Raw genomic sequence first — 144,179 nt, forward strand, 5'->3', positions numbered from 1 at the left:
GATATGCATGGCATGGTTTTAATGAAATTTTGTTAGTTTTAAAGGTTAATTAAGTAATTTGATAATTAATTGAAAATGTTAAAGAATTAAAAGATGAAAAAGGCTATCATCTTTCTTATTTACTTCACCCATAGCCAAAATTCACCATTAAAGGGGAAGACAAGTTTGTTCAAGCTATTTCTTTGCATGTAAGTGTACACAAGTCCTATTTTTAATTATTTTTTTATGTTTTTGAGTCTGTTTTAGCTTAATCTAGCTAGCCCGGGAATTAATTTGTAAAACTGTTAAAGGTTGAGGGTTATGAAATGAATGTTATTGAATGGTTTTTGATGTTTAATGATAGATTATGGATCTTTTTTGAAAAATAAACAAGTTTTACAAAGCGATTTTTGATGTAATTTGGAATTAGGGACAAATTTGTTAAAGGTATAAATTCTAGGGTTTTATTGTGAAATGATGATAAATGTGGGTTGTTTAAAGGTCCCTTGCATGTTTGGTTAACATGGATTTTGATTAAAATGGTTAGATTTTAAGTTATTAGTCTAAGGACCAAATTGTGAAAAAGTTAAAATATTAGGGGTAAAATAGTAATTTTACATAAATATGAAATGTTGATTGAATTGAATGTTTGAGGTTAATTGAAGTACTTAATTGAATATATCTACTTAGATCAAAATAAACCACGTACGGACCTAGATCGAGGAAAAGCAAAAGCTACGGATTAGCTCAATATACCTTCAAGTCCTTAGTTGTCGAGGTAAGTTCGTATAAATAGTTATCGTATTAATTATATTTAAAATTTTATGTTATTATTTTATTTATAATATGAATTGATTGATGTATAAATAAATCAATGCAATGAAGGTTATCGAGTCCCGGTTGAACCTTAGGAATTCGTAAGATACAAATGACATGTCATTAGGAATTTCATGTTTCAGGTGCTGGTATTAAATGTCCTACCAATGATTGAGGTCCTACATTTGTTGCGGATACTCCACAGCTCGTGTGAGCAGTATCGTGTAACTTACATTCCGAACTACAGCTCTTGTGAACAGACCCATTTCGCAGCTCGTGTGAGCAATGATGTAAAGGAAAGGTTACGGTTATGTAAAGGCACACTTCATCTGAGCTTTCCCGAGTATCCGATGTAATTCTAGATGGTTCAACGAGTATGAAAAGGAAATGAAATAGTAAGTGCTCAAATGAAAGGTATCATCAATTTATGAAAAGGAATGGTGATCTAAATGATGTGAATACATGTATGAATTACTTGTTTATTGATGAATTCATTTGAACCATGTACAAATGTACTAACTTGTGAATTTGATGATATTGTATAGGCATTATGCCAAACTTATGGTTTTAGTTGGTGTTACACTTATGCTATTTACATTATGCAAATGAAATGGTAAGTTGCGTTTAAGTTATACGAGCTTACTAGCATTAATTGCTTAAATAGTTTCTTTCATATGTTTTATAGATTATCGAAAGCTTGATTGGTTTGGAAGCTCATCGGAGATCTATCACACTATCCAGCATAAATATCGATAGTTTTTGAATGTTTTAGTCAATGTTATAATGACATGTATAGGTTGAATTGTAATGGCATTTTGTTGAATGATTAGTTGGTGAATTGGCATGTGTAAGTTAACTTTGTTGGTACCATTTGATGCCTTGCTAGAGGATCTCATTTTGGTTATGATGCATGTTTTGAATGGCTCATATGGTATGTTTTGAATTGGTATGATTATGTCAAGTTATGGAATGTTTTAGATAGTATTGAACTAGAATTTGATGTCTGAAATTTGGTAAAATTGTCATGTTTAGGTAAGTGTTGATGATTTCATTTGAGGTGTCTTTGAATGGCATATTGGTTAGTTGAGTTAGGACTTTTGGAATGGCAATATATGTATGTTTTGATAGGGTTTTGGTGCCTTGAAATGTGCACAAAAGACCTAAATGTTAATGCATGAAATGGTGTAGGAAATGGATTGATTTTAGGCAAATTTGGGACACAGGCGTGTCACTCAGCCGAGTGGGACACACAACCTAGCGACACGGACGTGTGTCATATGAGAGTTCCTTTGTATGCAAGTCAGTGAGTTACACGGCCTAGCATACAGCTTGGCACATGGTTGTGTATGGCAACTCAGAAAGTTCGACGCAAAGCCGAAACTGAAACTTAAACGCTTACCCTCACTTATATCTGGCAATACAAGTACTTAAATCAGTAGAGAATCTTGATATGCAATCCCTCACCTAAGAAAGAGAACCAGCTGAACCCTCAAAAACAAAATTGGACAAAACGAGCAGAACAATTTCAGTTTTAACAAATAACGAACAAGAGCGAACATTAGCAGAAATTCGACAACTAACTTACACTGTTAACCTTTTTGTCAAAACAACGAAATATGCAATCTCTTAGACAAAGCCAGTTGCGGAGTTATCAGAAAGAAAAAAAAGAAAAAGAACCAAAAAAAGAAGAAGAACAGACGGTTTAAAAAAAGAAGTTTTTGAAAATGAATTTAGTTATTTTAAAATAAAAGAACTAAAATAAAATAGAACAATTTCATACGGCAGCATAAAAAAATATTTTTTCTCATAACTTTCGCAAAGACTCGAACACGAGAGTAAAGAGTATACAAAAACTTAACCACCAAACCATTAGACTCATTGTTAACATTAATTGGTCGAAAATATTACTTATGCCAGACGATCAGGGATGGAGGTTAAGATAAAATTAACAAAAATTCCAAAGAAGAAGTTTGAACACAATACCTCAGGCACACATTCAAAACACTTAACCACTGAACAAAATTAAATTGTTTTGCAAAATTTTTAAAATCCTAACTCAAAATCAAGACATAACCACTCTTGGTTTCATTAACCAAATTTCTTCTAAGACGATTTTTGGGATGTTACATTTATAATTTTTTTTAAAATATAAATTTTGGAATTTTTATAAATATTTTGAATTTTTTTGTAATTTTTATTGAGAGAGACCAATTTGCTCATTTTGAAACTTGACATGGACCGAAAGGGTATTTACACCAATCTGTTATTTAAATTACTCAAATTGTAAAATTTAACTTGATTCGAACTTAAAACTCGGATTACTTATTCGAGTTGACTCAAATAATTCGAATAACACAATTCAATTAACTCAGAATTTAAATTTTTTATTTTTTTCGAATAGAATCGAGTTTTGCTCACCCCTATTTACAATAGAGAAAAAGAAATAGCAAGCGAACTAACACTAAAAATGATAAAAACAAGCAAAATTCAAATAAAGTATAATTAATTCAAAAAACTATAGAATGAAATAAAAAACTAATCTAAATGCTAAAATTACCTCCTAAAATACTATAAAACCTATACTAAAATAACTCTAAATATAAGAGTAATTAAAAAACAAAAGCAAAAATAATTTGATTAAAATTAGGGATGATAATGAAGCAGGACGGGTTGGATGTTGCCAGATCACTACCACTCCATAGTTGGCATGTTTTGCTACATCACCTGCCTCGCTCCACTATGGATGTGTAATCTTGAAAATTGCTACCACTTCCATAGGTTGTTGGATACATTTATTCTGGCTCTGCACCACTCTGGTTCAATTTAATTTTTACTAGTTATTTTTATTATTTTCATTTTTTAAAGACAAATAAATATTTAAACATAATTATTCATTAAAATATATAAATGTAAAACATATGAATTTTTCGATAACAAATTTTTATAATTTTACTGTTTTAATAGTTATAAATATATAAAGGTAAAATATTATTTTTCATATAGTGGAGCGGAATAAAACGAGGTAATTAATTACTATAATCTCTTCTTGTCTAAATAAATTTTGCCCTACCTCACTCCACATACGCTTTTCAAAAAAAAAAAAAATCTTTCCTAGCAAATTGATTTGATATTCATCGAATGGTTCGAATCTCGTCTTCCCTAAATAAAATACTAAGATAAAAAATAAAGGAGAAAGAACTCAAAATTTAGGAAACGATACCACAGAGCTTTTGTATGACAACCACAGTACTTCCTCTAAAGCTACTATTCCCTTTGTATAATATATATCAAAAATTAATTTTTAATTATTTTATTAAAATATTAGAATAAAATTAATACTGAGAAAATAAAATAAAATAAATAATTAAAGTTTTTATAAAATTATTTAGCTAAAATTTGATTAATTTTTAAGTATTAATTTAGGGTTGAAGTTTAGGTTAATATTTGATTAATTTTTTTTAAGTTGGAGCATAGTTTAAAGTTAGATCCTCGGATTCTAAATTTAAAAATTTAAACTTTTTGATAGGTTAGTCTTCAAGTAGATTTTGAGTTTAGATTGATTTAACTACCTCTTTTCAATTAAATTTGGACTCCTCTTTTCAATCTTTTCAAGTAGATTTTGAGTTTACCTCTTGTAGCCAAGTAAAGGTTCTCTTTTCAGAAATATATATTGTTCCTATATATATAAAAATAGTGTCCATGTTGTACACCTGTTACGGGTCCACTTTTGCTTTTTGAATTTCAATTTTGATTTCAATATTATATGATTATATATGATTAGGGGTGTTCATTCGGTTAACCGACTCGAAATAACATTAATCGAATTAACCGACCTTTTAAAATCTTTAACCGTTAACCGAACCGAAATTTTTTTCAAAAAAATTAATCGAACCGAAATTTTTTCGATTAATTCGGTCGGTTAACCGAATTAACCGAAAATTATATGTTTTTTTATTTTTGGTTAAAAATTAATCGAATTAACCGAATTAACCGAATTACCCGAATTAACCGAATTACCCGAACTAACCGAATTACCCGAATTAACCGAATTAACCAAATTGAATCACTACATAATTAAATTATTTTTAGACTTTTAGACTTTAGTTTTAGTCTTAGTTTTAAAATTTTATTTTTATTTATTAAATTATTTGTAATTTAATTTTATGATTGGGTTGGGTTGGGTTAAATACTTGGGTTTAGATGAATAGTAGGCATATTTATATATTATAATTTTATTTATTAATTTTTTCGATTAACCGACCGGTTTCGAACCGAATTAACCGTTAATTAAAAAATCAAAAAATAATAAACCGATCCCCGACCGAAAAAATTCGATTAACCGACCGATTAACCGAATTCGGTCGGTTAACCGAATTTTTTCGGTTTTACTCGAATTTTGCACACCCCTATATATCATTTAAATGACCTAAGATTTTAGAGATTGAAACAAGACTTCTCATTTCTTTTAAGTTTGTATTTCTTTTTATTTTCAGAAAAAGAGCATTATAAGATGATAGCCAAATTTTAATATTGGCCCTTAAACTATGTTGAAATTCATGACATAATTTGATCCATTTAATTACTTTTTTTAATGTCATTAGTTGGTCTGAATAATTACTATTGTTAGTTATTTCATTTAAAAAGTTGATGCTAGATTTTTAGATTCAAAATTAGAGGGACTAAAATTTTAAAATACAAAATAGAAGGATCAAGTTTCAAATGTACACTGTGTATAGAAACTTAGAATATATTTTAACCTTATAATTTGACACAAACAAATAATAATGGGAAATAATCTTTATTAATATTTTTATATATTTTATAGATAAAGTCAGATTTATATTATTAAATTAAGGACAAAAAAAATTAAAGAAAAGCATATCCAAGCTTGGCCTGCCTCACTCAGTTTATAACAGGAGAATAGAGGTAGGAAGCGAGCTGATAACACCCATAAGTGCTTGTAGGTATATGAATGGCGAATGAAATCCCCTTCCCCTTGTATCACAAAACTGCTCGTAAAAACACTATCCAAAGAGCACTCGATACCACACTCTTGTTCCTTCTCATTTCCCTCCTCTTCTATCGTCTCCACTCTCTTAAAACCCATGGATTTGTCTGGCTCCTTGCTTTCTTATGCGAGTCATGGTTCACTTTCTTTTGGTTTCTCATTGTCAACGCCAAATGGAATCCTGTGGATATCAAAACCTACCCACAGAGCCTTGAACCAAGGTATTGCAAACAAACCAGCCAAAGATTAATTATGTATTATTGCTTATAAGTGGCTCATAGACGTAGTTCATATAATTTGTTGTCAGGTTTCCGGAGCTTCCCGCGGTAGACATGTTCGTTACTACCGCAGATCCGGTGCGAGAACCGCCTATTATGACCGTAAACACCGTTCTCTCTTTGCTGGCCGTCGACTATCCAGCGGACAAGCTAGCTTGCTATGTATCCGACGATGGTTGCTCCGCTCTCACCTTTTATTCTTTGGTGGAATCTTCCAAGTTTGCTAAGCTTTGGGTTCGGTTTTGTAAGAAGTACAAAGTTCAAGTTAGAGCTCCCTTTAGATACTTCTTGGAGGACCCAATATCCACATCGGCTCCGAATTTGGAATTCAAAGAGGAGTGGGAAAAGATTAAGGTACGTACGTAATCCCAATTATAAAACATGGTATTCCATTTATTTTTGTTATACGATTATTATAATTTATTTATATTTATAATTTATATTTTATTATATAATAATCAGACCCGAGTCCGACCTGGTATGATAAAAAAAGACAAGACTTCCGACCATTTGGGGGTCCTCCTAATCTCTCTGCTTCTTCACCCTCGTCCTACCTTGACATTTCTCTTCCCATCTCTCCATTTCTGTTGATAAATTGTATCAGCAACTTTATTTGGTGTAGGCTGAGTATGAACACCTCTGGCTTAAAATAAAGGAAGCAAGCCGAAAATCAGCTCCATGTAATCTAACTCACGACTTGGCTGTTTTCGCCAACATTGAAACCAGCAACCATCCAACCATAATCAAGGTAACTCATTTATGTTTCAACAGAGGCAAATGTTGTATATTTTTTATGATTAAAATGGAAACAAAATATGATATGGTTAAGAAATGTGTTGTTGTAGATAATAGGCGAGAATTGTGAGGAAGACGTGCCGCATTTGGTTTATATTTCCAGAGAGAAACGGCCAAAATATCCACATCATTTCAAAGCTGGGGCTATGAACGTGCTGGTAATTCTTTGAATACGGACTCTTTCAGTCTGGACCCATTCTTCACTCATACTTTCGTCCAGAATATTCCATTTCTTAAAAATAAGAAAAATAAAATGTTAGAAATATTTTAATTTAAAATTATTTTGTCAAAATTAAAGCTACCAAATGACTTTAGTATTTTAAAATCTAAAAAATAAAAGATCAAATTTTTAAAAATAAAACTACAAATATTAAATTTCAAAGTATTAAAATACAAAACCTATGACCTATTTCAAAGTACAAATATTAACTCATATTTCATTTAATTTCTTCTCTGGGAATATTATAAATGAATTCAAAATTATATATTAATTATGATTTAATGTGTAATTTAATACATAAATTTTAATATGAAGCTTTGATTATGATTCTAATGTACAATTAAATTTTAATTTCGATCCAGTTATACACATTTAAATAAACAAATATCTTAATTTATTTTATATTAGATTAATATAATTATTTATGTGTAATATATAAACATAAAATTATATTATACCAATAATTGTGTTAATATTTGTGAGAATTAGATTAAATCAAAATTTTATGCATAAAATTATACAAAACTAAAGTTCACATTAAATTTTTTTGAGATTTATCTCTAATTGAAATTATTATGTGAAAAAATCTCTAGTAACGTTATTTAGAGACGGCGGTGTAAGTAAAATCTCCTAAACTAATCATATATGTATATATTCTCAATGGTCGGTTTTAATGTTAAATTTTGTAAATGATTATTTTATACCTCATAAAATCTTAATCTTAATTATTATATAAAAGAATTTATTTTAATGGGATTGAATTTGATAATAATGTGAAAAACAGAGTAGAGTGTCAGGGTTGATGACGAATGCGCCGTTCACGCTGAACGTAGACTGTGATATGTTTGTGAACAATCCACAAGTGGTTCGTGAAGCATTGTGTCAGCTTGTTGGCCGTGAGAGCGAAAGGGACGTGGGATTTATCCAGTATCCTCAATGTTTCTACAATGCCACTAAGGACGATCCCTATGGCAACCAGATGGTGGTTTTGATGGAAGTAAGTCATTTACATTTACATGCATATATATACTTTGTTTTTGTCATTACTGGAGAACTTTGCATATATGTATCAGTATATAGGGCGTGGATTAGCGGGACTCCAAGGACCTCCATATTCCGGAACAGGATGTTTCCATAGACGAAAAGTCATCTATGGTGCATGGCCTGGTAACGCTGCATCAATTAACGGTAATATTCCTTTTTTTAATTCAATTCTATTTTATTCATATTATGCTCACATACATTATATATGTTAAAATTTTAAATTTTTTGGACTTCCTCATATTGTTTCCGTATTATGCTCACATGAAAGTTAAAAAGAGTTACTTTGAGTATAGTTTTATTGTTAATTCTTTAAATTATTAATCACAAAATTTATGAAATTCTTTTAAATTTTATAAAATTATAAATACATTTCCTTTTTTTTATTTTACTTGTTAAATTTTTTGGTTGGTGTCACATATTAATTTGATATCAATTTAGTTAATAAATTATTTAAAATTAATTTTTATTTTTATTTTTATATAAAATAAAATTTATATATTAAAAAACATAAATGTTAGAGCTTCTTTTATTTTTATTTTTTAAAGAAAGAGGTTTTACAAGTACAAATAACATGTAAATACAACTACATATTCGAATAACTACATAATGTTGATATTTAAACATAAAATAAGTTCTCAAAATTTTATTATTTCAATCAAAGCTTCATAAAAAATTTTCAATAATTTTTATAAACATATTTTTACCTAATCTTTTCACTCACATCATAATTAAATTTCTTTTCTTTTCTTTTTAAATTAAGATCTAAATAGTCTCACAGTATTTTTAATTTTAATTTTGCAAATTTGCTATTGTACTTTCCTTTTTAAACTTACTTATTTACAATTTAATTTAATTACGTTGAGTTTTGGATTTAAAACAAAATTATAATTATTTATGGAATAATTCGTTATTTTTAACTAAATATTAATAAAATAGACAAAATTTATTTACAGAGAACGTTAGACCAAAATTTATTTGTACGGATATTTTTGTTTTAATCCTGTTGAAAGGGTAACTTGTTTGGGTGAAGTTTTTAAACTGTTGTTTGTTGGGTAGTTGGTCGAATTCCCAACAATCAAAGGTATTATTCTCAAGTTATGTTAGGATTTTGTTCCCGTCTCTGTTGAAAATTGTGTATGGTGCACGGAGGGGATCACCCCAAGGCAATGGGTCATGCACTTATGTACGATGAACAATACTTTCAAGATTTCTCCTAAAGGAGTTGGCCTCCCTCAAAAATAAAAGGCGAGGGGAGAGCAACATTTTCGGGAGAAATCTTCGAAGTGTCATTTGTCGAGTAGTCAATTGGACTTCCAACAATCGAAGGAATTGTTTTTAGGTCATGCTAGGATTTTGTTCCTTGCCTACATTGAAAGTCATATACAGTTCACGGAAGGGGAAGCATCTCGAGGCAATGGGCAATCTGTGGACATGAGCATTTCACTCTTGGTGGAGTTTGAACCCTTAACCTATGGCATGTGGTGACTACATGTTATAAGTTAAGGGTTCCCTCGAAGTACTTTTCTTCCGTAAATTGTACAGCTCTCGACAAAGGTAAAAGATAAAACTTGTGCACAACTTGAGAATAATACCTTCAGTTGGAGCTTCGATCGACTGCCTGAGAGAAACTTTAATACTAATCGCTAACTACCAACAAATCTTTTTAATTAGCAATATATTTTCTATTTACGAATTCTCTGAAATGAAATAGGTTCCGAACCATTATCGATCTTCTCTTGAAGAAGTTTCAATATATATATTACTAAAAAAAGCCTTAAAACTCCAATGGTAATTAAAATTATAAAGAACATGCATAATGGCTTATTCTGTTTTATCACAAAAAAAAAAAAAAAAAACAGATTATGAAGCGATGAAAGAGTTCGGGAAATCAGAAGAGTTTCTGGAATCAGCAACTCATGCACTGAAAGGCGAAAAGGGGATTCGAAAAAGCATTTCAGATTATCTCGAGGCATCGTTCCAAGTTGCAGCTTGCGACTATGAATCTGGTTCCAGCTGGGGAACAAAGGTTAGTCGAAAAAACCCTAAGAAAATATTTACATTTAAGCATCAACTTTGTGTATTAATTTGATTACTTTTTACATTTCAGTTTGGATGGATATATGGATCCATGACAGAAGATGTCTTAACTGGCTTAAATATTCATAAGAAAGGGTGGAAATCCAACTTCCATTTACTAGACCCACCGGCCTTTTTAGGATGTGCGCCAACCGGTGGCCCAGCAGCGATGACTCAACAGAAAAGGTGGGCAACTGGCCTGCTTGAAATCCTTGTTAGCAAAAGCAACCCCATAGTTTTCACCTTGACCGGAAACCTCCAGTTCAGGTTGTACTTATTCTACATCTATTTGCTTTCTTGGGGGCTTACCTCTGTTCCTGAGCTATGCTATGCTGCTCTGCCTGCATATTGCATCATTGCTAACTCGCATTTCTTGCCCAAGGTGAGGATAAAATCTGTTGGATACTATGTTTGTGTGTTTCCAACAATTCATCATTACAAGATATTGACGATTAATGCAGGTCCAGGACCCCGCTATATTAATTCCAGTGGCCATTTTTGTGACTTACAACATGCTGACGCTCAGGGAATACTTGAAAGTAGACCTGTCTTTCCGAGCATGGTGGAATAACATGAGAATGGCAAGAATTACAGCGACTTCGGCGTATCTATTTGGAGTTCTAGCTGTCGTTCTTAAACTCTTAGGTTTGTCTGACACAGTTTTCGAAGTTACGCAAAAAGATGACGAAGCTTCCGAAGATGAAGATGACGACGAAATAAACGGTACCGCAAAGTTTACATTCGATGAGTCACCGATTTTTGTACCGGGCACGACCCTTTTGCTGGTGCACCTCACGGCACTGCTTTCCCTTTGCTTAGGGTTGCGACCATTAGTTCATAAAGATGGGCAAGGGTCAGGGGTAGGGCTCGGTGAGGTTTTGTGTAGCCTATGGGTGGTGCTATGCTTTCGACCATTCATGAAAGGGTTGTTTAGAAGAGGAAAATATGGGATTCCTTCCTCCACCATATTCAAGTCAACTTCTTTGGCGTTCGTTTTAGTTTGTTTGGGTACAGCCTCATGGGCTTGAGACTTTGGAATATTAAAATCATAAAGCGTATGTTGTAAAAGAAATGATGGTATGAAATCGTGTTTGACTATCAACGAATTTATTTATTATATTGCTTAAATTGTTAACATTATGCATTTTGGTATCATTGTTTGTAGCAACAGAGGAGGACGAAGATTGTTGCTATTGCACTTTGGTATTGTTGCTTAAATATTCATATTTAAGGTATAATACAAACAAACAAATGAGGAGTGTAGTTATAAGACAAATTACATTTTTAAGGATTGAAAAAGTAGTAACAAATCCGAACATAAATTGTAAAATATGTTAGTATAAATCTCCAATGAGGAAAATCTCGAACACACGAACGAAACTCGAATAGAAAATGAAGAAATAGGATAAGGCTCCAAGACGTGTATCAAGCCACCATCTTTAAGGTTATATTCGCCCCCACCTATATTCGGTGTGCAAAAGAATTTCAAGCAAATTAACCTCGAGGATACAATGAAACCAATGACTATTTGCGTTTTGCACTGGCCAGAATAATCCACTAAGCACTGAGTAATGAATCACAAGAAACTCAATTTCTATAAAGAATTTCTGCAGTAACTCTTTATAGAACAATATAATAGTATTAGAAAATGAAGAATGATAGAAAGAACTTTTAGACCTTGTTAGTGTGATTTCCAAATGAAATCTCATTCCTATTTATAGGAATTTTCATATCTCTTCATAGAGACATCTTTCAATAGGTGTCTTTCTGAATAATAATGTCTTTAAAAAAATACATAATTATTCATTTAATATTATAACCATTCAAATAATATTATTTGAATAGTTATAATTATTTTTCAAAAAATCAAATGATATAACTTTTGACCAATGATCAAAATATTTATCTTTTGATTAATTACACCCATTCATTTATAGTTATTGGAACACTATCAATATTTGAAAATGTTTCAACAATCTCCCCATTTTCAAAATATTTTAGATTTTGATATTCTTGGAAATCAATTTGCATAAATGAATGTGTCTTACGATTGAACCTTCACTTAGTGAAAATATGTTAAAGTTAATCGAAATTACATTGTAGACTAAGCTTTGAACCAACTATACCATTTGATTAACCGAACACATCTCACACAATGATTTCAACATGGGTCAATGCATAGTATCTAGGGACACTATTATGGCCATGTGTCTGTGTCCTCTTTTCATGAGTGCTATCAGAACCAAGCCCTTGAGCTCCTAGAAGTGGCCACACTTCCATTCACATAGGTAGATCCCATCAAGAGTGTTCCCGTAATTATAACATTATAACATATTTATGTTATGGGTCTATTAAAAGTACATTACTCATCATTCTCTTATCATTACGAGTACCTAACACTTTAATCTTAGGATGAGTTTATTTATAGTGCTAACAGTCACAAACTAATAATGTACTTTGTCTCATTGAACTCAAGACTTGACGTTATACCAAGCGTTGAGTCGAGTTTTCATCATGGGTGACTTTAATTAATGGCTTGAGTCTCATCCTTTTTAAGGTCTTCTTGACTGCATCTCTAGCAAGATTTTTTGTCAAAGGATCTGCCAAATTTTCACTTGACCTCACATAATTAATAGTGATCACTCCATCAAAGATTAATTTTCGGACATAGCTATGTCTTAATCTAATGTGTCTAGACTTTCCATTATATACTTGGCTATATGCCTTTGCTAGAGTAGCCTCATTATCACAACGGATAAAAATAGGTGAAATTGGCTTAGACCATAAAGGTACATCATAAAGAAAATTTCTTAACCATTTTACTTCTTTAGATGCAGCCACTAACGCAATAAATTCTGCTGCCATGGTGGACTCAGTAATACATGTTTGTTTCTTAGACCTTAAGAAATGGCTCCTCCACCAAAAATGAAGATCCATCCCACTAGTGGATGGATGATCTTCCAAACTTGTAATCCAACGAGCATCCGAATACCCTTCTAAAACTTGAGGATATCCATTATAACACAAACCATAGTTAATATTTTTCTTTAAATACCTAAGTACTCTATTCAAAACTTATGCAAACTACTTGGATTACTTGTACACCTACTCAATTTTTCAACAGCATGTGCAATATCTGGTCTTGTACAAGTCATTATGTACATAAGGCAACCAATTGGACTTGCTTATTTCAATTGACCAATTTTCCTACCAGTATTAGATACTAATTTTATTTGAGGATCCATGGGTGTAGACGTTGGTATACAATTGAAAAGATCCAACTTTTTAAGCACATTTTCAATGTAATGTGATTGTGATAAAGCTATAGTGCTTTCCTCTTGAGTTATTTTAATATCAAGAATAACATATGCTACACCCATACCCTTCATAGCAAAGTTGTTTAACAATAATTTCTTTGTGTTTTCTATTTGTTCGAAATTTGTGCCAAAAATGAGCATGTCATCTACATATAAGCAAATTATGACACATTTTTTATTTTCAAATTTGTTATATATGCACTTATCGGATTCATTTATTTTATAGCCATTAGCTAAAACAACATTGTCAAACTTTTGGTGACATTTCTTTGGTGCTTGTTTAAACCCATATAGAGATTTAACAAACTTACATACCTTATGCTCCTATCTTGGAACAACAAATCCTTCCAGTTGTTCCATGTACACTTCCTCTTCCAATCCACCATTTAAAAATGTAGTTTTAACATTCATTTGGTGAACAACTAAATTATATATTGAGGTAAGTGATATTAAAAGTCTAAGTGTAGCAATTCTTGCTACTGGAGCATAGGTATCAAAGTAATAAATACATTATTTTTGTGTAAAACTTTTGGTTTCCAACCTTGTTTCAAATTTATCAATGGTTCTATCGACCTTCATTTTCCTTTTAAAGATCCATTTACAACCTATTGGTTTGGAACCCGGTGGAAGATCAACTAAGATCCAAGTTTGATTTCCCATTATTGAATCAATCTCATCATTTATTGCTTCTTTCTGAAAAGTAGAGTCTTGAGATTTCATTGCCTATTCAAATGTAATAGGATCAAATTTCATATTATAAGAATAAGGTATCTTACTGCATATACTTTGAAATTTTTAATCATTTCACTTCTTCTTAATTTTTGACAAGATTCATCATTATTATCAATTTGTTCTAATGGAATCTCATTCTCATTTGAAGAATGAATCAATTGTTGTGGTTGTAATTGTCTAGAAATAGAATTAAATCTATTTTCATCAAAAATAGCATCTCTTGATTCAATAACAGTATTAATTGAAATTGAATCATTTGGTTCAATTACCATAAACCTATATGCCTTGCTATTATTTGCATATCCTATAAATATGCATTCAATTCCTCTTTCACCAAACTTTTTACATTTAGGTGTTGGAACTTTGACAATAGCTTTACAACCCCAAACCTTCAAATAATTAAAGTTTGGTTCCCTTTTCTTCCAATATTCATAGGGGGTTATTTTAGTTTCCTTATTAGGAACTCTATTCAATATATGACAAGCTGTCAGAATAATTTCTCCCCAAAAACCTTGTCCAAGACTTAAATATGATAACATTGAATTTACCATTTCAGTCAAGACTCTATTTTTCCTTTTAGCTACACCATTTTGTTGTGTTGTGTAAGAGGCTGAGACTTGATGGATAATCACTGCGGATTCAAAAAAACTTGGATTATAGTATTATCCACCTCTATCTGATCTTAAGTACTTGATAAATGATTCACACTAAAGTTCAACTTTAGATTTATAAACTTTAAATTTATCAAGTGTTTCATATTTTGAATGCAATATATATACATATCCACCTAATGTAGGAGTATTATGCATGTCACATAAATCAAGATGTACCAAATCAAGAAACTTTGTTTTCTTTTTAACCTTAGGGAAAGGGTTTCTTGTAATTTTAGTCAACATACATGTATTGCATTTTTAATATTATTATTAAAATAGGAATTAAATCTAACTTATGCATGTTATTCAATTTTCTATAATTCAAATGACCTAATCTATAATGCCATAAACAAGAAGATTCAACCATATAAGGTGAATAGTATTTTTTTTATTCTTATTAATAATATTGAGTTTGAATATGCTCTCATACATATATCATTTTCCTACAAAATTTTCTCCCTTAGACAAAATAAACTTATCTGCCTCAAAAACAAGTTTGAATCCAAACTTATTCACAGACTTCCAGACACTAAATTCTTCCTAACTTTTGGTACATAAAGTACATCATTCAAGGTTAAAACATTTCTAGAAATGAATTGTAGTTCAACAGACCCTTTTGCTTTTGATTGTTGCGGTGGAAGATGTAACACCCATAACTCGCATCCATCGTCGAAATAGGGTTATAAAACATTACTATACAAACAGAACCTTAAAACATACATTGATATAAACATGGTATAAATTGTTCATTCGAATACAAATCATCCCTAAATCGAGCCTTCGAGGCCTTAAAAATACATTAAAAACAATTCGGGACCAAATTGGAAACAATCAGAAATTATAAGAAAAAGTTAAAAAAATTAGACTGCAGGGGTTACACGGCCGTGTGACTCATACGGCTGAGACACACGCCTGAGTCTTAGGCTGTGTAATAATCAAAATAGGGACACATGGCCGTGTCTCAACCCGTGTAACTCTCTGAGTTGGGTCACACGGCCAAGCCATATGCCTGTGTGCCAGGCCGTGTAACAGCCTGACTTGCATGCATTAAAACCTACAAGAGACACACGACCATGTTGCCTGGCCATGTGTCACACACGGTTGAGTCACACGTCCGTGTCTTAGGCCGTGTGGACATGAATTTGCCCAAAAACAAGCCATTTCCATCACCAATTCAATCAACCTTCTAAAGGCCTTTATAACACCTAATCAAAGCATCAAAACATGACCAAAACCAACATAAAATGACCAATTCAAAAGTTCAAAACCATTCAAGCAATATGCCATACAAGACACCTCATTTGCAAACATACAAACTTACCAAAAACATGCATATATTGATCACATTTCTACTACCAAGCATAACTCAAATTTTACCAAATCATATCTCAAACATGATTACTAACACTTCAACATAACTTAGCATTTGAGCCACACCTATCATACATCATAAGTACTAAAATGACACAAACTAACCAACATCAAATGGTACCAAAACAAGTTGTACATGCCAAATAACCTCTTATGTATACATGACATTAAAACACAAACATATTTAGTTATTATGTACACATTCATCAAACATCATTTTATAACATCGTAAATACGTTTCAATCTCAAATTCAACTACCTAAGTTTATACATGTCACTACCCTAGGAGATACAAAAACTACCAAAGTCGTTGGATAATGTGAGCTGAAGGTTTGATCTGTCCAAAGTGTCAGCAGCAGCTATCTACAAAACAATCCACAAGAATGAATAAGCTTATAGATCTTAGTAAGAACGTAACATATCATTTAATTTGATAATAAATTAAATACGATTCACATATTAATCAATTCAGAATTACCGAAGATAAAACAAGGTACAAAAGTATATCCAAGGGTACCGTAGTACAAGCAGGGGCATGTATGTGCAGTTCAGGGCATCGAAGTACAAATAGGGGCACGTATGTGCGATTCAGGGGTACCGAAGTATAAACAAGGGTACATATGTGCAATTAATCATTAATCTTCTAAAAACTTAATAATTAAAGCATCATAGTGCAAGTGCGCAAATAAAAATTTGTTACGTATTAAAAACACTACGAACTTATCGCGACAATTAAAGCGTAGAAACATAATTGACTAATCCGAGGCTTTAGCTTTTCCCCAATCTAAATCAGTTCTTGGTCTATCTTGATCTAAATAGACAAATTTAATTCATTTTAATAACCCTAGCATTCAATTTAGTTCACATTTCATATTTTTGCAAAATTACTATTTTCCCCTAATATTTTAACTTTTCACAATTTAGTCTTTAAGCTCATAAATTGAAATCTAAGCATTTTCATCCTTTTCTCAAGCTAGCTGGTTTTTCCAGAGATCTACATCAACTCATACAAACCATCATTTCACATATTTACCATGAACTTTCATTATTTTTACAAACAAGTCCTTAAATGTCATTTTTATTCAAAATCATTTTACAAAACTAGTTTATTTATCAACAAGGACTCATAATCTTCCATTAAACATAAAAATCGTACAATAAAATTCATGAAAAAACCCTAAACCTTTAACTGTTTTACAAACTGATCCCCGGGCTAACTAGATTAAACTACAACGATCTCGAAAACATAAAAATAATTAAAAACGAGATCAAAAATAACTTACATACACCGCCTAAGTTTGTCGAATCAAGAAACCCTAAGAATAACTTTTTATCCTTCAAATTTTGGTGGTTTTAGCATTGAGAGAAAATGAACATATTTTGTTTTATTTAATTTTAACTTATTTACTCATTTACCTTTTTACCCTTTAAAAACATTCAAAATTTTGAATAAACCTTGCCATGAATATCTGTTAACCACTCAAAGTTTCATAAACATTAGACACCTTTAACTAATAGAACTCTACTTTTGTACTTTTTACGATTTAGTCCTTTTACGTAATTAAGCATGCAAACGTTAAAATTTCAGAACGAAATTTTAATATGACCTTAATAATATCCCATAGACATTAAAATAATAATAAAATAATGTTTTACTTATCAGATTTGTGGTCCAAAAACCACTATTCTGATTTCACTAAAAATAGGTTGTTATAGAAGAATTTCTCGTGTACAAGACATTGCTATTTTCACATTGTGTGAAAATTTTTTAACATGCTTTTGTATTTTCACACATGTTTGGTTGCTCCAGTATAAATCTACCATGCATTATCATATTGTGCCATATTAATTTCAGATACCATTGCAACAAACTTTTCGTTATTATCAGGTTTAGAAGATGATTTCTTCTTTAAAAATCAATATTCATTCTTGAAATGTCCCGGCTTACCACAATGATAGCATGATCCCTTTTGTTTCTTTTTTAACTTAGGTGTTCTATCAATCTATTTGAACTTTCTCTTGAATGGTTTAGTAATCTGTACTTCCTCCGTAACATGCACTTTGGCATTTTCAGAATTTAGGTTCTTATCTTGCTTTTGATATTCTTCTCCAATATGAAGATGATTTGCTAAAGCCTTAAGAGATATTTCATCTTTCTTATGTTTTAGACTTCTTTTAAAATCTTTCCAAGATGGAGGAAGTTTGTCTATTATGGAGAATACAACAATTATCATTTTCATATCATATTGCTTAAATTGACTCAAAATTTTTTCAATATAATGAAATTGTTCCATAATAGAACGACAATCAACTATTTGATAACTATTGAAATAGTGACAAGAAATTTCTTACTTGTATCATCTTTGGTCATGTATCTTGTCTCCAATTTGTCTCATAATTCCTTAGCGATGACCTTGTTTTGGTAGATGTCGAACAAACCATTCAATATGTAGCCTATGCACATGTAATCAGCATTGTCCTTTTTTTGCTTTTCTCGGGTTGCAGCAACATATTCGTTTTCATTCTCTTCTGATCTTGGTGTATCCAGAACATAGGCAACCTTCAAAGTTGTTAATAAGAAACGCATCTTTTTCTGGTATCGTTGGAAATTCACACCATCAAAACGATCAAATTTGATAAAGTTGGAAGCCAACTCCCTTAGTGTTCCACTTTTATGTGTTGTGGTAGTCATCATGATTTATAACCTTAAACTTGTTAGTACAAATCTCTGATGAGAAAAATCTCGAACACACGAACGAAACTCGAATAGAAAATGAAGAAATAAAACAAGGCTCCAAGGCGTGTACCAAGCCACTATCTTCAAGGTTATATTTGTCCCCACCTATATTTGGTGTGTAAAAGAGTTTCAAGCAAATTAACCTCGAGGATACAATGAAACCAATGACTATTTGCGTTTTGCACTGACGAGAATAGTCCACTAAGCACTGAGCAATGAATAACAATAAACTCAATTTCTACAAAGGATTTCTACAGTAACTCTTTATAAAACAATCTAATAATATTAGAAAATGAAGAATGATAAAAAGAACTTTTAGAACTTGTTGATGTGATTTCCAAATGAAATCTCATTCCTATTTATAAGAATTTTCATCTCTCTTCATAGAGACATCTTTCAATAAGCGTCTTTCCGAATAATAATATCTTTAAAAACACATAATTATTCATTTAATATTATAACTAATCAAATAATATTGTTTGAATAGTTACAATTCTTTTCAAAAAATCAAATGATATAACTTTTGACCAATGACCAAAAGATTTATATTTTGATTAATTACACCCATTCATTTATAGTTATTGGAACACTATAAATATTTGAAAATGTTCCAACAAAACAAACACAAAAATATTAAAATATATATAATATTTAATCTTGAATGCAAATATCAAATTTGGATATTTGTAGAAAGCATAATAAAGTAATGGCTAAATTTTGCTATTACTCCTTGTAGTTTATGAAAATTGCAGATTTAATCATTGTACTTTTAATTTGGTCATTTTAGGTCTATCTACTTTTCAATTTTTAAAATTTTAGTTCTCACCAAACAATAACTATTAAATTCATTAAGTTTTGTTATTTTCAAAATTTGGTACATGTTATCATATATCTAATGTCATATTAACTTGTTACTTTCACATATTACTCACTAAAAGTTAGTTAATAAATTAACTATTATCATTTGCATCAAGATTGGAATTTTAAAATTCAAAAAGTATAGGGACTTGGAATGATTCAATTGGAGAATATAGACTAAATCAAGAATCTGCTACGCATAGTACAAGACTAGTAATTAAAGTTAACCAAATGGAATTAACTATTAACATTTGATTTAGGATTAAAATTTAAATTTTAAAAAGTATAGGGACTAAAATTGACAAGTTCAAAAAAGTAGATAGACTAAAATTATGAAATTAAAGCACACAGACTAAATTCACAATTTTTATAAAGTAGAAGGACTAATAGCAGAATTTAACCTAAAGTAATTTACTAATTGTAATTGTTTTAAATTTTGGTTGGCTAAAGTTGGTACGCGGCCCAAAGTTTGACATTGTCGACAATAGATCTTTTGTTCCTTGCGTTGTTGTTGTTGCCATAACAGTTTGCTACTTCGGTCCCATTCGCATTCCCACTCCCACACGCTCATTTCGATGAAAGATTGACGAACCCACCCGCAAATTTTCGACTGTCGAAGAGCCGTTAAATAAAAACAAAATGCATGGTTAGGATTTGACATTTTGCCGACTACTGCATCAAATTGCTTCAGTCTTGATTTGGTTTCCAGTTAGACTCTGAGATAGAAGAGATGGCAGTGAACCAGACGGCGGCGTTGAAGGTCGGGTTGTGTTTATTGGGCCTCTGTTTATTCGGCTACATAGTGGGTCCACCTCTGTATTGGCATTTCATGGAAGGATTAGTAGCCGTCAGCCACACTTCCAACACTTGCCCACCTTGCCTTTGCGATTGCTCTTCTCAGCCTCTTCTCACAATCCCTGAAGGTATTCCCAGATCTGGCTCGATCTCATCTCCTCCTTTCTTGTTTCCGTTTCATATATATTGGATTTGATGAGTTTCACAAACCTCAAAATCTAGTAAACTATAATCTGAAATGAGTGCTTTATGCGTTTCCTGCCCAATTTATTTACACTTGGAGAATGGAGATCCTATGATTTCCTCTCTTTTTTTGTTCATTGAATGTTCAATTAGTTACTGCCTAATTTTAATTTACAATACATGAGTTTTGCAATAGTATTCTTTGTGCGAATTTTCCCCCGAAGGCATAATATTTTCACTTATCATTTTTATCAATGTTGTTTCTGTTGTCCATTAATAGAACACCATATCCTTGGCTATGGGGTTTTGCTTGGTAGTTATGCAGCTAATTATTGAAAGTTGAAACTTATGCTTGTTTTATGTATGCTTACATGCATGGCAAGCTGTTGTTAGCCTTTCTTTCTATTATGTTTGTTGCTTTGTATTAGCATTCTCTATGCTACTTGCCCTGCAAAGTTCCAAGTTTCCATTTTTATTAAAGATGGCAATCGGATATTTGGAAATGTTAGTTATCTGATCTTTGGCAAATTTGCCCTGCAAAATTAAGCTAATTTTATGGTTCTATCTTTAATTAATGCAGGACTGAGCAATGCTTCCTTTACAGGTCAGTTTCCTGTTTCTTTATCATGGATGGATGTATTTATTGGAATATGGGGCTAAGTAATTTAATACAAAGAAATTTTACATTTGTTTTTCTATGCCTTTTGGATCACCTCTAATTTTAGCATGACAGCAGCCCTCTCTGCTGGGTTTTTTCACCATTGTTGCTGCTATCGCTTTCATTTAGGTGTCAACTTTATTTTAACAGATGTTATGCCTTATATGATGCGATATGAGACAAATATATTCCGTAGTTTTTCTTATCCTTCTGTTTTTGTGCCGTTATACTCTCTAATCACATGATTTCCCTAAGCCACCCCCCTTCAATAATGATTGATTGCTGATGTAACAATGTTTGATTGCTAATGTCACATGATTGATTGCTAATCACATGATTTTCACTTTTGTTTTCTCGTCAATAATGATTGATTGCTAATGTAACAATGTTTTTTTTTTACCATGATGCTGCTATCTAACAATTGCATAACCGAGCCATGTTTTTAAGATTGATTGCAAATGAATGATATTATGAAATAACACTTGCATAAGATAAAGTAGTAACTCTGGCTTTGGTATGCAGGATGAACTGTTTTGGTTGGGATTGCTTGATAATTAATGTTGTGGTATTTTTTTATCCGAGAGTAATTTGGATGTGAATGTAACATTAAATGTAATAACCCTCTGTATTGCATTGACCAAAACCACTGCCTTCATCTAGCAAATGATTTCATTTCAGGGTGATATTGGTGATTTTGGGTTTTATTTATGTTTTGATATGGCTGGTAATATTTTGCAGATTGTGCAAAGCATGATCCAGTGGTAAATGAGGATACAGAAAAGCACTTTGCAGAACTTTTGACAGAAGAACTGAAGCTAAGAGAAGCCGAAGCTTTGGAAAGTCGGCAACGTGCTGACATGGCATTACTCGAGGCTAAGAAGTTAGCATCACAGTATCAAAAGGAAGCGGACAAATGCAATTCGGGTATGGAGACGTGCGAAGAAGCAAGGGAGAAAGCTGAAGAAGCACTATCGGCTCAAATGAAATTGACAGCAATGTGGGAAATAAGAGCTCGTCAGAAAGGGTGGAGAGAAAAGGTTGCCAAATCTAATGCGCAGACACAAGGTAACCTCCAGTTTGTCTAAACCATCCAACATGGCCTGATAGGAAGAAAATTAGTAGAAAACGTATTTCTTTCCTTCTTTTCTTTTCCACTGTTCAGTGCTTTGCGACATGTTCTGTCGGTTCTGGACCGCGAAGCGGAATTTTATAGTCATCATGAATTTCAGAGTTAATCCTATAGGCAGTCTAATTTAACATTGTAGCAAACATTATATTTGATAATCTTGGATACGATATATAAGAAAAATGATTAAAATACAGCATGATATGAACATCTAAATGTGTCAAAGGGATATACTGATTATCATATCTAGTAAAATATGATTTATTTCTAAGATCAACTAATTCACTCTAAAACTACTCTTTATTGTAATTTCTCATCAATAACTCATGCTTCGTCCAACTATCATTTTTCTTTTTTATGGATTTTCACTAGCGTTGATGACGCAAATTAATCATTATTCATTCCAATATATTTGAAGAAAGGAACATTTGTTCAGAGAAAATATAGTATATATTCTCTACTCCTATCTAATTTATCATCAATTTGCCTTCTCAACGGCTGTTATTTTACCAGAATCCCCACTGATTGAATCATACCTTTGAAATATGCGAGCTACAATTAATGAAGCTGACATTGTCACAAAATCCTTTGCTGCACATTGCTTGTTAGACTCAGTCGGTGATCCGGTCTGCGGCCCATTCGACCAGAACAAGTAACTCAGTAATTCTTTCCCTTTCCCCACAAACCGGTCCGGTTTAAAACTCTCTGGTTCATCAAAAACATTACTGTCCCTCATGGCCAAAGGCTGATACCCACAAAGCAACTCACCTTTTTTATGTCGAAAGCCGAGTCATGAGAAGCGAGTTGAAAATCCTTCCTAGCTCGTGCGTACTGAAGTTGAACCGGTGGGTTCATACGCAACGTCTCATAAACAACTGAGTTCACCAGCTCCATGTCTTTCAACGAGTCAAAACTCAAACCAGATGAGGACGACCCACATACTCGTTTCACTTCGTCTCTTAACCTAGCCTGTAATCCAGTTTTATCACTGGCTATGGTGCCGATCAATGTGGGTAAAAAGAGGGAGAAACCACCGAAGGCATTGAACCCAAGAGTGAATATCAAGTTGTTGATGGAGTCGGATGCGGAAAGACCGAACTCCTGTTCACCGCGCTGAACAACTTCTTTACCGTGCCGCTCAATGAAGCTATAGAGCTTTTGGTAGCCCCCACTTACGAGGGCGGAAGGGTAAGTGTAGGAGTGAAGAAATACCTCAACTAGGGGCTGAAAAGCTAGGACAGGGACGGTGGGGAGGAGTTGGAGGCCGAGCCATAAGTTGATGGTCAAGGGACCAGAATTGGCAACGGCGGGGTCGAGGGCAGGGTCAGCTCCGAGGAGGGACTTGCTGAGGAAGTAGAAGAGGAAGGTTTGGAGGTGGGAGAAGAAGGAGGAGGTGCCGTTGGTGGAGATTTCGGATTCAACGGTGTCGAAGAATTTGTCGAGGTTGGCTTGGAGTTCGGCCACCCACACCTTGGAGCTCCGCTTCAGGATGTCTAGGGAAAAGTTCTTCAGCTGTTGAATTCAAACACCGGATATTGCAATCTCAGTAACATGCAAAGTTGATCTAATGTCTAACCTTGCCTCGCCCATTTGATATATTTGTAGATATATGAGAAGTTCCATTTTTCTCCATTTCTCTCTCTTTCTTTTACACTTTTTTTTTTTGTTAATTTGAATATGGGTTTATTTGGTGAGGATTAATTGTATATTTTAATTTAAAATTTTATTTGAAATGATGATTTAACGTGTCATGTTAGTTTATGATTATACTGTTAATGACAATTAACAGCTTAGTGATTAAAATATTACAACACGATAACACAACATTTTAAACATAAGTGATTAAAATATAAGTTGAGGTATACTTCAACCTTTAATCATACCTCATTTTTCAAATCTTTTCCTATTCTAAATGGTCACATCATAAATAAATAACTTTGTTATTTATATTTTAAGAATTATTATAAATATTAAATTAAACAATCAAATAGATTCAACTAATTTGAATAAAATCTGAAGTCAGGAATTTGGAATTTTATTTTGAGGGGACAATTGTACTAAATGATCTAAAAAGGTTAACTTCATGGAATATGTTCTTGCTTTAACATTTAAAAATCAAATTCTTTTTAAATCGGTCTCCGTAAATTTGTATAATTTCATTTTTAAAGTGTCCCTAATAATGTCGTTTACACTTTACAGTCAGATAGAGAGTTTTAGCTCTTTTCTTTTAATCCATAACGTATGATAAGATTAAGTTATAAATAAAAATCTAAAATTGATTTTTAGACTGCCATTTTAATTTAATTTAACATATGGACACCTATATTGTCAAAATCCCCACACATTTACCTAAGAGAAAATTTAGGTTAAATAAAATTGTTTCTAAAAACGCTCTCTGGATTATGTTGGATATCATAATCTCAACCAGTGTTTGTGAGGGAGATAGAGATGAGGATCGTAACACAAAGAAGGTTAGATTCTAAGAAATAGGTGATGACCATGGGGAAAATATGGTGGTTGATTCTGTCCCGGTGTTCAGAACCTCTTGGAAGGACAAGTTATTGGAAGGGAGAGTCGTTGGTTCTGCTACTTCTCCTATGACTTTGGAAAGTTGTACTAATGAGGAATTTGATTTTGAAGATGGTGATATCTCAAGATCTACTGTCAATGGAATCCTGGCCATTGACTTCTCTAAACGAATTCAGAAGCAACTGGTTAAGAACATGGACTCAACGGTTGTGGTTAAATTGCTGGGGTGCAACATAGGGTACGGAGTCCATTTGAATCAGATGATGTAGAGAATGGATACTATCTGGTAAGATTTCAAAACAAAACAGACTATAAAATGGTTTTAACGCAGGGTCCAGCCATGGTCGATGGATTTTAATCCTCTAAAACCCTTTCCAAGCATGGTTCTGGCTTGGATCCACTTTCTTGGGTTACCGGGGTTCCTGTACAAGTGGCGAGTTTTAGGAGAAATCAAAAATTTGGTTGGAAAAGTAACCAAACTTGACATAAAAATCGACAATGGGGCGAGCGGTAGATTCGCTAGAATGGCAGTTTTTGTGGACTTAGAGAAACCGCTCACCTCTCAAATTTTAGTTAATAGGAAAGTTCAAAAAGTTGAGTTTGAAGCTTTACCAGCTGTTTGCTTTAGCTATGGTCGTTATGGTCCTTTGAAAGGCCTCTGTCTTTCTACATTAATAGATCAGAATATAGACGTTGATAAAGGAAGGGTCTTCGATTCGTTGGCCAAGGAATTCAATTCGACGGCGATGGGGGATTCATTTGGGCCATGGGTGATCGTTGAACGTAAATATAGGCGTTATCAGGTTGGCATTCAATCTCATAAGGCAAAAATTATGGCTAGGAGATTGGAAGGGTCTAGATTTGAAGCCTTGAATTCGCTGGATGTAATTTCTGTTGAAAAGGGGGAAGGTGAATCTGCTACTTTGGGGGCTAAGTTCTAGCAAAGACCTTTTATAAAAAATTTAAAAGGTAAAAGAAAATGGCCGAGAATTGGGCCGTCGGATGGAGAAATGAAAGATAGTAAAAATATGGGCCAATCACCTGTAATGAGGACCAACGAGCTGAGGGGAAATTTTTCATTTGAGAAGGACGGGCTTGGGACTGGAAATGTTGGTGAGGGCTTGGATAAATCGGCTGGGCATGCGGGGGTTGTGAGTGGGCTAGTGCAGCTGGAGATTCAACATAGTTTGGATGCCCCTTCTCAAAAGCATGCTGGACAGGCCTGGGGTCATTCGACCAAGAGGGAACCAGCAGGTATTAATATTCTTAAAAATGCTTCTCCTACTATTCTATTTGATAATTCTTCTATGCACATTAATCCTACTTTTGAAAGCCCTATAAAGACAGTGGTGGACTTGAATGCAGAATTTCTAGACCCTAATAGGCATTCAGTAGTTACATTCAAAGAAAATTTTGACCTAAATTCCTTAACGAATAAGGTTAAAGATGGGGCATTGTCTTGTGAAAATCCCATTGATAATGCCAAAAAAGGTTGTTTCTGGTGGTAAAAGAGCAAAATGCCGTCTTGGCAATATCATTAACATATCGATTAAGAGCCATGGGGGACACTTTAAAATTGTTGGTAGTTCTCGTTTTCCACTCCCTAAAGCTATGAATTCCATGGCAAAAATTCTCAGCACTCAAATGGAGTTGGTAAAGGAAAATACGGATGTTCTTAATGTCAGTGCTGATTCACCGAATGCCTCTTAATGGTTGGTTCTCTTCTACCCTTTTAATAATTTTTTTTTATAAATTTTACGATTTTTTGTTGGAATTGTCAAGGTTGTGCAAGCTTGAAGTTTCTTTGTGTTTTTTATAAATATAATAAGGAACATAGACCAGATTTGATTGGCCTTTTCGAAACAAGGGTCAGTGGTAGCAAAGCAGACTCGGCCATTGCAAAACTTAGATTCTAGTATTCGCATTGGGTAGAGGCTATCTGATTTTCAGGTTGTATTTGGATTGGGTGGTTGGAATCGGTGTTTGTTGAGGTCCTCAAAAGTCATCCTCAGTTCATTCTAGTTAAGATTGTTAGCAACATGGTCAAATGACCATTTTATGTCATCTTCGTTTATGGTAGTCATGATAGTCCGAAACAGAGATTTCTTTGGGGAGCTTTGCAAAGACTTGTTCCATTTGATGGGTCTTCATGGTTGGCGATTAGGGATTTTAATGCCATTTTATCTCATTCCGAAAAAGAGGGGGGCGAAGCATTGGGAAAAGGTGTCCACTATTTGGGGATTTCATAGATTTGTCTAAATTGCATGATTTGGGTTTCAAGGGACCACAATTTACTTGGCAGAGAAGTGGGGTTGATGAGAGATTGGATAGGGTTATCTGTAATGATGATTGGGTTTTTCTTTTCCGAACTCCATTGTGACGCACTTACCTCATCTTAAGTCTGATCATAGGCTATTGTGTTTATCTTTAAAGCCTGAATGTCACATTTCAAGGGGACGTCCTTTTAGGTTTGTAGCAGGTTGGATTAAGCACCTAGCTTTCTCGAATTTTGTTAAAGAAAAATGTGAGGACTTATAAAACATGATTTTGGTGCACTTAGAATTTACAGAGCATGTCAAAAAATAGAACAAGAAGGTGTATGGGCACATTATTTCTTGTAAGAGGCATTTGACTTGGAAACTAAATAATATTCAAGATGCACTGGAAAAAAGGAATCGACCTACCTTAGCCAGGTCAAAATTGAAGTTAGAAATAAATTTAAAAGTGTTTTACATAATGAGAAGATCATTTGGTGCCAAAAGCTAGGTGTGATTGGTTATTACTTGGTGATCGTAATACTAATTTATGGAAAGGTTGGGTCATAATATTCGCTCAGCCATTGATCCTGGTAGTTGGACTCCCATTCGCCTTGCTCGCACAGGTCCACCTTTGTTCCATCTCTTTTTTGTAGATGATTTGATTATTTTTGGACATGCGGAAGAATCTCAAGCCAAGGTTATTAAGAATATTTTTTATCAGTTCTGTGGTTATTCGGGTTAAAGGATTAAAATGCAAAAAACTAATATTTTCTTTTCCAAATGAGTTGATGGTAACCTTAGGAGATATCTAAGTAAAAGCTTCGAATTCCAGGAAGTGAGTAACTTGGGCTTTTATCGTGGTGTTCCTCTTCTTCATGAGAAGGTCTTTAACAACACTTGAGATTTGTTCTGACAATGGCTAGTAATAAATTGTCTAGCTAGGATGTCAGACAGCTCTCTTTAGTTGGGAGGGTGACCTTGGCTTAGTCGATTTTGCTCTCAATCCCGAGTTACTTTATGAAAACTATGCTAATTCCTCAAGGCCTTTGTAATGAGATTGAGCGCATAGTCTAACAATTTATATGAAGCTCCTATAATGGTGGTAAGAAGATGGCTTTAGTTAGTTGGGACTCGATGTGTCAACTTAAATCAAATGAGGTCTAGGGTTGTGACACTTGAAAGAGTATAACTCTTCTTTTATGATGAAGATCAGTTTTAATATCGTCTGAAACTCTAAGGCTCTTTGGGTTAAGGCCCTACGATTGAAGTATGGGGTTCAAAAAAGTTTACCTGAGACTTTATCAAGAGAAAATTGTTCTTTTTTATGGAGATCTCTCTCTAAGGTTTGGCCCCTCTTACGGAAAAATTTAATATGGTCTATTGGAGATGGGAGTTGTATTAACTACTGTCGATATCCTTGGATCCCAAATTATGGACCATTGTTTGAACAGGTACCTTCCATTGCTAATCTTAATATGGACTACCCTCTTAGAGACATGGTCACTGAAGATGGTTCGTGGAATTTAGAGCTATTTCGTCTTTGGGTTTCTGAAGAGGTCATTAGTAGGATCGTAGGTGTCCCACCGCCTCATCCATCTTTTAGACCAAATAAAATTATCTGGCAAGGCACTATGAATGGCTCCTTTTCTCTCAAAAGTGCCTATGGTAAGTTACGAGAAGGTGTTTTGAACTTAAAATATTCGATTTGGCAGCTTCCGTAGAAGTTTCAAGGACCTCAACATGTTAGATTCTTTATCGGGCTTACCCTTAAACAACGCTTACTTATGAATGCGAAAAGGGTAAGGAGAGGAGTTGGTAATGATAGTACGTGTGGTCTTTGTAGTCAAGATTTCGAAAAGGTTTTACACGTCCTGAGTGACTGTCCCGCGGCTAGAGAAATTTGGAACAAATTTATTCCAAGAGAAAGGTTATCTAGCTTCTACTCCGGAACATTATTCAAATGGATGTCAGGTAATCTTCAAAATAATCAGTATCCCATTTTGGGTGGGGTTTTTTGGTCGTGTCTATTTGGAATTATTTCTTGGCGCATTTGGAAGAACCATAACATGTTTATGTTTCAAGGCATCTCTTGGAGCATTGATGAAATTATCAAAGTTTCCTTTAGCTGGGCTAGACAGTATGCCTTAATTTCGAAGCTTTTTCCTCACAAAAAGTTCAACTCTAGTGGTAGTTCTTAGCTTTCTTGTAATTGGGTGTGCTTGAACACAAACAGTTCGGTATGAGTTAATGAGGGTTTTGCTGGGTTTTGCTGCGACTGGTGGTTTAGTGAGGGATCATAACAAACGGTGGATGTTCGATTTTGATAGATATTTAGGAAATTGCACAATTTCAAAGTGTGAGCTATGGGGTATATTGGGTGGTGTGAAGCTTATTTCTAATCATTGTGTGGAAAGAGTCTTAATTCAAATAGATTGCCTTGAAGCCGTTAATGCCATTCAGGAGGGCTCTATCAGAGATTCTAATTCTGCCTTGATTAGAAAAATTCATCAGCTCTTGGGAAATTTTAAACATTGGAAGATTCAACATATTCCTAGGAAAGAAAATGTTTTTACGAACAACCTTGTTAAGATGATGTGAGACAGAAGAACCGGATTAAGATTATTTAAAGACTCTCCCTTAAAAAAGCTAGTTTAACTTAGTTTTATTGTCATTTTTTCAAAAAAAAAAAAACATATATTACCTTTCTTAGTATTTGTTTATTTTGCTAAATTCATTATTTTATCCCAATACCAGCAATGATTGCTGCTGTTCCGGTCTTTCTCCATATTCCTAAACGTGTTTTTTTTTAAATTTTACAAAGGAATAAAATTAAAAAATAATTAAGGTTAAAATGTGCTGTTAGTCCCTCTATTTTGACAATATTTGAGATCTAATCTTTATATTTAAAAGTTAATTTTTCATTTAAAGATCTTAATCCAATCATTAAAATTATAAATATTTTCTGTCAAAATTGTCAACTTAAAATTTTGATTAAGTTGTCCTCACATAATATAGTATATAATTGACAGAAAATAAACATGTTTAATTAACAAATTTTGATAGAATCTATTAGAGAATAATAATGATTGGGGCTAAAATTTTAAATTGAAAATAGAAATATTAAAATTTTAACTTTTAAAGTAAAAGACCAAATTTCAAATTCTATACAAGTACAGGGATTAACCAATCAATTAATAATACTTTTCATGTTATTAATGAATTAAATCAACGTGTTTGGTTGGAAGTATTATTTAGTTTTCCTGCCTTGTCTATTTCTCCCTGATTTTTCTTAAGATCCAATCAATTAAGAATCCATCTTGATCCAGTGTTTTAATTTGTACGCAGAAGAAACTAAAGGACAGGACAAGCCATAAATATGTGGTCCCCTCCTTTGGTCCACCCGCAGTGGGGGCGTCCTAAAAACAGCCTAAGCTTTTTTAGTTGTTTTTCATGACAAGTAATTTTTGTCTTCTTTTACAAATGGTGATTTTTGATTGGCGATGTATTTATGTGTGATTATTATAAAGATAATAGTGATGATGAAATAAAATATTGTAATGTGAGATAAAAAGTAAGTTAAATACATCATATCTAATCGCCCATCCAAACTCATTAAAAGTCGGGACGCAAAAAACACTTTCAAAGGGAAAATGATTCATAGTTAGGAAGAATCATCCCTTCTCTTTTCTTTAATTATTATTAAATAAATATATTTATCAGAGTCAAAACCTGATCTTCAAATATTTAAAAAACTCTCTGCTTACTTGTGATTTTTTTTCCTTTTATATAAAAAATGGAAAAAAAAGACCCAGAATCATGGAAGAAATTGTTGAATCAGGTAGAGTTTTTAAGTGAATATTGAAGGGAAAAAAATTGAGAAAAGCAAGCGTACCTGGGCATGTTTAGGCTCAGAGGTATCGAGATAAGCACAAACCCTAGTATTTCCGGTGTAGCCGACGCTAGGCATGAAATCCCCTAACAAAACATCTTTTTTCTCCACGATTTCCATGTCGAAAAGATGAGCGAATGATTTGCAGTCAACAATGGCGACGACGTTGGGGTTCACTCGCAGGAAGAAAGGGAAACTTGGGGGAACATTGGTACGGAAAACCGTGCTCTTGTGCTTCTCCATTCTCGACCGGAAGAAGGTGTCTGGTCCTTGGAACCAGAAGTAATCTAGACGGTCGGATATCGGTCCTACCAAAGGCCACCCGTAGGATCCTGGTATTGTACGGAGTGGGAGGCTGCTTGCTTGCCTTGATGAAGATGGTGATGATGGTGTTGACAGTGACTGAGTTGCCAACGGCGAAGAAGAAGATGATGGTGTTGACGATGACGATGACGGTGGCATATTCATCATTCTACTCATCATCATGGTTGCCGTTGCCATGGCCATGGAGCAGTAGCTAGAGTGTTTACTGTGTCTCTTTTATTCTCCACAATTCTGCCTTTACAGGATTAGCTTACCTTGTAAGTAGGGAAATGACTAAATTTGGATAGGATACATCATGAGCTACTCGGAAATTTTGGAAAATTAAGTAAGAAGGTTTTGTTTGGATAATGGGAAAAAAGAGGGAGAAAAAAATCAGAGGTTATAATGACATGGTGTTTATAATGAGATTTCTTGGATTTATATACACTATTCAACCTCTTGTATTAATTGCATATTTTCGTTTTACACCCATACTTTACTAGTGAATGCTTTTACGTTGCAAGTCCCTCCACATTTTTATTTTTAAGAATTTATTATTCTTACTTTTCAATTTTAAAATTTAAGTCTAATTATTAACACTTTAAATTTTTTATTAAATTTATTGACACAATATTTTAATATAAAATACTCACTTATTAATTGTGTAATATAAAAATGACATTATAATGAAATTTATATTTTAAATTTGAAAAGTAAAAGGCGAAATTCATAAAATTAAAATAAAAGACTAGCTTTTAAATATATAAAAACTATATGTACTTTTTGGTCCTTTGATTTTAATCAAGAAAAATGTGTCTCCTTACAAAAGAAAAAGAAAAAGAAAAAAAATGGTGAATTATTCGGGTAATTTACCAATAAAAGCCGTTTTTTTTCAAAATTTACCGAAATGGGCCGATTTTTTTATTATTTACCGGAATGGGCCATTTTCCGCGAAATCGCGTTCACGTCAGCGTGATGTCAGGGTACGTGTCAGGACATTGCGTCCACGTCAACGCGATTTGCTGACATGGATGAACAGTTTATGTTTTTAAGCTTGGAAAACTTTAAAAGGCCATAACTTTTTGATTTTTTTTAAAGGCCATAACTTTGAAAGGCGGTTTGCCGCACTTTTCGTCGAAAAATATCCTTTTTTGCCCCTAAATTTTGATTTTTTCGGTTTAAAATTAAATTTTGAAACATTCAAATCATTATTTTCCTTATTTATTTGAAGTAAACACCGGATCTTTTTTTACAGAATTGTCTTATATCATCCTGTTATAGGTATAAGTCAGCTCATTCCACTTTTGAGAAGTTCCCTAAAATTTTCCATTTTATTCAATTTAGTCCCTAAAACCTAAATAGTCATATTTTCAAATCTAAGCTTCGTTTTTCAATTCAAATTCAATTTCAACCTTCCATAACATTCAAATATTCTTAAATACAAAAATTTCACGCTAATTTTGAAATAATTACATTTTAGTCCCTATACTCGTAACTAACAAATTATACTTTACAAATTAGTCCCTATTCATCTCTAAGCAGTTTGTCAGCGCGTAGATCTCGAAAATTTATTCGAAATAAAATAAAATCGTCTCAATCGGACAACCGAGCCAAAAGTTATGGCCTTTCAAAGTTTTTCAAGCTAAAAAACATAAACTGTTCATGCCACGTCAGCAAATCGCGTCCTCTAGGGCGCGATTTTCATCCACGTCAGCAATTCGCGCTGATGTGGACGCGATTTTGCAGAAAATGGACCATTCCGGTAAATAATTAAATAGTTGGCCCATTTCGGTAAATTTTGAAAAAAAAGGGCTTTTATTGGTAAATTACCCGAATTATTCCAAAGAGCGCAATGTAGAATCTGTCTGTAAGTTGTAAACCAAGAACAAGGGTAGGAGATAGATAGGGACGTAGTCATAAGAGCATATCAACATCAATAAATCTAACTGTGAAACGTAACAAGGAGAATGGGTATGGCTCCTAGATTTGCCTAACCATGTACCTGTGGGAAGGAGAGAAAAACAAAAAAGAAAAGAGAAAGGAAAAGAAAAAAAGTTTAAATATAAAATTGGTGATTGAATTTGTCTTTTTTTTTTTTTTCAAATTGATATTTATGGTTTTCTTTTCCTAGATTGGTACCTAAATTTTTTTTTTCTGTCAACTAGATCTGTACCTGAGCCTAACGCCGTTAAGTTCAGGACAGATGGCGGAATAAGATTGTGACACGTGACATAAATGACGTCATGATGAGGTCATAATCTAAAAATCAAAAAATAAATATGTTTTAAAAATATTTCCATTTTTCCCTTCTTTTTCCCTATTTCCTTTTTCTTTTATTCTTTGTATTTTTTCGTCTTCCTCACCATCCAACATAACCCGGGTTTTTTACAAAATTATTATAAAAAAATAAAAAATAACCAAAATATTATAACTTTTTTTATTTATCAAAATATTATAAAATTTTTTTATTTATCAAAATATACCAAAAAAAACAGAAAAAAAACCTGACACAGCCTGATCAGGCCAATCACATTGGAGGCACCAAAGGTGCCAATGAGATTGGCGGCACCAATGGTGCCAAAGGACTAAAATGTAACTATCTGCAGTTTTAAGGACCTGATATGCAAATTTACCATTTTATATTTTGAAAGTGAATTGTTGCTGTGTGTGTGGGGCGCACTAAAATTGAAATATGGCTAATTGCCTTCTAAGCCCTCCTTGTTTATTATTTTCTTTTTATTCCCCTTCAACTCACTTTTTTATTTAATAAACAAGCCCTCAACCTATTTTTGTAGTTAAATAAGCTCTTAATCTATGATTTTTACTCATAAAAGCCCTTTATTTTATTCTTAAAGTAAATATATTTTACCTAAAGTAAAGCTATTTAAAAAGTATAAACTAATTAGCATTTTATGTATTATTTTAGTAATTTGATGAGAATAGTTTATTTAAAAATTTACTAAATTTGATGAGAATAATTTATAATTATAATTTATTTTTCTATTTGGGTTACATTTATGGGTGATCGGTTTTATTATTACTTCTAGTTTTCCAATAAGGCATGCATGGTATTTCTATTAATTTTTAATTAAATCTAATATTAGTTAAGTGATAATTAAGATAGAGTTATTAAATGAGAATAGTTTATTAAATTAAAATAGAGTTATCACTTAACTAATATTAGATTTAATTAAAAAATTAATAGAAATACTGTGCATGCCTTATTGAAAACCGTATAATAATAAAACCGATCACCCGTAAATGTAACCCAAATAGAAAAATAAATTATAATTATAAATTATTCTCATCAAATTTAGTAAATTTTCTAAATAAACTATTCTCATCAAATTACCAAAATAATGCATAAAATGCTAATTAGTTTATACTTTTTAAATAGCTTTACTTTAGGTAAAATATATTTACTTTAAGAATAAAATAAAGGGCTTTTATGAGTAAAAATCATAGATTAAGAGCTTATTTAACTACAAAAATAGGTTGAGGGCTTGTTTATTAAATAAAAAAGTGAGTTGAAGGGGAATAAAAAGAAAATAATAAACAAGGAGGGCTTAGAAGGCAATTAGCTACATTTCAATTTTAGTGCGCCCCCCACACACACAGCAACAATTCACTTTCAAAATATAAAATGGTAAATTTGCATATCAGGTCCTTAAAACTGCAGATAGTTACATTTTAGTCCTTTGGCACAATTGGTGCCTCCAATCTCATTGGCACCATTGGTGCCACTAATCTCATTGGCACCTTTGGTGCCTCCAATGTGATTGGCTTGATCAAGCTGTGTCAGGTTTTTTTTTCTATTTTTTTGGTATATTTTGGTAAATAAAAATTTTTTATAATATTTTGGTAAATAAAAAAAAGTTATAATATTTTGGTTATTTTTTTATTTTTTTATAATAATTTTGTAAAAAACCCACATAATCTCATTTTGATTTTGTATTTTAATTTATTTTTCATGTTTTTCCTTTGGTCCTAACAATTTTAACCCCAAATCTAAAATTGCACCAAAATAAAGAGTATTCAAAACATGGGTCAATTTAGTCACTTTCTTGTAATTTTTATGTTTTCAAAATCCTAGGAGCTCAAGCTAATTGAACCATGTCATATTTTATGATACCGTTAAAGTTTGAGGATGTTACTATTGTTGAATATTTAAAATTTTAGGGACCAATTTGATAGATTTTAAGTTTAGTATTGAAAAAAAGACTAATTTGTAAAGTCAATTGATAATTTTGTGCAATAGGGACTAAATTGCATAAATTTCAAAATTTGGGGTAGAAATGAGAAATAGGAAGTTAAATTAGGCCTAGAGTGAAATCGGTATAAAAATTGGTGATTAAATTTGAAAGTTATTTTAGTCCTGATTTTAGGGACTAAATTGAATAAAATGTAAAACTTGTATAAAATAGCAAATGATTGTGAAAATGGTTGTGTATTGACAATTTTATATGTTTATGCTAATCTGTAGCTAACGTTGACTCGGATTCCTCGAAAAAGAAAGGAAAAGACAAAATCGTCAACGAATAGCTCAGAGTTTTCGGTTTGTATTTTTATAACCCGAATATTTTCAATTGTTGCATTCACGAGCTGCACTACATGGTAATAACATAAGGTAAGCTGGAAGTGATAGGACAAGCTGAATTGAACCGATTCAAATTAGTTGTTTGTGATAAGGCCTAAATTGAATAAATTTGAAAATATGATATATTGTTATAATTGTGCATTTGAGTTCAACTAGTGATGAATTATGCTGTCACATATGTGATTTAGTGATTGGTTGATGAAATTATATTATAGAACTGAGAAATTGAGTATAAATGAAATTGAAACAATGGTGGATAATGGATATTAGTTTATAAGCTTGGAATTATGGATTTGGTTTTGTACGATCTAATCAATTCGATTGAGATAGAGAAATGTATATGCTTCAACTATAATAGCTCGGTGTAAGATTTGTAAATAGGTTAAATAATTAGGTGATGTAATAGGATTTCTAGATTAACATGTTAAAATGCATTATAGAATTTATATTATGTTTTAATGTTCGATTATAGAAATACCACTAAGTTATACTCAGCGTATGGTTTTGTTTTCTGTGCACAAGTTAGATACCTTACAATTTGAACGTCGACTTAGCATCTAGTAACAAATCCCGAACTCACACGTCGGTGATGTGTTCATTTTAGTATTGGCATGTACCTAGGATGTCTTATGTTTATATAGATTGTATTGGTATTTTGAGAAATTATATGTATACATATATATATATATATGTGTGTGTGTGTGTAGTATAAGTAATGGCAATGATCATGTTAATGGTATTTGGTTGAGTACTTGGATTGTATAGTTGATAACTTAATTTCTAACTAGGTAAGGTGTTATAAAATAGATGTGCAAAAAGTGACTCTTATGCCTATATTATGCTTGAAATGGTTTGGTAGTTTTGGTGTATATGGAATGAAGTTGAATAGGAGTCAATTTGAGATTGTTTCAAATGGTTAGTTTGGTGTTAATTGAATCATAGTTTGAAGTGCCTTGGAGGACATATTGAAATGGTATGCACATAATGTTTTAGTTTATTTTGGATTATTGATTGAGGTGCCAATTATGGCATATTGGTTAAGCACATAGGTTGGTTGTTATAAATGATAATGTTGGTTTGAATTTGATGCTTTTGAATTGGTTTGGATGTGATTAAATGGATGCTTGTTGCTTAAGTTAATGTAGGTTGAATAGATTGAATTGAAAGGTATTTTTTAGGTACACACGACTTAGCACACAGCCGTGTGCCCTATACGGCCTAAGACACAATTGTGTGGCTTGTGGTTTTGGTTGATTTTTGGTGCACACAGCCAAAGTTTGTTACACAACCCAGGGACACGGTTGTGTGATGTATTTTTGAATATTTACACATTTGACCTACACGGCCTCGACCATTTCACACAGTCAGGGGGCACAGTCGCGTGACCCCTATTTTCAAATTGATCATTGTTTAATATCGAATTATTTTTAACCTTCCATATGCTCGTTATAAATCCGAAATAGATTGAATAGCATGATATACTTGCTCCTATGTGATAAATTGATATTTATTTGAGATTTTGATAAATAAATTGCATGTAATTGTTTGATATTTGTTCCTAGCATTTTATAACTCGGGTTTGGCGACCAAATTGGGTAAGGGGTGTTACACAACCATCATTATTAAATAAGATATATTGATTTGCTTTACCTTCAACTCAACACCGTAAGAGTCAAGGTCCTTGAATCTGTACTAGATGCATTTTTTGTATTGATAAATATTGGGTTAAAAAAATGACAGTTGCATTTCCCATGAAAGAACTTGAAACCTATGGATGTTGATAGGGGTGTAGCCAAACGGGGCAAGTAGGGACTTTGGTGTATGACTCGGTTCCAATGGTGTCAAAAAATACGATTTTAGAGCCCCGTTTTCATAAATATTAAATAGGAAAATTTATGGGGCTAGTATATAGATGAATTGAAATTTGGTTCAGTAATTTAGCCGAAATTATAGTTAATTAAGACCCAGGAACTAAATTGTAAAAGTTCAATCGCTATCAAGTTTTAATTTACAAAAGGCTTAGGGACTTAAATAACAATTAATCAAAGGTTAAAATGGTAAATAAACTATTTTCCAATAGGAGATAGTGCATGATGATGACATCTTCCACTAATTGTGATTAAATGTTAATTATGTTAATTAAACTATATTTAATTAAATTAATCAAGATTAATTAATGGTTAATTATTATATAAAAGAGAAAGTTAGTGGAAATTGCACCAATTTTCTCATTTCTTCTATCGTCCACCATTTATATAAAACCTAAGAAAGCTTCAAAGTACTTCAAGCATTAGGTCATTGATTTATGTATGAAATTCAAGTCATTTTCTTGTAATTTTATAGATTTTAGGTAATGGAAGCTTAATTTAACTAGCTCAGTATACCAATTTGTGGAATTTTTAAAGTTTTTAAAAGTTGCCATTATTGAGAATTGGATGAATTTGGGTGAAATTGATAGGAATTAAGGTTAGATTATGAAAATGACTAAATTGTAAATATTAATTGTTAGTTTCGTACATTAGCGACCAAATTGAATAAAATAAAATTTTGTTATGAAATTTCAATAGGAATAGAAAGTAGAAGGTTCCTAATAAGTATATGTGAAATTGAATTTTAACCCGAAGCTTTCGTCTAGGGACTAAATTGAATAAATTGAAAAATATATTTTTCTTTGTAATTGAATGTAAATTGGATAGGAAATTAATCATGTACATGTTTTGTGATCGTATGTAGCTAACATTAACGTAGATCCTGCGAGAGGGAAAGGAAAAACGAAAGTTGTCGACGATTGACTCGGAAACTCGATTTGTATTTCTATGATCCAGGATCAATTTAATTATTTCATATTTGTGATATTTTGCATTAAATGACATTGAAGTGAGTTGAAAATGATCATTTGAATGGAATTGATATGTTTGAGATTGATTATCGAGATAGAGGATTAAATTGAATAAAATAAAAAATAGCTTAACTTGAAGGATATATGATATTGGTATTGAATTGCGTTGAAACAGGTTATGTTATATGATGAAATGATAAATTAATTGATGAATTGAATATGATGAAATGTGAAATGAATTATATGATGGAATTGTATAATTGGTTACCCTATTAACTGTTAGGGTAGAGTTAGATATAGTTAGCATGCCATAAAATAGATTGAGTACGGGTTACTTCGAATATATCTCGATGAGCCTTAGGCACATTTTCCTTCAGATGTACCGATGAGTGCTGGGCACAAATTTTCCTTCAATTATCCAATAAGCATTGGGCGCAATTTATATACTTCGAAATTTCGATAAGGCACTGGGTGCCAAATTTGTGTATTGATTGGGATTCATGTATCCGTTCGATTCTAAGTCATGTTAATAGGGGATATAAATAGCTCAATTGGTTAAATGATGCTTGAAATGGATTAATGTTATGAAATTGAACTATGAGTACTTAAATGTGATATATGATTACTGATAGCATGTGAAAGACCATGTGAACCGATTAAATGAGCCTAAAGATCGATATGGAAAGGTAATGATCGAATTGACTCGATTCAAAAATGAAATTTGAATTTGATTAAATATACTAAATTGGATAGAATTGTGAACATTAATGATATTAGTATGATATATTCAACTAGCTTGCTAATTGGGGTAATATATATAGTTGATTCATTTGACATATTTGAGATATCTTGTGGCATATACATGTTGTTTTTGTGGATTGAGGGTTAGCGTGATTTATATATGAATTAGTTGATACTGGTATTTGAATTGGAAATATGCTATTAATATAAACTTGTTTTGCTTCAACCTAAATCATGGAAATACCACTAAGCATTATCGTTTAGCATATGATTTGTTTTCTCCGTGCGTAGGTATAGGTACATCTCAAGGCCTCGAGAAGTGATTCCATCATCCAAGAAGCAATCTTCGACTTAATAATTTTTGTAAAGTTATTCCATCTCCGTGCGTAGGTATAGTAAACACAGAACAGATAGTCCGCTGGGACAGTAAACACAGATAGAGTCCGTCGGGACAATAAACATGGGGTAAATCTGCCAAAACAAGGGAAACGAGTGAAGAAGGGTGCAAGACCATAGCTTGGCTACGAAAACCTATAAAGTCTACTAAGAAAAAAATCTGGATAGTCCACCAAGACCTCAAGTGAAGGGTATACTGTCAGTGCAACAAGTATGAGGAACTACTGAAACACCCCTTACCCGGGCTGGTCACCGGACTCGAATAAAGAGATGCTACAGTAACATTCAACAATAGATAACCACTTTACTAAACAATACTTACTTATTGATAATTGATATTCTATATAATCAAACATATTAAATTTTAAACTCTAAAAGTACAAAATTGTAATATCCAAGCATAGAATAAGATCAATTTACAAAATTTCAAGTTTTAAAGAAAATAATGAAAATCTATAGTTGGTATCGATATCAAAATGATACCTTTCGAAAATCAATACCAAAATTGAATACCATTTTCTTTACAAAACAAGGGTATCGATAATTATTTTAAGGTATCGGTACTTTATGAAAAAATATTGATACCATTTTGGTATTCTATTTGTTTTAAAACTGTTCATATGGTCAAGAATTGATATCAAATGCCAAAGTATCGATACTTAGGTTCAAAATGATAAAATATCATCTTTTCAAGTTCATTTCATGTCAAATTTTCCTATCACACAAAAGGCATTAACTTTACCTATTCAAACATTTAAAAATCTAACCAATGTACCTCATTGACACCATAGTTCAATATTCAAATCAAACTCACATTCCATACTAATCTAGATTCCATTCAAAGAACTAAAAAATTTATAAAAATCACATACCAAACCTATCATTACCAACCAAACTATTCACAACTATTATACTATATTTCAATTACTTCTTTGAAACTTAAACTAAATAGCTAAAATCAAATTCACAAGCAACCTATTTGTACCAAATACAAAAGCTCGTTTACAAGCAAACTAAAATAACTTTACATCAAGCTAAAGTATACCATATGGAGTAAGTATCTAAACATATATAAACATACGTATACTAAAGCTTAGTAAGATCAATGGTCAAAATGATAAACTTACTATATAAATTTATACAATTCACACATTATCATTTTATAAACTACAAACTTATCAATCAAAACCATTCAACAGGTGAGTCTTAATAGCAATACCCTTATTGAATAATATATTTAATAATACTAAATCATTCAATTTGAACTCAAAGTTAATCTATCAAGAAATCATATAACCATTTAAAATTTGCCTGATGAGTGATATAACGGATTCGGATACACGGTTAACCATCCAAACACACCAAAATGCTCAAGTGAGCTTAACCAACCGAGAACACACCTAAACACCAGGTGCCTAGCCCGTAGGCTAACATCCCTCCGAAACACACCTGGGCACCAAGTGCAATTCCCGAAGGCTTTAAATCCTCCCCCGGTAACACACCAAAATCTTTATATTATAACTCGAAAGTCTGCAACAAATGTTGGACTTTGGTATATTTAGTGAACAGTAGAGAATCAATAATCATTCTCCCAACACAACCAAACCCATACAGCACAAATTAAAACATATTGGCATGCCAATTGTATCCTATCATATGTTCATCAGCTCAGTATGACATCGAGTAATAATGTTCAAGTTACTTAATTTCTCGACTCACATCAACTTATTTTAATTCAATTATATCAAAATATTCAATTTATAGTTAGTATAACATTTAATTTAATACGCAACTAAGTCGTACGAACTTACCTAGGCAAATTGCAGAGACAACGAAAGTTCAGGGACTACTCGGCAACTTTCCCTTCTCCTCGATTATCTACTTGTTCTTGATCTATAAAATAGTTTATTTCAATTTATTAACCTCAATTTCATATAATATTCAACCTATTGAGAAATGTGCCAATATTGTAGTAAACAAGTAACTATTTTCTATTTATTTAAATGATGAATAAATAAATAAAGTTAATTTCACATTTCACTATTATGTCTTTTGTATTTTCTGTGTTTTATATTTTGCATGCATAGCAAAATTGTGACAAGGAAATATTAGTTCACTGATTGTCTAAAGTTCAAACTAAAGATAAGTGGATTTGTAAAGAATGTTTACATTGCGAGAAAGACAACTTAATTCAGTAGATAATCTAAATGAGTCTATAATCCCGTAAAAGAATCAAAGTGAGCATTTGATTCAAATACTGATAAGGATTATTATGTCATCTACAATTCCAATTAGGGAGATGGCTAGTCTTGGCTACCGGAGTAGTTGACTCCACAAGTAGAGACATAGTGTATTCATTAGTAGAATGATACATTGGACTGGACCTAAGATGAATTAATTCTAAATCCGTTTGTGAACTAATTCACTTGTGATGTTCATGGTGTGATTTACCTAAATCCTGAGTTAGTCACTGGCCACACGTATGCAACTCATGTGCTTTGATATAAGTGGAGGCTTATACTCTAAAGTTGATCGAGCCCATAGCCGGTATGTTGGGTACATGAATTGTGTATGACATGGCTTTACTAGCAACAGTGCAATTCTTAAGTCAATTAAAAAGTTAATGATATCCTCCCATTGGCATTGTGTGGATTGATAAATATGGAACGTGGCCATAGGTTGCTTGTTCTCGAACAAGCAATTTATCACAATCATTTGTTGACAGTGATCATAGTAATCATTAAGAAGACACAATGTTGACAATGAGATAAAATATGATTGTATTGAGTGAACGGATTTAACTCACAAGAATCAAGGATATCGTATGAGGTTAACACACACATGACGAGGTCATTGGATAAAATAGTTGGATGAATTGTTTTCGTAAAAAGTATACAATAAGGAGTTTCCAATCATTGTACTTCTTGTAGACTGACTTCTTGTAGACTGACTTCTTGTAGACTGACTCCATGATTGAATAATTGCGAACTATCGGAACGATGCTTCTGGACATAATTGCAATAACTAGAGCCTAATTGTATATGTCCAATTGGTCCCTCTGCTAGTTCAACAAAAGCTCGATTGGACAACATTTGAATTAGAAGAAAATTTTACAACTTCGGGAATAATTTAATTGAGTCGATTTATTTGATGTGGAATTAAATAAGGTGGTCGTAAGAATTGTTCAACTAGTGAATTTGATTAAAGAATTTTCTTGAAAAATTAATTTGAAAATTCTAAGTGATTTTTGGTAAATTTTAATTTTGATCAAGTAAATTTAAATTAATCAAAACAATTAAAATTAATATGATATTTTTGGAAGTTCATTTTCAAGTTAGACAATTGGCCCAATGGGTAATTGAACTTGAAAATTAGACTTGAGATCATAAATTGAGTCCGGAAGCCCAAAATCGAGACCAAATCCCAAAAACTAGTTGACTCGGGTTCGATATGTGAAATCAGGCCGACGGTCCAACCGGTGGCTAGATCGTACTGATCGGGTTGTCATTGACCCGGACTAAATCGACAACAGTCGAACCGGGTTGGGATGTCGTAAGGCTGTCGCACCTGCATCAGCGATGTCAGCGGCTGCGAGAATGACGTCCCGATGGCCAGCAGCGATTGGTCATTGGTGGTTGAGCAGTGGAAAAGTTACACTTCTACTGGAACTTTATTAGAGAATTTGATTTCAAATTAATTATTCCAAAAATAAAAATTGTTTTAATAGTTTAATATTAAATTAAATTTAATACTTATCTTAATAGTATTTTATTAATTTAATATTAAAGTGATTATCTTAATATTAAATTTAATCTAATATTTATCTTTATAAATATTATACTAATTTAATATTATAGTGATTAAGTTTAATCATAGTTGAATTCTCTAAACTCTCCCTATATAAAGAGAGTCTTGGGTCATTATTTACACACACTTGAATTCATGAGAAAATTTCTCTGAAGAGATTATTCCAAAAATTTTTAGAGATATTTTTCTGATTTACCACTTGACACAAAAGTTTAGAGAAATTATAGAATTACCCCACTAGTAATTTTTGTGAATTTTTTTATTTAAAGCAAGCCCACACTCGGCAAACGTGAGCTTGAGGATAGGAGAGATGACTACTCTATAGAAGCGCTCATCCTAGACGAATCGAAAAGGTACAATTTTGATTAAGTGTTTATTACTTTAGATATCACAACCAAGATCTTGTTTTGGAAAATTTTTAAAACTATGGTTTTTCCCTAAATTTATTTTCCGCTACGTTTTCCAAACTCGTTTTTCCAACACAATCTAGTGCGAATTATTTCCTATTTACTAATTTTCACATTTGCCCCAAACTTTTACACTTTATTCAATTTGATCCTTAAGACCTAAACAAGCTTATTTCTACAATAAAATCTTACACCCATGTAGCCAAATTTTTATCCATCTTATTACAGCCCATAAATTTTGAAAATTCACAAGAAAACTAAGCTAACTTCTACATTTTACCCATTTAATCCCTAAACTAAAAAATATTCAAATTTACTTTACAAAATAGTTCAGAACTATCATCAAGCCTCAAACACTAGCATAACCATCAAGGAAGTTTCAAAAACATCAATGGTGAATTTTTAAAACTTTGACAGTTTCACAAATTAGTCCCTAAACTAGCTAGATATCAATATAACGATCACAAAAACATAAACATCATAAAAAATAAATAATAAATAACTTACATGCAAGGACTCAAACACAAACCGAGCTTAGGGCTCCCCCAACAATGGTGTTCAGCCAAAGAAAAGAAAACCAATGAAAAAGATAATGAAATTTCATCTTTTGTCCATTTTAATTTATTATTTAATTACTAAAATAACCTTTAAAATTAATGAAAAATTCAAAATAACCAAGCCAACACCACCCATTATAACTAATATGGTATATTTACTATTTAAGTCTACAAATTTTTATTTCCATAGCCATTTAGTATATATAAATAATAGGAACCAACTTTTGTAACTTTTACGATTTAGTCCTTTTTAATTAATTAACTATCTGAACGTTAAAATTTCTTAACCAAAATTTAATACTACACTTACGACTTTGTAAATATTAAGTAATTAATATTTATTGAATGTCACGTCAGAATTGCGGTATCAAACCACTATTTCCAACACCATAGAAAAACAGGTTGTTACAACCACGCAGGTGGAAGAAGAGTCCAAAGAAAGTGTAAGTGGTGACAAACGAATCTTGAGGAATCTGCCAAAAATGCTGAAAGTGGTAAGGATAGATGTGAAAGCCAATAAGGCATGGACGAAGACCCAATAAGAATTAGAGAATGATAGGTCGTGCGAGAGTTGGTTGATTTATGGAAATGTTTAAAAAGGAAATTATCTTAGGATCACAAAAAATGATTCACTCAATAGCCACCAAGAAGTGTTCTTTCAAGTTTTATGCAAGAGGTGAATCCCGTGGGAGACTAGAGAAGTTCCCTCCCGAGATAAAGAGTCTACCCAAGAAACGTTATGCTTGTCAAGACTATTCCTCTTTGAGGAAGGCCAATCACGTGTACATCGTCACGATGTTAGCATCGTAGGGAGGAATCGAGTAAATGAGTTAGCATAATTATATAATGGCACGGGTGATAGTCTGTTGGTTTGGCAAGTTAGATCGACCTTTAATTATAGGCCATGTGAGTTCCCAAGTAAGGGCTGGAGTGAGGGGATAATTACTGGAAGTAATCCCCCATTGTTACCAATAGGGTGGAACAAAAATAGGTTCACTAGAGAGGCGAGGATCGCTGTAAGTCATCTCAATACGGGAATGAAAATGAGCTCTTCGGGACTATAGTATAAAACAAGAGGAGTCCGCCAAGGATTGGTCCAACCAGAAAAGTTCACCAAGGAAGGTATGACTTAAGGATCCTTAGGTAGGGAGACGGGGAATTCACTAAAGAGGTCTTCGAAAACCCTGTATGTGGGGTGTATGAATGGAAAAAAAAGACGAGAAGTAAGGATAAGACTCACTAATGTGGTGAGGTGTCTGGATTACAGTTAAGTGGAGAGTTCGACCAAATGAAGGTCTTATAATGAGCTAAGTAGCTTGAAAGATTGGGTGGAGTCCGCCACCCTGGTAAAAAAACACTCGCCTCAAGTGAGTAGAGAGTAAATTTATGTTTAGTTTAATTTACATTTGTTACCTTTGTGTGATATGGTTAATTTATGGTGCAGTGAAAGAAATCACTAAGTTCATTTGAACTTACAATAGTTTGTCCTATGTTCGTAGGATTTGCGAGGTTGATTGAGGACTCAGAAGAGGGACTCATCCAGACAGTAATGAGATCGATGATTGCAGGCAGTTAGAGTCATGCACATAGAAAGAGGGTACTATTGGGGGCTTTGCCTTAGGACCAATAACAATGAAGTCAAATAACATCCTTAAAATCTAGATTTTTAGGATAGTTAGCCCTTAGCTAAATTTTAAGAATTATTTTGTAAACATATAGTCTATATAAAGACAAAAACCTTGTAAGACCAAAAGTTTTATATAAGCTTGAGGCTTTTGCTATTAGAAGTATTATTGTTTCAATATAGTCTGTTTTATAATAGTTAGCCGATAAAATTCAGGATAAGTTAATCCGGTCCATTTGTGACGCTCCGTACTCAGATCCGACGGTCGAGTCGAGTTAGGGGTATTACAAATATACAAACTTTGTTGAGTCAGGGGTCGGTTGCTGGATTTTGGACCAACTGCTCGAACTATCAAATATCTTCTATACCTGCGCACGGAGAAAACAAACCGTACGCTGAGCAAATATGCTCAGTGGTAATTCTGTAATTCAAGTTAAAATAATGCATATGCAAACATTCAAATCTAATTCACGTTATAGTCAATTCACCTAAAAACCTTAAGTCAACAATTTCCAATACCATAAGACATACATGAAATCAATTTAATTACAATAGCTCAGTTCATATTTATATACTAAATTGTAAAATTTTTCAATCATTTCACATTTTTTCCAATTCAACCCATTTTGTCACCTATAGTACTTTACTTATTCATTTAACAACATCAACATTTACAAATATATATAATCAATTTCATATCAACCACGTCCATGCCTATTAGCTCTTTCATACTCAATCGGCACTTAGGGCTCATTTCAATTGTTCCACGTACTAATACATATCGCATTTTCATTTCATTAATCATATAACCAATTTTTATATTTGTAACCCTATTACCCAGACACAGACTCAGAATGGATACGCAAATCTATCATGTAACAGCTCATTTTTCAGTGGTGTTAGAAACAGTGGTTTTGATGTTACAAATCCGACTAGTGAGTCCATAAATATTATTATTTAATATTTACGAGTCAAATATAGTATTATTATAAATTTTTATGTGATAACTTATGTTATTTGAATGAATAATTAGGTTTAAGTGGTAAATCTTTAAAGTCAAGTGGTTTTGAAAATGAGGTAACGAGACCTCATTTCTATAAACCGAGCCCATAAACATTTTATTAAATATGTACGCAGTTTTATTAAGGTCATAGTAAAAATTGGTTAAGAAATTTTAATGTTTAGATAGCTTATTAATTGAAAAGGACTAAATTGTAAAAGCTACAAAAGTTGAATTCTATTAGTTAAATGGATCAAATAGCTATGAAAAGGTGAATTAAAGGACTTGAATGGTAATTATACCATATTTAAAGTTAGTGGATATTCATGGATAGGATGCATGGTAAATTTCATGAATTTTAAAGGTTACATTAGTAATTAAATAATTAAAACTAAAATAAACCTTATTAAAAGTGATCATATTCTTCATTGTTTCTTTTCATAACCAAATGGCCATGGATAGGTGGGAAAAAGCATTTGGCCAAGCTGATTCTTGATGCATGGTATGTGATTTTGATCCCGTTTTTAATGATTTTTATGTTTTTAAGCTCGTAATAGCTTAATCTAGTTAACTTAGGGGTCAAATTGTAAAACTGTTAAATTTTATAAATTATTCTATGGATGAATTTGATATATTATGAAGCTTTATGATAGATTGTTAAGTTTGGTTGTTAAATAGATATATTTTATTAAGTAATTTTTGATGATTTTAATATTTATGGACTTATTTATGAAAATAGTAAAATTCAAGGAAAATATTGTAAATTTTTATAAATATAAGCTGTTATAAGATTAGGTAAAAATCGTCTAGCATAATTTATATGGTTAAAATGGTGAAATTACAAGTTTTGGGTTTAGGGACAAAATTTCATAGAAGGTAAAGTTTGAGGGCAATTTCATAAATTTTTATTATTAGGGGTTGTAAGCTAAATTGATTATTTTAAACACTGGAATATTATTAATTGAATAAAAATATTTATTTAGATCAAGAAACGACCCAAACGGACACTAATTGCGGAAAAAGTCAAAATAGCGGATTAGTCATTGGATCACGTTAGGGCATCATTTTGGTATTAATTCATTTTAATTTAATTGTTGTTTTTGTGTCTTAATATCCATATATGTATGTTGTGATTGAGTTCAATTGCTTAATAAATTGTAAGCAATGAAATAGATTTAGTTGAAATGTTAATTAAGTTAAAGATTATGCTTGAAAATGGAAAACTACATAAATGAATTTTTGTTATGAAATAATGTGCTTATAATTATTTGAATTCAATTATAAAGGTTTTTATTTATATATATTATGGTTAACATGAGTAATTGAGGTAAGACATGAAATTGAAAATAAAGAATTGATTTGTGAAGCATGGTAAATAAGTATGTATGAACTGAATGGTATATCCTCTGAAATATACATATGAGTAGGTTCATCATTATTCAAACGAGTAAGACCATAGCTGAAAGACGTTATGGCATCATGATTCAGATGAGTAAGACCATAGTTGAAAAACACTATGGCATCCTATCGAAAATGAATAAGACCATGGTTGAAAGATATTATGGCATCATATCGGAAAATGAATAAGACCATGGTTGAAAGACACTATGGCATCATATTGGAAAATGAATAAGACCAAGGTTGAAAGATATTATGGCATCATATCGGAAAATGAATAAGACCATGGTTGAAAGACACTATGGCATCATATTAGAAAATGAATAAAACCATGGTTGAAAGACACTATGACATCATATCGGAAAGTGAGTAAGACCATAGTTGAAAGACACTATGGCATCCTATCGAAAATGAATAAGACCATGGTTGAAAGACATTATGGCAATCCTATCGAAAATGAATAAGACCATGGTTGAAAGACACTGTGGCATCCTATTGAAAATGAAAAAGACCATGGTTGAAAGATACTATGACATCATATCAAAAATTGAATAAAACTATGGTCGAAAGACACTCTGGCATCCTTCAATCATTACTATTCAGATAACATGTTTCAAGTAAGATTTGTATCACAAGTATGAATATGAGATGAATGTTTTTATTCGTATGATTTGATAGTGAATATTAATGTCTTGGTGTGATTATATGTTTCATATGTCTATAAATAGGTTATATTGTGGTGTGTTTAGGAATTAAGTGGTTATATGAGGTTTTTTAGTGTTTGATGTTATTTTATTTGATTCAACGGGTGATTAAAGTTTTAACAAATGGATGTGTATATGAAATGAACTATGTTATGGAAACATGAAATGGAAAATGTTGGTATATGAATATGAAATGAAAAGAGAACCAGTTGAGTAATAAATTGAGGAATTGTGTATTGAACTTCATATTGATATGTTTCATGTTTAATTGGTTGGATATGTTCATTAATACACCTACTAACCTTGTGGCGTGTTGTGACTAGGAAGGAAAAGTGAGCCTAATTTTAAATGAGCAATGTTTTAACGGTTTAATCATTTATGTTCGGTAAGTCTAAGTTTCTTTATTCGAGTTTACTAAGCACTAGTTGCTTACGTAATTGTTTTTCTATGTTTTGTAGATCATCGAAAAGCTCAAATGGTTAGAATCAACGTCGAAGCACGATCACACTATCCATCGATCCATTTTTGTAACACCCCGACCCGCGTCTGTCGCCGGATTAGAGTTACGAGGCATTACTAAACAAAGCACACATTCGAAAACACATAAAACCCAATTTAAACAAGATGATCATGAACAAAACGTTTTTAAAACCAAACTGATCACAAACATGGAAATTAAACCATTTTCGCATGGCTATTTATATTTTATGATTCAAAACTAACCAAAAACAACTCAAGCCTATACATGCCATAAGATCAAGTTCAACATAACAAAATACCAAAAGAAGTCGATAGTGTGATAGACTATGCTGATGATCCCTGAGCTCGTAATGCGACTCCAAAATCTATAAAACAAATGGACAAAAACAATCAAAGTAAGCTTTTATAGCTTAGTAAGTTTATAGCAAATCTAAAATACATATTAACGAGCATATATATAAACATTATATGTTTATAATCAAGTTACAGACATAATCATTAATTGCATAAATTAATTTCTAATATACTTATCATTTGGATTTCATCGAATGCATATCTATGATCTTTCAAATACATATGTCAAAAGCTTATATTTTTACTTATCAACTTCATGAACCAAATGCACATTTATACTTCTAATCCACATGTGCCGAATGTATACATGTATATTCAACAATCTTCATAACAACCAATATATATATGTGCCTATCCACTAAACACATAGATCCAAACATTTATATGCTCATCAAGTACATATAAATAAATATTCATATACTTATCCATTATATATAACCCAAAATAATTTACATATTTATATATATCAAATGCATATAATCACTTAATTTAACATCTTCAGATCACCAGCACTTAGCCTGCTAGGTTTATAACCTGATTCATATCACCGGCACTTAGCCTACTAGGCTTATAGCCTGATTCAGATCACCAGCACTTAGCCTGCTAGACGTAAAGTCTGAAACATTTCACCGGCATCAAGCCTGCTAGACGTAAAGTCCTGAATTATCTCATTGACAATAATTCTTTTAGGCACCAATCACTCAAACACTCAATTCACCCAAATATTACTCATTTTCAAACTATATAGGTATATAAATTCCATGCTTAAATATTCAGCTCAAAACTCATAATTTATATCTTTGAAACACATGAATATGTAAATAAAACTCAACCACCAAATCCAATTTGATAATTCAATAAATTAACCGAACACATTTATGCATAACCTTATACTTCAAATCCTACTACAAATATCATACTATTTAACTAAAAATATTCTTGAATAATATACATTTTACATTTGAACATATTAAACTTATACATATATATACACATAATCTAAAACTAACATATACAAATATCATCTAATAACAAATTTCAAAACTAAATCTTATACATGTATACATATAGACACTCAAACCGCATATACTTTTATAATGACACATCTTAATTGATTCAAAAGTGTATATATATACATGTATATTTACATGTTTAATTCAAAAATTACTTACACAAATATAACATACATTTTATAAATCCAGTCAAAGGTTTATACATTTATATATATATATTTATGTATATTTTGAATCCCCAAGTACACATATATACATATACATATCTTTGATTAAATCAATAATTTATACATGTATATACGTGTATGAATTCGAACCTTGTATATATATAAAACCCTTATACTTCAACTAAATTCAATAACATTTATGCATATACTTATATACCTTCACACTTTAGCTAAGTTCAATTACCTATATAAGTTCGAACATTTAAAAAAATACATAAATCAATCATACTTTTAATTTATTCAACCGATATACTTTAAATTATAATTCACCAAAAATAAATACATATACATACTTATATACTGATTTTAGTTCTATTAATAAGCTAGTAGACTTACCTCGGATATCGCTGACTGTTAAATCGGCTACTCGACCACTTTTGTCTTTCCCCGATCCAAATCCGATTTCTTTAATTCTTGATCTAAATCATATTCAAATTAAGCTTATTTAAACACCATTCTATTCAATTTAGCCTAAAAATACATGAATGGGCAAATTACAATTTTGCCCCTAACATTTCACACTTTTTACAATTTAATCCTTTTTTTGCTCAAAACGCAAAATACACAAAATTTAACTACACTCTAATGGCCGAATATTCCTAGTGTCTATATAATTCCATATTTTCATTTATTTAGCATTTTAGTCCCTTGAAAAATTTATTTTCACAATTTAACCCTAATTACTCAATTTCATCAAAAATTCAAAACAATACATGTTAATCTAACAAATATATTTCATATTTCACCTACTAGCATCATAAAACTCAAGCATTCATCAATGGCACATTTCAAAATTATTCATAGTTCACAAAATTAAGACATGGGTTTTGAAGAACATGAAGCAACGATCTCAAAAACGTAAAAATTTTTAAAAACCCAACAAAATACATACCTAAATTAAGGATTACAAGTGCCGAACCAAGCTTTCTCTTTTTTTCTTTGTCTTTTGAAGTTTCGCTAAAATGATGAACTTTTGCATGTTTCTTTTATTTTTATGTTTTATTATAACATATATTATCAAAATTTTAGTTTACCAATTTAACCTTAAATAATTAATATACAAAACATATAATATAAGGTCATTCTTGACCATTGGCATCCACTAACTTATATAGTGGGCTAACTGCATCATAGAACCACCAAATTATAAAGACAACAACAATTAAACACTTTCATATTTAACCACTAAATTTTCATTTTACGCGATTTAATCTTTTTTATTTAATCAGACACTCAAACGACGAAATTAAAACACGAAAATTTCACACAATTAAATTCACACATAATAAACACACAAAATAATATTAAAAATTTTTTTAACTCAGACTTGTGGTCCCAAAACCACTATGTCCAATTAGAGTGGAAATCAGGCTGTTACAATTTTGGTAGTTTTTAAATATATGGAAAAGGTTATAAATGACATGTGAAAAGGTTATAAATGACATGTATAGAGTTATATATTATTTTGGTAACTTGGGATGTTTTGAAATTGTGCCAAGCTTTTTTTGTGTTTTAATATCCTATGATGATAACTGGTACATGATGATATAAATATGTGTTTTGGTTATTAGTGAATGTCTTGTGATTAGGTAACTCTTTGGTATATTGAAGTGTGAATGAAACGATTGAATGGTAGGTTTGTGATGTATGTTTGGAATATGAAACCATGACATTGAGGTTGAATTGTTTAGGTGTTTAATTGTGGTACCAATGATGATACATTGGATAAGCTTTTGAATTGTATGATTTATGTGTGATTTTGGCATGTTTTGGTCTTGTTTAGGTGTGTTTTGAGTAAGTAAATTGGTTGGTAAATGGTAGGTTTGTGTCTCAAGTAAGCATATTTGGTAAACTTGATTTTCAAGGAACATTTTGGTGCACATGGCCTGGGACACGAACTGCCACACAGCCGTGTGCCATACATGGTCTGCAACATGGCTGTGTGTATCAAGTCAGAGAGTTACACGGCCTACGACACGACCGTGTGATCTAAGTCAATAAGTTACACAGTTTAAGACACGGGTTGGGACACGACCGTGTGTCTCATTGTTCAAACACTACACGGTCTAGGCTATGTCACACGGCCAGGCCATATGGCCGTGTGACCCCTGTTTTCTAAATTTCTAACTTTTCCTCAGATTTTTCTGAATTGTTTCAAATTAGTCTCATTTTGATCCCAAACTGTTTTTAGGGCCTCAAAAGTTTAAATTAAGGCCCAAATGTGTATTTTTACTGGATTTGTATGAGATTTGAATATTTAATATAAATAGCATTATTATTCTAATTTGAAGTTATTTGTTTTGATTTGTACGGTAACACTCTGTAACCCTAGTACGACGACGAAAACGGGTTAGGGGTGTTACATGTCACCCTAGGTTGCCCAGCAATGATGATGCTATACATGTACATAATACCACCCCGAATTGCCCAACAATAATAGCTTTCTCAATCTGATTAATCTACCACCTCGATTTTCCCGACAATGATGACTCACTGTATACAATCTACCACCCAGGGTTGCCCGACAATGATGGTTTTCAATCAATAATCTGACCGTATTGCATGCCAACTATATCCGACTCTGTCCGAACAGCTGATAGGGTAACCAATTTTTGATTCATTACATATAGATAAATTCACATTCTTTTCTTCTCAATTTATCATCAAATCATCGATTTATCATATAACACAACATGCTTCAACTTAATTTCATACCAATTATCAATTATCAATCAAATCATGAAACTTTTATTCTATTCAATATAGCCATTGTCTTGGTAATCAATCTTAATCACATCAATTCAACTTAAATAATCATCAAGACTCACCTCAAACTCCATATAATGAAAAAAAGACATGAACATGCAAAATGAAATAGTTACCGAATCATAGAAATACAAACCAAAATTTTAAGTTATTTGTCGTCACTTTCGATTTTCCTTTCCCTCTCGACGATTTCGTGTCAATGTTAGCTAAATAAGATCATAAAACATTTAATATTATCATTTTCCATTCAAATCAGGACCAATCAAAATATTAAGCATATTTTATAATTTATTCAATTTAATCTCTAAACCCGAGACAAACATAACTTTCAATTTAAAGCTTCAGATTGAAATCTGATTTCACAATTACTCATTAAGGACCTCCTATTTCTTATTCCTACTGAAATTTCACATCGCTTTAAAATTTATTCAATTTAGTTCGTAATGTACGAAACTAAAATTAATTAAACTTTACAATTTAGTTCATTTCTTAATGTAAGCTTAATTTATATCAATTTAACACCTAATTCTTCAAGAAATCAATAACAAAAACTTTTTAAAACTTTAATAGTTTTACAAATTGGTACATGCGCTAGCTAAATCAAGCACTTAAGACCTCAAATATATAAAAATTACAAGAAAATGACTTAATTGCACTTACCAATTATAGTGAATGTTTCTAAGCTTCAACTAGGTTTTTCTTTCTTTTTCTTACGGTGGATTAATGAAGAAGAAAATGATGATGAAATTCATATTTTCCCGCTTTCTTTAACATATATACTTTAATTAAGCATAATTAATCTTGTTTTATTTAACTTAATTAAGCTTAAATCACATTAATCTTAATGCTAATCAATCTAAGTGGATTCTCACTTCATCATCCACCAATTATATAAAATCTATGGTTTAATTATCATTTTGAATATTTGGTTAATTTTATTTAAGTCCCAAAGCATTTTCTAATTAAAAATCTATAGTGATTGGATTTTACAATTTAGTCCCTATGCCTTAATTAATCACAATTTCGGCTAAAATTGACTATCTAAATTTCAATTAATCTATATAATAACTCCTTAAATATCTTTATTTAATATTTATGAACTCGGTTTACAAAAACGAGGTCCCAAAATTGTAATTTCTAATACCACTAGAAACCAAGTCATTACATGTTGGGTATACGACTTCTGCAGTATGTAGCATCATTCACAATAGTGGAATTCATAACCTAAGAAATGGGTAAATGATATCCTCTCATTGACATTACATGATAGATGAAAAGTAAACGTAGCCACAAATCATTTATTTTTGCGATGAATGACTTAATTACTATATGATAGTAATTGACTTTTCATGAAGGAAGATGTAATAGTTACTATAATATAAAATAGGATCATATTGAGAGAATGAATTTATCCCAAAGAGATTAAGGATATCTTATGAGGGTAACACATTTATGACAAGGTCATTGGATGAGCACTAATCGAGTAGCTTTTGTAATGGTATGTAATTGGGGAGAGCTCAATCACAATACTACAGTGGAGTGACTTCGTGACTAAATAAGTTTATAATTAATAAGTGAAAAGCTGAGACTTAATTATAAGTCATTTGAACCCTAATCACATACGTCCACTCGACCCTTTCGCAAGCTCGTTGAAACCAGAAATGAATTGCATAATGAATCAAATGAACAAAAATGGATAGAAATGATAAAGTTAGAGAAATGGGTTACATTCGGAAATGAATGTGGTTTCTCACTTACTATGGAAATGACCTAAGAATTAATTTACATTTTTTTAATTATTATTTAATTTAATAATTGAAGTTCGAAAATGGAATTAAATTAATTGGTCATTATGAAATCTGTTGAATGATGAATCAAATGAACAAAAATGGATAGAAATGATAAAGTTAGAGAAATGGGTTACATTCGGAAATGAATGTGGTTTCTCACTTAGTATAGAAATGACCTGAGAATTAATTTAAGTTTTTTGAATTATTATTTAATTAAATAATTAAAGTTCGAAAATGGATTTAAATTCTATGTTCTAAGAATAACAATTTTATCGGGTTCTATAGACAGAGAAATACTTTCCCACTGAATGAAAGAAAATATTTTTGATTTTGTGTTTGATTTGAATTTGTTCGAGCCCACACTCGAAGCAGCTTGTAGTATGAGAATAGTCGAGAAGGCTGTTTGGTTGAAAGCCGAGAACGTCTAAGATCCATCTAGTTTAAAACATGTGTACGATTTCAGGAAAAAAGTTTATTGCTATAAATATCACAAACTGGCCGCTGTGCTAGAAAACCGTTTTCAAACTAGATTTTTTCTAACAATTAAATTGATTATAAATTATTGTAGCCACTTTGGTAACAGATTTAACATCTCGTAACTCGGACCTAGCGATCAAGTTTGGTATTGAGGTGTTACACTTAGCTCTTTTGGTTGAATGAGAAATTTGCTTTATAACCCCTCCCAAAATTAAAAAAAAAAATCATTTTAGTCTTTTTTAACCTTTGATTAATTTAAGAAAAAAATTGTAATTTTAGTCCTTTTGAAAAGTTAATAATTTAATTTAAGCATTTTTAATTCAAGATTTTTAGCTTTGCCCCCTCCCAAAATTTTATAATCTTACTTCGGTCCCTGTAAAAGAATTTCTGACTTCTCCTCTGATTGTCGAGATATATCTAAAAAAATACATTATAAGAAATTACGTTAAAATATATCTATTTTAATAATTATTTTTTCACTATATTCAAACCAAAAAACCTAATATCTACCTAGACATGTGCCAGCAAGACTGAAAGTGGTGACTTCCCCTTTGACTTCACTTAAGGTAGTGTCTTAATTGACCACTTGTCCAAACTAGAGGAACGGCACCCTTTTGTTATTAGGACTAGCTGCTAGACAAACACCCCTGGTGGGCCCTCCCTCCACTTCTCGATAATGAGATGAGCGCCTATTTTTAGGTGTGAACATTCCTTAAGTGTGAACATGCTCTCAATTCTATAAGGGGTTCATTTAGGCGTAACAACCTCATATTGATTGAATGCATAACAAAATGGGTCCCACAATGCACGTCCTTCATGTCCGTGAATATTTTTTACATATTTGACGGGACTGAGTATTTATCCTGCCACATCATACTACTGGACAAAAGAACCTCTCATATAAATACCCTTCTAACGATGAAGAAGATATCAAAATTTTCAACCTTAAAGTTATTCCGAACAAATCCTTCCTCTCTCCTTCAATCAACTTGCCTTGTTGTCCCTTTCTGGCTCTTCGCATCTTTAAGTGAACCAGCCTCCATAGAGCCATCACTATCTTCTCCCTTATTATATCTAATATCAACTAAAGATAAAATAGAAACACGAATACATAAATTTACTAAGATTTATATAACATAATTTTTTAGTAAAAAAATAACTCGAAAACGAGAGAAATTCACAAATCAACTTTAAAACATATACTAAACTCTTATCAAGTTATATATATATATATATATATATATATATATATATATATATATATATATATAATTTTACCATTAAAGTATAAAACAAAACTTTTCCCCGTATAGTTATAAATATGCCTTTTAGCAAGGAGCCCACGGATTTTATAATTTCAAATAAAATTGATTTGATTCGAATTATTGTTTACTAATAAAAAAATTATTCAAATTAAATTTATAATTTAAAATAGGTTGATATTTTGTACACCTGTAATGGAGCTTTTAATTTTTAAATGGAGTTAATTTTCATATAAATTTACTTGTGAAATTTAAATAATAATGTATCAAATAACTTAATAAAAATAATTATAAATTTTGAACAATAGTTGAAGTCGACTCGAATCTTTTGAGTTGAGCTTGTGATTAGGGGTGAACAAAATCCTATTTGATTTAAAAATCTCGATAAAAAAATTTGAATTAAATAGTTCGAGTTAATTGAGTTATTCGGATCAACTCGAATAAAAAATCAATTTTTTCAGTTTAACTCGAATATGAATTACGCAATTTGAGTTATCTGAAAATCCGAACAAGAAATATAAAACTATGTCGTTTTGATAAATGTTTACCTTTTCTAAAGTTAAAAGTCAAAACCATTAAATTACCATTATATTATTTATGTAGTTAAATAGTCTTGTAATTCGTCTACTAGTTAAATAATCGATGTATATAAACGTAACATTAAGTATAAATAATATGATTCGTTAACTCGATTTGACTTGAAAGTTTTTGACTCAATTCGATTCGAAAAAATTTAAATTAAATTTAGTTACTAAAATAAGATTTATCAACTTAATTAACTTAAAATTTTTTACTCAACTCAATTGAATACTTGCCTGTACTTGTGATCCATTTCAATACGGTGGATGAAAATGTTCATTAATGTCCAATATTAAAACAATACTTTCTTTAAATGTAAAATATCTAACAGAACTAAACACACACAAGAAACGTTACTTTCTTTACCCAAAGTTGTGATGTGATGTGACAGGACATGTATTAGTTGGCATTTAACTCGTTTTTCCTCATATTTTTATTTCTTCTTAGGGTAAATTTCACAGTTAGTCATCACACCTTTATTATTTTTCATTTTGATCACAATAAATAAAAATTCCAAATAGGACACTTTACAATTTTTTTTCATTTTAGTCACCTCCATTAATTCATTTTATTGCATGTTTATCTTAGTCACCCAAATTTAATAATTTTTATTTTAATCTCATTTCTTTTTTTAATTAATTAAAAGATAAAATGGTTTTTCATGTAAAACTCAAGTTTTTTTCCTTTTACAGAAAAAAGGAAATTAAAAGATAAAATGAATAAAATGTACTAAAATGAGTGTACAATTAACAACAGGTGACTAAAATGAAAACTTTTTGTAAAGATGATGCCCCTATTTGGAAATTTGTATTTTTCAATGATGAAAATAATAAAAAAATATGATTGGTACAGCACACATGGGTTTATGGAACCCACCATGAGGATATTAAATAGCCTTTGAAAGGGAGGAAACATGTGCCAAGCTTGTAATGGTATTTGGCGACTTGATTGGAAAAGAACAAAATGAAGTGGGCACAAAGCCAAACGTAATGTCCTGTTTCCATGAACCAAATCAACTTCCATTGTTTTCTTCATTCAACTTCTTCTCTGTTTCCTGAGATACTTCGTTTTTCATCTTTTAAACTCTCAAAATAGTAACTAATTATATTATTCTCACTCTTCCTTTTTTGTTTTTAAAAACATCTTACATTGGCACTAAATCTAACATATATATACACTCATTTTCATGTCCAAACATCTTACATCTTACATGGTCCCTGCAATTTCTTGTTTCACTCTATCATCATACGTTGTAAGTGACGATATTTTAATAGCTTCCTATCAACTTCTCAACATGCATATTATTTTTCTCAAATTAACACTTGAAATTTTATTTTCCTATTAACTAATTTGGTGTTTTTTTAACACCCTTAAAATTTAGTAACATCAAAAGATGTCGTTATCTAAAATTATTAATAAATTTAAATATATAAATAATAAAATGAATAAATAAAAATCTATTACAAAAATAATTGCTCATCTTCATCTCTTAATATTCATCATCTTCAAAACTTCATTTCTTTCACCATTGTCTTTCTCGAAACCATTTTTTTAGAGGTCGTTGACTTTTATTTTGAAAATGAAAACGAAAATAGAAGTCGCTACCGATCATTTTTATGAGAAGTGATCGGATCACCTCGTAATTTAATCATTTTAATAAAAGTTTAAATTTACTAAAACGATAATTTTTGGTCTACAAAATCTAAAAAACGGGTTCGGGAGTCGGTTACGCACGAGAAAAGATTAGCACCCTTGATACGCCCAAAATCGGTGCCTAGTTGATTAATTAATGTCTTAATGTCGAAGGTTGAAAATTTGAAAGGAAATTTAAAACACGATCCCTTTTTATTAATATTATTAAAAACGCTTGAATAAATCCAAAAAGAAGTTAAAGACCTACTCATATCAAGGTAACGAAATGTCACATCTCGTAAGTTAGGACACGATGTTTGGAACTTTAGAGAATAAACTTGCCTTTGATTTTCATTGAAATTTCGTATATTTTGAAACTTGAAAGGATATTTTGCTATTTAGGTTTAACGAGAAAATCGAAACCCTATAAGTTAGAGTACGATTTCGTATCTCCAAAACGCGAAATATTACCTTATTTTTTGAAAGTTTTCCTTTTTACGAATTGGAGTAAGAATTAATGCAATATCTAATAAGATATATTTTAATTTATTCGAACGTAGTGTGAAAGCGAACAAATATTTTTAAAACATAATGTATAATACAATAATAACGAAATAATGTAAAATAACTATATGGGTAAAATATTTAAAAGGTAAATAACAAATAATGGAATACAATAATAATAATGATGTAATTATAATAATAACACCAAATAATAATAATAACAATAATCATATTAACTATTATTCTAATGCTAAAACAATAGAAGTGAATTAAACATTAATAATAATGATAGCAATAATAATGATGATAATGAAATTTATAAACAAAGGAATAAAGAACATTATAAGTTCTAGGTACAAGAAAAGCAATGCAATAAATAAATGAATGAATAAAATAAAATAAAATAAAATAAAATAAATAAAACAGAATCAAAAGAGTAAATAAATAATAAAGCTTGAAAGTAAACGATTAAAGGATTAAATTGAGATTAAAATACAATTTAGAGTCTAAATTATGATGAAATAGATGAATAAACCTAAAAAGGACTAAATCGGAACTTGAATAGAATTTAAGGGCAAAAATTACAAATAAAAAGGAAGAAGGGGCCAACTAAAATGCGCTGAAAAACGACGAGGACCACATGGGAAATTATTCCCAGCCCCTGGCACCGTTTCAGTATGGACTGAAATGAAACAAGAACGAAATTATACCGCAAAATGTAAGAAGGAAAAAACAACGAGGACTAAATTGTAAATATTCGCAAAAGTGGAAGGACCGCATCCGAAAATCGCCCATTCACCGCAGAAACACGCGGATCCTATAGGCAGACGAGTCGGTTCACGGGTCATAGGCCAAAACGACGTCGTTTTGGTCTCTGAACCCAACTCTCAAAACGGCGCCGTTTAGTGGTTTCTATTTAAATCAAATTCTTTTCAAAAATTTTCATTTGTCTTCTTCCTCAGAAAAAAAACTGAAATTCTCTCAACCCTTCCCCTTTTCTCCGGCCAAATGGGCCACCGCCCGTCCGTCATGGCCGTTGGCCGAAGACGGCGGTTACCGCCGTATACGGCGGCCGGAGTCCCAAATTTGTTTCTTCAAATTTGTTTTCATCACCATTATCACTCCAAACAATTAGAACCAAAATAAAAGACATTTCAATTTTGAACTAACTCAAAACTTTGCAAATTGAAACCCAGACCTAGAGAACTCAAAATAATCTAGAACCCCAGTATCAACTCTTTTTTGTAAAACACTCCGCCAATTTTGCATAATCCACACATAAATGTTTATACAAATTTCCATAGAACCATCAAACAAATCAAAATTGGGAATTAAAATTCGACTTTGATATAGCTCAGCATATGGGATACCTAGAAAATTGCAAGCACAAGACCGAGAGGGTATATTGTTTCTGTGACATGCATCCTTTGGTCCCTCAGCCCGCTCTTAGCCTCACAAGCAAACTCCCTAGCCTGTGGTGAAGATCGAAGTTTTGAAAACCCAAAGATCAATTTTTTATTTTTAGCCTTTGAAGAGATTTTCTAGGAAACACAAGACAAGATTTGAGACAAGGAGAAAGAGGGAAGTGTTTTGGTGGTAGGATCAGCTGGAGAAAGCCATGGACGGCACTGTTATGGTAACGATTAGAGTATGAAAAAAGAAAAGAATGGAGAAAATGAAGAAGGAAATGAAATAAAAAAAAATGAAAAGAAAAATAAAGTTAATGAAGTAAGAAAAAAGAGTTTTGATTTATTTTTTTTTGGTAATTTTGCTAGTTTACGAATTATTAATTATAATTTATAATCTATTTTTAGATTTAAAAAAAACATTTTTAATAACTTTTCGAATGACATGACATAATTTCATAAAATCACATGTCTCAAATCTAACACCATTACAAAAGAAGTGTCAATATAGTGGATGGAATAAAAATTCGGGTTGGGACAAATAAAACCTTAACTACTAATTTAAGATAAATGAATAAATTCAAATACCAAGATTAAATTACATTTTGCCCTCTTATAAATCATTAAATTATAAATTTATATAAAAGGTTAAAATTCACATAATTTGTGGTATATTATAAATTGTAATCCATACATAGTGGTATTAGCAAGAAAAAAGATGTATAAAATGTTAAGTCAGACCCACATGGGATCCAACCCAACCCATCTTTTATATTTATATATATTTCAATTGAGAACTTCTGTGGATGACTTTCATGATCGAAGGCTTAAGGGGTTCTAATCCCACATTGGCTGTCAAGTTTTTAAAATTTGGTTGGAAGAGTAAAATCTGAAGATTATAAAATTTAACCCCCGAAATCAAAACTAAGAAAGAAATTTCTCTTCATTGCTTTCTTTAATTATCATTTACAATGGTATCAGAATGGGGCCGAGGTGAGGAGAATTCAACCACTTAAAACCCTCCTAAAGACCTCACACATGTACAGTGCGAGAGTGAACCAATATCTAACAATGGACCTTCTAAGTCTTAAGGTTTTAAACATTCATCGTTAACTTGGTCTAGGGAGAGCACTGATCCACCATCTTTACTAGGCATTGGAGTAAACCTTTTCGACGTGCGTTTCGTTGCAACCAGTGCCGGGGAACGCTCCCACTCACTCTCACTCTCACTATCACTCTCATCCGCAGATTTGAAAACCGGGTGGATGTACGCATTTTGAAGGAACCCTTTCAAGTTCAAGTTTGCTTCCTTTGCTCGCTCCAATGTATCTTTCATCATTGCTTCCTGTAATAAACCCAGAAGAGTTGCTATGAATTCCAGTTGTAATATAATGTGTACATAAAGAAAAAAAAAAGAACCTTTTACTTCGTTTCCCTTTTATAAGTAATGCAAAACTTGGAGTTTAGCCTAATTGATTATCATCCCCCACGTATGAAGTTCAAATATTGGCATTTGCAACGGAAAAATAGAAGCACCAAAGAAATACCAAAATCTTGCTTCTAATTTAGATCAGTACAACTAACCTGTAAAGGATATCTAACAAAAGCTGGTTCATAACGCCCTTTGCAGAATCTGTGGAAGCATATGGTCAATACGGGAAGGGTGATAAGCAATGGAGTCGACTGAGAAGCTTCTTTAGTGCTCAATAATCCCATTAGTAGCAGCTGTGAGACGATTAATGCAGCAACGACACGGACATGAACATCAGGCCAGAATGCTGCAGCACTTTCATATTCCTGATGGTAAACATTTATGATCTACAAGTTCATTTCGGTATGTATTAGAGCAAGAATTTCCAGGAGAAAATGAAACAAACAGTTGGCATAAGAATATTAGTTTAGTTGTTACCTGATGACGGTATACGACATAAGCCAAGGCAAAGAATACTATTATGAAGGGAAGCAGTATCGGAGTCACCACAGCATAGACAAGACCGAGTAGGAAGTAAAGCTGTATTTGAGGTTCGCCGGTGTTAAAGCCAATGGTCCCGGGATCCATTGCTTCTTCCCGGTCCTTTTCTGTCTTAACCAAGAAAGAATTCTTTAAGTGGTAGATTATCAGGGGCTTCAACCTCAGTATCTCCCCAGCAACTCCGGCCCAACCATCAACCATTATATAAGTAATGAAGAATGTTGCCTTCATTGGAATTGAGACCCCAATTGTCTTTGGTATCCTACAAGGAGACATGTAAGGCAATGCAAACAGAGAGGATGGTCATAAGCTAATCCAGCAACTGTATTATAAAATAGAAGGCATATTTATGAGAACGTACTGACTAGTAGATTGGTGGATAAAATGATTAAGTTGCTGAAACGCAGTTCCAGTTATTATGCTCCCAAGAAAAACATTAATAAATTGGAAGAAATAATATCTACTCGCAGATCTCCTTTCCAGAGCAGATAGGCTAATAAATCCTTCGAACTTTGACATCATCATCAATATAGTAGGCAGGAACAAAAGAAATATCTTCAGAGCAATCCCAGGAAGAAAACCTTGGATGAATGACTTTATGAATTTCCTGCATGAAACATGGATGTTGCTAATTTATGCTAGGCATGAGCAGAAAGAAGATGAAGAAGAAAAAGGAACTCACACTTCAATTATGGGTTTGAGGAAGGGAAGCGCTTTCTCAATGCTCTCAATGTTAGCAAGCGATTGTACAATAGCTATAGGGATCATGAAAAAGAATGTAAGAAAGAAAAATGCAATGGCAGCAATAAGCCTGCGAATTGTGAGAAAAACAAATGGAATGGCTAAGTTTTCCCAGTAAACATCTCGCGGTTCAGGAGCCCACTCGGTCAACCACGTAGTTGGGTTCCTAGATTGTTGGGTTTGTGCACACACAGCAGCTCCCCATCGAGTTTTGAAGGAAACGAATGCTGCTGGCATGATTGATTTTGTGTTGCTACTAACCTTCTCTCTCTCACCACATATCTGACAACAGTCATTAAAGGAACAGATACTTAAGCCCATATTTCCATATTATTACCACTGTTACTATAATCTAACCAAATGCGACTTACATCTCTAGATAATCTCTCAACAAAGGATGTATAAAAATCGATTGCATCTACTCTGTTTCCCCAAAGGCCAAGGAAACCAGTCTGCTTGATGGAGAGAAACTCATCAAATGAGCTTTGTTTTGAGTTGAATATTAAACTAAATATTTTACCAAAAAAAAAAAATCAGAGTACCTTCAATGAAGGTCTCTTTAAGGGATTCCTTTTGTATTTATTTTGATAGAAGTCTAGCCAATTCTGAATTTTCTTCTTCTCATTGACCAATTCTGAGAGCTTGTTAGCGTTGTAAACAAGCTGCAACAAAGAAAAGGTTATGGAGGATGGTATGATTTTTAATGTTGATGTAAGAGACCAAACCTGGTGACTGAGATAGTGATGTGGATGGTTGACAAGGAAGAAATGTTGGACAAGCTCAGTAACTGATTCATCGGGATCAGGTGGGACGTTTCTGGCCAGTACCTTTATACCAAAAAAATGATGTCACAGAACAAGAACTGGACTTCATTCTTTATCATAATTTAAATCTTCATAGCACTAGGATTCTCTTAAACCCCACATAATTACTTATCTGCTTCAATATGAGTGGGTTCAAAAGTAGACTTAATAAAAATTCACCTTATTTATCAAAAGTAGACTTGATTCTCTTATGAAAGAAGTAATAGAAATAGAGGTTACTGTAAATTGGTCAGGGCGTCGTTGGTCCGACGCAAGGAAGTGCAATCTCATAGCTGCTACTATCTCATACTCTCTTTTCAAAACGTAGCATGTCCAAAACGTAAAGCCATATGCCAGTACTAAATGCGTCCAAAACCTACAGTTAATAATTAAAAAAAGAAGAACGAAGCAGCAATTTATTTTGTCATATGATTATTCAGAAAACTAGTTCAACTATTGAAGTGTAGTGAGAAAGCATACTTATGCGATCCAATCGGAATATTTGATATAGAGAGCTTATCTATATCGCTGTATGTTAAACCCGAATGCTCCAACGTATTATTGCTCCAATTAACTGGAATCATCACCGTAAATGCTGTCAATGCTATGGGACCAAATATTTTAAGCCTGCCACCAAACCAACATCCCACTAGCCCCATCATGATCAAAACCAATTTCTGATTTATTACTAGTGTTTCAATACAAATACATACCCCAACAAGTAAATCCTCAAGTAAACAGCTGAATCCAATCCGGCATGGTCGATCAGCTCAGGCTCCGGCATTTGGAGTGCGGCAGGCATCCAGTTCAGAAACCTGGTGTATGACCTCAGGTCCAAGTTCACGAACTTGCTGGCAAACGCACTTCCATTCACCAAAGGACTGCTTCTTAAGCCTTTGATATACCATTTGGGGAAGTAAACCCTGTCATTCACTGGTTGAATCCGAAGCATTGCAAATGCTAAAAAGAAAGCAAGTGCTGTGAGAATATTGATAGCTGCTGCAACCCCGATATCGTTTAGAGTAGCCATGTTTTATTTGCTTCAACGATCAACAAACACCACTTTCCTGGAATAAAAAGGAGAGAAAATCAAAGGTGTGTGAAAACGAAATCAAGTGGAAGGTTAAGATATGGTGGTGGGATTTGCACATTCCTTCTTTGTCTGTTTTCTGTAAAGGCAAAGGATCAGAGTATAAAAGGAAACAGAGATATCAGGTCAGGTTATTTATTTATTTATTGTTAACATCAACTGATGCAGTGGAGCAGTTTTTCCTTTTCTTTCTTTTTTTATTAAACATTGATTGGTGGTAACGAAGAAGACATAAGGGGTGTGTTTGGTTTGTTAATACTGAAAATCAAATAAATCGAGTTAATCACTTTAATAGAATAAATCAAATCTATTTAGAAAATCAAATAAACCAAAATGAAATTTTTTGGTTTTTGATTTTTTTTAATTAAAATATTCTAATTAATACTTATAATTTTATTTCACATAATTATCTTCTTTATTCATCGTATCACTTTTATATTTAATTTTGAATCAACTCAAAAGATATTACTTTCTTACATAATAAAATTCTTCCTTTAATATATGCTTTATATATATAGTTTTAATATGCGCTTAAAGTAATATATATAAGCGTATTTAAAACTGTATTATATATATTAATTCACATTTTAGGCCATTATCTAAAGCGTATTAACTATTGAGGTATTCTTGTTGTTTTTATATCAAAACTATATTATGAAGAAATAGCATCATTATATTTAAATTATAAGTATCGTAAAAGTTTTTGCTACCCAAATTGAGCTGTATATTCTTTTATATTGATTTATGAAAGTTTGGGTTGAATCCAAACAATCCATCCCTTTCCTAATTATAACAACTTTAAAAGAATAGAATAAGATGGTAAATGAGGTATAATTTTTTTAATATATCAAATAAGGCTTATTTTAAAATAAAGTTTCATTTCAAAGAAAAATTAAGTAGGAAATAAAATTAAATCCTTTTATTGAATCAGAAATTTACTAATATATATAATGAAACTGATTAACATTTCCAATTAAATTTTAATGTGATTTTAAAATTAGTGTGGGATGTGACCTTTCATTTTATTTATTTTCTTTGCATTCTGGATCTGCCTTCACCATATTCAACTATCTTATCAATGCAAAACTGCAACAATCGACATCTGTTGGGGGGTTTCTCCCTTAAAATTGAAATTAAGTTATTTTCTTTGCATTTTCTTGCATAAATTAAAGCTGTTAAAAGATGACTGATATTTATTAGCTCATGTCTTAATATTCATTACTGCAATATTATTTTTTAATTGAAAACATCTTGATCAAAGGAATTATAGTAATAGGTAAAAGAAATTTTAATTACATTCATCAACTATTGACTCAAAAACTCCAAAACCCAAAGAAAATTTCTTGCTCTTAACGTTTATAATTGTTATGACAGAAAGCATACATTTTGGGTCATATACTAATTAATTTTTTTATATTTACATAAACATATCAATAATTCACATTATACATTTCTTTTCTTTTTCTTTTTTTTTTGCATTTTCATATTTTATGCTATATTTCACTCATTCTTCTCCTATTATTTACTCAGGTCTTATCTCAATTTACACTATCACTGGGATCAAGCATCACATCAATAATCCCTAGCTGTTAACAGCCAGACAAACATGAAATGACAAAACAAACAAAATGACAAGTTCCTAAGCTGATATCTCACCATTAAAGTCCGACCAAGCTTTAAGGGACTTTACTCCCCAACCGAAAAGCAACTATGCTACAAATCCGCCTTTCCTAGGGCCACCATCTCTTGCAAGTTGCGGTTGAGATTGTTCAGTTCTCCGACTTCTCATCATGGACAATTACATACCATTTGTAGAAATACTGACTGATGAAGTTTCTCAACCCACATTAGCATGTGAAACTACATAAAAAAATAATACCATTCACATGATACGTATCTTGTATATTGCATAATTCTTGCACTATACACAAATAATCACATATCTGTTTTCTTTCATTCATGCATATATATGTCAACAGCTACGTAATGATTTTTCTTTTTTACCTGCAAAATAAGAGCTTACTTTGGATGGCGATGTCGGCCTGACATTCGTTCTGGTGAACGGCAATCAGGTGGATGTCCATGTCTTTCAACATTATAGAACGTCCACAAGAATTGCACGGAGCAGTCCTTGAGCCACAAATGCTTTCATGCTCTGAAAGTCCTCTTAATCTGTCACGAGCATCCATAGCGGAGCTTCCAGCTTGAACCATGTCTCCACAAAATTGACATGTATTTAAGCGCAGTCGGCAATCTGAGGCTTCGTGTTGCATCTGTCCATGTAACGAGAAAGAAAAGTTTTCTAGATCAACAAGAAATGAAATCTGCAATCAGTCTTTCCAATTTCCAGCCGCCCATTTCTCAATTTTCTCATCTTGATACAAGTTAAAAATTTTCTACTAAAGAAAATATGTATCAACATTTATTATTTAGTTTTAATTGACTAATCATTTTGGTTACTCTAAGAATTAAAAAAGGGATCAACTTGTTTAGCTGATAGATCCGACTATTTTACCTATAAAGGCCCTTTTCAAAGTTTATTTATAGAAATGGGCCGATTTTTGCATTATTTATCGGAAAGGGCCGAAAATGATAAAATGCATCCATGTAAGAGCATTTTTGAGGGAAATTTCAGCAAAATGCGCTCCTCGGGGAGCGATTTTGCCATGTTAGCACAAAACGCTGACATGAACGTGATTTGCTGACGTGGCAAAATCACTCCCTTAGGGGCGCGATTTGCTCCGTGTTTTTCTAAGTTAAGACTTTTTGCATGTTTAGTCCCTAGGGTTTTTTGGTTTAGAATATTTAAGGTTTTTAGGGTTTAAGGTTAGGGTTTTGTTAAACTAATTTATGGTTAGGGTTGTAGGTTAGGGTTAAAATAATTTAAGGTTTAGGAATTTTAAAAAATAAATCAGGGTTATGTGTTTTTTTAAAATTAATTAAATTAGGTTTTAGGAGTTTTAAATAAATAAATAAATAAAATTAGGGTGTAGAGTTTTTAAGAAAATTAATTAAATTAGGGTTTAGGATTTTTAAAATAACTTTGTGTTTAGGTTTAGTGTTTAAGGAAAATTGTATTGACAATAAGGATTTTTTTTTCTACAGTAGTTCCTGAAAAAATAATTTTGAGAAGATGGTTCTGAACAAATAGTGTCAAAAACGCTTCAAGCAGGATGCACTGTCAGCAAAATTGATGAAAAAAACTCCTACGTGGATGTTCTTTTTCTACAGTAGTTCCTGAAAAAATAATTTTGAGAAAACGGTTCTGAACAAATAGTGTCAAAAACGCTTCAAGCAGGATGCACTGTCAGCAAAATTGATGAAAAAAGCTCCTATGTGGACGCTCTTTTTCTACAGTAGTTCCTGAAAAAATAATTTTGAGAAGACGGTTTTGAACAAATGGTGTCAAAAACGCTTCAAGCAGGATGCACTGTCAGCAAAATTGATAAAAAAAGCTCATTCGTGGACATTCTTTTTCTACAGTAGTTCCTGAAAAAATAATTTTGAGAAGACGGTTCTAAACAAATAGAGCCAAAAACATTTCAAGCAAGATGCACTGACAACAAAATTGATGAAAAAAGCTCCCACGTGGACGCTCTTTTTCTACAGTAGTTCCTGTTTGGCGTTAGGCTATAAATGAACCAAATTTCATTATCAGGTTGCATAAATTACAGCAAGAAAAATTAAAAAGGATAAGCAGAATAGAAATTGAAGATGAGTGAACGTATTAGTGCTATTATTTACTATGATGGTGAGGCCCGTGACACCGAGAATTGAGTTGTTTTTTTATCAGAGAACACAACGCGACTGGTTTTTAACCAGAACATATATTTGAAAGAACTTTGTAAAAGAATTAGGTGTAAAATTTTTGGAACGACACCAATGAGGGTTTCTTCTATTAAGTATCGATTTTGTGCTTTGATTGATCCCGTGACATATGACTCATTTGATATCAAAGGTGGTCATAGCTTGGAGGCGATGGTGTAAAATCATCTCGCTAGTAGATCACCCTATCTTGAGTTATATGTACAATTGTCATCTCTAAATGAAGTATTTGCGACTTCAACATCTATTATTGTTCGAGAGGAATACACGGCCCCTACCCGACACTCCGTTAGTGGGAGGTAGAATACGGAAGCGCCCGTATTTGGTAGCAGTATGGAATACACAACTCCTACACGACACTCGGTTAGTGGATGAGACAAGCACATTGGTGGGTCGATGTTCGATGTTGGAAATATGTATTGGGGAATGACATAAACTTGTAGTGATTGGCAATCCACATCTGATTGGAGACATTGGGAAACGTCCAGAAGAAGGGATGGTGTACTCCCTACGACGTCCACTGACGAGAGGACCTCGTACATTACAGATGATGATGGGTTGGATGATGAGTCTGATGTGGATCCACCTCGAGAGCCCGGCCCCGATGGTGCATAAGTTGCATTATTTTTTGAACCGGAGCTTGTTTTATCCGAACTTGAAGACGTTGAAGGGGTTCAGATGAAGAAGAAGAAGATTCGCAATTCAGGGTTTGTCTCCAGCCCACATGCATAATGTCAATATACTGGCAGATGATGCGTTGGAGTTTCCAGAGCTACCACACAGAAGGAATAACCGTACAAGTTCGTCATTGGATTCGGGTGAATTGGAAGTTGGTAAGGAGTTTTCCAGTAAGGATAGTTTTCTTGGTGCATTGAAATAACATAGCATCGATCACAGGGTTAACAACAACGTGGTTAAATCTAAATCTAAGAAGTTCGAAGCCAAGTGTGTAGTGCAAGACGGTACATGTTCATGGAAAATCATGGCTTCAGTTAAGAAAAAGATAGGCTTGTGGAAGATAAAAAAGTAAAAAGGCTACATACTTGTGGTATAATATCACTGGGTGTTTAGGGTTTTTGAATAATAATGTTATTACTTAATGTTGCATTATTTAACGTACTTCGTTGACTGGTGTTTCACAAGATCATTCCAAGATGGATTCGGGTATGATAGCTAGCTTAATACTACCGATGGTGAAAGTGGATTCCAAGACTTCTGTGTCGGTCTTAATTGCCAATATTCTTAGCCAATTGAGGTACATGCCCTCTTACCGTAAGGCTTGAATAGCTAAGCAAAAGGCGTTAGAAAAGATGCACTGTAAGCCATTGGTATAAATTGACGGTACCTTTATGTATGGTAAATATACCCATCGGTTATTGCTAGTTGTGGCACAAGATGGTGGTGGGAGAATCCTTCCAATTGCGTTTGTAATAACACTAGGGGAGTTAGGTGATGACTGAGATTTCTTTCTTTCTAGGTTAAGGAGGCATATATGCCCCCAACCAGATATCTGCGTTATATCGGATCGCAACACTGGAATACTAACCGCAATTGAGCAACAGGGAAGCCTATGGGATCACACACACCATCGATATTGTCTAAGACACGTTGCGTCCAACTACTACGGGCAATATTGATCTACCATTGAACGACGACAAGTGACCAACATGGGTATTTAATCTCTATTAATATAATTTCGTTTGTAATGTTCAATTTATTCTGAATGGAGTAGTGGTATGTAATTTTTGCTATCAACTTATGTTGGCAAGGTACAAGATCAATAAAGACCGTTTTCATGAGATTTTGGTGATTTTGCGTTTAGTTAACGAACAAAGCGCAGACTACCTCTGTAACATACCTTTCGAATAGTTGAGACAAGCATACGATGGCAGTCTACGATATGGTCATATGACTTCAAACTTGGCTGAATGCATAAATTATGTTCTAAAAGGAACGTGTCATTTGCTAATAACCTCGGTTGTACGAGAGATATATTTTTATTTGGCGGCACTATTTCCAAAGCGAGTAGCGAGTTATAAAGGCAAAATACAGGGAGGCCATGTATGGTTCCAGAAGGTATTGTAAGAAATTAACAATGTGAAGGCGCGAGCCAACACCATACACGTAGTGTGTCACGATTGCAACAACCTATGGTTTCGTGTAACTGAGTTTGACAGACCAGACTAAGGTATTATCGGCAGACAATATCGTGTACACTTGGGAAATAAGACTTGCGACTGTGGGACGTTTGACGCATTTCATTGTCCATGGGCTCATGTAATTGCAGCTTGTCAGAATCTTCGTTTGGATCCCATGAGATATGTCAGTGAAGTGTACAAAATAGAATACATGTACAATGTGTGAAGACACGTATTCCCACCAGCCCTAGATGAATGTAAGTGGCCGTCTGTATCACTTACTCCGTTTAAGTTGTTACCGGATAGAGAATTGCGTCGCAAACCAAAAGGTCGACCTTTTTTGAGTAGAATACATAATAATATGGATATCCGGGAAAGAACGAACCAAAAGAAGTTGTGCGAATGGTGTAGGAACCTAGGTTATACAATTCGATCATGTCCAAACCAAAATAGTTGATAATTGCTGTAATGAAACTATGTTGCATTATTTCTATTGCCTTATTCAAAAGAACTTCTATTTTATTAAATAAAAATATAAAAATAATTTACTATTAAAATATTAAAAATAACTTTTATTTTATTAAATGAAACAATATAAATAAGTTTGTACAAATATATTTAAAAAAATCAATGTATGTGCCAGTTGGAATCAGTGCCACATGTGGGTGGTCGACGATTACGCGTTGGATTCCTCCTTAGTTCAGCTCCCGGTGGGGGTTCTGGTTGCTTCGGTGGGGTTGTGGTTACTCCGGCGAGGGTTGTGATTGCTCCGATTGTGGGTGTTGGGAGGATGACCCACCTTGATAGAATAAAGAATGTGAAGGTGTTTGCATCACCCATGGCGGAGGTGTTTGAATCCCATAAGGCAATGGGGATTGATAATGAGATGAGCTCCCAGACGATGCCTCGTGCGATCCTTCCGACAACGATGGCCTATATATTGAGGGTTGATTCGGAGTCATCGAGAAATGAGATGCACCGAGCCATGCATTTCAACCTAGCATAGGACTAGGAAAAAGAAACATATAAAGGTTAGGATATATATAAGGGCTAGGATACGCACCTGACATAATCTGAAGGGGTTGTGGTGTGAGTGTCATCGGTTGAGGCATTAGGCCCGATGATTGTGTGGGTGCTGTTGATGGGCTCGTGCCGTTATCCCTTTTCCTTGAATTTATAGGGCCCCGTCGTTTCCATTCGACACGAATTTACCGACAACTCTACTCTTCCAACAGCAAATATGGCTTACCATAGATCCTAAACCATGGTATGTAATCCAGCGCGCACGCTAACTCTGGAACGATGATCGGTTCGCGAGTAGGTATATGATCATATCAGTTTTCTCAAATTTCGATATATTTGGAGAAGAATACCGACCAATTTGTATTCATTTTTCGTAAGTCGATTTTGTGCTCATCATTAAGCACCTTAGGTGCCTCGAGAATCGGTTGTCAGAATCCAAATTGCCGTAACACTCTATTCTTCTGGTGCATCTCAACAGTAGCATAGTTGACCAATTGGACCTTAACATGCCAACTGTTCGGATTTTGAAAGAATTCATCCGGAATTACTGCTCGAATTACCGGATCCTCGTATGGTGTCCATTGAAACTGTATGAATGTTATAAAAATATTAGTTATATACACAATACTAAATACTAAATATGAAATAACTATTTTATATATTTATATTTTATTTAATACTTACTTGCCCTTCCGGCCGTTGGTCTAATAGAAGCGTATATTTTCAAGAGCGGTAGGTATTCCAACATAACTCGCCGAATTATTCCACCTAATTAAATAAATTTTTAGCATACAATTATATTTTAAATCTATATAATAATAAAATCAAATATAAATTTTACCTCGTTATGAGTGGGAATGTATATGGGTGGTATACTGGAGGACGTAAAAATGAAAAACGAAACCGAACCCATGATTGTAGTAGTGATAGGTAACCTCCGATTTTGGCTTTATTTGGTGGCGTAGCCTTGCACATCTCTCGGTACAATGTTGCCAACATGGCAGACCTCCAACTAAATTCAGCAGCTACTTTAAAATCAACGAGTTTCAGCATCCACCTTAGATGTGCGAGGTTCCATGACAAGTCCGGCATCAAATAGCCTCCAATCATCTCAAGGATGTATGCCCGAGCATATCGTATTCTTTCTACTCCAGTCGAATCATTCCCCGGCTCCGGGAATGTGTCTCGTAACAAGCCCATCTCAATCTGACCACTGTAAATATTATCTGAAATCGCACCCAAAAGATCGTAGCATATGGCTCCCTAATCAGTAGATTGAATGGACCTGGTGAGTGCAGACCCATCAACCGGCAATCCCAATTGTAACTGCACGTCCTCCAAAGTAATGGTACACTCTTCACATGGAAGATGAAATATGTGCGTCTTGGGTCTTTACCTCTCTATTAAAGCGTTGATAAGTTTCGGGTCCAACTTGCACCCCCGGCCTATAATAGTCACGTGCCAAAAACCCGCTTCCCTCAAATAATTTTCTATCAACGGTGATGGAGGACTAGACATGTTACGAATATAACATTGTAACACCCGATCTACAGACTGTTATAAAAAATTATAAAATAAAAATTAATTAAAATTACATAAAATAAAAAATATTAAATAATATTCAAAAATTAAAATTAACCCATACCGTTTTCATTTGTTCGACGGAGATATATTTATGATCGAGACGAATTAATTCCCCGGTCATTGTTAACACGATTAAATATTTTTGAAATTATAAAAAAATAATACTAATTTAAAAAAAATAAAAGGAAATAATTAATTAAAGAGAGCTTTGAGAAATTTAGAGAGAAATTTGAGAGTTTTTTTGCTAATTTTTGAAGAAATAAAGTGTGAAAAAAATAGGAGGGGGTTTTATAGATTTTTATTTTTTTACCGTTAGACCCCCCAACGGTCAAAAAAAATAGCTGTTGGGGAAAAAAAACACAGAGCAAAACGTGCCCTTGGGGGAGCGATTTTGCCACGTCAGCGCATTTTATGCTAATTTTGCCACGTTAATGCGTTTTATGCTGACATGGCAAAATTGCTTTCCAGAGGTGCGTTTTGTTGAAATTTCATTCAAAAACGCTCCTACGTGGATGTATTTTACTATTTTTGACCATTTCTGGTAAATAATACAAAAGTCGGCCCATATCCATAAATAAATTTGAAAAAGGGCTAGGTAAAATAGTCATACAATATCCAGAACCTCGTGTTTTGAAAAGGACGAACCAAAATGTTTAAGCGAGTTTCTAGACATTTTACAATGGGGTGTCAGTCATCAAAGGTTGTCTTTTATGAACACTTCCAACTATTTCAGACCTTTCATTTTGCTAGACAAATCTAGAACATGTCGACGGCACTGGCATCTCCTAATGTTTAATAATGTATTTTGTATTAGCAACCTAACAAAACACCTAAAACTTAATTTACAATAAGTATTCACGCTTGGTACTAATCATCATCAGCCAGCTTAGAGGGGAGCTAGTGGGCAGGCATCTCATCCTATTACTGGCACAGAATGACACGCAGTAATAAAAGTAACGCATTATGCAACATTCTCAAAGAACTGGAACAACAGTTACCGGATTCATGACATAGCTTTTGTTCCACTTCTGAAAGAAATTTTAAAGAAGTGGAAGTAATATTGCGCTAGTTAATTAAAAAAAAGTTAATAAATTTTCTGCAGAAAAGAGTGTGACCTGCCATGTCTTTCTTCTCAAGGGCCACTCCACAAGAACACCTAAATGGGTCATGAAACACTTTCATGTGTTTCTCTATCTCTCCCAGTTGAAAAGGTTGGCCATATTTGTCTCAATGCACATGATTTTTGGCATCCTCAATCCTAAGTACAATTCCACAATCAACATATGGACAAACAACATTATTGTTGAAGTCAGCCCCCCATGCAGCAGTCAAGGTGGCCATGCAAGTTGGCCATGCAGGGAACGTGCTTCAACAGCAAACCAAAACTGCATTGTTTCATTTGGTTACTCAAATGAACATTTTGTATTTTAGTTCGTTTTGAACTTAGTTGGTGGCTGCATTTTGATGTAATTAGGTGCTGAATGACAAGTTATATAGTTGTTTATGTGGTCAAACAAGTTTACCAAGTTACTAGGCAATTTAGTGGTGTTAGGTATATTATTAAGTGATAACTTGTTTGTTTTGTTTTTTGCTAACTATAATATGTATTGGCATTATGCCTTGTGTAGTTGTTAATGAAAAATATCAGCCCTTTTCATTCAAACCCTCTCTCATTTTATCTTGTTTTCCATTCGCAATTTTCCTTTCTGTTTTTGCTTCTGAGTTTGTTTCTTCAGCAAGGCTCGAGGCTTGCTGTCCAAGCAAGTTAAAATCAGCTTGTTGTTGTCTCTTAACACCAACAATTGGTTTCTAGAGCCTTTGTCTTAGTGGACCTGTTGCTTCAAACCAAGGAACCTGATGGCTTCTTCAGGATTTTCACCAGCAGCCCCACCAGTCTTCAATGGGGAAGGCTTCCACATATGGCTAGTAAAGATGAAGACTTACCTGCAGGCCTTTGATATGTGGGAAGTTGTCAACACAGATGCTGAGCCAGCACCATCGAGGGCCAATCCCACAGTAGCTCAGATCAGGCAACATGCTGATGAGAGGACCAAAAGGCACAAAGCTATGTCCTGCATTCAGAATTGTGTGTCAGATGTCATCTTCACCAGAATTATGGCCTGTGAGACTCCAAAACAGGCCTGGGATAAGCTCAAAGAAGAGTTTCAAGGTACAGAGAGGACAAGGCAACAGCAGCTGTTGAATTTGAGAAGGGATTTCGAGAACTTGAAGATGAAGGAAGAAGAAACAGTGAAGCAGTATGCAGATAGAATCATGGCAGTGGTTAACAGCATAAGACTCCTAGGTGAGCACTTTGATGAGGCAAGAATAGTGGAGAAAGTTTTCTCCACTTTTCCTGAGAGATATGAGGCAAAGATATCCTCCTTAGAGGACTCAAGAGACCTTGCTAGCATCTCTTTGACTGAGCTTATCAACACCTTCTATGCTCAGGAACAAAGGAGAGCTAACAGAGCTGAAGACCACCAGGAAGGTGCATTTCAAGCCAAGACAAGAGAGGCCTCGAGCACCAATGCTCAAAGAGGCAAAAAGCCTTGGAAAAGCAGGCCTAAGCCTGATACTGCAAGGAGCAATGATCAGCCCTGCAGATATTGTAAGAGATCTGGACATCCAGAAGAAATATGTTGGTTCAGGCCAGATGCAGTATGTCAACACTGCAAGAAAAAAGGCCATGTTGAAAGGGTTTGCAAAATTAGAACCAAGTCAAGGCAGAGCCAATTTCAACAACCAAAGGTTGAAGCTCGAGTAGCTGAGGACAGTAGTGATTAAGAAGAGTAGGTTTTTGCTGTTTCTTGCTTAGCTGCTGAGAAGAAAAGTTCAAAAGGCTGGTTATTGGACAATGGTTGCACTAACCACATGTCACCAGATGCCTCCTTGTTTAAAACCTTGGATAGAAGTTGCAAAACCAAGGTCAAGGTTGGAAATGGTCAGTTCATAAGGGCTGAAGGAAGAGAAGAGGTGCTGATATGTACTCCTACAGGCAACAAAGTCATCTCAAATGTCTTGCTGGTACCTGAGATTGACAGAAACCTTCTCAGCATAGCTCAATTGCTCGAGAAAGGCTATTCTGTTGTGTTCAAGGACAAACAGTGCCACATTGCTGATCCAAGTGGATCAAGCCTTATGACAGTCACAATGACTGACAAATGCTTTGAGGTTCATTGGCCAAATGACTCAAAGTCAGCTTATACAGCTTCCATAGATGATTCCAAGCTCTGGCATCAAAGGCTTGGACATGCCAACTTCAGGTCAATGGCTCGATTGGCCAAAGAAGGCTTGGTAGAGAACTTCACCAACTCAGTGGAGCATGATGATGATGTGTGTAAAGTGTGTCAGATGGGAAAACAGGCAAGACTACCATTTCCTACAAACTCAACATGAAGAGCCACTGAAAGATTACAGCTGGTGCACTCTGATGTGTGTGGACCTATGAGGACTGAATCACTCAGCAAAAACAGGTATTTCATCCTCTTCATTGATGATTTTACAAGGTTTTGCTGGATTTTCTTCTTAAAACACAAGTCTGAGGTAGCTCAAGTATTTGTGAAGTTTAAAATGGCTGTTGAGACAGAAACATGTTGCAAACTGAAATTGATAAGATTAGATAATGGCACTGAGTACACTTCAGCTCAGTTCCAAGCCATTTGCAATGATGCTGGCATCAAACACCAGCTTACAAATGTCTATACACTACAGCAGAATGGGGTAGCAGAAAGAAAGAACAGAAGTTTGATGGATATGGCCAGATGTCTCCTATTTGAAAAGAAACTGCCCAAGACTGTAATGACCCAAATTTAAGGTTATCGAAACAGTGGATTCGGGACCACAAATCCGATGAGGAAAATTTTATTTTTCTTATATTTTTATGGTCTACAATTTCACAAAATGATTTCGTGAAAATTTCGTTCGAAAATTTCGACGTTTAGGCACTCAATTTAGTCAAAAGGACTAAATTGTAAAAGTGCAAAAGTTGAGTTCTACATGTTAGAGGTGTCCAATTGTTATGAAACTTTAAATTGGAGGTCCTTATATGGTAATTATACCATTGGTAACTTGGTAGACAAAATGGACATGAGATAAGTGAAATAGAAAATTTTTAAGTTAGGGGCAATTTGGTAATCTAGTAATTAAAATGAATTAAAAGGAAAAAGATGACAAATTATGCTCATCTTCTTCATATGAACGAAATCAGCAAGGGGAAGCCATAGTTAGGGTTTTCAAGCTTCCAAGCTCCATAGTAAGTGATCCCAAGCCCGCTTTTAATGTTCTTTACGTTTTGAGATCCGGTAGCTTAATTTAGCTTATTTTAGCAATAATTTAACCTAGGGTTTATATTTGGAAAAATACCCATAGGTGAAAAGTGTTTATTTTGATGTTTTATGATAGAATATGAAGCTAGAAATTATGTTAAACAACTTTTGCTAAGCGATTTTAAGTGAAAACGAGTAAAACGACATAATTCCAGAAAATACCTAATGTTCATAAGTACATGTTAGAGTGGGAATTTGATGTTGCCATAGAAGGAAAAATGTTCAGCATGTTAAAAAAAGAATAAGAGATGAAGTTTAATTTCCGAGCCTTGGGGCAAAAATGTAATTATGTAAAGTTTAGGGCAAAATCGTAATTTTGAAAAAGTTAGAGTCGAGGGCTGTTTTGATGAATGTGAGTATTAAATAAGTTAAATTTGCTATTTTAGATCAAGAAGAACGAAACTCGAGGTTAGACAAAGGGAAGAAGAAAGTTGAAGACTAAGTTGTTGAATTGGACTATATTTGATACCGAGGTAAGTTTACGGTAAATAAATGCAATATTTCAATATTTATTATTAATGCTGTTAATTTCCAGCAATTATGAATTTATTTTATGAATTTATTTGATGATGATCCAAGCATGAAATGATAGAGAATTAAAATTTAAAAGTCCCGTTGATACATAAGGATGGTACTGGATACGAATGTCATGACATTTGGGTAAAGAGATCCCATGTAAGACCATGTCTGGGACATGGCATTGGCATCCTTAAGATCATAAGAGGTCCTCAGAAGACCATGTCGGGACATGGCATGGGCACCTTAGACGAGAGGTCCCATGTAAGACCATGTCAGGACATGGCGTTGGCACTGAGATGAGAGGTCCCTATAAGACCATGTCCGGGACATGGCATGGGCACTAACATGAGAACATCCATGTAAGACCATGTCCGGGACATGGCTTTGGCATGTTATTATCGAAGAGACCGAGTATCCTTATTATTCCAATGTAGCTCAACGGGCTTGTAAACGAATCATGTTCATGAAAGTTCGGTTTAAAGCATAAATGGCAAGCTCGTGTAAGTTGTAAGACTTAAGAACTTCTTATACTATCAATTGATGTTCAACGATGCAGCAAGAGTTGAGTAAGTTATGCACACAAGTATTCTAAGTAAACAAGTAAGAGAACTAGCATGAGATTAACTAAAGAGTAAACTAGAGATATAGACATTGAGTTTAATTATTTAAGTTAAATATTGTTATTTATTTGCTAGTAAACTTACTAAGCTTTATGCTTACTTCTTTTATTTCTCTTTCTCTTATAGTATTGCAAAGCTACTTCAAGGATCCTAAAGAAGTCGGAGATCGTCCACACTATCAACTACAACTGCTCGGTATTTTTATGTTGAACCATGTTGAGTATGGCATGTATAGGGATTTAGTTATTCTAAATGTTTGTATTTATGATCTTGCTAAAGAATGATGTGTAAGTATTTGATGATGCATGGTTGCTAAAATGGTTAAGTATGGAAGTGTTTGTTGTTATAAAAGTTTAGGTGATAAACTATGCATAGAAATCATAAAAGGGTAAAATTCTGCAAAGAAACAGAATTCAGGCAGCACTGTGACGTGACTTTGAAAAATCACCTAGGATGGTATAAAATGAATTAGAGGATGAATGATATATGAAATTAAATCTTGTTGAGTCTATTTTCATGGAAAAATAACAGGGTAGCAAAAGGAAATTTATATTTTAAGATATATGAATTTTAGTAAGATGGGGTCAGAACTGTTTTTGGAGTCCCTGTTCTGAGTTTAGAAAATAATTAAAAATTGTAAAAAATGGTTATGAGTTGAAATTTACATGCTTAGATTCCTTAATGAGTCTATTTTCTGTAGGAACAAGTGGGAATAGCATATGAAAATCCTATAATGAGAAAAGTTATTTTTTAGTAACAAGAGGTCAGAATAGTCGAATGGTGAAGCAGGGGATACTTTAACTAATAAACTGTACTAATTGGCTGAACCAAAAATTCTAAAAATTTTATGGTAGGAAGATATATGAGTCTAGTTTCAAGGAAAATTTACGGAGTTAAATTTTGAGTTCCGTAGCTCAAGTTATAATTAATTTAGTGACTGCTGCGCAATTGGACAGCTTTGCTGTAAATAGTGAAAATAATTTGCAAAAGTAAAATTTTATGCTCCGAATTAGTAAGATAAGTTAAGTAATGCCTCGTGCTCGACTCCGGAAATGGTCTCGGGTAAGGGGTGTTACATTTTGTTGGTATCAGAGCAGGTTTAGTCGATTCTCAGAAATATGCAGTATGAATAAGAGTCTACCTATACATGCCATACTTATATATTTTGATAGTGTGACGACTCCTGACGATTTTAAAATATTTTCTTTTATAGTTATGGATCTGAACGAGCTAAATACAGATGAAGTAGAGAGTAATGCGCCTATTCCCATGAAGGGACGGTGCCATCAGATGTTAATGTTAGTGAAAGACCGCATCGAGATAGGCGGGAGGAGGAGCTAGAAGCCTTCTTCCAAGCCATGATCGATTGGTTTGCCGAGTTCGTTAAATGCGAATCGGCTATAAGACCTCCACCCCCTCAAGAATCACAGGTTCCCCATGTAGCTTCCCCAACTGCAGGTATAGTTATCAGGGAGAGACCACCTGTTGATAAGATTAGGAAGCAAGGGGCTGAAGAATTTCGGGCTACCAAAGATGATGATGCGGAAGCGCACTCGGCTTGAGAATACAATCAGGGTTTTTGAAGAATTATCTTGTACTCCGGAAGAATGTATAAAGTGTGTTGTTTCACTTCTTCGAGATTCAGCTTACCATTGGTGGAAGACCCTCGTGTCAATAGTACCGAGTGAGAGGGTTACCTGGGATTTCTTTCAGGAGGAGTTCCGAAAGAAGTACATCAGCCAGAGATTTATAGATCAGAAAAGGAAGGAGTTTCTTGAGCTAAAACAAGGTAAAATGTCTGTGACTGAATATGAACGCGAATTTGTCAGACTTAGTAAGTATGCTCGAGAATTTGTATCCACTGAAGCTAACATGTGCAAGAGATTTGAAGATGGGCTTAATGATGACATCCGACTATCAGTGGGGGTATTGGAAATCAGAGAGTTTGTTGTTCTGGTAGAAAGAGCTTGTAAAGTAGAAGACTTGTTAAAAGAAAAAGAGAAGAGCAAAGCTGAAGCTGGAGCTGGAGCGCAGGATACAAAGAAGAGGCAAATGAGTAAATCATTTCAGTCTACATCTAAGAGGCCTAGGGAGCTCTCTAGTGGATCATATTTTCCAGCTAGATATTCTGGCCGAAGCAGGGATAGAAGATTCGAGGGTTCTAGAGCTCAAACAACTATAGTTGTAAGCACGGGTAGTACTCGACCTCCTAGGCCGGAATGTCCTCAATGTGGGAGACGCCACCCCGGAGAGTGTAGAGCAGGTGAAAATGTTTGTTTTAGGTGTGGAGCGTCTGATCACTTCATTCGGGATTGTCCTGAAACAATTAAAAGAGAAGAGATAACGAGTGTGAGATCAGGAAATGCTCCTATCAGAGGTAGACCGCAGAGAAACTCAAGAGTAGGAGCGAGTAACAGGGGTGCATCTAGAGATTCAGCAGATAGATCTGATGTTAGAGCACCCGCAAGAACATATGCTATTCGAGCTCGTGAAGAGGCTTCCTCTCCTGATATAATTACTGGTACATTTTCTCTTTATGACACTAATGTTATTGCATTAATTGATCCTGGCTCTACACATTCATACATATGCACGAAATTAGCATTTGTTAAAAATTTGTCTGTTGAACCTACTGAATTTGTGGTTAAAGTCTCGAACCCCCTGGGCCAGTTTGTGATGGTGGATAAAGTTTGTAAAAATTGTCCACTGATGATAAAAGGTATTTGTTTCCCGGTTGACTTGATGTTATTGCCTTTTGACGAGTTTGATGTGATATTGGGCATGGATTGGTTAACTCAGCATGATACAGTAGTAAACTGTAGACAAAAATATGTTGTGTTGAAATGCCAGAATGGAGAATTACTTTGGGTTAAATCTAATCAGACAGAGGGATTATCCGATATAATTTTAGTGATGTCAGCTCAGAGGTGTGTCAGAAAAGGGTATGATGTTTATTTGGCGTATGTGTTGGATACTAAAGTATCTGAGTCAAAGATACAGGCAGTGCCAGTTGTATGTGAATTTTCTGATGTGTTTCCAGAGGAATTACCGGGGTTGCCACCAGAAAGAGAAGTGGAATTTTCTATAGATCTGATTCCGAAAACTACCCCAATTTCCATAGCTCCGTATCGTATGGCTCCTACAGAATTAAAAGAGTTAAAGGCACAGTTACAGGAACTTGTTGACAGAGGTTTTGTTCGTCCGAGTCATTCACCTTGGGGTGCTCCAGTTCTGTTTGTGAAAAAGAAAGACGGGTCTTTGAGATTGTGTATTGACTATCGGCAGCTTAATAAGGTAACTATAAAGAATAAGTACCCATTGCCTCGAATTGATGACTTATTTGATCAACTGAAAGGTGCCACAGTATTTTCAAAGATTGATCTCCGATCGGGTTATTACCAGTTACGGGTAAAAGAGTCAGATGTGCCAAAGACAGCTTTCAATACCAGGTATGGGCATTATGAGTTTCTGGTTATGCCGTTTGGGTTGACTAATGCACCTGCAGTATTCATGGATTTGATGAACCGAATATTCAGACCGTATCTAGATAGGTTTGTAGTAGTTTTTATTGATGACATTTTAGTTTATTCTCGAGATGAAAATGAGCATGCAGAACATTTGAGAATAGTGTTGCAAATTCTGCGTGAAAAGAAGCTTTATGCTAAATTCAGTAAATGTGAATTTTGGCTTCGAGAGGTAGGTTTTCTCGGACATATTGTATCAGCACAAGGTATCAGGGTAGATCCGAGTAAAATTTCAGCTATTGTCAATTGGAGTCCACCAAAGAATGTATCTGAAGTTAGAAGTTTCTTGGGTTTAGCTGGTTATTATCGGAGATTTGTACAGGGGTTTTCTATGATAGCTTCTCCGATGACCCGTTTATTACAGAAAGATGTTAAATTTGAATGGACAGAAAAATGCCAGCAAAGTTTTGACCGATTGAAGGAGTTGTTGACGAAAGCACCTGTGTTGGTACAGCCTGAATCGGGTAAGGAATTTATTATTTATAGTGATACATCATTAAATGGTTTGGGTTGTGTCTTGATGCAAGAAGATAAAGTAATAGCCTATGCTTCAAGACAACTTAAGCCACATGAAAGAAACTACCCGGTACATGATCTCGAGTTAGCTACTATTGTATTTGCATTGAAAATATGGCGGCATTATTTGTATGGTGAAAAGTGTCATATTTATACTGATCACAAAAGCTTGAAATATTTGATGACACAGAAAGATTTGAATCGAGACAACGCAGTGGCTTGAACCGATAAAGGATTATGATTTGGTTATTGATTACCATCCGGGTAAGGCTAATGTGGTAGCTGATGCTTTGAGCCGAAAATCTCTATTTGCTTTACGAGCTATGAATGCCCGGTTGTCACCGATCGATGATGGTTCAATCATAGCTGAAACGAAGGCTAAATCGATGTTTCATCAACAACTATGTGAGGCTCGAAAAATGATGAAAAGTTCTGCTAAACGGGCACATTATGAGTCCAGTAATGATTCGTAATTTCGATGGGACCGATGGTTGTTTATTATTTAGAGGTAGAGTATGTGTATCAAGAATTCGAGCTTATATGAAGATTCTACACGAGGCCCATAGCGGTACTATGTCTGTACATCCGGGGAGTAATAAAATGTATAATGACTTGAAAAAGATGTATTGGTGGCCGGGTATGAAACGTGATATCTCTGAGTTTGTATCAAGATGTTTAGTATGTCAGCAGGTTAAAGCTGAACATCAGGTACCTTCGGGGTTGCTTCAACCAATCACTATACCGGAATGGAAATGGGAAAGAGTCACTATGGATTTTGTATCTGGGTTGCCGATGTCTCCAAAGAAGAAAGATGCCATTTGGGTAATTGTCGATCGATTGACAAAGTCCGCGCACTTTATCCCAGTATGTATGGATTATTCTTTAGATAAATTGGCTGAATTGTATATATCTGAGATTGTTAGACTACATGGAGTGCCTGTCTCCATTATATCAGACAGAGATCCCCGATTTACGTCTCGTTTCTGGAACAAATTACAAGAAGCTTTGGGTACTCAGTTGTATTTCAGTACTGCATTTCATCCTCAGACAGATGGCCAATCTGAGCGTGTAATTCAGGTATTGGAAGATATGCTCCGATGTTGCGTATTAGAGTTGCAAGGTAATTGGGAAAGGTATCTACCTTTGATTGAATTTGCTTACAATAACAGTTATCAGTCTAGTATTAAAATGGCTCCGTATGAAGCTTTGTATGGTAGAAAATGTAGAACACCGTTATATTGGACAGAGCTCAGTGAAAAGAAAATACACGGGGTTGATTTGATCCGGGAAACAGAAGAAAAAGTAAGGCTAATCCGAGATAGTCTAAAAGCAGCTTCCGATCGTCAGAAGTCTTATGCCGATCTTAAACGAAGGGAGATTGAATTTCAGGTGCGTGATAAAGTATTCTTAAAAGTGTCTCCTTGGAAGAAAGTTCTTCGGTTCGGTCGAAAGGGTAAATTGAGTCCAAGATTTATCGGACCATATGAAATCATAGAAAGAATTGGACCAGTCGCTTATCGATTGGCATTACCACCGGAACTCGATAGAATTCATAATGTTTTTCATGTATCTATGCTACGACGGTATCGATCAGATCCTTCACATGTTATTACTCCGACGGAGGTGGAGATTCAACCTGATATGACTTATAGTGAAGAACCGGTCAAGATATTAGCACGGGAAACTAAGGAGCTTAGAAACAAAAAGATAAATTTGGTGAAAGTGTTATGGAAAAAGCACGGGATTGAGGAAGCGACATGGGAACTGGAAGAGGCAATGAGGAAACAATACCCGAATCTCTTTACTGGTAAGATTTTCGAGGACGAAAATCCTAAAAGGGGGGGAGAGTTGTAATGACCCAAATTTAAGGTTATCGAAACTGTGGTTTCGGGACCATAAATCCGATGAGGAAAATTTTATTTTTCTTATATTTTTATGGTCTACAATTTCACAAAATGATTTCGTGAAAATTTCGTTCGAAAATTTCGACGTTTGGGCACTCAATTTAGTCAAAAGGACTAAATTGTAAAAGTGCAAAAGTTGAGTTCTACATGTTAGAGGTGTCCAATTGTTATGAAACTTTAAATTGGAGGTCCTTATATGGTAATTATACCATTGGTAACTTGGTAGACAAAATGGACATGAGATAAGTGAAATAGAAAATTTTTAAGTTAGGGGCAATTTGGTAATCTAGTAATTAAAATGAATTAAAAGGAAAAAGATGACAAATTATGCTCATCTTCTTCATATGAACGAAATCAGCAAGGGGAAGCCATAGTTAGGGTTTTCAAGCTTCCAAGCTCCATAGTAAGTGATCCCAAGCCCCGTTTTTAATGTTCTTTACGTTTTTGAGATCCCGGTAGCTTAATTTAGCTTATTTTAGCAATAATTTAACCTAGGGTTTATATTTGGAAAAATACCCATAGGTGAAAAGTGTTTATTTTGATGTTTTATGATAGAATATGAAGCTAGAAATTATGTTAAACAACTTTTGCTAAGCGATTTTAAGTGAAAACGAGTAAAACGACATAATCGGTAAAAATACCTAATGTTCATAAGTACATGTTAGAGTGGGAATTTGATGTTGCCATAGAAGGGAAAAATGTTCAGCATGTTAAAAAAAAAGAATAAGAGATGAAGTTTAATTTCCGAGCCTTGGGGCAAAAATGTAATTATGTAAAAGTTTAGGGGCAAAATCGTAATTTTGAAAAAGTTAGAGTCGAGGGCTGTTTTGATGAATGTGAGTATTAAATAAGTTAAATTTGCTATTTTAGATCAAGAAGAACGAAACTCGAGGTTAGACAAAGGGAAGAAGAAAGTTGAAGACTAAGTTGTTGAATTGGACTATATTTGATACCGAGGTAAGTTTACGGTAAATAAATGCAATATTTCAATATTTATTATTAATGCTGTTAATTTCCAGCAATTATGAATTTATTTTATGAATTTATTTGATGATGATCCAAGCATGAAATGATAGAGAATTAAAATTTAAAAGTCCCGTTGATACATAAGGATGGTACTGGATACGAATGTCATGACATTTGGGTAAAGAGATCCCATGTAAGACCATGTCCGGGACATGGCATTGGCATCCTTAAGATCATAAGAGGTCCCTCAGAAGACCATGTCGGGACATGGCATGGGCACCGAGACGAGAGGTCCCATGTAAGACCATGTCAGGACATGGCGTTATACCGAGATGAGAGGTCCCTATAAGACCATGTCAGGACATGGCATGGGCACCAACATGAGAACATCCATGTAAGACCATGTCTGGGACATGGCTTTGGCATGTTATTATCGAAGAGACCGAGTATCCTTATTATTCCAATGTAGCTCAACGGGCTTGTAAACGAATCATGTTCATGAAAGTTCAGTTTAAAGCATAAATGGCAAGCTCAGGTAAGTTGTAAGACTTAAGAACTTCTTATACTATCAATTGATGTTCAACGATGCAGCAAGAGTTGAGTAAGTTATGCACACAAGTATTCTAAGTAAACAAGTAAGAGAACTAGCATGAGATTAACTAAAGAGTAAACTAGAGATATAGACATTGAGTTTAATTATTTAAGTTAAATATTGTTATTTATTTGCTAGTAAACTTACTAAGCTTTATGCTTACTTCTTTTATTTCTCTTTCTCTTATAGTATTGCAAAGCTACTTCAAGGATCCTAAAGAAGTCGGAGATCGTCCACACTATCAACTACAACGCTTTCGGTATTTTTATGTTGAACCATGTTGAGTATGGCATGTATAGGGATTTAGTTATTCTAAATGTTTGTATTTATGATCTTGCTAAAGAATGATGTGTAAGTATTTGATGATGCATGGTTGCTAAAATGGTTAAGTATGGAAGTGTTTGTTGTTATAAAAGTTTAGGTGATAAACTATGCATAGAAATCATAAAAGGGTAAAATTCTGCAAAGAAACAGAATTCAGGCAGCACTGTGACGTGACTTTGAAAAATCACCTAGGATGGTATAAAATGAATTAGAGGATGAATGATATATGAAATTAAAGCTTGTTGAGTCTATTTTCATGGAAAAATAACAGGGTAGCAAAAGGAAATTTATATTTTAAGATATGTGAATTTTAGTAAGATGGGGTCAGAACTGTTTTTGGAGTCCCCTGTTCTGAGTTTAGAAAATAATTAAAAATTGTAAAAAAATGGTTGTGAGTTGAAATTTACATGCTTAGATTCCTTAATGAGTCTATTTTCTGTAGGAACAAGTGGAATAGCATATGAAAATCCTATAATGAGAAAAGTTATTTTTTAGTAACAAGAGGTCAGAATAGTCGAATGGTGAAGCAGGGGATACTTTAACTAATAAACTGTACTAATTGGCTGAACCAAAAATTCTAAAAATTTTATGGTAGGAAGATATATGAGTCTAGTTTCAAGGAAAATTTACGGAGTTAAATTTTGAGTTCCGTAGCTCAAGTTATAATTAATTTAGTGACTGCTGCGCAATTGGACAGCTTTGCTGTAAATAGTGAAAATAATTTGCAAAAGTAAAATTTTATGCTCCGAATTAGTAAGATAAGTTAAGTAATGCCTCGTGCTCGACTCCGGCAACGGTCTCGGGTAAGGGGTGTTACAAAGACCATGTGGGCTGAGGCAGTAAACACTGCTGTCTACCTTCAGAATAGGCTTCCTACTAAAGCTCTTGCATTCAAGACACATTTCGAGGCCTGGTTTGGATTCAAGCCTTCTTTTGCACATCTGAAAGTGTTTGGTTGCCTATGCTATGCACAAATACCAGCAGCAAGAAGAGACAAGCTCTCAGAAAGGGCTCAACCAGGTGTCCTAGTAGGCTATAGCTCAGTTAAGAAGAGCTACAAGGTTTTGGATCCCTTGACAAGCAAAGTCCAGGTGAGCAGAGATGTCATCTTTGATGAAAAAGCCCGCTGGAATTGGGAAAAGAGTGAACCAGAAGCTGCTTCAGAAGATCTGGTGCCTGATCAAGCTGAGCTCGATCAGCTTGATCCTGAAATGGATGTTGATGATGTACCTGTGAGAGGTACAAGGCCCTTAGGTGAGATTTATGAAAGGGCACAGGTTGCTATAGCTGAACCTACCTGTTTTGAAGAAGCTGAGGAAGATGAAAGATGGAAACAGGCTATGGTTGATGAAATCAACATGATTGAGAAGAACCAGACATGGGAGTTGGTTGAAAAGCCAGGTAACAGAAAGACCATTGGTGTAAAATGGGTCTATCGAATGAAGCATAATGCAGATGGAAGTTTAAACAAGCTGAAAGCAAGGCTAGTTGTGAAGGGCTTCAGTCACAGATATGGCCTGGACTACATGGAAACATTTGCTCCAGTAGCCAGACTCGATACAATCAGATTACTGGTTGCTGTAGCTGCTCAAAACCAGTGGATAATCCACCAATTGGATGTCAAGTCTGCATTCCTCAATAGATTCTTGGAAGAGGAGATATACATCGAGCAACCTCCTGGATTCATAATGCCTGGTAAAGAGCATATGGTGTATAGGCTAAGAAAGGCCTTGTATGGCCTAAAACAGGCCCCTCGAGCCTGGTATGCTCGAATTGACTCATACCTGGTCAGTTTGGGATTTGAAAGGAGTGCTAGTGAACCAAAACTCTATGTTAAAAAAATCGAGCTGAAACACAGCTCATTGTCTCACTCTATGTTGATGATCTTCTAGTGACTGGAGGAGACAAGTTCATGCTAGGTGATTTCAAAACAAAAATGAAGGAAATGTTTGAAATGTCAAACCTGGGATTGATGACATATTTCCTAGGAATGGAAGTAAATCAAGTAGAAGGAGGAATCTTCTTGAGACAAAAATCATTTGCCTTGAAAGTTCTAGCAAAATTCTCAATGGAGAATTGTAAACCAACCAGCACACCTATGGCTGTTGGCATGAAGCTATCGAGCCAAGAAGATCATGAACCTGTCTGTGAAACTGATTACAGAAGCCTTGTTGGTTGTTTGTTGTATCTGACAGCAACAAGACCTGATATTCTATTTGCTGTAAGCATGCTATCAAGATTCATGCATTGTTGTAACCAGCAGCATTACAAAGCTGGAAAAAGGGTGCTGAGGTACATCAAAGGTACCCTGAATCATGGAATACATTTCAGAAAGGTTGAGAAGTTGAAATTAATTGGCTACACTGACTGTGATTGGCTTGGTTCAAAAGAGGACATGAAGAGCACCTCTGGTTATGCCTTTACACTTGGCTCAGCTATGATTTGCTGGAGTTCAAGAAAACAAACAATGGTAGCTCAGTCAATAGCAGAAGCTGAGTATGTAGCAACTACCAATGCTGTTAATCAAGCTATGTGGCTGAGAAAAATTTTAAACGATTTGAACTTACAGCAGAATGAAGCAACTGTGATATACTGTGACAACAAATCAGCAGTTGCTATTGCTAAAAATCCTGTCTTTCATGGCAGGACAAAACATTTCAACATTAAACTGCATGTGATAAGAGAAATGGAACAAGCTCGAGAGATCGAGCTGATTCATTGCAGCTCAGAAAATCAGATTGCCGATATCTTTACAAAATCACTTGGTACATCGAGATTTCTAAACTTAAGGAAGCAACTAGGAGTCTGCTGCTTAGAAGCTGAGGAGGAGTGTTGAAGTCAGCCTCCCATGCAGCAGTCAAAGTGGCCATGCAAGTTGGCCATGCAGGGAACGTGCTTCAACAGCAAACCGAAACTGCATTGTTTCATTTGGTTACTCAAATGAACATTTTGTATTTTAGTTCGTTTTGAACTTAGTTGGTAGCTGCATTTTGATGTAATTAGGTGCTGAATGACAAGTTTAGGTAGTTGTTTATGTGGTCAAACAAGTTTACCAAGTTACTAGGCAATTTAGTGGTGTTAGGTATATTATTAGGTGATAACTTGTTTGTTTTGTTTTTTGCTAACTATAATATGTATTGGCATTATGCCTTGTGTAGTTGTTAATGAAAAATATCAGCCCTTTTCATTCAAACCCTCTCTCATTTTATCTTATTTTCCATTCGCAATTTTCCTTTCTGTTTTTGCTTCTGAGTTTGTTTCTTCAGCAAGGCTCGAGGCTTGCTGTCCAAGCAATCTAAAATCAGCTTGTTGTTGTCTCTTAACACCAACAATTATGTCTACTACAGTATGCTTCATGGAGCGCTATACTTCTACTTGGTATAAAATGCTTACAATTCCGACACTCCACAGTATCCAGCTCCATCAAAGATGAATACATGGCTTGTTGGCCCACCTTACGCTTGCTGTTCTCCTGAACATACACTGAAACCTGGTACTTGGCTGTTCCTTTGAAGCCATAGACAGCAAGGCTGTAAGTACCAGCACCTAAGTTCCTATCTTTGGAACTGAGGATCAAAGTCTTTGAACCAAAATCATGGGAATTAGGCTATTCGTGTTAGTGCTGGTTTGGGAATATAAGGGGATGCTTCGATATATAAAGGTCGGTATCTCCACCATTTGTCTCGGCATCTGTCTTTACCTATCTCCGCCATTTGTCTCGGCATCTATCTTTACCTCTAGATTGACATCATCACAGGCAATTTTTTCCCAGGTATTTTCGCCAATTGAGAACTTATAGCACATCTAATTTCCTTCCTGAACCAATCCAAACTCTGATGTACCAAACACAAGTGGTTTTAAGACACACTGATCAGTCTTTTCTGCTTCAACACCTAGGTTGACTATATCCAACTCAATACCTGTTTCCAGGACAGATATGCTTGTAGAAGGTTTTAGCTCCAGAACATGTAACCTATATGTCAACTCCCCATATTTAATAGTAAGAACATCATATTGAGAAAGGGTACCATGCTAACGAAGGCTTGTTTCAAGAATAGCCTTGTGATTGGGTAAGTCAGAAAAGCCAATTCCATCGGGTTGAAGTTTAGCATATGTTCCTTTCGCAAGTCGCACATAACGAACCTCAACAAACGGAGCCTTTGGAGTGTCCACAAGGAACAAGTGACTGCATATACGGGGAGGAATTCCGATAACCCTTCATCTGTTGTGAATTCCAAAACACCTGAATGAGTGGTCCTATTGTTTTCCTTTTCACCATCCTTAGTGACTGAAGAAGACTCTTGATGAACCACCAACAATTGAAAGTACATTGGTCCCTTGTCAAATGCACCTTGATCAGACAATTCTGTGAAACAGGATGGTGGCAACTTGATTTTATCTCCGCTACCTTGAAAAGGCACAGCTTCTAAGATTCTATAAAATGCTATTCCTCTTCCGGCAAGTAAACTTTCTTCAATTTGCTGTTCAGCCTAAGCATAACAAAGGAAGAAAAAGATTAGAAATTTCCATTACTAAATATACCAAACATGTCATAATGCAAAAGATGTACTGGTTCATGAACTATGCAAACACTAGTCTCCAGTCCACACATGCATAATGTGGATTCCACCACATCTAATGCGAACTCTACCATCATGTAATCATCGTAGCAGAACTCATACATGCCTAATCCATGTCAGAACAAATACCCAATCAAGCAGTTAATTAATGGTATGTCCAACAATTAGAACTTAAACTTTCAAACTAGGGGTCCTGGGTTAGGATCTCTGGAAAGGGGAAGTTGAGGAACTGGATGAAGATTACCTATGATTATGGCTAGTTCTCTAGCAAAGAGTAATGGTATTTCACTCTTTCATATATTTTACCAAAAAAAAAAAAAACACTTCCATCCATCCCTCCATACACACACATGGTGCAAAGGGACATAAGATTGTCTCAATGAAGCTACAGATTTAATTAATTAATTCTTCAAGAAAATAGTATCCATCTAAATCCTTAACAATGACAATAAAAAAAACAATGTCTGGTCTGGCATAATAACTATCTTAAAAGAATTACGTATAAATTCAATTAAAAAACGAGACATTTTTAAAATAGCCAAATAACCAAAATATATAAGATCGTGTTGATCAAGATTTCAGGCAGGTGGGAGGACGACATTCCTGTTAATTCCGGAACCCATCGTATAAACAAAAGTGGTTAAAATATAATTTTGAATTGCAAAAGCATTGCATTTTGTTACAAATTTTTTTAAAACGACAAAAGGTATGGTGGTGTCAAAATTGATATTGATTCAACTTTAATTTTATTATAACATAATTAAACTTCAAAATTTTAAGGGAAAATGTAATTGTTTTTTTGTTATGATGAACAAAAACAAATATTATACTGTCAAGTTTCAATGTGATTGTTGGGAGAAGTTTCAATATGTTTACGATCCCACCATGGTTTTACTATTAAGGATGATAAATATTGCAATTGCAATGGGTCCGTCCTATCCTCAATCTACTATTCTTCACATTGCGTGCTGAATTTCTGAAGATGTGTCGGCTATGGTTTCCTGCAAAACCTTTCAGATGTTCTCTCTTTCAACTCATGTGTAGTGGATTCTCCTACAAAATTGTTGTCGATGATGCTTCCTTGGGCCTTTGATGTGCTTCAGTATCGCAGTCTTCTGTATCAAGCAAATGAGCTTGGATTTACATTTTTTAACCCCTGACAGCCCACTTTATGCGGTGCTTCTTGTATGTAAGATCGTTTGAGTATGCATACAGATGCAAGGATTGCACATTTACTTTGCATATGGGATATCTTCCATTCCCACGCACTGCTCTCACATAAGTGTAATAAACATTCTTTCACACTTGCTTACCAAAGATAGGAATCACTATCCACTACGACACTATTATGACATTTGTGGAAAAAAAATCCACAGCAATTGTTTTATTATTGTGGAACGTCGGAAAAAATTCATTTATAAAAATCAAAGATAAATATACATACAACAGTTATTCATATCCGGACTCTACCCTCATTGTATGGATTGAGTATTTGGAGCAGGGATGCAACGACATTGTTTATTGGAGTTTTATAACACCCTCCTCTAGTTCTAGTGACACATATAATAGTAATAACAGTGAATGATGTATGAAGCTGGTTTATTCTAAAGTTCTCGAATTTGAGTTCCAAACTTAATAGAAAATAAATTTAGTAAGCTCAATTCTGTTTTCAAAGCGTTTAGTGTATACTTTATTTTAAGTTTTACATGATCAATTCATCAAGTAAAGTTATACATTTCTTTCTTCAACAATATTAATATTGGTATCTTTTTCATCTAAAATTCTCAAAATATTGTCCAGTGCATCTTTGGCAGCTCTGTTGTGTGCAATTTCCTTCTTGAGACTACATTTGCCTCTTCCCACAAGTTGATCGTCGACAAAAACATCAAAACCTGTGCTTTCCTTCCATAAATCTACAAACTTAACTTTTAAATTCCTCTTTTGACACACTTCATATAATTGTGTCACCGGGTGTATCTTCAAAGTCTCCCGTCTAATTATGGGTTCCAACAAATCCTTAAACACCTATTATAGTATTGAACAACAAAATTATACATATGACCACATACCATATTCTAACTATAAAAAAGGTCCTACCTAAGTAAAAATAAGTGTAAGAAATAGGTACCTTCCAAACAACATGAAGGGAATTGGTGTCAATGAAAACCGCACCGATGGTGGATTCCACAAGATCAGCCAACGCTTTTGGCACGTCAACTAGTCCATTAGAATGTAGTGGATATCGTTGTATTTCTTCAGAAAATTGTCGAATCTGATTATGTTGGGAGAGTTATTATTTGCTAATGTTTATGCTACAAATCAACGTGGTGAACACTGGATATGCCTTTGAAGGAATTAACTAAGCTACAAACCTTAGTTTACACCATAATTAAGACAAAAATGGATGATATATATCATAGTCATAGTAGTCGGCTACTATGTATCAACTGGTTATTATAATATTCCATGACAATTACATAACCAAGAGATTACGTCTCTTTGCTTAAAAATTAGGGAGAAATTAACCATTTTATTTAAACCTTTTTAAAATTTTAAATTAGTACTTTACCCCTAAAAAAAAAGCACTTTCGAAAGATGGTTTCAACTTTCAACCAACTTAACCAGTACGATTATTATGACTGCAAAATTCAACAACCTACAAATATTGACTTCGAGTATTTATATTCAAACCAATTTTTTTAAATGAACAAAAATATTTATACATAAAAGTGAAAAATCTAAAATTAATTTTATTCAAAAAACTGTTTCGATTGCTTACTTGTTCTTTGAGAAGAGGTTTCTTATGGCGCAAATAGCGATGCAAACCGTGTTTGACGGCGGCACGAGCCAACTTTTCGGTATCGACATTGGCGGCTCGTAGCCTAGTCAAAGGCCCCGGCGGCAAATCAGGGTATTCAAAAAACTGCTGTTTGGTGAAAAGTAAATTAAGGACAGAATCTCCCACGTACTCTAACCGCTCGTTGGAGAAACCGAGTCCTAAAGAAGCATGCGTGAAAGCTTCTTCTAATAACCGTTTGTTGTTAAACTCATAGCCCAGAATTTGCTCCACTTCATCCAGACTGGGCAACGACTGAGTTGATTCCCCGGCTGACTCGCTTTGTTGTTGGATAATATGCTGCTGCTCTTTAAGAGCTTTTATGGTGATGGCGGTCATCGTAAAAATACACCCAAGGAAAGAAAGGTGTGGATGGATACTACTGAGAGAGATGGTATTTATTTATATTAAAGACTTTGGATTATAGGTCTTGACAGATTGTATTTATTTATTTGGACATTGGATTATATGGAAAACTTTAGTATAAAAGGGAAATTTTGATTATAAGAAACAACTGGAACCTGCAAATTTATTTTCTCATATATGGTATGGATATATCACAGCTGTTAAAAAGGGAACTAACTCGGTAGATACATTGACCCAAACTTCATGGTTTCGTGTTTCCTAAGAAAATATACGTTAAACCCTGCCAACGAATTTGTTCAAACTTTTTTTACTTGGTTTTCTTTTTTTCTTTTATTAATTTAATTAATATATGCCTTTTCCATTCCATTTTTCTTATTTTATTAGGAATCTCGTATCCACCAAAATAGTCAAATCCATGAAATGAAAAAAATTATAAAATCGTAAGACTTACCTTTCAATTATTTCAGATTAATTGAAGTCAACATAAATAAAATAGATCAAGCGAAGAAATAAAATTGAGATACTATATAGAGTACATATATTTAATTGATATCGACATGTATGAAGATACATATTGTATGGTAGAGAGATTCATTTTTTCTACCATACTATCGAGTTTTATAGGATACTGTTGATTCTAGTCCATTCATTTTATTTAAGACGTAAGATTTGAATCCTTTTTCTTCAACTCCTATATAAAAGTCAAGTTTCATTCAAATTAATCACTTTGATTAACAGTTTTACGTATATTATAAGTAAAAAAAGTAGGAACTAGAATGAACAGTGTTGTAGCAATAAATGTGAGAATATTTATTTCCATAATTTCTTTTTTTACTTTGCAATAACTCGGGATTTAATCCCATAGAGATGATAAATTTGTCGCTTGTAAATTCAATGCAATGACTTATATTTCAATGACATTGAATCATATCAATATCATGAATAACAATATCTAGACTATCAAATCGATTCATCGTCGAGAATTGAATAGTATAACATAGAAAGATCTTTTATCCACATCGAATGCAAAAAGTGATGCCTGGTCCAATCAAAAGAATTCATTTCCTTTATATATATATATATATATATATATATATATATATTATTTTCCACCCTTTATTTTCGATAATCTACCGCCTTCCTTCTACAATCATCGATGATGTATCATTTGACTGATTTTCACTTTCACCATTTCCAAAATAAACCCCACAAAAAATAGAAAGGAAAAGAAGAAGAAGAAGAAGAAGAAAATTTTATATTCAAATTAATTTTATATGTCATTGAATTAAGTGATTTTACTCAAAAATATTTTAACTATATCTTTCTCTTTTAATTTTTATATAGTATTTCAAAATAAAATAATTTAGAGTTAAAACCACTAGTTAAAAGATAATAACCGAATAATTATTTTCTTTAAAAATTATTTAATACATTATCCGTAAAATTTTAAACTTCATAAGAATATCTTATAAAAGTATAATAAAATATTAAGAAAAGAATTTTTAACATACTTTTAACTTTTATATAAACCTTCAATTTGATATCGCTTGATTTAGAGCTCAATGTTAAAGAAAGTAGAAAATGATAATAAAAGGTAATATATTAAAATGACTGTATAGATAATAAAAATAAATTATATAATATTAAATAAATATCTTATATTAAAATTTATTAGTAAAATAAATTAAAACTATTCCTTAATAAAATTATATATTTATTAAATTATTGTATTAAAATTTATAACATCTATCTATATCTATATCGAATAATACTCATTCTTTTTTTTCAAAATATTTTTTTATAAACTAACAAATAAGTATATATATTTTATATTTTATATAAATTTTATAAAACTTACTCTGTTTTCCTCTTTCTATATTTTTATATAAATAAAATTTATAAAAATCTATCCAAGATAAATATAAAAATACACACATAGTAAAATTTGAACATGAGATTCTATAGTCTCAAAGCCACAACTTTGTTAGCTAAATGCTTAAAGTGGGGCTCAATCTTTTAGGGATTGCTCAAATAATGACCAAGTTTTTCAAAATGGTCATACAATGGCCTAACATTTATTAAATTGTTCAAATGAAAGTCAGATCTTTCAAAATAGTCAAACAAGGGCCTAATCTTTTGAAATTACTTAAATAATGATTAAATCTTTTAAAAGTATTCAAATAAGGAAATCTCAAATGTCGTATATCATATTTTAAATTAGGTTTTATTACTTTCTTTTCTTTTCAAGTAAAATTTGATTCAGTTGTTCAGTATTTTATTCTAAACACGTCAACATTCACTTAATTTTTGCTACAAATTGGATTGAAGTCGTGAAAAATCCTTATTTAATCACTTTTATAAATGTTAGGCTATTATATGATATTTTAAAAGATTTGACCATTATGTAAGCAACTTCTAAAATCTTGTTCCTAATTTAAACCTTTATCTTTGTTGTTTTAATAAAAGCCTGATTTGGGTTTACATATTGTTGACACATCAGCGATTTAAAAAGAAAGATTAAACCAATTTAAGTATTTTAAAGACATATATATATATATATATTTAAATTTTAATAAAATATTATTTCAAATACAATTTTCTGGAATATTTGAAATACTATTTTAAAGGGAAAAAATAAAACAAATCTAACATAAAATTCACATACTTTAAAACATAATTAAAAAAGTCATTTTTCCATAAATAATTAATTAAATAAAGTTTTGTTATTTTGAAAATAATGATTTAAATATAAGCTTGGAAACTGAGCAGTAAAAATAGCAGTTTTAAACACCATATTTTTAATTTAAAATTAACATCACTTAAAACAATAAAAATTAATTGCATTTGTAAAAATAGTTTTCAAAATAGTTTATGATCTCAAAATAAAGCACTTGGAACAAATTTTTATGTAAAATATTTTTAAAATTACTTGTCTAAAATACATATTTATCAAATTCTTTTGCGAGTAACATGAAATTTTACTTTGAATTTCTAAACCATTTTGAAATATAATATTATTATTTGCAAACATTCTAGGAATTATTATCCTTTCAAATATTAGAGTTTGTTAATGGATTTTTTATAAAATTAAATATTAAATTTTTTATAACTCTTTTGTTTAAAAATAAATATATTAGTTAAAAGTTAACAACTTCATTATAATTTTATTAAAGTACGGTCTTTAATAATAATATACATGTTGAAAAAATTATACAAAATTATTAATTATATTTTCATTAATCCATACAATAAAAAAGCTAGTTATATAATATAATTATTTTTAAAACCTATGTTTATATTATATAATATTTAAGTTTTCTATCCCGTGCGATGTACGGATTGCTCATGTGTTTTATAAAATTGTTATTATTTAAATAATATATTACTTACAAATTATTGATGAAACAATACTTGAAAAATATACTTAAGTTTTTAAAAGATGTTAGATTTTTAATATTTTATGTTTTAATTATGTGGGATTAAAATTAACTTCTTAATGAAAATAGTGAAGAAATTGACACTTGTTTATAGGGTAAGTGTGAGCTTGAAAGTATTCTCTAGACAATGTGAGATTGAAATTAACTTTTCAATGGATTAAAATTAATTTTTAATAAAAATAGTGAAGAAGTGAGCCGTGGGAGTATTCTTTAGTGAATGTGGGATTAAAATTAACTTTTCAATAAAAATAATGAAGAAAGTAGGGGTGAGCAAAACTCGATTCAACTCAAAAAATCGAAAAAAAATTTGAATTTCGAGTTAAACGAATCGAGTTATTCGAGTTATCGAGTTATTCGAATCAACTCGAATTTTTTTTTTCGAATTTCGAGTTCGAATCGAGTTGAGTTTTCGAATTCGAATAACTCGAATAATTCGAATAATTCGAATATCAAACTATAATATTTTACATTTTTACCCCAAACTCCCAAACCTTTTTACTTTTCCCTCAAAACTTTTACTCATTCCCACTTTCCCCCCAAAACTTTTACTCCCCTCCCCTCTCCTCCCAACCCCCTAATCTACCCAAAATCCATTTCCCACCAAAATTTTACTCTCCCATTTATTTTTTTCTCAAAATTTTACTCCCAAAAACCTTCAAAACCTTTTATTTTCCCCCAAAATTTTTACTTCCTCCCACTTTTCCCCTAAAACTTTTATTCCCTTCCCCCTCCAATTTTTTTTTAATATTTTCCCTCCAAAATTTTATTCCCCCTATTTACTTTCCCTCAAACTTTTATTCCCCAAAACTTTTTATTTTTCCCCCAAACTTTTACTTCTCACCCTTTACTCTCAAATAAAAAATCAAAATTATCCAAAAAAATTCACTAAACATAAATAGTAATAATTTTATTTATATCTACTATTTATATTATTAAATTAAATTTCATATTTTATATTATTTATATTATTGAATTGTTTAGTCATATTGACTATTTATATTAAAATTGAATTATTAATTATGCCATAAAATATTCGTGTTAAAATTTTATATTGGTATCAATTTCACATTTTATTTTTAAAATAACTTTTATTAAAAATCATATTTTGCATTTAATATATTTTAATTCTAAAATACATCGTGACAAGAATCAAGATAATTGAAACAACTAAGCAAGCAAAGGAGCTAACCAATATATAAAAAATTAATAAATAATTTATGAAGTGATGAAAGTTAATAAAAAATTTGATTAAGGTGGACAAATTTTATTACGATGGGTGACAATGGTTACAAGGACCCAAAATTATTTTTTAAAATTTAACTCGAACAAATATATTCGATTCGATTCGATTCGAATTCCATCTCACTCGACTCGATTCGAGAAAACTTCAAATAAAGTTAGGATGATAAAATGAGATTCGAAAACTCGATTAACTCGAAAATTTTCGATTCGATTCGATCGAATGCTCACCCCTAGAAGAAAGTGTTACTTATTTATAAGGTAAACGTAAGATATGAGAGTCTTTTTATAGGGTAAGTTGGAGCATGAGAGTGTTCTCTAGCCAATGAGGGATTAAAATTATTTTTTAATGAAACTAGTGAAGAAGTGAGTTATCGAGTATTCTCTAATCAGTGTGGAATTAAAATTAATTTTTTAATGAAAATAGTGAAGTGAGTTATAAGAGTATTATCTAGTCAATATGAGATTAAAATTAACTTTTTTAAGAAAAACGGTGAAGAAATTATCAAATATTTATAAGGGTTGAGTATGACTCAGCCAAATTTGAGAGATAATCTCTCAGTTAAACTCTATTTATGTGTTTTAGTCGAACTCTGATTAGTCTAGATTATTTTTTTTATTATTTGACCTACAAATTTAGCTTATAAATAGGCTTTTTCACAACCTTAGAAAACACACTTATTAAAGATTAAAACTCATAACACTTTTGGAGAATTTTGTGTTTACATTTTGAGTGTTCTTTGTTATTGGGTTTTGGGTTTAGTTTTTATCTCTATCTTTTATACTCTTCGTTCTTTTGCCATTATAGTAAAATTATCTTTTCTCGTAGTTTTTTATCTTCTTTGGAGGGGTTAAATTTGTGTGTTCAATTTCTCAATTTCTTCCGCTATTTTTACTTGTTCGTTGCTTATTCAGGTCGATCCCCAATAAGTGGTATTGTAACAGCCCAATTTTGACCCTAATCGGACAGAGTGGTTTCGGGACCATGATACGAGTCAGAAAAATATTTTTATAATGTTTTTAATGTGTATCGCAGTTTAAGTTATATGTGTGAAAATTTCGTGTGAAAATTTGATAGCTTGAAGGCTCAATTTGATAAAAAAGGGCTTAATCGCGTAAAATAAAAATTTAGTGGTTAAATATGAAAGTACCTAATTGTTGTTGTCTTTTTAAATGGAAGGTTTAAAAGTGTAATAAGACCAAAAATAAGATAGTGGGTGGCAATAGTCAACATTACCCTTATATTATATGTTTATTAAATTAATTAATAAAGGTTAAATAAGTAAAATAATAAATAAATAATATATGTTATGTTAAAACATAAAAAAATGGCCATTTCATCATCTTTCTTAGCGAAATGAACAAAGAAGAAAACCATTAAAGCTTATTAGGATTCGCACTTTACTAGCTTGATTAAGGTATGAAATTGTTTGGTTTTGATAATTTTACGTTTTGAGATCGTTGCTTTGAATACTTCAAAACCCATGTCTTAATTTTGTGAATTGTGGATGATTTTGAAATGTGCCATTGATGAATGTTTGAGTTTTATGATGTTAGTAGGTGAAATATGAAATATATTTGTTAGATTAACATGTTTTATTTTTAAAATTTTGGTGAAATTGAGTAATTAGGGTTAAATTGTGAAAATAAATTTTAGCGACTAAAATGCTAAATAAATGAAAAATATGGAGTTGTATAGACACTAGGAATATTCGCCCTTAAGGAGTGTAGTCAAATTTTGTGTATTTTGTGTTTTATCCAATAGGGATTAAATTGTAAAAATGTAAATGTTAGGGGCAAAATGGTAATTTACCCATTTATGTGTTTTGGATTAAATAATGTAATTATATTTAAACTAGCTTACTTTGAATATAATTAGATCAAGAATCGAAGAAATCGAGTTGGATCGGGAAAAACTAAAGTTGTCAAGTAAATGCTGTTTCAATTTACACCGTCCGAGGTAAGTCTATTAGCAAAATAATGTTATTAAACTAGAATATATATATATATATATATATGGAAATCTATCATTTATTTAATAAGTTGAATTAACTTTGTTAATTTCATATTGTTAGTGAATATACAAGTTGAAATTGGTAGGTTGAAATTTTATTGTACAAATATTGTATATGTTATATCATGTATGTTTGAGTTTAATAAGATGAAATTAATAGCATAAATTATATAAATATAGAATGATGTTCGAATTTATAATACAAATTCTTTGAGTTGAACTTAATGTTATAAATTGTATATATATATGTGGTTCGAATAAATGATGTAATGTTTTTGAATTGAATGTAATGTTATGAAATATATATATATATATATATATATATATATATATATAAGAGGTTTGAATATAAGATACAAGTTTCTTCGAGCTGAACTTAATGTTAATAATTATATATAATTATACATGTGGATTGAAGATAGGATTTGAGTTTCTTGAGTTGAATTTAATGTTATGAATCATGTATATGTGGTTCGAATGTGAGGTTGCTATGAAGAGTTGAATATAAAACAATTCTTATCGAGATATAGTTATTGAGAAAGATTTATGTGAATTATAAAGAATTATATGAAAGATTAACTTTGTGTTTGAGTTATTCAGGCTATGTGCCTAGCAGGCTTAATGCCGGTGAAATAATTCAGACTTTACGTCTAGCAGGCTTAATGCCGATGATACATTTCGGACTATAGGTCTAGCAGGCTAAAAGCCGGTGTATCGAATCAGGTTTTAAAACCTAGCAGGCTAAGTGCCGGTGAATCTATTTAAGTTATGTGAGAATATGCAATTGATATATTTATGATTTTGATTATATGAAATTGATGAATACATAAACATTCAAATTTTACATGCTTGGTGAGTATTCACCTACATTCGGGTTTTGCATTGGTTAAATATAATTGTATGCTTTCGGTATATATATAATTAATAAAAGCATATGTATATTAAGTATATCACGATTGTTGAATTTATAATTACGTATGGTGATATCGGTTGTTAAATATATATATATATATATTGAGCCTATGTGTTTGATAATTATTTATGTATGCATTTGAGGTATATATATAAATGTGCTCATTTATATATATATGAAGAATATGTATATATATTGAATGTAGGTATTAGCTATGAATGTAGGTATAAATTTATAATGAGTATATATATATATATATATACACAAACGATTATACAATGTGATTGGTATATATGTGTATGAGTAATTATATGCATATGATAAGGACATATGTGCATTCGGATGTATGCAGTAATAAAGATGCTTACACATTCGGTTATAAAATTGTTAAACATATGTTTATATATATGAAATCGGATATTTATGTTAAAATGTTTATACATTCGATTTTTATTTTAAATTGTTGACAATTATGCGTATGTATACTTGTCTATAGACATTTGTTAACAGAAATGGTGTTTGTGAATTCATTAAGTGTACCAGGAAATTTTATAATTTATATATATATATATATATATATTTATGGTTATGCTATAGACTTACTAAGCTATAAAAGCTTACTTTGTTTACTTATGTCTTCCTATTTTATAGACTTAAAGATCAAGCTTCAAGCTCGGGGATCGTCAGCAAGTTCATTACCCTATCTATTATCTCGGTATTTAAAATATTTAAATTCTAACTATGGCATGTATAGACTAGATAAATGTTTTGAAGGTCGTATTTTGTTGTATTGTATATGATTATAATAGCCATACTAAAATGGTTTATCATCTTATGGATTTGCTAGTTTGCAATATCTTTATTAGTTAGATTTTAATGTCTTTGTTTTTTTTCTTAAAAATGGTTGGAAGGGAGAAGTTTAAAATTTTGCATTTTGTTTTATAATAGACCAAGCTTATTATATTTAAATATATATATATTTAATATATATGTATTGAATTTGAGATGGTTGTGTTTGTTCAGTAATGCCTCGTAACCCTAATTCGGTGACAAATATGGGTAAGGGGTGTTACAGGTATCAAAGCTAGTTCAATTTTCGTAGATCAGTCTATCGAAGATGGCAACAACAAGGTTTGACATTGAGAAGTTCAGTGGTGTCACAAATTTAATCTGTGGCAAGTTTGACTGATGACAATTCTAGTTCAGACCAACCTGAAAAAGGTTGTTACCAGGAAAAAGTCTGAGAATCTAGATCAAACAGAATGAGAAGAGCTTGATGAAAAGGCCTTGTCTGCAATCTAGTTGTGCCTTGCGAATAGGGTATTGCAGGAGGTATTGATGGAGAAAACCTCATCTACCTTGTGGAAAATATTAGAAACTCTTTATGTAACTAAGTCTCTAGCTAACCGTTTAGTGTTGAAACAATGTCTATTTACGTTTCGCATGAACGAAGGTGTGCTTCTTAGATATCACATTAGTCAATTTACTTTTTTGAATGATTTAAAGAACGTTGAGGTTCAGATTGACGATGAATATCAGACTATGCTATTATTATGCTCTTTACCCCATTCATACAAGTTTTTTAGGGAGATTCTGATTTATGATAGAGACAAACTCTCGTTTGAGGATGTGAAGGGCCATTTATTAAGTAAATACATACTCGACAATAAGTTTGGTTTGGATAGTAAGGCAGATAGGCAAGCTTCCATTTTGGTAGTATCAAAGAAGTGAGACTAAAAGTGTTGCTATTGTAAGAAGCTAGGTCACGCCAAAGTAGATTGTTATAAATTGCGAAATAAAAGGGTTGCTGAAAGTAACGAGGAAGATGTAGCTGGTGCTAATTTAGTCTTCGAAAGTGATGATGATTTCTTGTTAGTGTCAACGAGCGATACCTCTAAGCTTACGCTCGAGTGGATCCTAGATTTGGGATGTTTTTTCCACATTCCAACAGAGAATGGTTCTCTACATACAGTTCGATTAGAGGTGGAGTTGTGCGCATAGGAAATGATTCATCTAGTAAGGTAATCGGTATTGGTACTGTTAAAATTCGAATGCACAATTGGACGATTAGGACACTCTTAGATGTCAGGTATGTACCTTATTTATGAAAAAACCTCATCTCCTTGAGTATTTTAGGCTCAAAAGGTTACAGAATCAACATCGAGTTGAGCGGCATTAATGTGTCTTGTAGGGTTCTCGTTTTGTTAAAAGGTAAAAGGACTTACATTCTTTATATTCTGGAAGGTTCTATAGTGACTGGTGAAATCAGACGTCTCTCATCCATTACAGAGTTGAAGTCAACTCGTTTGGAGCAGAGGTAACTTGGTCATAGGAGGGAAAAGGTATGATCATTTTGTTGAAGAGAGTTTCACTTTTGGATGCAAATTTTGAAAAGTTAGGGCACTGTGTTTGTGAAAATCAAACCTGGGTTAGTTTTTTATTTGATAGTGCACAAGTCGAAAGCTAAATGTCTTCCGGCTTCTAAGCACAAATTTGACTCAATTAATTCTCTGCATAGTTCAAGATAGGCCCGTGGCTGCCTTTGACAAAGATGGCGTTGTGGAAATACGAGTCAAGGTAGAGATTTGTTAAGTATGACTCATATTTCAGTCAAATTTGAGAAATAATCTCCCAGTTAAACTCTATTTATTTGTTTCAGTTAAACTCTGATTAGTTTAGATTATTTTTATTATTATTTGACCTACAAATTTAGCCTATAAATAGACTCTTTTACAACCTTAGAAAACTCAACCATTAAAGATTAGAACTCATAACACTTTTGGAGAATTTTGTGGTTACGTTTTGAGGGTTCTTTGTTTTCAGGTTTCGGGGTTTAGTTTTTATCTCCATCTTTTATAATCTTTGTTCTTTTACCATTATAGTAAAATTATCTTTTCCCTAGTTTTTTTATCCTATTTAGTGGAATTTTTTCCATGTTAAATTTGTGTGTTCAATTTCTCAATTTCTTTCGCTATTTTTACTTGTTTGTTACTTAATCGAGTCAATCCCAACATAAGGTAAAGGTAAATGTGAGATATGAGAGTTTCTCTAATCAATGTAAGATTAAGATTAATTTTTTAATGAAAATAATAAAATAATTGACACTTATTTATAGGGTAAATATGAGCATGGGAATATTCTCTAGTTAAAATTAATTTTTAATGAAATTAGTGAAGAAGTGAACTATGAGAGTATTCTCTAGTCAATGAGAGATTAAAATAATTTTTCAATAAAAATAGTGAAAAAGTGAGCTATATGAGTATTCTCTAGTTAATGTGGGATTAAAATTAATTTTTTATGAAAATAGGGAAAAAATATTTATAATTTAAATGTGAGATATAAGAGTATTTTCTAGTCAATGTGTGATTAAAATTAAATTTTTAATAAAATAATAAAAAATTTGACACTTCCTTTAAGATAAATGTGAGCATGGGAATTCTCTAGACAATGTGAGATTAAAATTAAATTTTTAAGGATTAAAATTAATTTTTAATAAAAATAGTGAAAAAGTGAGATATGAGGGTATTTTTTAGTCAATATGGAAATACAATAATGGAGAAGTGTCTTGAGAGTATTTCTAATCAATGTGAGATGAAAATTAACTTTTAATAAAAATAATCACTTATTTAAATTATATTGAGAATGTTTATCAAAACTTTTAGATTAAAAATAAAATAAATGATAATTTTAAGTTATTTTAGAATCAATAGGAATATTTTTTTCAAAAAATATTTTTTAAAACTATATATTCTTTTTCATGAATTTCTCAAAAAAAACTCTAAAAAATTATGAAAATAGTGATAAATTTGCATTTATTTATAGGGTAAGTTGTTTGATTGTTGTGAGGTTAAAAATAGTTAGTATAAACAATTGCTACATGTCACCAAATTAATATGTCACATGTCAAAAAATAAGTGTCTACATCAACTCTGATTTTAGATATATGATTTATTTTTCATAAAACTCATAAAGAAGGTTAAAGTACTAAAAACATCCTTCACTTGAAGAGAATTTTTCAACCCAAACATCATGCTCTAATAAAAGTTGAGATAATCAGTGTGGTGAGATGGATGCACTAGCTCCTTCTCAAGCAATAAATCAAGGTAAACTACCTAATTGATCATTCAACATTTTGATTGCTTTCATTTTTGGTCATTCAACTAAAATTATTTGTAATTTGGTCATTACCATTATAAAAAAAAAATTCATTTTAGTCACTCAAATATTAAATTCCTAATGGCGGATATTTTTTACCATTTTTTTTACCCACATTACTGATCATCTCTTTCCAACAAACTTGCAAACTTGGTCTAACAACGTGGCTTGTTGCTGTTGTTGAGCTATCAATGGCTTCTACTGTGGATACCCAACAAGTTGTTGCTTTCTCATAAACAAATCATGGTAAAAAAAATGGTAGCTTTGGGATCTGAGAATCAAGTTCTGAGTTACCATGATTAAGCCTCTTTGGTAATGGTTGTTCTTGAGGAAATGGAAACAAAAGGTTGGGATTTAGAATCTCTGGTTTAATTTCCTGGGTTTCATGGTATTGGCTTTGTTGTTGTTGATAAAGTATAGACAAAGAAACATGAAGACCGGTACTTTCAAGTGAAATAAAGATTGGATTTTGAAAACCATTTATGGGAAAAAAACCCAAATTACCAGGATCCGGACTGATTAAGTTATCAATCAGATCAAACTTAGGACCAAAATTAGGAATTAGGACCAGTCTAAAGCAGTTGTTTGAGGCCAAAAAATTTTATATATGCACGGGTGCGATGAAATTCATTAAATTTCATTCATCAAAGTTGTTAATTTTCAATTTTGAAAAATCAATTAATTTGCGACAATGTTTTGGATGAGATCCGGATATTTCTAGGTTGAGATGTCTTTATAGATTTCATATATTTATCTTTTCGCTTCGAAACACACTTTGAATCACTCAATTTTAAGTTTGGGAACTTAAATTATTATCGTTTTAGTGAAGATTATGCAATTAGATTTTTGGATGAGATTATTACAGGAAATTACGAGTTTTGAGGTTTTAATTCGAGTTTAAATCATATTGAGTTCAGTTTTTATGATTAATTTTTATTATATATGAGTAAACTATTGTATTTATTAGGTTTTATTATTTTAATATTTATTTATTTCAAATTTTGGATATATATTTTCAAGTATTTTAAGTCATTTAAGAGTTTTATGTTTATTAGTTAACAAGAAAGTTTAGTTTAAAACTAATTTTTATTTAAATTAATTAGTGTTTCAGTATACTTAAGAGTTTTATTTGGATTAATTAGTTAGCTTATATAAAGGCTTTTTCATTGTTTATTAGAAGTACAATTATTTTTCATTAATAAAATTTTAACTCTAGGAGTTAGTTTCTTTGTGCAAGATTGTGTTCTTGTGATTTTTAGAGGTAGTTTTCTTCTCAATTTTATTCAATGAGTCGTGGGAATTCATTATCCTTCAATTTGCCAAGGATTATTTCTTGAAAGGTTGATTAGAGTCCATTAATTGAATTTGTTGGGGTTTATTTCTGAAAGGGTTCAATTGGACACTTATTCATCCATCTATCATATCCATTGGTTTATTCGATTCATCTCCCATTTTTAGTTTTTATTCATTTATTTATTATTTTTATTCTTTGTTCTTAAATTTTTTATTTTAGTTATTTTTTTACTGTTTTTCTTGTTTTTTTAAATCTGTTTGGTTTTATCTTTTTAGGTCAAATCCGATTATTTCTTTCTCGAGTCAAACAACTTAAATATAATTTTCTTCCGCTTCCCTTTATTAAAAATGGTCATCAACATCACTAGCGATCCAACGGAGGATTCAATTTTGGTCTTGGCTCTGTGACAAAGTTGACTCAAATAACATAATTTCCCAATCTTCTAATCTAGGGTTGCATCTTTGAACACCAACAGGACCTGTTGTAACAAGGTCTAGTTCACTTTGGATCGGTTGAAGCAGTGAGCAAAGGTAGAAGAAAAATGGTAAAAGCAGGGGTGGTGCGGAGAGGGAGATGATGAGCAATAATGAGGTAAAAAATAATAATAATGATGTGACATGCACAATTAACCACCATTAGATATTTAACATTTGAGTGATTAAAATAAAAATTTTCTATAACGGTAGTGGTTAAATTGTAAGTATTTTTTATTAAAGTGATTAAAATAAAAACAGGAAAAAAATTTGGATGATAAAATAAATAGTTTACTTATAAATCACTGTAGTTAAAGAATAAATTATAGTTTGTGTAGTTAAATTTTATTCAAAAGCACATATTGCTTGTTAAGTATACATATTTAGTTTGAACAAGATGCCTTATTTTAGTTATCTACATATGTTGGTTGGGATGGTTGAACAGCTATGCCTTGACAAGAAGTGAATGCCAAGAAACAACCTTCCAAATAAATTTCCTTTAATTAACCAGAATATGCTATAGTTGTTTTCATTAAAAAAATAAAAATAGAATATGCTAAATAAAAGACATTTATCCCTTTACACTTATTCTTTCAAGTTTGAAGAAAACTTCTTAAATCCCTTGACATTTTGGTATTTATCCTTTTTATGGGTCATTTTGACCATCAACTTTTATAATTTAGTCACATTGCTTGTTTTTGAAAGAAAAATTGACTGAATTGTTAAAATTTTAATGGCATTGATCTACCAAATGTCGTAGTCCACATATAATTCATAAAATTTAAAAATAATTAAAATTTCAAAAAGCGTTCATAAAAACTTTTATAAAATTTATCCATGTTAACAATGAAATATACGTAAAATACCATGACAATGCCATCAAAATTTTAACAGTTCAATTAGTTTTTCATTCAAAAAGCAAGCAATTTGACTAAAATTTAAAGGTTGAGGGCAAAAATGATTCCCCAAAAAGAATAAGGGTCGAAATGACAAAATAAGTAAACATTAAAGGCTAAATTTATATTTATGCCTTTTTTTACTAAATAAATTTTGAATAAAAAACTATTCCTTTTTACTATTTATTTATATATAATCATTTCTCTATTTTTACTTACAAAACAATGAAAATCTAATTGCATTTTGAATTGTTATAAAATTAGATATACCTGAAAGCTCGAGTACTAGTGTTTGCATCTACTTCCCTTAAATTGTAATGTAAGCTCTGATATTATCAAAATATTAAATATATTTGAGTTTTTTATTATAAAATTATATTTATCTTCAATTAAATTAAATATTTTAAATTTATATTTAACTCAATTATATACTAATTACGACATAAATTCATTAAATTATTTTATGTAAAATTAGTAAGTTGTTATTAAGAAACTTTTAGTGGAAAATTTTGATTAAAATATAAAAGTATAAAAATTATCACAAAGTTAATATTACAATTAATTATTTAACATGTATTTGAATAAAAAATTATTAAACAAGAAAAAAGAATAATTATCATTGCTAGCCTAATGGGTAGTGTAATTACTCATATGTGGCGCATTCACATGGTCCACCTTATCAGGCACGTAACGAGGTGCTCCCATTTCTGTAAACTCATTGCTTGTTTAGGCAATGCAGCTCTTATTATAGTTAGGGGATAAAGTTCTCACCAAGAAGGGACAATACTAACTTGTTGAGAGGTCAGTCAACTCTTAGATCTTAGGTCTCTCTATGCCAAACCTCTCAACTCTTAGATCTTAGGTTTGAGTCTCTCTCTATGCCAAACTCATTCTATGCAAAGCATGTGTGAGTTCTAAGTCTATATTTATTTTGGTTTATATCTGTAACAGCCCGATTTTTCAGTGGTATCGAAAAATGTGGTTTTGAAACTCCATTTCTGTAAACTGAGTCCGTAAATATTAAAAATAAATATTTACAAAAATAATATAAAAATATATTAAAGTTTGCCTGATAATTTTAATGAATTAATAGTTAGTTAAGGCTCAGGGACTAAATTGTAAAGGTTCAATCGTTATAGATTTTTAATTGATAAATGACTTAGAGATTAAAATAGCAATTAGCAAAAGGTTCAAAATGGTAATTAAATCATTTAAAAGATGATGTTAGTGGATGGTGATATTAAAATCCACTAAGATTATTCAACGTTAGATTATATTAATTAAACCATGTCAATGATAATTAAACTAGTTTATTTACACCTTAATTAAACTATATAAGTCAAATTAGTGGATGAAAGGTTATCATCTTCAACCATTCATCTCTTTGCCGTCCATTGAAGGGTGAAAAACTAAGAAACCAAGGTTGATATTTGGCCAAACTTTAGATCAAGAACTGGATCCAAGTCGAGCAAATACGAGAAAAACTAAAATTGCGGATTAGTTCCTGGAGGATCCATTCATTTTGTATTTTGAAAAGGAAAGTTCTCATGGAACTTACTATTTTTTTCTTGTGTGTTGTGTGTATGCTTATGATATTTCAGATGTATGTGTGTGTTTAAGTAATAATTAAAATTGTTGGGGGATCAACCCGATTAAGCAACGAATAAGTAAAAATAGCAAAAGAAATTGAGAAATTTAACACACAAATTTAACGTGGAAAAACCCTTCCAAAGAGGATAAAAAAAACATAGGAAAAGATAATTTTACTATAACAGCAAAAGAACAAAGAGTAAAAAGATGGAGATAAAAAACTAAACCCCGAAACCCGAAAAATAAAGAACCCTCAAAACGTAAACACAAAATTCTCCAAAAGTGTTATGAGTTCTAATTTCTACTGGTGTGTTTTTTAAGGTTGTAAAAGAGCTTATTTATAGGCTAAATTCATAGGTTAAATAATCATAAAATAATTTAAACTAATCAAAGTTTGATTGAAACAAATAAACGGAGTTTAACTAGAAGATTATTTCTCAAATTTAACTGAAATAGTAATCATACTTAACAAATCTCCACCTTGACTCATATTTCCACAACGCCATCTTTGCCAAAGCCCGCCACGAGCCTATCTTGAACTATGCAGGGAATTAACTGAGTCGAATCTGTGCTTAAAAACTAGAAGACTTCTAGCCTTTGACTTGTACACTGCCAAATCAAGACTAACCTGAGTCTGATTTTCACGAACACAGTGCCCTGACTTTTCAAAACCTGCATCTAAAAGAGAACCTCTCTTCAACGAAATGGTCATACCTTTTTCCCTCTTATGACCAAGTTGTCTCCGCTCCAAACAAGTTGACTTTGACTCCGTAATGGATGAGGGACGTCCGATTTCACCGGTCACTGTAGAACCTTCCAAAATATAAAAACTGTCGGTCATTTTACCTTTTAATAAAATGAGAGCTTTACGAGATACCTTAATGCCGCTCGACTTGATGTTGATTCTGCATTCTTTCGAGTCTAAAATACTCAAGGAGATGAGATTCTTTCGTAAATCAAGTACAAACTTGACATCTGAGAGTGTCCTAATCGTTCCAACATGCATCCTAATTTTAACAGTACCATTACCAATTACCTTACTGGATGAATCGTTTCCCATGCACACAACTTCACCTTCAACCAAACTGTATATGAAGAACCATTCTCTATTAGGACACATGTGGAAAGAACATCTCGAATCTAGGATCCACTAGACGTAAGCTCGAAGTTTTTGCTCGTTGACACTGACAAGAAATCATCACCGCTGTTATCTGCCAAATTAGCACCAGTTACATCTTCTTTGTTACTCTTAGCAATCCTTTTATTTTGCAATTTATAACAATTTGCTTTGACGTGACCTAACTTCTTACAATAGCGACACCTTTTGTCTTGCTTCTTTAATGCTACCAAAACGGAAGTTTGTCTATCTACCTTGCAATCCAAACCAAACTCATTTTCGAGTTTGTCTCTACTCAACAAAAGATCCTTGACATCTTCGAACAAGAGTTTGTCTCTGCCATAAATTAGGGTCTCCTTGAAAGACTTGTATAAATAGGGTAAAAAGCACAATAATAGTATAGCTTGATCTTCATTGTCAATTTGAACCTCAACGTTCTTTAAATCATTTAAAAGAGTAATGAATTACCTGATGTGATCTCTAAGAAGCTCACCTTCGTTCATGCGAAACGTAAATAGACGTTGTTTCAACATTTAACAGTTAGCCAGAAACTTAGTCGCATAAAGAGTTTCTAACCTTTTCCATAATGCATATGAAATCTTCTCCATCAATACCTCCTACAATATCGTATTCGCGAGGCACAACTGGACTACAGACAAAGCCTTATTGTCAAGCTCTTCCCATTCTGTTTTGTTTAGATTCTTAGGATTTTTCCCGATAACAACCTTTTTCAAGGCAGATTGAACTAGAATTGCCATCATCCGAACTTGCTACAGATTGAAATTTGTCTCACTATTGAACTTTTCAATTTCAAACCTTGTTGCTGCCATCTCTAAACGGGCTGATTTATGAAAATTAAACTAGTTCTGATACCACTTGTTGGGGTTCGACCCGATTAAGCAACAAACAGGTAAAAATAGTGGAAAAAATGAGAAATTGAACACACAAATTTAACGTGAAAAAACCCATCTAAAAAGGATAAAAAACCATGGGCAAAGATAATTTTACTATAATGGGAAAAGAACGAAGAGTACAAAGATAAAGATAAAAAACTAAACCCCGAAACTGAAAAATAAAGAACCTCAAAACGTAAACAAAAAATTCTCCAAAATTGTTATGAGTTCTAAGCTCTAATAGGTGTGTTTTCTAAGGTTGTAAAAGAGCCTATTTATAAGCTAAATTCATAGGTCAAATAATGATAAAATAATCTAAACTAATCAGAGTTTGATTGAAACAAATAAATAGAGTTTAACTGGAAGACTATTTGTCAAATTTAACTGAAATAGGAGTTATACTTAACAGAAATACTAGTGAAATTGGCATATATGGATAAAAAGTGATTGGGTTGAAATGTAATGTGATAATTGACTGAAATGAAATGTTACAGGGTGCAAATGTGAAAATAGAATGATTATAGAATATGGAATTGAAATATGTGATATGAGAACATGAACTATTATAGTGCTATACATGAGAATTGATTGTTACAAGAATGGAAAATGTATATACATAAAATTGATGCCTATGTGAACTTAGGAAAAGGTTAGGATATAATTGACCTACCAATAGGGTTTTTTGCAGGCTTATATGGGATATATGCGTATACGGGATTGCCTCGGATTATATCAAGATCCAACATTTTTCACATCTTAAAAACTAGGTTAGTAGGAATTGGTTTAGTGAAACCAATTGTGAGTTTGAGGAATCGTGTAAAGTAATTTAGTCTGGTTTAGTGGTTATGTGTTCTAGTTGTGTGTTTGAGGACTTGTGTTTGATTTCTTTTCCCTCTGGAATTTTTCCATTAATTTTGAAACTATATCCGACTTGGTTCATAAGGTTTATTTTTTATTTTTGTTTAATTGCTAACAAGAATGAGTTTGTTGGTTTAGTGGTAAAGTTTTAGCTTATCCTCAAGTCTCGAGTTTGAAACCTTTTGTGTCAAAATAAAATTAATTTTTGTTTTCTTTCTGCTATGTGGGCCATAGTATCAGTAAGTTATTAAATTTAAACTCCTAACAATCTAATAAGTTATCAAGAAATCAGAATTAATTTAGTTAATGTTTTTATTTTTAGTTTATTTTTTAAAATAATAGGAAATTATTCCCCGTATTGCTCTTCATTTCTTGGCATCCCACTCCCCCACTTTCTATTTTTTCCATTTTCTTTTTTTCGTTTTCATCTTTTTAGGGTTCAAGTCTATGCAGGAAGGAATTTTAGCTAGTGAGTATTAAATTTTTGGTAGCAACTCTTTAATTTTTATTCATAGTTTAGATTTATGATATTGTTCTTGATATCTTTTTAAAGGTCAACGATCTTCAATCAATCCCTTACCTACTTGGATCTGAAGATTTTATCGATACCTTATTATCATCTATTTCATGGTGAGTTCCATAAACTTTTATGAATTCAAAAAGCCAACTAATATTAGCTTTAAAATTTGGAAAAAAGAACTTTGAGTTGACTATTCTGTTGATGGATATTTGTGGATTTGTGGGAGAAGTGATTTATTAATTTAAGTTCTAAATTCAATACATTGAAAATTTTTAGGTTGCATTTCATTATTATGGTTCTTCTTGGGCTTCGTCAATTACTTGCATTTGGCATAAGCTTCCAAAGATTCTTTAAACTGTGAAGTGTTGTTCATGTAAGGGCATAGTTAACAATCCCTATGTTGATAGCACAGTTTTTGCAGCAAATATTTCTTATTCATGTTAAAGAATAACTTGCCAACTTCGAAGTCTTTTGTAAATATATATATTTTGATTCCATCATGATATTTTGTGAGAATTCTATGCCTATCATTAAGCCTTCTGTTATGATGATTTTCTTTTAAGTTTAATCAGTCTCCTTTTAAAAATTTAACATTTGCAGATTTAATTTTTAAACTTTATATGTATTATAAAATAAATAGATAGAGAGTAAAGAATAAAGAAAATGAGAGAGTAAAAGAGAGCATATTTTATTGATCGGTTAGAATATTTACAAAGCTTCTCAAAAGTCTCTATTTATAGTCATAAGAAATATAAATGAAGTAGAGATCTACTTCTAATGACTATAAGAATTTAAAGTACATCAAAATTTATCTTGATCTTAATAGACGTCTATTTAATAAGATATTCATAATAATATGGAAATTATTGATCGGTTTTATAAAAAATTTTATTCAGATTCTCTTTTGCTTTTCCTTTTCCTGTCAGATTTCCATAATTTCACGTGGGTAATCTCTTATTACCTTCCCTTTTTTATTTTCTTTAGTGTCGTCTAGACCTTGATTCCTCATAGTGACGCTGGCAATTCTATGTTTTCATCATTGATCGTGTGTGCTTTAGAACTTCGGTGAAAATAATGAGATATGTAGCCCGCTAGCAGTCTATTTGTTGTTTAACCGCTGATTTTTTTGGAGAACTGGAATTGTTGTTGTTGTGTTGGCATCGCATTATAGTAAGTTGTGTAACTCGAACTCGTAAAAGCGAAGATCGATAGAAAGCCAAAAAACTCATTGCCGACGTCACACAACCATGTGGTAGACCATGTGAGCCACATGGTCCAGGTTGTTGGGCCATGTAGGCCACACAGGCATGTTTATGCCATGTAGGCCATATAAGCATGTCTAGGCCGTGTGGGTCACACGGGTTGGGCCAGTTGGGCCGTGTGGGCCCATATTTTGAAAATTTTCACCTATGCTCATTTGACTTTGGATTTCATAATTAGACCTTTTGTGGGGTCCATTTGGTAAATAAGACTTGAAATGTGACATATGTTGATATGTGTCTGTATGTGCTATGGGTAAGGTATGCGAAAGATACATTTACATTTCGTGTTCTAATAATTCCAAAAGCAAGGTTACGTATAATACGCATGACTCGGATTAATAAACTATGTGTATGCTATATGATATAATCTATGTTAATGAGATTTACATAAGCATGTCATATAACTGATTCGTTACGATTATATGTTAGATGTTAATGCATGTGCATTGGGGTGGGATTTGATACGTGATGGAAGAAGTGTATTCTGGCTGTATTATTGCAACTTTGGCAGTTAAACTGTAATATCTATCTAGTAGCTCACCTACACCTTTATAAGTAGCATACCACCACGACCTGGTGTGATTGGATAGATGGACTCTTGTAGTCCTATTTGGTGTGATTGGTTAGACGAAGTTGGTGTGTAGTGGATGGGGGTAGGACCTGTGTCTGCATTTGTATCTGAATCTGAATATGCATCTGTATCTGGTTATGAAAATACATTTGATTCGGTATACGAGGATATGTTTAAATTTGTATCTGAAAACGTATTTGTTTATTTTTTTGTCTGATATGTTGCTTGGGATGTGTTACACACTGAGCTTTATAGCTCACCCCTTTGTTTTATCTCTAACTTTTCAGGTAATCATTGAGTTTAGGATCAGACGGTGTATGAGAGCTTGGATTGGTTTCTCGCTTAAGTTGGTTTGATTATTTTTAATTAATTAAGTTTTTCAAACTTTTGATTTTTGGACTAAGTTTTTAGTTTTAGTTTTGTTTTTGGGTATTTGTTTTGGTTGCCGATTTTTGGCATTTTAACATAAATTTGCAAATTATACGATTTATCAAATTAGAATCCAGTTTTTAAAAAATTAAAACTCTAAAATTTCTGCTATGAAACTACCTAGGTCATTAAGTGATTTTACTGTAAGATAAGCGTTTTGAACATAAGATTTGACTAAAATATGTAAAAGTTTTTGTCACACTTATGCTTACAAAGCACACACTGAAAACAGAAGTTTTCAAACTTGAGATTTCCTAAAACTCGTATGAGCTTAGCTAATTAAGATTTCAGATCACATGATTTTTAAGCTAGATTTTTTTAGTTTTTCAAACGAGTCGATGTAACTCCTCCAGATTTGGCCATAAAGTCTAGGTCGGGTTTGGGGTATTACAACACTTGTTACGGATTATTGTGTAATGTATGTCTCTATGGAGACCCTGGTCTGGTGGAGAGATGTATTAGTGTATATTTATGCAAATGATTGCCAACAGGCTTTACACTTCGATGTTCTGGTGTGGTGTAGTCTCAGCTTTGACGAGCAACTTGGTGTGGTGTAGTTTACCCGCATATCCGAGTCCGTTTTACTAGGGTTCCATCAGGCGAAACAAGATACTCAAAAATGAAAACTTAAAAAATGAAATGAAATGATTTGATGAATCAATTGGCTATAGAATTGAAATGAATGTTATGTAAATAATACAATTCAGTAGTTTGTTAATGGAATGTGACACGGAAACGAGTAATGTATGATTAGTATGAATTTACAAATTAATAAAGAATATGACATTAATATGAATTATATGGATGTGGTAAAAGTTGACATGTTTTGTGTTTCGTTTTGATACTTACTTGGGTATGAACATTTAAGCTACCTTAATACAAATGAAAGTGCCATGACCTAGCCAAGTTATGCCAACATTATGGTTGCTAATTACTTATATACCTTCAAGGTAAGCAAAGTATTTTCCATTAGAACTTACTAAGCATTTGAAATGCTTACCCTCGTTGTTTTCCTTCATTTGTAGATCATCACCTTGCGAAACTTGCCTTTATGGATTCGCTTAAAGCTCACACTATCAAAAGACGGTAGATACATTTATTTTGAGTCCAAGCTTTGTGACATGCATATAGGACAACTCTTGTGCAAATGCTTATTTTGAGTTGTTGGTTATTTGATAAATGAGGTGATTATTGAAATTGAATGTTTAACATGGTGTATAATATATTAGGTGCATGATTTAGAAATACTAAATGTGAATTTTAAGTATGTTAAGTTGGACAAGTGTATATTTTGGGTTGGATTATATCAAGTTCATTGGTTAAAATGGTTTTCAAAATTAAAAGTGAAATAAAGTGTTTTGAAATTGGATAATCAAATGAGGAATTAGATGTGTTAAAATGATGAATGCTTGAATGGTTTATTGTTAGATGGTTAGTTATTATGTTCATATGCTTGAAATGGTTTAGTTTAACATGATGCAATAGTTTTATACTTGGAAAAGGTTGGTTGAATCATTTAAATGTTTAGTTGGAGGCTTGAAATAGGTATCAAATGGGATTTTAACCAAAACAGGGGCCACATCTCGACAACCAACTTCCCACGCTACAACATCAACCGATAGTAAGTAATGCCGCAACGTCGATATGCCTAAAGTTGCGACATGACTTACTATGTTGGTGAAGTCACGACGTGAAAATTGTAAAGTCGCGACGTCGACCCAAAATTTTTCAAACTTTACAATTTGGTCTTATTTCATGCTCGAGTTATCAAAAGAGCTTTCATAAGCTTGTATAAGACCCAGAAATGATTGTCTAACATAATTTGAATCTGATTGGTATGTAATTACATGTGTGAATGATTAAATGTTGCGTAATTGATTGCAGTTACTCCGGCAATGAATGTAGCATCCCGTAGCTCGGACATGACGATCAGGTTGAGCGAGGGTTATTGCAATATCCCATTATATATGGGCTCTATATAGATTTATTTTGGTGTAGGTTTGGATATATTTTGATTAGCAGTCTAAATATACTTTATAATGATTAATTCTAATTATAGATATTTAAATGTATTATTTGTAATTGCAATTGTGACTATATGTGTAACTTCAAGAAAAATCTTACACATATTCCTTAAACAATACATTATTTTTAACATATAATTATTTTAGAATACAATATAATCTATAATCTAATTTAATAATAATTAAAAAATTTATACTATCAAAACTCTTAAAATATTATAATAATTATTAAATATTATTTGTATTAATATTTATAATATTAAAATATGGGTGAGTATTTACACGACAATGTACTTTTTTATTCCACAAGCAACCTTAAAAATTAACTTCTCTTTTTAAACATTTAACTTTTAATATTTTACTATACCCCTATAGGACACTTGTCACCTCTAACCCTGTTTATGGAGTTTAAAAATTCCACTGGCAGTGTACTAAATATTTTCCCTTAAAATATTCATAATTTTATGGTGGAAGACATTCTTTACTAGATGAGACTAATTCCATCAAACATTTCTAAACTATCATCAAAGTTCTAAACGTCACTCTAGATTTAATTGTATTAACAACTTGGATTTGACTTGTCAAGAAAATAAATAGTAGGAACAATTTGATCCATATGCTCCATGTTAGATTTGAGCTCATATCTAATGCTCAAGTCAAGCTAATGGTTAGGCCAATAGAAAAGAAATAATCGATACAAAGATTCAATTAGAATGTTCTGAAGTTTGGATGTTAATTTAAAATGTAAATCATAATTTGAGAACTTCAGGTGCAATTAACCTTACTAAAATATTATAAATTATAATCTATATGTATTTTTAAAATATTAAAATAAAATATTAATAATATTAAAATTAGGAATAATATTTTATGCACCAGTGCATAAGTCTCATGCACTATTAGTGAATCATGACACATCATCATTAAATTAAACAAAAATATTAAGAACTTGTAAATAAATATTAATAATTTTATTTAAACATTGATCGTAACTATTATGAATAAATATTAATGACTCTTGAATTTAGGGTCATGGGTTTAAAATTGTAATTTTTTTAACTTTAAAATCTCAAATTTAATATCTACGATTGAAGGAATAGAATTCATCTCTATAACCTAATAAAGCACACATGTAATGGTTTAGAGACAAACCCATATAAATATAGTACGGTGCAATGAAAGGGATTTCCCACCTTCTATTCAAATGAAACACAAGTCTATTTCCTTTTGATCATAGTAACCCAACAACCAGGGCATCCATGGAGTTATTGTAAGTCAGATGCATAGATATAATCCAATTATAAAAAATATCAAATGTAATACCAATGCTTGCAAAAGCTCATAACCTATCTGACTTCGTATCCAATGTATTTTTTTAAATGTATTTGAAAGGTTTTTAAAAGGTAATATCCTTATAATAGATAGACAATCAACTTAACAAACATGGTTCAAAGAGTTTTCGAGAGATCATTATGGCCATACAAATTCCAAAATTTCAAAATTACGTTTGAATGTCTTGTGAATCGAAACTGAAACGACGTTGTAACTTATAATATATGCAATTAAAAACTTTTAAAATTTACTCTATAAAACCATCTTACATACCACATTATCTAAGAGTCATACAATAAACATGTAGTTGGAATAAGTTGTGCCAAATTTTGACCAAACTCAAAAAATATGATTATATTTATATCAAGATCAATGACCAATACTAATCAAATGAAAACCCAAGCATCCACTTCCTAAATCCAAATGAACAAATCTTTCTAAATCCTCAACAGTTCTACTAAAATTAAAGTATTTTAAAACATAGAAAAAGATAGCCATCAAATTTAGTCTACATTTTTCCTAAAAGAGCATCATTCAGTGAGTTTAGCTTTACCATCAACAGGGCATAGAAATTGTTTGCCAATTACCACATACCAACAAAGTTTGGGACTAGCTAAATACAATCGTTCTGTAAGAAAAAAAACCAAGAAATTAACAGTGAAATATTAGAAAGTTTAGTTTAAAACTTCTTACTAGTACCTGTGTATTCAGCAACACCATTGAAAGTGGAGAGACCATTGGTCACACGATTAGTAGCCCCTGACTTAGAAGGCCCTGACTGAGGAAAGCTGCTTACCAAAAACTTTGTATTACTAAGGGAGGCTACCAACTCTGATGAGAAGCACCAGGGACATTCATCTGGTTAGGAGGATAGAACAATTACCATGCATTGTATGACCACAGCATTAGTGTCGTGGAAAGGCACAACAATTCTGAGAAAACTGGCCTTGGCCTTGATCCACAAGCTGATGATAATTCACCTGCATCTACCCCATTGATCCAAATCAGATATATTAGAGAATGTTTCATTAAATCTATAGTAGCATTTTTGCACTACATGTCCAATTCGAACACAAAGTTGACAGTGAGTCGGTTGTGAGAAAAATGACCCCTACGTCCTCTGCCACAATAGTACCTTCTGCCACCTTTAAACTACTGCTTGTGTCCTTGAGTGTAGCTTCTACTCGAAACACTATTGATCTGAGTATTCTTGGACTGATCCACTTAATTACATTTTTGTTGTTGAACGATATTAGCTTGCATAGGAAGATTAGCTACAAACTCAAGTTGCCTTGATTCGCAATCAGTTAACATTTCAGTAAAAAGTTCAAGAGAGATACTAGTTGCTAAAGCCACTACTCTAACTGATTCATACTCAATTGGAACCCTTGCAAGAATGATGCTTACTTGTTTTTTTTTTTTATCATAAACAACATTTCCAGGTGTAGAAAAAACATCACACATACTTTTGACCTTGGACAAGAACTCTTTTATAGTCAATTGACCCTTTTTTCTGAGAATAAAGTATATGTCTTAAACTTGAGATCTTAATACTAGACCGAGTAGCAAGTTGTCTCTCAATTGTCACTCATATATCAAAACTAGTAGAAGCACTAGTCAGATAAGGTAAAGCATCAACACACACAGTAGATAACAATCAAGATTCCAACAAATTATCTTGTTGTTTATGCAACAAAAACTCTGGATTATCAATCAACTTTCCATTTGCATCAACTATAAACTAAGTAACATTAATATAACCTAATACATAATCTTGCAAACCATATCTTTTAAGAATGAGCATGATCTGATATTTTTAAATAAGGAAGTTGTTCTCACTGAGTTTAATAGTCTTATGTTTTGGAAACTATTGAACTCTTCTGACCACTCCATGCAAGGCTGACATTGAGCCTAAGCCATGGGAATGTACCTGTTCAGCAGCATTTGAAGAAGATTGATGCTGACTACCAGCATTTCTAGAGACCATTTCTGGATCCATAAAGATCAACACAAGAACACTCAACAAGAATCTACCTTGACAACCAAGTAACAGCAATAAACTCTTCACACAACCAAAACAATCACTAGCTCTGATACCATGTTTGATTCAATCATAGAATAAGAAAACGAAAAACTAAACAGGTCTACTTATTTTATTTCATAAGCTCTAATAACTTAAAAAGATTGAGCATCATACTTATACAAGGATTGCTAATGAACCAGCTAAGAAACTCAGTCTAACAAACAACCTAATTGATTCTTAGTTGATACATTAACTAAAAATGAACTGATTACAATGAAACAAACTGACTTTAACTGACTTAACTCACACCTATCTCAACTACAATGCCTAACTACTAACAAAATTATCTAACTGCCTAACTAGCCACAGACGCATCTGTACAAACCTTCAGCTAGCAGAAGCATTCTTTCATACCTTAATAAAAATATCCCATGTTTGCAGCGGATGAGGGATGACAATGTAAAGGCCTGCGGGGTGAGAGGTGAAAGCTTAATCGAAGAGAGTAAAATGCTTTGAAAGGTTTTTAGGGTTTGAGTTGTTGACCCTTCAAAAATTGAAATACATGCTAGACTTAGGGTACAACCAACATATTAGTGAAAATATATAAAATAAGTATATTTATTAAAAATCTATATGAAAAAAATAGGTCACAAATATATTCATTAAGAATTAATATTATAATCAATTGATGCTTTAGTTATTTAGGCAAACTTTTCTGATAATCACCTAAGTTTTTTGCATGTTTTTGTTTTGATCATTGATTTTTTTTTTTTGTTAATTTAGTGAGTCAACTTCTCATTTTAGTCACTCCACCATTAAAATGTGTTTGGTCACCAAACAAAATACTGGCATGGCCTCCTATAATAACAAATTTAGCAATTAATGTTTACTCATTTTGTAATTTTATCTTGATTTTGGAAAATTCAACAAATTTAACCCCCATTAATAATTATACATTGTGCCATTTTGGTCTTGATTCTAAAATTAAAAATGCAAATTAAATTTAAAAATATTAAAATATATAAAAATATGTATAAAATATTCAAAAATTATAAAAGATATATTTAAAAGTTTTAAATATATTCAAATTATGTGGTAATACCCAGAATCTAATTATCTAAAAGCATGAAGCATATAAATTCAGCAAATTTGTTCAAATGTTTTAATTTGATGGGGTGCTTAATTAAGTAGCTCATTATTCGAAAAAATAACTGAAAATTAAAACATGAAGAAGAAGATCATTATATCAGGAGATCAAGCTATTTCATAGCGTTTCACTTTGTTCATATATTCTCCCTTATGATTTCAGGTATGTAATTTTAATATTCTTTTTATCAGTTTACGATTCTCCACTGGAGATTCTTTGATCAGTTGAAATGCTTGAAAACTTGCTTTTGATACTGAATTTTCACATGCATGCATCGAAATCTTTCTTTTATACAACATGTTTGAGACATTGATTTCTGTGTCTGAATATAATTTACAGCTAATGTTGTCAATGGAGATTCCCTAGAAACAAACAAGGAAGCTCTGCTGAACCTGAATACATTCCTGGAAGAACACAACCGAGTAAACCGATGAAAATAATTAGAATGGAACCTTGATGAATCCACTTCAGCAAGTCAGGGTATAAATCTGTTGTTCTTCATCGTCTGCTATTGAACAACAAAGAGCCATCGGTATAAACCTGTCTTGAAACAACATTTCCGGGGAAATGTTCCATAATTTCTCAGCTTTAACAAGTCTTAATTCAACACCTCGATCTCTCGAGCAACACCATCGCCAGAGCCGTACCGGACAATTTGAACCGATGCAATAGCCTTGTCTGTTTCTAGGGTTAACAAAATTGCTGAATTTATATGCTTGATGCTTCTAGATAATTGATTTTGGGTGTTACCCACATAATTTGAATATATTTAAAATCTTAAATACCTCTTTTTATATTTTTTTTGAATATTGTATACATATTTATGTATTTTTTATTTTTAGAATTAGATTAAATTGACAGATATGTAAATGTTAATGGTTAAATTTGTTGAATTTTTCAAAGTCAAGACTAAATTAACAAAATGAGTAAAGATTAAGGACTAATTTGTTATTATACCAAGCTCGTTAGCATTCCATCTGATGACCAAACACATTTTAAGGGTGGAGTGATAAAAATAAAAAATTGCTTTTAAGGAGAGTGTGACTAAATTAACCAAAAAAAAAAAAAATCGGTGATCAAAGCAAAAACATGCTAAAACTTAAGTGACTATCTGAATAGTTTACTCTAGTTATAATGATAAAATTAATGGTTTATTATGTATGTGTTTATAGTTAAAATTTTATAATAATCAATTTTTATTAATTTATTATATAAAAAGGTCAAAATACTCTCATAAAAATTTAATTTGATTTGTATATAAAATAATATTTTAATATTTTTATAATCAAGTTAATGTATGATTGACTCACATCAACTGAATAAATGACTAAAGATTATTTAAATGGATAATTGAGTTAATGTCAATAATGAATAGAGTCTTAATTCAGTTTAGAAAAAATCAAAATTTATTTTTATAAAGTAGCAATATTAATATTTTTATATTTTATATAAAATCTTTAAAAAGTTAGAAAATAATTTTATTTAAAAAGATAATAATGTTTTAATGAATATAAAAAATTAAACCGTGTTAAAATCAATGGGATTATTTAGTAAATAATTATTTTCCAAATTTTAAAATGTTTTTATGAGAATTTAAAAATACATTATCAATTATTATTTAAATTTAATTTTTATAGTGACACTTAGAAGTTGTAAATGTACTTTAGTTGAAATATAATTTAAATGTTTCAGATAGAAATAATATATAATCAATTCTCATTATAACGATCGCAGTTGTCTACCAAAAGTTTTGGATGTTATGGGAAGGTTGTTGTAACAACCTTTGAGATTTATATCATATTTAATTTCTTAAAATTTTACATTAAAAATTATGAAATATTAATAATATTTAGCAAAATTTAAAACTTATTTTTAATAAAATTTACTAATATAATTTCATTTATTAAATATTATTAATATATTTTAGGTAAACTTCAAACTTTTATTAAAATAATATCAAGAAATTAGAATTTTATTTCACTCAATATTAGAACTAATCTATCTATATCATGTAATATATTTAAAAGTAAAAGTCTAGAGACAGCAACTGATAACACTCTAGAATAACGTATTTTTATGTATTAATTATGTATTTATTCTGAATATGATCCTGCTAATTTGAGCTATTTATGATCTTTTATCTCATAGGGACTAAATTTGAGGCAAAAGTAAAATTAAGGGCCAAAAGAGTGAATTTAGAGATAAAATGGGTCAATATGCGACACAAGAAAAAGTTGGTGCCAAAAGTGCAAGCATGGAGGACACAATGGTTGAAATGCAAAAAGAAGATATAAACTCTATTTTAATTATATTAGGATAATTAATATTGAGATAATTATTAAGGAATATTTTTAGGATTTTATTTTATTTATCTTTATTTATCTTCAATTAAATTTATTTATCTTTTAGGAATTTAAGTAGGATTAGACTATCTCCCCTAGCACTATAAATAGGGGGTGAAGTGACTCAAAAGAGATCCATCTTTTATTTTTTCCTGTAAACACTCTCTCCCTAAAAGTCTAGGCTTTTATTCTTCTCATATTTCTTTTCAATAAAATCTCCATTTTTATTTTATTTATTTTCTTTTCCACCACAACCATGAGCCACTAAATCTATCTAGCCAAAGGTTGTCGAAAATCCCCAAAAGGGTTCATGAGGCTTAGAATCAGTACTTAGCCTTCTCAACAAGTATTCATCGTTTCTACACACTACGGGGTTGACGCTTCCTTCCATATCCCTTAAGAAGTAAGCTTTTCAACGTATGCAAAGGCGGCCGCTTTGTATGTTTTAGGAAGGTTGCACAGTTGGTTCGTTAGCTTACTGCGTTAGAGGTTGGCGAGCCCAAGACACAAAATGGCGTGTGATTCGCCATTGAGAAGTGTTGATCTAGCATAAGACGATCCCACAGAAGCGATTGTTGGCTAGAGTCAGGTTCCACCAAATCGTAAGTCTAAATCCTTGGAGCTGATGGTTGTAGGTGTCCTCTTCCACTATAATTGACTTATTCAGTTTGGGAAGGATCATCTAAAAGCCTAGGATTGAACCCAAGGCAGAACAAGACAACTGGAGGCTGAAATCTCCCATAAGAATTTCCTTTCTCTCAACTCTATTTTTAATTCCACGAATTTTTTATTCAATATTCTTAATTCTATTTTTTATTTTATTTTTCGTTTCCAAATCCAAACCTTTAATTCTGCTATTTTTTTTATTTTTTTTCAGGAACGCAGGTTTTCTTGGGCAAGATTCTGCCCGAGATTTCACGGAATAAGATATTGTACAAATCCAGTCCCTGAGGATTTGACCCTACCTCCCTTTTACTATTCTTTTTCATTACTTATTAGGGATAGGATATTTTTGGTGCTTTCAACGACCGCATCAAATTTTGGCGCCGTTGCCAGGGACTGACAACGTACTAATCTTTTTTTTTGTTTCTTATGACCAGATCTGCTCCAGGTACTCTTGCGTTTGATTCAGAAATTAAGAAGACTACTAGAGCTAATCGCAAGGAGACAAAGTTACGGAAAAAGCAGTCAGCGGTGGTTGGAACTCAAAGTAACCCACCGCCAGAAATCGAAGTCGATGACGAAGCTGAGTCTAGGGTTAATGAAAACCCTACTCGAACACTTGAAAGTAAAAAAGTAGAAGTCGACTCACTAGAAGAAGTGCTTAACGCTAGGGTTAACGAAAACCCGAATCTAGCATACCAACCAATGGCTCAAACGATTCGGCAACTTGCCGAAGCTCCGACAGAACAACCGCCATTGTGCATCGCGTTTCCTACTGTGGATACTGATTTTGAGTTGAAGTCAGGTTTAATCCAGTTACTGCCAACTTATCGTGAAAATCCCCATAAGCATCTAAAAGAATTTCATATGGTTTGTCTTAGCATGAAACCTCAAGGGGTAACTGAGGATCAGATTAAATTGCGTACTTTCCCTTTCTCCCTAGCAGATTCCGCTAAGGAATGATTATTTTATTTACCCCCTGGATCTATTACAACTTGGGCTAATCTATCTCGTTTATTTCTGAACAGATTTTTTCCAGCGTCTCGAGCAGCTGAGCTAAGAAGAGAGATCGTTGGAATAAGGCAAAAAGAAGCTGAGTCCCTTTACGATTATTGGGAACTGTTTAAAAAGTTGTGTGCAAGCTGTCCACAACATGGTATAACGGAGCAATCTCTCCTCCAATACTTTTACGAAGGTTTGAAGCCCATGGAGATGAATATGGTAGACGCCGCTAGTTGAGAAGCATTGGTCAACATGACTCCCCAACAAGCGAGAGACTTGATCTTCACGATGGCTACAAATTCTCAACAGTTTTGAGCCAATACTGAACCCCCTAAAAGGGTTCACCAGCTAAGTAATTCAACCTTAGAGGATAAAGTTGATAGACTTACTAATTTGATGAACTCTCTTACTACAGAAAAAGCGAAGACAGCTCGGTTATGCGGAATATGTGCTACACCTGATCACGCGACTGATGCATGTCCCAGTTTGTATGATGATACCGTGACCCATTTGGATGCTGTGGGAAATTTCCCTGGGCCGCTACAAAGGCAGTACGACCCCTACGCTAATACATATAACCCAGGGTGAAAGGACCATCCTAACTTAAGTTATGGGGCCAATCCACGAAATAACCAGCCATACCAAAATCAGTTTTCGCAACAGCCGCAAGGTTCAGGTAATTTTCTAGAAACCATACTCAATAAGTTAGCAGCTAATGTTCTTGATTTTCAACAGCAAACTCTTAATTTCCAAAAAGAGACTAAGGATTTCCAATAGAAAACCGAGGCGTCCATCAGAGAGTTGACCACATCGATCGAGAAATTAACCTCTCAAGGGAAACTGCTGTCACAAACAGAACCAAATTCTAGACAAAACACAAATGCAGTGATGTTGTGAAGCGGAAAGGTACTGGAATCGATTCCTGACAAGAATCTTGCCCAAGAAATCGCCTAGGAAAAACCCAAGAAAGATGAACAGGTCCGACCGAAGCCTCCATTACCTAAAATTCAACCTCTGTTTCCAGAACGATTCAACCAATGTCGAAGAGGTAAAGAGGACAAGGAAATCCTCAAAACATTTAGGAATGTCGAGATCAACATTCCGCTGTTGGACGCCATCAAGCAAATACCGTGGTATGCTAAATTTCTTAAAGAGCTTTACACCAACAAGCGTAAATTAACAGGTAATGAAAGGGTGAATGTTGGTGAGAATGTATCCACAGGGTTACAGCGGAAAATGTCAGCAAAATGCAAGGATAAGGGCATGTTTGCAATACCATGCAAAATAGGCCATCTGGGAATTAAGAAGGCTATGTGTGATCTAGGGGCTTCTATAAATGTAATGTCGTATTCTATTTATGAATCACTTAACGTGGGTTTTTTGACAAAAATAGGTGTTATCATTCAATTGGCGGACAAGTCTGTTGTGCTTCCAGAAGGAGTACTCGAGGATGTTCTGGTAAAAGTTAACGAACTTATTTTCCCTGCAGATTTTGTTGTGATCAAAATGGAGGAGGATAACACTTCTGGATCTTCAGATCTCCTGTTGGGTCGACCGTTCCTTAGTACAGTTAGTACTAAAATTGATGTTCGAAGTGGAACTCTCACGATGGAGTTTGATGGAAAGATCATAAAGTTTAATGTCTACGACGCCATTAGCCATCCAAGTGAAATCTTGAGCGTAAATCGTATTGACATAATTGACTCTTTTGTGAAAGAAAATTTTGAGTCAATTTAAGGAGATAATTCTAAACTTGATGAATTTGAATTTGTTAATGAGTTATTATCTCCAAATACTAAATTGTTACCTTCTATTATACATGCGCCAGAGTTGGAGTTGAAACCGCTTTCTGAGCATCTAAAATATGTATTTTTGGGGAAGGGTAATACCCTACCAGTCATAATATCCAATAGACTCTCCACACATGAAGAGGAAAGTTTGGTTCATATACTAAAAATTCATAAGGAGGCGATTGGCTGGACCATTGCAGACTTAAAAGGGATAAGTCCTTTGACGTGCACACACAGGATCTACTTGGAGGAAGACACGAAACTGAGGCAAGAGGTGCAAAGACGGCTATATTCAAATATGATAGAGGTAGTAAAAAAAGAAATAATCAAGATTTTGGATGCTGACGTAATTTACCCTATTTCTGACAATAGGTGGGTAAGTTCGGTTCAAGTTGTGCCCCAAAAAAACAAGCGTGACAGTAAAGAAAAATGCTGAAGGTGACTTGGTACCTACCCGAGTACAAAATGGGTGGCGCGTCTGCATTGATTACAGGAAGTTGAACTCATACACTAGAAAAGATCATTTCCCTCTTCCTTTTATAGATCAAATGCTTGAAAGATTAGCCGGAAAAACTCACTTTTGTTGTCTTGATGGATATTCAGGTTTCTTTCAAATTCCAGTCGCATCGGAGGACCAAGAAAAGACCACTTTTACATGCCCATTTGGTACATTTGCGTACAGAAAGATGTCATTCAGTCTTTGCAATGCGCCGGCCACCTTCCAAAGATGCATGATGAGTATATTTCTGAATATGTAGAAAAAATTATCGAAGTTTTTATGGATGATTTTACTATATATGGGAGTTGTTTTGATGAATGCCTTAAAAACCTAACGATAATTCTGAGTAGGTGCATAAAATTTAATATTGTCTTGAATTATGAAAAGTGTCATTTTATGGTAGATAAGGGTTTAATTCTGGGACATGTTGTTTCATCTAAAGGAATTGAAGTCGATAAGGCCAAAATTGATATTATAAATTCTTTGCCTTATCCCTCCACTGTGAGGGAAATTCGTTCTTTCTTTGGCCATGCAGGGTTTTACAGGCGCTTCATAAAAAACTTCTCGAAGGTAGCTGAACCATTGTGTCAGTTGTTGCAGAAGGATAAGAAATTTGAGTTTGACCCAAAATGTAAGGAGGCATTTGATACACTCAAGCAAAAGTTAGTCTCCGCTCCTATAGTGCAACCACCAGATTGGAAATACCCATTTGAAATTATGTGTGATGCCAGCGAGCGCAGTGTAGGAGCCGTGTTGGGGCAAAGGATAGACAAAGAACCAAATGTCATATGTTATGCCTCGAAAACTCTAGATGCTGCGCAAAGCAACTATACCACTACAGAAAAAAACTCTTAGCCGTTGTATTTACTTTAGACAAATTTCGGTCTTATTTATTGGGATCTAAAGTAATTATTTTTTCTGATCATGCAGCCCTCAGGTACTTGATCTCGAAGAAGGAAGCAAAACTGAGGCTCATTAGGTGGATTTTGCTGCTCCAAGAATTTGACATCGAGATTCGAGACAAAAGGGGATGCGAGAATTTAGTGGCTGACCACTTAAGCAGAATAAAAGTACCTTTTGACGACATCCCTATTAAGGAAGAATTCCCTGAGGAGAGCCTATTCTCGACCAAGACACGTCTCCCATGATATGCAGATATAGTAAACTTTCTAGTGACAGGATCATTACCCACTAAGTTAGCACGTTCCCTGAGGGACAAGCTTAGACGCGACGCTCGATATTACATTTGGGATGACCCATACTTATGGAAACACTGTTCAGACCAGATAATACGAAGATGTGTTCCAGAAACTGAGGTAACTTCTATCCTTAATTTTTGTCATGCTGAAGCTTGCGGAGGTCACTTTGGCCCTAAGTGGACCGCTCATAAGGTGTTAGAATGTGAGCTATATTGGCCTACAATTTTTCGAGACGCATATAACTTCTGTAAGTCTTGCGATAGGTGCTAACATACAGGTAACATCACTAAACAAAATCAAATGCCCCTCTCTCCGATTCATGTATGCAAAATCTTTGATGTATGGGGCATCTATTTCATGGGCCCATTTATTTCTTCATTTAGTAATGTATATATAATTCTTGTAGTAGACTATGTTTCTAAGTGGATAGAAGCAAAGCCTACTCACAATGATAATGCCAAAACTGCTATGGATTTTTTAAAACGAACTATTTTTCCTAGGTTTGGCACACATCGAGCCCTAATCAGTGATCGTGGCACCCACTTTTGCAATAAGGTCATGGAGGCACTGTTGGCAAAATACAAAGTCCACCACCGTATAGCTACGGCTTACCATCCCCAAATGAATGGTCAAGCCGATGTCTCGAACAGGGAAATTAAGACTATTTTGAAGAAAACAATTCGTCCTAACCGAAAGGATTGGAGCCTTCGGCTAAATGACGCACTTTGGGCCTATCGAACTGCATATAAGGGACCGATTAGTATGACCCCGTATTGACTTGTTTTTGGTAAAGCTTGCCACCTTCCGGTCGAATTGGAACATAAAGCCTATTGGTTTGTTCGACAATGTAACATGGAGTTAGAACCCGTAGGAAAGGCAAGGAAGTTAGACATCCAAGAGTTAGAAGAAATTCGCAATGATACCTATGAAAATGCTCACATTTATAAAGACAAGACAAAGTTGTTCACAATAAGAGAATAGCTCAGAAGCATTTTTCGGTAGGACAAAAAATTTTACTTTATAACTCTGTGTTAAAGTTATTCCCAAGTAAGCTTCGATCACGATGGCAATGACCTTTTATTGTTACTAAAGTGTTCACATATGGAGCGGTTGAAATAGAGAGTGAAGAATCTGGAAAGCGGTTCGTATTCAATTGCCAGCAGTTGAAGCCGTTTTATGAGAATTTTCAAGCCCACACAGTTGAGAAAATCCATTTGGAACCACCATAGAACCAATAACGGCGTCAAGCTAAAGACGTTAAACAATCGCTTGTTGGGAGGCAACTCAATTTTTATTTTTTTATTTTTTTCTTTAATTTATTTTATTTTACTTATTTGGATATTAATAAATTTTTCTTCTTTTGCTTAGATAAAACTGAGCGAAAATGCGAAGAAAACCGTTGAGCAACGCTTAGAGCGCATTGAGGTCCAACTTGAAACCTTTAGCCAGCAACTGACCGAGCTCATTGCCATCATATGCGATCGACAGAAACAACACGGGGAGTTTTTCTAAACTTTTCTACCTATTTATTTCTTTTCGTCCACATTGAGGACAATGTGCTTTCAGTAGGGGGAGGAACTCTTCGTTATTACTATCATTTTCTGCTGTGATTTTGGTTGTTGTTGCTGTTGCTGTGATTATTTTTGGCTAGTGTTGCTTCTTGAGGCTCCATTCTGTCCATATTTATTTTTTTAGAACTTCCTGCCTCTTTTCATGCCCAAGATTTTTACCAAGAATTGCCTACTGTTTGACCTACAAGCATGATTCTTATTTTATGAGGAAATTACGGATTTTCCATAATTGATGCCATCTCCACTGTTTTATTATTATTAGGCTAAAAATAATTGTGACTCATAGAGTTAACTTTATCTTGCTTTTCGTAAAATTGATCAAGTTTAATACAAAGTGGACATTTAATATGTTTGCATACTAAAATATGTTGATGACTATTAAGGTAATTACTGAAACTTATTTTTTTTGACACTTGATTATTATTATTTCTCTAAAGTCCTCATAAAAAAAGTTATTATTAAAATGTCATTTAATGTTTCCGTGGTTATGAGTGCAGCTTAAAAACATGACTGACTGAGTAACCAGGGCAGGGTGCTTGGGTTGTCATCCTATTTCGCGCCAAAAGGTTGTGTGACGTGCTAGGTAAAACTCCGCTAACCGGAATTAATTTTTAAGAACATGTTGAGCTGAGTAACCGGGGTGAGGTGCTTGGCTGTCATCTCTCTTCGCGTCAAAAGGTTCGATGTGTTCTAAAGAAAAAAATATATAATAAATTAGAGTCTCTGTCAATGAAATGCTTAGGGTTGGGGTGCTTATCATCATCTTTCTTCGCGTCAAAAGGTTCAGTATATTCCTAAAGCATAATAAAAAAAAGAGAAAAAAAGAAAAAAATATAATAATTTGGGGACTAAAGGAGGAAGCAAATAGGGTGTCTTGGTAGGTTTCGTAATTTACCTAATTTTCATTAAATAATTCAAGCCGATTCTAATTTTTTTGTGTATTAATTGGAAAACTTTTTCTGTTTTACTTAAAGCAAGCTTAGGGTTGTCTTTATTTTTCATATGCATTTTTTATTGATTTTTATAAAATTTTGGAGTGGTATTTCTTTTATGGCAGAATCTAACTTTCACAGTAGATAGGAACCATAATTGAGGGCAAGCATGGGCTAAGTAGGGGGAATTTGACAACACTCAAGAATAACGTATTTTTATGTATTAATTATATATTTATTCTGAGTATGATCCTGCTAATTTGAGCTATTTATGATCTTTTATCTCATAGGGACTAAATTTGAGGCAAAAGTAAAATTAAGGGCCAAAAGCGTGAATTGAGGGATAAAATGGGCCAATGTGCGACACAAGAAAAAGTTGGTGCCAAAAGTGCAAGCATGGAGGACACAAGGGTTGAAATGCAAAAAGAAGAGATTTTATTCTATTAAACTCTATTTTAATTATATTAGGATAATTAATATTGAGTTAATTATTAATGATTATTTTTAGGATTTTATTTTATTTATCTTTATTTATCTTCAATTAAATGTATTTATCTTTTAGGAATTTAAGTAGGATTAGACTATCTCCCCTAGCACTATAAATAGGGGGTAAAGTGACTCAAAAGAGATCCATCTTTTATTTTTTCCTATAAACACTCTCTCCCTAAAAATCTAGGCTTTTATTCTTCTCACATTTCTTTTCAATAAAATCTCCATTTTTATTTTATTTATTTTCTTTTCCACCACAACCATGAGCCACTAAATCTATCTAGCCAAAGGTTGTCAAAAATCCCCAAAAGGATTCATGAGGCTTAGAATCCGTACTTAGCCTTCTCAATGAGTATTCATCGTTTCTCCGCACTACGGGGCTGACGCTTCCGTCCATATCCCTTAAGAAGTAAGCTTTTCAACGTATGCAAAGGTGGCCGCTTTTTATGTTTTGGGAAGGTTGCACAGTCGGTTTGTTAGCTTACTGCGTCAGAGGTTAGCGAGCCCAAGAGACAAAATGGCGTGGGATTCACCATTGAGAAGTGTTAATCTAGCATAAGACAATCCCACAGAAGCGATTGTTGGCTAGAGTCAGGTTCCACCAAATCGTAAGTCTAAATCCTTGGAGCTGGTGGTCGTAGGTGTCCTCGTCCACTATGACTGGCTTATTCGGTTTGGGAAGGATCATCTAAAAGCCGAGGATTGAACCCAATGCGGAACAAGACAACTGGAGGCTGGAATCTCCCATAAGAATTTTCTTTCTCTCAACTCTATTTTTAATTCCTCGAATTTTTTATTCAATATTCTTAATTCTATTTTTTTTATTTTTCGTTTCCAAATCCAAACCTTTAATTCTGCTATTTTTTATTTTTTTTCAGGAACGCAGGTTTTCTTGGGCAAGATTCTGCCTGAGATTTCACGGAATAAGATATTGTGCAAATCCAGTCCCTGAGGATTTGACTCTACTTCCCTTTTACTATTCTTTTTCATTATTTATTAGGGATAGAATATTTTTGGTGCTTTCAACGACCGCATCAGCAACAAAATTCGAAATAACATAACTTAATTTAATGAATTTAACAATTATTGTTTGGTGATAACTGAAGTTTTAAAATTTAAAGAGTACAAGAACTAAACATAACTAAAGTAAAGTATAGAAATTAAATAAACTTCTTTTATAAAGTGTAGAGAGTAATAGCATAATTTAACCAAATATAAACAATTTTTTTTGAAAGGTAAATTCATTAATTTATTCAATTAATGGAACCATACAATTCAGAGAAAAATTATCAAACACTCGTATCGTGAAGGACAAGCTCCATCAACACAACAAAGGCTTTAGCCTAAGTATCAATAGAACATTATGACACGTTAACAATTGACTTTGTCACAACTCAAGTACTACATATCTGGAGTGATTGCAAGCGCTTAATACGATAAGGAAATCAATCCCGCGTGGTCCAAAACGGCAAACAAAAAATCGACAAAAGAATCGAGCATTCACCAAACTAGAGAGGACAACAACAAAATCATCCCTAAAATCACTTGTAAAATTAAGATTACATGCATAAGCAAGACCAAGAAAAGTGCTACAAGAGCAGACAAAAGCTTCTAAAGCTGAAGATTTATTAAACAATGAAAAAACAAAAAAACATACAACATATATCCAAATCGACACGTGAAATCATTCTTTATTCTAAAATACTTTCAAAACAGAAACATGTTAAAAAGTTGACGAAGAGTCACCCACTTTTCGGAAAAAACTACTGGTGGCCAGTGGAGTTTTAGCTGACGACAGACATCGTCATTTGTCCATCACAACTTGCGAAGACAGCAAAAATACCCACAAAATATATCTGCAAACTAAAAAAAAAAACCATATGTAGTGAATGAGAAAAAGAAAGAAAAAAAGGGTTGATGGTGATGAATGAGAAGAAGAAGAAAGAAAAAAAAAAGTTGACGGGAGAGAAAAAAAACAGGTGATAGCCAGCTTGGAGGCTGACACTGTCACTGAGCAAAACAAAAGATGAAATGTTATTTATTTCTATTTGTATTTATTTATGAAAAAAAAAACGTATAAAGCAGTAGTAATAAAAGGAAAAAGGAAAGTATGAAAGATAAAAGGATGTTTTAGTAAGATGTTGGCACATAATTAACATCTAATTGAAATTCATTAGAGTGATTGAAAAAAATTATTTGAAATGTTCTAGATTCCTGATTTAGAGACTTTGGATGGAATTAACCATAAAACTTATATTTTTTATATTTTTAAGTAACAATTAGGATCATATCAATTTTATTTATTTATTTTAACTATCAAATTAATTTGGTCCAAATTTAAAAAAAAAGAACAGTTAACCTAAGCTCCTTATAATTTTAAAAAGAAAACAATGCCATTAGAACGAATAAGTATAAAATCCTTGGAAGTGAGAATGCTGAATTATATTTGATAAAACCAGGGCTCAAAATGAACAACCCAATTCTCCTCCCTAAAAAATGTTATTCTAATCCACTTTATACTCAACATATGCAATGCATCTTGAAAATCACTTTAAATAAGTAAATTTTTTAAGATGACAAAAAGTATAAATAAAAATTTATGATTATAATTGAGATTTTATCCTAATAAAATGTTGGATTCAATTTAACAAGGATAAGTGTCTTTTTCTAAAACATTTTACTATACCCTTATAATACACTTTTATCTTATATATACTAAAAACAAATGGCATCATTAGAATATCTTGCAAAAATAGATCTCAATTTTAGTGTGAAATGCCAAGAAGTAAATCTCGGTGTTTCCATTAGGAAAAGAGCTGTAATTCACAGCAACAAAGGTCTTACCATTCATTCCTGTTCGCTGATCTATCGTCCAGACATAAGGTTGACAACAGCTTGATTTTCGTAGAAAGTACCAACATCCCAATCCTCTGTTGTGGACGAAAGAGTCATTAGGGCAACCACTATTGACCTCATACTTGGTCGTAGTTGAGGGTTTTCTTGTGTGCAAGCTTTGGCAAGCTGAGCCATCTGCAATATAAAAACAGCCACCTATGTTTTGTCATATCAAAATCGTGAAAGAAAATCCACATGCATATCATTCCCCCAGGAACTGCTCTCACCTTGAATACAGAGTCAAGTGGGTAATTATCTCCAAGCGTCGGATCAATAAGTTTGCACAGCCCTGCTTTAGGATCAGGCTCATCAAGACCATCCTCGAACTGCACAAGGAGACAAGGAGAAAATATTAACCAGTGTCTCCATTTATTAAAATTGATTTCCTAAAAGAATTACTCAAGATATGCGTATAGCATCTTAATGTTTAATGTTTTTTGCTCAAATCACATTCCAATTGTAACCAAAAAAAAAAGTACCTTTGGAATTTAGCTCATCTGTCACCACTATTCATTAATTGGAATAAAGGGATTTAAACGATACTAACCAGAGCAACCAGACCCTTCGATTCAGCGAGGGAGCTATTTGCTTTGACAATAGCTTCTTTAGCAGAAATCAGTTCATACAGCACAACCCCAAAGGCAAATACATCTATTTTAGGAGAAACATCACCATATTGAGCGTATCTGCAGACAAAATGGATAAAGTTAGTCCATTTTTTAAAACACCAACCTTAAAGAAAGATGGCAAACTCCTTGGTGGCATACCCGCTTCTTAGGAAGCAAACAAAGCTTTAATTAACAAATTTTTTTTCTTGTTTTTTCTAGAGCTTCTTTACTACCAAATTTTTAGATTTTATCCCATATGTAATAAATATGAACTGGACAACCTAAGGGTTAAAAAATAGTAATTGGTTCGTTTCCATAATAAAGAAGAGAATTAGTGTTTTCTGTCAATAGCATCTGGCTTTAGAAACATAAGCATGATAATTGAATGCTAATTCATGTCTATAATACTGCAGAACTATGTTCTACATCCTCCCCCTTTTTTGTTGTACAACCTCAATACCAATTGTTAATGGGTGTCTGTCTTTTTTTTTTTTTCGGTCAAGTGGGTGTTTGTGTCTTCTAAGTTGATTCACAATCATTTAAACCATTTTTGGATTCCCTTTTACAGTTTTTTTTATAAAAATAATATTAAAAAATTAATTAATTACAAAAATAAAGTGAGAGAACAAATTAATTACGAAAAATGGAATATTTGTTATAATAATTTTGGATGCTGCTTGACATATTAGCGACATCAATGAAATAAAAAAATTTTGACAAGAAAAAAAAAGTAGAAAAAGTGAAAAAAATATTGTTTTAATTGGCGGCACCCTTGATTTAAAAAAATTGTTTCTTTTTTAACAACCTCATTATATGTACTGATAATATCTGTTCTTTTTTTACACAATGCCTAGAACTACTATTAATAACCCCTCCTCAACCTATAGATAAGAGGTTAATACGCTTCAGCGTACTCAAACCCATGTCCTCCTAAATTTAAGACAATGTTTATATCAATCAAGTTAAGACTTAATCGGCCAAAAAAAAGAAGAAGAAGTTGTTTTTTAGATTAAATGCAAGGAAAATGCATTAAATGTAGAGGACAGACATTAAGGTATTAAAATGCATGGAAAAACCATTAAGGCAATTAAATGATGGAAAAAAGCTATTGTCTTGGAGCCACAAACTAATTTTTTTTTTCACTTCTTCATTTTTTCTTTTGCTATCAGAATTTTTTTTTAAATTTACCGGTATCATACGGCACCACAATTTTTTTTTACTTTTTTTTCTGTCAATTTTTTTAAAAAAATTCACGTACCGTCAATTTATCAGGCAACACTCAAAACTACAGTAGCAAACACCTATTTTCGTAATTAATTAATTCTTTAATATTATTTTTATAAAAAAACCCTTTTTACAAAAAGAATTGAAATACGAGTCATACATAACATAAGTTAAAAGACCAACTTAGAAAATCAAACCTAGCCGAAGTAATTCTATAGGTTTCGGTTCCTATGCCTACTTCTGTTTGATTTAATTTAGAAGATTATGAATTACAATATCCAAGCCAAATATTATGCAAACTATCTGAAGCTCCTCCAGTCGCAAATTCATTGACTAGAGGCAATTTACAAAATATTTGGTCTCTAACAGCAGTTGCTGCTAAGTTGCTAACATTAAACTAGATACGAAGGTAGACATATCATGCAGCTTAGTAATTTGTATAAGGGATCATTAGCCTCTATGGTCATAAACCTACTGGATAGGAGAGTCTAGCCAGTTGTTGAACTTATGGCCTGTCCTTAACAACAATAGCTAGTAACTTACAAATTACTTCAAATTAATTAGAACAATTTTGTGGAAAACGAAGATACCAACGTAGACACACCAAATCAGCTAATATTTTGTATAAAGGATCATTGGCCTATAAACCTACTGAGGAGGAGACAATTAGTCTAGCCAGTTGTTGAACTTATGGCTGGTCCTAAACAACAGCAGCTAACGAGTTACAAATTACTTGGAATTAATAAGAACAAAATTTATCTTACTCCCTTACTCTGGTGGCATGTATCCAAATGTCCCAACAAGACGTGTGGGTAGGGATGAATTTCCAACTTCTGTCAGTTTTGTTAATCCAAAATCTGCAACCTGCATTGATGTTAAAAATTGATTAAAGTGCAATTATAACAAGAAGCTTTCAAACAGTCGACCTGATGAGAGATCAGGAATGAATAACCTTTACACGGAACTTTTTGTCTATCAATATATTAGCTGATTTAATGTCCCGATGAATGTAAACAGGGACAGTATGCTCATGAATATATTCAAGACCTCTGGCTGAGTCGAGGGCAATTTGCACTCGAGTAGACCAAGGAAGTGGCTCCCTGCCTGGAAATAAACAACAGAATCCCATTAGTGCTGCTCTGAATCAATTGCATTTGGGATAGTTTCTGCGTAAGAAACCTCACCTGAGCCTCGCAAATGCTGACTTAGATTGCCATTCTCAATGTATTCGTACACTAGGAAAAGAGAGCCTTCAACACAGTATCCAATTAAACGCACCTGTATTGGACAAACACATTAATATTCACTTTGAAGATAAATAACCAAAATAGGAATTATAGAAGGTCATAGATGAAAGAGGATGTTTATAAAGGAAGAAAAATTTATAAATGAAAAAAGGGAAGGCCAATGAATTCCACTATAATGATTGAAAAGTTAAACAACTTAATTACTTGTGCATTGTCACGACTGCAAAGATATGTATAGTAGACTCAGTGAGAATATAATTCTGCATGATACCATAAACTCCATCCAATTATCTGTATTAAGTTTCCTAACATTAAGGAAAATAAGAGTTAGGGCAAATAATGCATGAAAAACTGTGCCATATGTGGATATAGACAACTCCTCTGACTCATTGAACTACAGAGAACAAAAAGCTGGCCTTCGGCTTATGGCCTATGGGCCGCACCTAGAATATTAAGAAAATGTTTTCTAGACTCAGATAAAAATAACATTTAAGAAATGTTTTCTAGTTAATGAAAAACAATTATTCAAAGATATCTGCCTTCGAAGCATGAGAAAAAGAAAGTACATTACCAGGTTCAGGTGGTGAACATGTGTCAAAACCTTCAATTCAGCTAGAAATTCTTTGGTTGCCTGCATATCCATCTTCTTGATTGCAGCTTCCTGCACAATAATTAATAAAGAGATGTGACATATGGAATCAACACAATATGGCAATGATTCATTGATGCAGGGATATTAACTGTAAAAAACATAAAGTAATCTACCAATTCAGAAGAATGTTGGAACATTTTCAATATATAGTGTTTCAAGAATTGCAAATGAAAAGTTATAAGTAACCAAAAGTTATGTCTCTTGATTATTAACCAAAAGTTGTCACTATTTATAATGATTAGTTATGTCTCTTAAATTCAAAAGTTATGCCACTTGATTATTAACAAATAGTCATAATTATTCAGGTAGATATCTATTAAATAATTATATTTATTGTTAAAAGATATGACTATCCATTTAGATAGTTGTATTCCTAAAGAGATATGAGAACTTTTAGAAATAGGAGCCAAATTCCATTTACCTTACACATCTTAAAAACACATCAAAAGTTTTTTTCTATTCCCCCACCATCTTTTATATTCTTAGATTATTCTATAGAAAATTATGGCAAAATTTCTTTATAGATAGAAATTGATATCCTTGTTACGCTCTGCTCAGTGCTCAGTGGAATGTTTTCATCAGTGCAAAACGTAGACAAGCATTGGGTTTCATTGTATCCTCAAAGTTCATTTGCCAGTAACTCTTTAAAGAAAGTGACACCGATATACGCCTTGAAACCTTGATTAATTTCTCATAAATTTATTTTATCCCCACACCAACAAAAAAATACTTGCGTGCATATGTATTTTTATTGTATTTCTTAAATGTAAGAAGTGGCAAAGTTGTGCTTCCTAATATAGGACACATCACATTCATGCATCTTTCACGTGCATTCCTCATTAGTTTAGATGCTCAACTCTAGCAATCAGGCTTGAGCTCTATATCCAACCATCCACATAAAGTACATTACAAAATATTGGACAGAAATGCAAGCAAATTAAAGATGCAAATGAACATCCACCAAACTGTGGTATTCTGAATTCTCATCCTCTTAAACTCTAATATGTGGCTAGAAAAAGGTTTTTCTTTCCCTCAATAATATTAGCAAGAAACCCAAGTGATCTCTTCTCCAATCTACAATTTTTCTCTCTATATGACAGTTCTGGTGGGCAACCTAGTTATTTTAAAGTAACATGCCAAACTTTGAGACCCAAGTGATCTCTTCTCCAATCTACAATTTTTCTCTCTATATGACAGTTCTGGTGGGCAACCTAGTTATTTTAAAGTAACATGCCAAACTTTGAGACAGTCCCTAAAGCTTAGTCCATATTCAATAAGTACAAGACAGCTAACGATTACTTACTTAACGTGAACAGAAGCACCCAACAGATATTTTTTTTCTATAATTTAATAATAAAAACAAAAGATACACAACTACAAACCTCGCCTCTCAGATTTGCATAGTAAACAGCCCCAAAACCACCTTCACCAATCTTTTTAGCCATACTGAAATTATCAGTCGCCAGGGCAAGTTCTTCATAAGAGAACTCAACTGATTTGTCAATGGAAATGCCAGTAAGGCCTGGAGAAGCAGCAACAGCCGGAGTTGATTCCGCTGCTTTACTTCCAAAAGCTAAACAATTCCCAACAACAAAAGAAAGATAGAGAAGAAAAAAAAGCAGGGACCAATCAGCAATTGAGATTAACGTAATCAAGATTTACTAGCAAAGTACGGTGTGATTTTGTTTTTGTAACTAACAAATAGATAATCCCAATCTCTCAGCAAGAATTTAAGGTGCAAATTCTTGAATAGAGAACTTTAGGGGATTAGAAATAAGACCAAGCATGTTCTTTTGCTCTACATTCTGGAATGAAGGGCCGTATATCTAGCGGGTTTGCTAATTCATTACCTATGTTTTCAGGGATTCAACTGGCAGCACAGTATAAAACACTTGTAAAAAAAAAAAATTTGTGAAATAATCTTTAGTTGGCCAAAATCTCACAATTACATTTAAAAGGAAAAGGGGAAAGAGAAGCAGCAGGGTTACCATTTCCAACTTGAGCTAATAAATCTTGGGAGTCTGTCGAGGATAATGTTTCTCCCTTTACCTTCTTTCGGAAAAATCCAATATATACACCAATTCCCAGCAACAGCAATACCACTATGGCTGCTATAGAGATCCCAACAATAACTCCACCCGAATTTCCTGATTATGTAAAAACAACATATAAGCTCAAAGTATAAAAGGGTTTCCGGTCAATCAGAATCCCAATATCATAATCATCACAAAAGCAACGAGCACGGAATGCCAAATCACCTGCGCTGCAAAACAGAAAGAACGAATAAACTGATTCAGAAAATGTAAGGATTCAAAGTCGAAACAAATGATAATAATACAACAAACTATTTTTAAAGTTTAAAGCTGCGTTAGCTACCTTGATTGGATGGGTGGAAAATTACCATTCGCATCTGTACAAGAAAAAGAAATTCCTTCAGTGAGGT

General features: G+C 32.7%; 7 protein-coding genes, 4 long non-coding RNA genes and 1 pseudogene across 13 annotated transcripts in view; 6 read left to right on the forward strand and 6 right to left on the reverse strand.

The window, feature by feature from the left end:
- The first annotated feature begins 5,678 nt into the window (after window positions 1-5,678).
- On the forward strand, window positions 5,679-11,351 carry LOC105803468 (cellulose synthase-like protein H1). Its single transcript, XM_012635680.2, has 9 exons — window positions 5,679-6,024; window positions 6,111-6,435; window positions 6,704-6,829; window positions 6,927-7,034; window positions 7,881-8,093; window positions 8,170-8,284; window positions 10,000-10,166; window positions 10,248-10,598; window positions 10,678-11,351. Exons 1-9 carry the CDS (start codon window positions 5,768-5,770, stop codon window positions 11,242-11,244), a joined length of 2,229 nt encoding a protein of 742 aa, XP_012491134.2. The 5' UTR covers window positions 5,679-5,767; the 3' UTR covers window positions 11,245-11,351.
- A 9,016-nt stretch (window positions 11,352-20,367) lies between these two features.
- LOC105803470 (uncharacterized) lies at window positions 20,368-22,840 on the forward strand. 2 transcript variants are annotated; one of them, XM_052623830.1, is made up of 3 exons: window positions 20,371-20,807; window positions 21,443-21,466; window positions 22,259-22,840. In XM_052623830.1, exons 1-3 carry the CDS (start codon window positions 20,615-20,617, stop codon window positions 22,603-22,605), a joined length of 564 nt encoding a protein of 187 aa, XP_052479790.1. In that variant the 5' UTR covers window positions 20,371-20,614; the 3' UTR covers window positions 22,606-22,840. The 2 variants fall into 2 exon arrangements, with proteins under 2 accessions (XP_012491137.1, XP_052479790.1); XM_012635683.2 differs by lacking the exon at window positions 21,443-21,466 and having other exon boundaries at window positions 20,368-20,807.
- Window positions 22,841-23,024: 184 nt separating this feature from the next.
- On the reverse strand, window positions 23,025-32,045 carry LOC105803469 (fatty acid hydroperoxide lyase, chloroplastic). The gene is given in 3 exon segments (XM_012635681.2): window positions 23,025-23,423; window positions 23,426-24,158; window positions 31,326-32,045. Coding segments are annotated over 3 exon segments (1,536 nt in total). The 5' UTR covers window positions 31,830-32,045; the 3' UTR covers window positions 23,025-23,124.
- On the forward strand, window positions 26,656-31,052 carry LOC128034866 (uncharacterized). The gene is made up of 2 exons (XR_008190928.1): window positions 26,656-26,887; window positions 30,779-31,052. It is a non-coding gene; the product is annotated as an uncharacterized LOC128034866 (long non-coding RNA).
- Window positions 32,046-61,240: 29,195 nt separating the features above from the next.
- On the reverse strand, window positions 61,241-62,528 carry LOC105803467 (uncharacterized). Its single transcript, XR_001136456.2, has 2 exons — window positions 62,150-62,528; window positions 61,241-61,461 (listed from the first exon to the last, which is right to left on the reverse strand). It is a non-coding gene; the product is annotated as an uncharacterized LOC105803467 (long non-coding RNA).
- Window positions 62,529-63,103: 575 nt separating this feature from the next.
- Window positions 63,104-67,022, reverse strand: LOC105803465 (CSC1-like protein At3g21620). Of its 2 annotated transcripts, XM_012635678.2 has the most exons (11): window positions 66,415-67,021; window positions 66,182-66,328; window positions 65,942-66,077; window positions 65,624-65,725; window positions 65,441-65,560; window positions 65,270-65,350; window positions 64,840-65,180; window positions 64,519-64,764; window positions 64,095-64,419; window positions 63,770-64,003; window positions 63,104-63,530 (listed from the first exon to the last, which is right to left on the reverse strand). In XM_012635678.2, exons 1-11 carry the CDS (start codon window positions 66,729-66,731, stop codon window positions 63,273-63,275), a joined length of 2,307 nt encoding a protein of 768 aa, XP_012491132.2. In that variant the 5' UTR covers window positions 66,732-67,021; the 3' UTR covers window positions 63,104-63,272. The 2 variants fall into 2 exon arrangements, with proteins under 2 accessions (XP_012491132.2, XP_012491131.2); XM_012635677.2 differs by having other exon boundaries at window positions 65,441-65,725; window positions 66,415-67,022.
- Window positions 67,023-68,771: 1,749 nt separating this feature from the next.
- LOC128034829 (uncharacterized) lies at window positions 68,772-93,338 on the reverse strand (annotated as a pseudogene).
- LOC128034517 (uncharacterized) lies at window positions 79,575-81,127 on the forward strand. The gene is made up of 3 exons (XR_008190570.1): window positions 79,575-79,616; window positions 80,076-80,162; window positions 80,955-81,127. It is a non-coding gene; the product is annotated as an uncharacterized LOC128034517 (long non-coding RNA).
- On the forward strand, window positions 87,134-88,576 carry LOC128034518 (uncharacterized). Its single transcript, XR_008190571.1, has 3 exons — window positions 87,134-87,175; window positions 87,643-87,729; window positions 88,520-88,576. It is a non-coding gene; the product is annotated as an uncharacterized LOC128034518 (long non-coding RNA).
- A 1,296-nt stretch (window positions 93,339-94,634) lies between the features above and the next one.
- LOC105803466 (ribonuclease 3-like protein 3) lies at window positions 94,635-96,567 on the reverse strand. The gene is made up of 3 exons (XM_012635679.2): window positions 96,014-96,567; window positions 95,363-95,506; window positions 94,635-95,259 (listed from the first exon to the last, which is right to left on the reverse strand). The coding sequence occupies exons 1-3, from the start codon at window positions 96,407-96,409 to the stop codon at window positions 94,963-94,965; spliced, it is 837 nt and encodes a 278-aa protein (XP_012491133.1). The 5' UTR covers window positions 96,410-96,567; the 3' UTR covers window positions 94,635-94,962.
- A 32,673-nt stretch (window positions 96,568-129,240) lies between these two features.
- LOC105800995 (uncharacterized) lies at window positions 129,241-132,067 on the forward strand. Its single transcript, XM_052623679.1, has 6 exons — window positions 129,241-129,306; window positions 129,585-129,891; window positions 130,024-130,310; window positions 130,658-130,727; window positions 131,455-131,742; window positions 131,850-132,067. Exons 1-6 carry the CDS (start codon window positions 129,241-129,243, stop codon window positions 132,065-132,067), a joined length of 1,236 nt encoding a protein of 411 aa, XP_052479639.1.
- A 4,526-nt stretch (window positions 132,068-136,593) lies between these two features.
- Window positions 136,594-144,179, reverse strand: part of LOC105803464 (chitin elicitor receptor kinase 1) — an 8,884-nt gene continuing 1,298 nt past the window's right edge. The window contains exons 2-11 of the mRNA XM_052624504.1: window positions 143,725-143,883; window positions 143,119-143,309; window positions 141,656-141,745; window positions 141,022-141,115; window positions 140,790-140,941; window positions 140,610-140,701; window positions 138,553-138,691; window positions 138,233-138,331; window positions 137,955-138,140; window positions 136,594-136,973 (exon numbers count right to left, since the gene is read on the reverse strand). Coding sequence (XP_052480464.1) covers window positions 137,976-138,140; window positions 138,233-138,331; window positions 138,553-138,691; window positions 140,610-140,701; window positions 140,790-140,941; window positions 141,022-141,115; window positions 141,656-141,745; window positions 143,119-143,309; window positions 143,725-143,883 — 1,181 coding nt within the window. The 3' untranslated portion in view covers window positions 136,594-136,973; window positions 137,955-137,975. The remainder of the gene's footprint in view (window positions 136,974-137,954; window positions 138,141-138,232; window positions 138,332-138,552; window positions 138,692-140,609; window positions 140,702-140,789; window positions 140,942-141,021; window positions 141,116-141,655; window positions 141,746-143,118; window positions 143,310-143,724; window positions 143,884-144,179) is intronic.

Source organism: Gossypium raimondii, chromosome 11 (assembly GCF_025698545.1).
Source record: "Gossypium raimondii isolate GPD5lz chromosome 11, ASM2569854v1, whole genome shotgun sequence".
Lineage (NCBI taxonomy): Eukaryota > Viridiplantae > Streptophyta > Magnoliopsida > Malvales > Malvaceae > Gossypium > Gossypium raimondii.

Bases quoted from the DNA above. Each gene is read 5' to 3' on its own strand.
- LOC105803468 (XM_012635680.2), top strand. From the start codon at position 5,768: ATGGCGAATGAAATCCCCTTCCCCTTGTATCACAAAACTGCTCGTAAA. The intron at 6,436-6,703 runs GTACGTACGTAA...TATTTGGTGTAG, and splicing joins AGGAGTGGGAAAAGATTAAG to GCTGAGTATGAACACCTCTG. The intron at 10,599-10,677 runs GTGAGGATAAAA...CGATTAATGCAG, and splicing joins ACTCGCATTTCTTGCCCAAG to GTCCAGGACCCCGCTATATT.
- LOC105803470 (XM_052623830.1), top strand. From the start codon at position 20,615: ATGGCAGTGAACCAGACGGCGGCGTTGAAGGTCGGGTTGTGTTTATTG. The intron at 20,808-21,442 runs GTATTCCCAGAT...TAATTAATGCAG, and splicing joins TCTTCTCACAATCCCTGAAG to GACTGAGCAATGCTTCCTTT. The intron at 21,467-22,258 runs GTCAGTTTCCTG...AATATTTTGCAG, and splicing joins GAGCAATGCTTCCTTTACAG to ATTGTGCAAAGCATGATCCA.
- LOC105803465 (XM_012635677.2), bottom strand. From the start codon at position 66,731: ATGGCTACTCTAAACGATATCGGGGTTGCAGCAGCTATCAATATTCTC. The intron at 66,078-66,181 runs GTATGCTTTCTC...TATTAACTGTAG, and splicing joins ATTCCGATTGGATCGCATAA to GTTTTGGACGCATTTAGTAC. The intron at 65,726-65,941 runs GTAACCTCTATT...TTTGGTATAAAG, and splicing joins GACGCCCTGACCAATTTACA to GTACTGGCCAGAAACGTCCC.
- LOC105803466 (XM_012635679.2), bottom strand. From the start codon at position 96,409: ATGACCGCCATCACCATAAAAGCTCTTAAAGAGCAGCAGCATATTATC. The intron at 95,507-96,013 runs GTAAGCAATCGA...CAACATAATCAG, and splicing joins AACCTCTTCTCAAAGAACAA to ATTCGACAATTTTCTGAAGA. The intron at 95,260-95,362 runs GTACCTATTTCT...ATACTATAATAG, and splicing joins CCCTTCATGTTGTTTGGAAG to GTGTTTAAGGATTTGTTGGA.
- LOC105800995 (XM_052623679.1), top strand. From the start codon at position 129,241: ATGGGGCCAATCCACGAAATAACCAGCCATACCAAAATCAGTTTTCGC. The intron at 129,307-129,584 runs GTAATTTTCTAG...GAAATCGCCTAG, and splicing joins GCAACAGCCGCAAGGTTCAG to GAAAAACCCAAGAAAGATGA. The intron at 131,743-131,849 runs GCAACTATACCA...CTGATCATGCAG, and splicing joins AACTCTAGATGCTGCGCAAA to CCCTCAGGTACTTGATCTCG.